Source organism: Falco cherrug, chromosome 6, assembly GCF_023634085.1.
Source record: "Falco cherrug isolate bFalChe1 chromosome 6, bFalChe1.pri, whole genome shotgun sequence".
Taxonomy (NCBI): domain Eukaryota; kingdom Metazoa; phylum Chordata; class Aves; order Falconiformes; family Falconidae; genus Falco; species Falco cherrug.
In genome coordinates, this window is record NC_073702.1 from 68,057,607 (window position 1) to 68,201,785 (window position 144,179).

General features: G+C 39.1%; 1 protein-coding gene and 1 long non-coding RNA gene across 4 annotated transcripts; both read left to right on the forward strand.

Annotated features, from left to right (window-relative positions):
- Positions 1–15,229: 15,229 nt before the first annotated feature.
- Positions 15,230–19,241, forward strand: LOC129736429 (uncharacterized). Its single transcript, XR_008733021.1, has 3 exons — positions 15,230–15,487; positions 16,845–17,537; positions 18,437–19,241. It is a non-coding gene; the product is annotated as an uncharacterized LOC129736429 (long non-coding RNA).
- Positions 19,242–19,744: 503 nt separating this feature from the next.
- Positions 19,745–73,659, forward strand: HACE1 (HECT domain and ankyrin repeat containing E3 ubiquitin protein ligase 1). 3 transcript variants are annotated; one of them, XM_055713675.1, is made up of 24 exons: positions 19,745–19,946; positions 24,490–24,544; positions 25,696–25,785; positions 27,584–27,688; positions 28,974–29,049; positions 29,319–29,450; positions 30,630–30,712; positions 33,122–33,218; positions 35,633–35,734; positions 38,146–38,252; positions 42,018–42,264; positions 48,571–48,908; positions 51,801–51,869; positions 52,565–52,652; positions 54,359–54,470; positions 54,562–54,659; positions 54,853–54,940; positions 56,050–56,199; positions 61,013–61,209; positions 65,893–66,024; positions 66,745–66,843; positions 67,130–67,200; positions 72,196–72,309; positions 72,742–73,659. In XM_055713675.1, the coding sequence occupies exons 1-24, from the start codon at positions 19,871–19,873 to the stop codon at positions 72,842–72,844; spliced, it is 2,829 nt and encodes a 942-aa protein (XP_055569650.1). In that variant the 5' UTR covers positions 19,745–19,870; the 3' UTR covers positions 72,845–73,659. The 3 variants fall into 3 exon arrangements, with proteins under 3 accessions (XP_055569650.1, XP_055569651.1, XP_027670427.1); XM_055713676.1 differs by having other exon boundaries at positions 42,018–42,168; XM_027814626.2 differs by lacking the exon at positions 19,745–19,946 and having other exon boundaries at positions 25,696–25,853.
- Positions 73,660–144,179: the final 70,520 nt, after the last annotated feature.

A 144,179-nucleotide genomic window follows, 5' to 3' on the forward strand; every position in this document is an offset into this window, starting at 1 on the left:
ATGGCCTGGCAGTAATTAACAATTAACTCTGTAATTAACTCTGTTGGAGAATAGATAATAAAAATGACTTTACTAATTTAAATGTTGAGCCCAATATCCTAATCTCAAGCAATGATCAGCATGATTCACTAAAGCATGTAAAGCATATAGTGATAGCTGGTACATTCCCCTGGCCTTGCCACTGGCATTTTAGAGACAGAGCTGTATCCAGGAATTTGTGCTTAAAAGCCTTTGATGAACTTTTTTCTAGGAACTTCTCTAGGTGCTGCTTTTTGAATCCATCTATACTTTGGGCTACCACAGTGCCCTGTGGCAAGAGTTCCGGTTTCCTGTGTGCTATCTGAAATAACCCTTGCTTTTGTTCATATTAAGAATGCTGCCTGGAAATTTTGCTTGATGCTTTATAATCAACTTGGTGTGTACCTCTTCTGTGCTACTCCTGACTTTACAGAGCTCTATTATACCTTCCTTCTCACCCATAGCTTTGTCTTTGAGTAGAAACTCCTCAGACGGCAGCAGTTTCATAGCTTTGACCATCCCTGACATCCTTTTATATCCTTTCTGACCTGGGTGAGGGGGGAGAACTGCCCACAGTATTCAGTGGTGCAATGACATGTTCTATTTTTCTTTCTTCTGCATTGATTTGCCCAGGAAAATGAGTTGTTCTCCCATGCAAATACCACGGGGCATTGTTGCTGCCTGCCCTTGAAAGAGATGGTGCCTGTGTGGAGATCATGCCTTGTGGGAGGCTTGGGAATTCCTTCTACCACAACTAGCATGGGACCTAGAATACCTAGGACACATAAGACAGCAGTGCTTAGGATTGAGAAGATGAAAGACAGACCCTATTTATGTAAAATATATATTTAAAGAAGATGATTCATGGTAATAAACAATCAAGTATTTATAAGGTAATCCAGTAATCATGATCAGGTGATTGCAGAGGGGAAGAGAGGATTTTCTCTGATTTAAGATTAGGAATAATCAGGATTAGACACAGACATAAAACCATTGGAGCATACAAGTTCTGCAGAGTTAGCATATCCAGAAACCAGATTTTGCTTAATAAGACATTAAAGAATTTTTAACATACATACTCACATACAAATCAGGCCTTGCATGGGGATAGATATCTCCCCAATGTTCTACAAGGGCATAATTTGTATATAAATAGATAGATATCAATTCCTTTATGGCTGGATTCTGATTCCCTTACTCACAAGGGGGAATATTCTGCTCATTAGCTGATGCCCTTGCTATAAATAGAAAACAGACAAAAAAAATATTACTCAACTTCTGTTTCAAGTTTATTGAAGAGATTTTTTGTAAGGACAGAGACAACAAATAACATATTTCTCTTGTATATATATGGCTGCGTGTATCTTTGTAGATGAATATGTTTAGATGATAATTTTTTTTGCTTGATTAATTATTTAAGCATGGTATGAAATCAAAGTTTCAGCTTAAAATAGCTATTGTCTGCTTTATGAACAGTCAGAAACTAGGTCATTGCAAGAACTGAAAATACGCCAGTGGTCTGTCATAGGTCTGTCATAATCTATAATTTTATGTGTAGGTAATACAGTATACTGTTAATGTGAGATCTGGCACATCTTATTCTAGCACAACCTAGTTTAAGTTGTGTCAGCTGTGAAACTTGCCAAGGCAAGTAGAAGCCAAGCACAGTCTGTGGGTGCTAGGCTGCCTTAGAAATTTTTATGTGACAGCTCAGAAGGCTCTTGACCTCACGCCCTAAAGGTCCTTGCATATGCACATGAAAGTTTCAGAACTGAAGGTTTCTGCTCCGTCCCTCTGGGTGGGCTTTGCAGAGCACGGTCCTGGTGCTTCATGCAGCCCTGCAGTGTAGGCAGGATGTGTAGTGGCTTTGCTGGTTTTGTTTATCGGAAAATTATTCCAGTCCCTGGAAAACAGCAGCTGGCAATAAATTAAAACGCCTCTATAGTACTTATTTCCCGGTAGCCTTCTGCTGCTGCTGTTTCATGTACATTCCTGTCCTCTTGTCCCACAGGGACACTAACATCATGGGTGTACTGTGCCCTCGTTCTTTACTGTCAGGTGCCCTCTCTGGCATCCCATGCATATTACAGGCAGCAGCTCGCTGGGGAGTGTCACTTTTCCTTGCTTCTGTAACTCAAGTTACAAATAATCAATGTATGAGAAAACCGTGCCAAATGGTCTATGTGCCATTTTTTGGCTAAGGCTACATCTTCTAGCACTTTACCATAGCTGTTTTTATCATAGCTTCATTTTCTGTGGGTTAATCTTTTTATATACACATCGTCTTCAGAAAAGCTGAGCTATAAATAGGGAGGGTTTTTTTCAAAGAGTAAGAAGTAGACCATTAATCACACTGATACCTCTTAGGAGGCCCCAAAGATCCCAAAGAGGGAAATGAATAACAGCCTAAAATAATAGCTTGGAATGACATAAAAAATTCTGCTTCTTGTCCTGCACACCCCTTCCCCTCTTCCCAGGATCCACACCCCCTCCTTGCTCCAAGGAAGTTACTGAGATGATGACATATGCAATGGTGACAAGACCGGCTATTCTTTACAGTTATTTTTCCCAACCATATATATGTTTTAGATTATTAACTCTTCATATACAAAACTGCTTTCACTCATAAAGTTGAAATCTTTGGCAACAGGCAAAACCCAATGATAGATTTATAAGAAAGAAAAAAAACCTCCTATAATAAGAAAAACCAATAATTTTACCATTTATTATCATACTTGTGTTCTAGTGCTCAAGGTTTGTCAGTTGTTTAAAGAGTAACAGAGAGTAAGATTCCTCTCAAATCTAGATATGTCAAATCATCCTTTAAAAATGACGCTTGCTCCACCTCCCCCTGTCCCATGTTCCCAGACCATGATACCAAACTATGAGCTATTTCCAGGACATATCCCCAGCTAACTTGCATCTGTTTTCTGGCTCCAGAGTTCCACGGGCCAAGTGCAACTGACCAGGTGTGTATGGCAAGGACAACAAGGGAGGCCACAATGCTGAGGAGCAACTAGCAGAATGTGCTGGAAAACAGATTCCCCAGCTACAGTTTTGCCCCTCAGCAGGTCCCTTGTTGCATGATCCAGTGCTTCAAGGAAGGAGCAAGCCCCAGGAACCTTGTCATGTGTCCAAATTCAGGGAGAAAAAAGTGGGTGATGAAGATGTTGAGAGAGCTGAAAATTTCAAAATCCAGAGATGGGTTTCATGCAGTACAGGAAAGCACAACAAAGAAATCTGTAAAAACAGCTTTTTATGACTTTTTTGGAAGCTGAAACCAGGGTGACACCCCGAATCCTATCCTTCCATGGCCTTGCCATGAGCTTTTGAAAAGAAACCTTATCTTAAAGTACATAACATCCCATTTGCCTGCCTAGCTCTTTAGGCACTCTACTAAGCCACAGCCTGCCCTCTGAGGAACGCTCTTAATACAAGAAGGAAAATGAGACTGCAACAGAAAACTGGTAACTCTGCACGTGTTGTGGGGCTTGGGCTTGTTTGTTTTCTGCCCGTAAGTTTGTTCTGAATGCCAGAAGTGATTCTTGGAGCTGATGCAGAGGAGAAGGATGAGGGTAGTGGTTATGGGTGGGCAAGTTTTTAAAATAAGGTGGCAGAATAGGAAAATGAGGAATGCAATGGGTAAGCTTAGGAATGCAGAGCAGGAAATGGATTGTGAATCAGCGTCTTGCCATGGGGGGAAGGTATACATCATCTATCAACATTACTGTCAATGGTTAAAAGTGATGTTGAAAGAAACATCGATCTAGAACTTTGTCTTAAAATGTTAAAACTACAAAATCACATACTGAGAACAGGTGAACAAGCAAATAACATTTAAGAAGCTGATAAAGCATCAGGTAAGGAAAGAAAACTCTTTTAATGGAATACAGTAACTCTATTAGCTATCTTCAATGAAACTTGAGCTTGGGTTGTACTGACTAATGGAAAATTACCCATGAAACCACATGCTCCAGGAGCTTCTGGTACAAGAGCTGGGGAGCTACACTAATCGATTTGGTGACACTAACAAGCTAGTTAAATCACAAATTCTAATAGACTGCATTTAGAAATTTTGATATATATAGATAAAATTAACTGATTGGTCTGAAAATTTGATTTTTGTATGTTGGAAGCATTGGACTTCCTGCAGAAAGTATCTGTCAGATATATTTTTAGACAAGTACTGGTATTACATTGTGTTGCTGATATTTTGCATTTCTCCAGTGTACTCATTACAAAATAATTGATGAGTACTAAATCAATGTATGTTAACTCCTGTGTCTGTGATTCTATATCCCTTGTGACTGCCATAGTGGTCAATATGTCTAGTTGCTTTCCAGAGAGGAGACTATATAGGAAGGAACTGATCTTGTACCAAAAACCAGACAAAAGGAACTGATTTTGTACCTAAAACCAGACAGATTCCAGACAAATTACAAGACAGGTTGACAGAGACAAGAAACAACAGCTTTTCATCCTTCACCTTTTACTTTTAATATTTGCAAAGGATTGCTATAAGTAAAGGATACTGTTATAACAAGTGATGTATCAGGAAGAAGCTTTAACATCCTCAAACATTTTCCCTCCTAAATTTTGAAACATCCTACCATAATGTGTTCATTTTACAAAGCACAGATCTCAGAAGAACATGAGTCATCTCTCAACCAGGTACACAACCTGCGTTTGCAGACACGCTTGTCCCAGAAGGGAGGTGACTTTCATCTATGGGATGCAGATTCAGACCCCTGGAGGCTCCACACAAGTGCATCTCCCTTTTTGCCTTATATGAGTGCATTTTGGCTGTCCCTGCTTTGGGGGTAGGATTAGTTGCGGGGTGGTGCCACTGTTCTCTGTCAGCTTCCTACCACTGGAAAGCCCACAGCTGAGCACCACAGCATCTTTAATCTGCATATTAGGATGCCTGCTCTCTTCAGAAAGCAGAAGCAAATTGCCCCAAGGGAGACTGGCAACCATCAAACAGTGCATTATGAAACCTGAAGACACACCAGGAGAATTAAATTTTAAGGCCAAAGTAACTTTAGCAAAAGTGCTTTCACTTAACAGCTGAATGACAAGAGTTGCTCAACTTTGGTTAAGTGGTTTGTAGAGCTGGAGGTGTGAGCTGCAGGGGAGGACAACAGCCTGTGTGAGAATCCTGTAAGACAGAAGCCTAGAGCCCTGCCTGCCTGCAGCAAGCTGAGAGCCAGCAAAGGAACAAGAAGTTCAGGGCTTAATTTCCTGGTAAGTGTTGTGGTGCCTCGGGGTACTTCAGCTACAAGTTGATGCGTAAGGGTTTTAGTTGTGTTCTGGGCAACCTATGTGTGATTGCTGAGGGAGCAAATGCTGCAGCTTGTCATCGCATCCCACAATGAAGGAACCAAAAGCAAATCTGGATCAAAGCATCTTTTGGTGTTTTGTCTGGTTGGTTTTTTTTTTTTCAGAGCAGGGGTAAGATCCTGCTGGGAAATCTGACTGATGTTGCAAGGTCTCCGTGCAGATCCTGCTATCACTGAACTTCTTAAGCACAACTAAAAGACTGTAGGGACTGCAAAAAGAAAGGGTTGAGCAGAGAGGCAGAAGCCGTCAGTGGTTTTGCGGCAGAACAGAGTAGAGCAAAGCAGCACAGTGTCAACAACCAGCAGAAACAACAGGAGGTTGCGACTGATGGCAGTAGCTAATGGTAAACGTGGCTAGTGTGAGCAATTGGTATCAGACGCAAGAACATTGTTACTGTGAGTAGCTAAAGGCAAATAGAGTGTCCCTCAAAAAAAGCAGTTGAGAGCACAATTCCTTTGTCAGCTTTCAAATGGCAAAATATGGGGGAGTAGATTGCAAAGTATTCCAGGAAAAACGATCAATATCTGTCACTTGAATGTCTCCAAACCTGGACTGGAAATGGAAAATTACTTTCTTATTATCTTACAAGCGTTCAGACCCATAGGTTGAGAACATAGTCAAGTATACCAGGAAAATAAAAATAGCTTTACAGGAAAAAGTCCAAAGTCCATCTGACAGCAGATGCTTAGAGAAAGAGTATAAAAAAAAGGGCAAGTGGGGAGTGACAAATCCCTGCTATGTCCTTCCTGTGAGTCTCAAGCAGAAGGGTTAAATCTTCAGCTTTTCTCCTAGTAGAAACAAATGTGCATAGGGACTTATCTGGAGCTGATCATTCGTTTTTCTGACCATGCTTATGACTACTAAGAATATTATTCTTAGATTACTTTCTCCACAAATTTTTCAACATAATACATAGTTTTCCCCTATCTTATCAGGAAGGACCCAATCAGAACGAGCTACTGTAACTCATTAAGGCTGACATCTTGTGGTTGCTTTTTGTATGCCGCCGCCTGCTCGAGTTTCTTAGAAAACACTGATTTTTCTCCCTGGCTTCAATAGCTATTGTACATCTTCTCTGTGTCACTGATTGTGTGTTAGCCACACGACTCTGAAAATTATTCATTAACCCCAACAGGGAGCTATGAAAAGAAGTAATGCTGGCATCAAAATTTGCTGGTTTTTTCTTTCTTTTTTTTTTTTTTTTTAAAAGAGCTTTATGGTTTGAATTGTTAATGTACAAAAGCATTTTTACCACTACAGTCCCAGCCCTCTTTAACATGTCTCTGTTTACACACTCTTATTTATCAGTTTAAATATTTTTAAAACTGTTAATAATCTTACCCTAGAACAGTAAACAAAGGCACTGGCTGGAGTAACAAGGATCTATAGTTTAGTTTGAAAATCCCTCTAATGATATTTTGTCTTTCGTGAGTTAAAAGCTACCAGTGTCCAGTAGCATGCGTGTAGCAAGGCCTGCCTCTGCATCTGTTTAGTCAAGATAGTTGCTGGGAGCACTGCTGTGTTCCCAAAGGCTTCATCATGTATTTTATTGTGGTGCAAGCATAAAAGACACGCCTTCAATGTCTGCAAAATAGGATCCATTTCAGAGCATGAAATACTGTTATTGCCAGTTCAAAGAGTGTAGCAATCGCTACATCTCAGGGGTGGTGTTATATGAGGCTACATCTTCATATTCTGATTTTAGAGATAGAATTGCCTTTCTTAGCAATTTGCAACTTGCAATATGTTGATATAAAGCTGGAAAGTAGTTTGTATGTTTATCTGAAACTTTTTGATCTTCTATTGGTACTTTATTAGCTTGTTCACAAGCATCAACAACTTCTTCATCCATACTTTACAGGAGGTTTGGGATACCAAGGGGAGTCTACCCACATAGCATCACCAGCAAGTAGCAGAGAAACAGCAGATCGATTATCTCCAGTTATTACTGTGTTAAGTAATGAGAGATCAACCCAGTATTTTCTCATGTGTATATAATTTATTCATTCATTTATTTGCTTAAGAGAAGAGTTACTTTGAAATTTTCTGAGTGACAGAATATTCCGTTGTCTCCCAACTGCTAAAATTAACCCAGTTTTAATACACTTCCAAGGAGGAAATCAGTTGATCTGGAAGAAATTAATAGATTTTGCTTGTCCTTCAAAACAGAATCAATTCTAGAATAACAGCAAATAGTGTCAGCCTGAATGCAATTTTGACAGTTAATGAGGACTTGAAACAGGGGTAGATAATGACAATCTCAGTATATTGTAAACTCTAAATTTGCAGCAAATGCAACAAAATCATTAGTTCCACTGTTCAGTTAATACATTTAGATGGTTCAGGATATAATGTAGTATTTCAGCATTGTTCACCTTGCAGGTTTCCTTACTGTGATCTCTGCTTGAGTATAGAGATAAGGAATTACAGGACTTCAAGTCATGATTACTATTGCAGAACTGCAAATATGCATGTTCTAGAAACATGAGAGAACATGCAGAAATTGCCATAATTATCTGGAGGGAAAACCCTCACATCTGTACTGAGCTGCAGCTGAACAGAGTAAAGTTGCAAACACAACTAACCGAAGAAGTGGTAGGGAAAACGTAAAAGCCAGCAGGAATATTACAGGAACAGCATCCCAAAGTTAGACAGACAAGGACAGAATGATTATCAACTTCTTTTTGCCCAAGCAGATGTTGAAATAGTTGGCTCTTCGCTGGTTGCACCGAGGCTAATACCAAGAGGAGCATAATGATTAGCAGAACAAAGGCTTGTGTCTATGTCTTACACTCCTTTAGTATTTTCTGCTCAAAAATGCTTTGTGCAGAAGACGGGTTTTACTAGAAAAAGAGCGATGCTGTTTTTTAAATATGAGACACAGTTGTACGCTTTTCAAGCTCCAGTAAAGATATGCCAAAGTTAAGGGCTATGACATTATGAACATAGTTTAAAGTATCTTCACTGTCATCCTTGAGCACTGTGGATTTGTTCTGAGGCACAGCAAAACTTCCTTTTGAAAAATTAGTACAACAGAAATGTAGCAGAAATTAACAGAACTGACAGTTTCTTCAGAGCAGAAGCATGGCCATATTAGACAAAGAGAGAGTTAAAAAATATATCTTCAAGACGGGATGCTTTGTTACTGACGAATTTCAGCAACTCAGCTTTAAGGAAATGTAGGTAGGTGTCAAGTAGTGCTAATTGCTCCACAGAGAATAGAAATGGATGCTGCACAAACTGTAACTGATGGTCCTTTAGTTTAGAAATGTTGAGAGTGAGTGTAAATCATGTGGGCCATTAAAACACACAATAATGTTTTTAACCTTATGTTGAGTTCTAATTAGAATTACAAGAAATTTTAAAAGAAGATCTGTAGCTCTTTTGCAGCCCTGTCATAAGTCTCAGAAAGAGAAACCAGGATTTTGTATAGTTCATCTAGCAAAGCAGGAAAGAAATAGAAGGAAAATTCAATAATTCAACCATGCAGATAAAGTCAGAAAAAGTGATGGGGAGTGTCTCTGATGTCCGACCTACAGCTACTTACCTGTCAGTTGGCAGAATCAAAGCAACTGCAGTGCTTTCATAGCCTTTTCTCAGTGAATTTCCCCCCTTGATGAAATCTCTTCATAGTAAAATGAGAAGAAACCCAGTCAAAGTATACACAATTTGTACTTTTCTTGAACATGGTTTTCAGTATTACCTAAGGAACTATGTTTGTCCAGTAAAAGAAGATATTAAAATGGCTTTAAGAAATCTCATTAAGGGATTATAAAACCAGCATCTTTTAACATACAATAATATTCCTCAAAAATAAGAGAAGACATAGAAATAACATCTTATTTTGTGAGATTTCTTATTCTTACTACTGCTACTACTACTACATGTCTCGGTTTCATCTGGGACAGAGTTAATTTTCTTCTTAGTAGCTGGGGCAGTGCTGTGTTTTAGATTTGGTGTGAGAACAATGCTGACAGCACACTGATGGTTTTAGTTATTGCTGGGTGATGTTTATACTAAGTCTTTTCAGTTTCTCAGGCCCTGACAGTGAGAGGGCTGGAGGGGCACGGGGAATTGGGAGGGGACACAGCCAGGACAGCTGACCTGAACTAACCACAGGGATATTCCACACCATATGACGTCATGCTGAGTATATACAAGCTGGGGGAAGAAGAAGAAAGCAGGGGAGGACATTCACATTATGTCATTTGTCTTCCCAAGTACCCGTTACGTGTGATGGAGCCCGGCTTTCCTGGCAGTGGCTGAGCACCTGCCTGCCCATGGGAAGCAGTGAATGAATTCCTTGCTTTGCTTTGCTTTGCTTGTGTGCGCAGCTTTTGATTTACCTATTACACTGTTCTTTATCTCAATCACGATTTTTCTCGCATTTACTCTTCCGATCCTCTCCCCCATCCCACTGCGGGGGGAGTGAGTGAGCAGCTGCATGGGGCTTGGTTGCCAGCTGGGGTTAAACCACAACCCTACAACCTCTGTTAGTATTGCTTTGGCACCTATATCACAAATAATGAGGCTCAGAAGTAAAATCGGAACACAGCCAAGCTCACATATCATTTGACAGTAGAAATAAATGTGGACATAATCCATACTATTATTATTGTCTTATAAATCCCATTGACAACAAAGTGAGGTTGCATTGATTGTTTTTAAGATGGATATGCAAATGGAACAATTGATTTCCAGTCCAGATAACAGATAAAAGTGAAATAGCTTAATGTTACATTTTCTCTACCCTCAATACTATTGATAGCAAGGTTAAAGATGGATTTTGGAATGCAAAAATAATCTGGATTCATGTATATATGTATAAAAAACAAGGATTCATGTATATATGTATAAAGCCTATCTATCCAATGTTAAACAGCTAATATATCCTGAAAAGGTTACTGTCTCAGTGTAGTAGCATTTTACATGGTCAGAGGTACTAAAAATACAGCTGTATGAATTAGTGTATAGGACAGACACGCAGCTGCAGTAGTAGTGCAAGTCACAGAGATATATATAGATCCTCTATCATTGTTTCCACTGCGATTATGCACAGTTCTCTCTTTGGAGTGGCTTGATCTGGTTTCCTCAGTCCCTAAGAGCATATATCCAACAAAAAGAGCTGTCCTCTCAAGAGCAGGTAGAAAGCAACATGCACTCGTTCTCTGTATGTTATATGTTCTTTGGTGGTAACATAGGAAAGAGGAAGGCAGCTGAAGTAGCTCTCTATGAATTAAGTTGATCTCTACTATAATTCTGCAAAGGTCCTCTGTTACATAGCCACATCTTCAGCACAGGCAAGTTCCTGCATAGAAGATGAAGGCAGTTTCCAACAGTCTGTTGGCGTGTCCAGAAGAAGCTGGCTCAGCCTGCAAGGAGCATGTGGCTATTGGGAAAAAAACCTCCAAGCCACACTCCGAAGATGTGCTGACTCCTAAGACTGCAATGTAGCGGAGAAGAAAATCTCTGCTGGCAACACAGCTTCCAGGAAGAACTCAAATTGCACTTGTGAGTCTACTGCTAGGGAAGGGAATCAAGACTAATGGAATTGCAAGGGAAACACATTGGATCATGCCTGCCTATCTGGAGCATCCCATAAAAATATGCTCTGTTAGATTTTTAATTCATTTGTTGATGAAACATAAGCTACCACATTATCAGCTCCTCCAGTATGAGTGGCAGACAAAATAAAAGGAAATATACTTTTTTACCTATTTGTAAATATTTAATGATACTTTTCCTTTTTGAAGAGATTTGATCTTTTCTTCAAGTAGTCCTGTCTGATAGTTTGCCAGTAACTGAATAGAGCCTGCTGAAGTGAATATGAACTTTAGTAGAATCTCTTTTTATGGTAAAAGGAGACAACAGCACATAGCTGAAATGCGCTTTCCCATACATTGAATTAATTCCTACATTTTGGCATCCAGTGATGCTAAAAAGGTCAAATTTAGGACCGGATGCTTGAGCTCAGCACTGTCTTCCAGAGAAGACTCTTTGTGAAGACCTATCAATGTAATGATAGAAAAAATGCAACAAAACCAGATCCAAAGTTCACTTAAGTCTTTATGCCACAAATTTCTCTGGGGATTTAAAAATACAACTATCAATATCCATTTCTCTCTTTCTTCTATGCTGTAGGCTAACAAGTTTAAAATTCTTACAATTTTGTATGTCTGTGTGAAGAATGTACAGAGGAAAAATAGAGTGAAAGAGCTGAAGGTTTTAATGTTTACTTGGTACTGCATTCTCTTTCTGACAACAATCTGCATTCCTCCAGATCCTGAAATAATTTTTGTCTCCAAAGAAGATTTTGCTCATAGCAAAATAAATGCCACAAGGTCCACAATTTTAATTGTTTTGAAAAGAAACACAGTCTATCTCTGGTCTCCCCTGAGAATGTTCACAGCAATGAACTTCCTGTAAAGCCCAGGGACAGTGTTTCTCTTGCAGGACTGATAATTGACTTGCTTTCATTCATCACAAGAGACAGATCTGACCAACTGCTCTTAGGCGGTTGAACATGACATTTTTAGATACGTGAGTGCAATGGATAGATGTATTGGTGTCTGCTTATTTCAGTATTGAAGAGAACTCTGCTGACTGCACTCAATGAGCAAATGACTTAAAAGCTGCAAGTGGGAAGCTGGGAATCTTAGTCTTTCCTTGGGATGACGTATTTTCCCTTGACACCATGGAAGTGAATAAATTTTGAAAGTATTATTGATGACTTCTCTCATGGTGTAACTAATTTTAGACGATTTTACTACTGTCAGCTAATTTTAGTCATGTAAAAGTTTTCAGTTTGAGACCTAGTCTTACTGCAGGTGTCTTACAGACACTTCAGAAGGTGTTTCATCCCTGTGTGATACTAATTTCTAAACTAGAATTAATTACCATCTGGAGTTGCTTAGTTCTCCATGGCAGTCAATATAGGCATGGACAGTTGCAATACCACTGGAAAAGCACGCTGCTCAAATCAGAATTTCCCAGAACATACTACCAGCTCATATGGTTGAGCTGAGATTTTTTTTAACGATGAAGTCTGCTACAGTCTACTAAAAAAAAAAGACCCTTAGCCATTTATGCAGCCCTCAAACCAGCTGTGTGGATCTGGAATTTAAGTCAGCCTCTGAAAGTGATACTGAAATTTGTGACCACTGATACTGACCATTGGGATCGTGTTACCACTATCTGGTTTGCCTCTGGGCTTCCACTGGATTTTCCTTCCTTGAATTTTTGTACAGTCATCAACCAAAAGAGTTGTTAGACTTCAGGAAATGCTTTTCACTGTAGACTTCTTCCTGCTACATTGGAAAGAATAAGGCTTCAAAGCCTCAAATGCCCATCAATTTATCCTATCTGTTTGGGAATATCTTGGCAGGTAGAACGAGTTTGCGCAAAACCCCCTGAAATAGGGTCAAAAAATGCAGGCGCAAAATTAGTCAAGGGGCTTGGCTGATGATTCTCCCTTATGAGTCAGGGGAAAAGGTCTTGGTTTTCCTGCCCTGATAAAACCCAAGCTGTTTGGCTGGATAGCAGAGCTCATGATATAGGTAATGGAAGACCCTGTATTTAGGTGAAGGAAGACCTTATATTTAGGGTTGGGAGACTGTGGAGCTTAGTGCTAGGGAAAGGAGTCAAGTAGTATCAAGTATCCTTCTTTCCTTCTTTCCTGAGCAGTTTGTGACAACATGGAAGGTAATAGCTACTGTTTCTATCCATCCTGTGTCCCAAGAAGAACTAAGAAAAATCTTAAAAACATGATAAACTCAAGCAACTGGCTGACGTAAGAGCAATAGCTTATGTTTTTCTTTCTTCAGTGCCCACCTGCTCTCTAGTAGCATTTCTACCCTGCTGAATGCAGATCACAGTGCACACAGTGTTCGACTATAAAGCATTCTCTAAAACAAAATTTACTAAGGATTTTATATCACTGCTGTAACAATCCTTTAACTTTTGAACATGCATCCCTGAATATATTTTGTGTTTAGCACTGAACTGGAAGCTAAATACATAAGAATTTATATATATATATATATAAATAAACAAATTTAACATGCTGCAATTAATTGCATACCCTTAATGCTTTTCTTTTGTTTCAGCCCTTTACTGTGATGTTCTTAAAAGATGTCACCAAATACGTCCTGTGGCACTGGTATACCCTTGAAATATCATTGCACTCAGAGAGTCTCAAAAGGCATTAATTTAGAAAGGACATATATTCTCAGGTTTCCTTACTTTTCTCTTCTTCGATTGTTATGATGGAAAAAGGCAAACAGTAGTTGTTCATGCATGTTGTGGTTCTACCATTAATGTACCCAGAATCGTACACACACAAAAGGAAATGGAGTTCAAGAGGTCACTTAATTCATCCTCTACCCTAGCAAGGCCATTTAGAAATTGGAGTAAGCTCTGATCTTAGCCCCTGAACAACCTTAGTTCTTTGAAACCTGGAATAAAAGGAAAAAGCTCTGGGTATGCTCACAGATTGTCACTGTTTAATAGCACACTAATAGTGTTTGTTTCTATTAGCAGCATCAGCAGCCTTTGGCAAAGCTGAGGGTGAAGTGTTGCCAACTCGCCTACAGAAGACCAAGGAGGGGAGAATTACATTATACTGCTTATTTTAATTAAATAGAAGTTACAAATAATTTTTCTAAGGAACACTTAAGTATGGAGACATTCTGTAGCTGGTCCTTTTTCTTTCTTAATACCAATGAAATAAGAAAGAGAAAAAGACAGCTATAGAATATTTTGGACCAGTAGAGGTAGACTGTGACACGGGATGGATTTCAAAACCATGAATAATGTGATGACACCTCATTATCTGATTGCTTGTTCCATTATCTGCCAGAACACGTAATAAACTCAAATTTGGCTAACATTCTTGTTGTAAGGGCTCCTCTGCTCCATCAAGCATTTGCAGCAAAATAAATCACATTTTTCACATAGTATTTTAAAAAGTATTTAATTTTTATGCTCTAAAAGGTGTGTATAGGACCCATTTTTCATCTTACACCCAAGCCTCCACACTTAGACAAAGTGTCCTGTACAAGTGCTGCCGGTAAATATTGTCCTGGCAACAATATCATGCTGGTCTGGAAAGGAAGGAAGAAAATGTGGCAAGATCCAGGTAGCAGAACCCTGTGAACAAGGGAAGGAGAAAGCATTGTTTTGGTGACACAGGGATAGGCACATTTGCTCTTCTGTGGAGATCAGCAAAGGCATCTGCATGGATTTAAAAATGCCAGGACAGAGCACATGCTGTTCCAGGTAAGAACTGTCATACCACATAAGGCCAGTCTGGCTTCTTGTGTCTGACCATGATGGGTGATGAATACGTCCTCTTACATCTCTTGCATACTTAAGAGTTTACAGAACAAAGTGTGCACAGTGTGATTCTTTACCTGGTTTCCACACCTGGTTGTGGAAGTCTGAAGTTCAGCAACTGCGTCATGTTGCACCTACACCCATCATGCTTAAAATCTGCTGATGACCCAGTGCTCCATGAACTGTTTAATTTGCATTGGAACATATCTTGCACCCTGGCCTCCGGCAACACATTTATTCTAAGCTTGTTGCCTGTTAAGTTCATTTCCTAGTCACCTTCTCCATATTCATAATATTTTAAGATTTTATAAATCTTTATAATGTCCACTTGTATCCACCCTTTTCATATGCAAGAGTCCTAGTCTTGTCTCATTATCTCACAGACAAGCCATTCCACATCATTGACCATTGTTCTTGCTTCTCTTTGTAACTTTTTGGAGGTAATAAAACCTTATTGACCAGATGTGTGCCCATCATATTCAAATTTTTTTTTCTGCTTTTAATTCCTTTTATGTGTTACAGAGCTATAAAACCAACAGCTGTAAATAACTGTAATTTTTCGAGGAATGAAGCTGGGTTAATTAGCATTGATAATATACAGCTGTGGGCTGGCTTCAGAGGCAGAGGGTTGGCTGATGTAGATAAGGTGCAGGTGTGGCTGGTTCTGTGAAGTGGTTGAGAGCCAGTGAAGAGAGAGCAGCTGAGGAAGAAGCAGGGAGAGGAAGAAGCAAGAGAAGAGAGAGTGGGCCTTGGATGAGGAGAAGGCAGCAGAGGGACTGGCATGAAGAGTATGTTGGTATGTGGTGGTAAAAGACCTTGTTGCAGCTTGATAGTTTGGAGAGTGCTGCAACAGTCATTCATAATTAAAACTAAATAATACTCTTCAATCACTAATCAAACAAAAGCTTGAGAAGACAGAAGGACTTTGCAAAGTTCTTGAAAGTTGCTATTTAGGGTATCGGATCAATGGAGACAATGAATTCCAGTGCCAAAGGTCCTCCACTGTGTATGGCCTCTCAGCATTCTCCAGATATTTTAATTGACTGACTTGTAGATGGAATATCTCAACCGCTATCATCGACCATGGGACTTCAGGCTGTCATCTGAGTACCTAGGAGCTTTCTGAAGATCAGGCAGTTTTATTATATGGTTGTGTTTGTTGTTTTTTGGTTTTTTTTTTAAAAAATGATATGTAGGCAGGTTAGCAACTGTTTTCCTCCTCTGAACCTCCCTTTGATTTCTGTTCTTCTTTTTCCCTTGTTAAAGGCTGTCTTAGTATTTAAACACCTACTCTGATTTTTATCTGCTATCTGTAAACTAAGTCTGATACCTAGGAAGCGCAATGTCTTTTCATTTATCATCAGGGTGTGTTAAATTCACCTCTTGTCTGCATAATCAACATCTCAATTACCTTTTAAAAAACACTGAAAAATAAATTTGATACAAGGACTGGAAGCTATCAGATGGTTTCTTAGAGAAGACTGGAGTCTAGCCACCACATGCCTCATAGGTATTAGTTCAAGACAGGATCTTACTGACGCAGGATGCTAATCTTTCTTTTTCTTCTTTTTTGACAGATCAAAAAAGTAAACTTTAAGCAGTCAGCTATTTAAATTTGTTACATGGAACTAGGTATTGCAGTACACCAGGTTATTTCTAGTATCTTACAATATTCCATGAAATGCTAACCAGTAGAATCGTACTTCTAGCAAACCAAGAGTTACTAAAACTGCATTCAAGTAATTAATTTTGCTGAGAAAAGACAGTTGTTGGCTGGTACCTCCTTTATATATTAAAGGTAAAGCTTAATTTTTGTTAAAACGTTAACATTTTCAGAATAGAAAATTTGCACATCACCAATTAACACAGAGTTCTTTTTTACAATGGTGTGGGTATTTGGCACGTTTATTTTTGAACTATGGAATAGTTCTTTTTACATTTTCACAGTATTCCATCACCCTTTGCTATAATATTAAAACTCCTGTATAATTTTATTCTTCAACAATTCCGTATTTTCACTTAAAATTACCCTCCTCACGTGCTGAATATTTTTATCTTACGTATATTGCCTATTATTGGGATTGGGGATTCTCTTTCAAAGACTGTTCAGTAGTATTGTGATATAAGTAATGAATATCTAGTATTTTCCACAGATTTTTAGGAGGGGACTCCAAGGTGGTCATCCAGTCATTTCTTCATCCCAAAGCAACGTCAAAGGATCTACATCACTCCTCTCACATGCTTCTCTTGCAAATTATCGAATCATATGTCTTCTCAGACAAGCTACTCTACTACTGCAATGGCTATCAGGAAATATCTTTCTAGTATCAAAGCTAAGTCTAACCTCCAAACAATTTAAGGACAACTAGGAGCTTCCTGAGACAGATAATACAACTACATTGTTGTATCTTGGGTTTCCATAGCTGGGGGGGGGGCACGCTACAGAGAGGGGCTTCTGTGAGAAGCTCCTAGAAGCTTCCCCTATGTCCGGTGGAGCCAACGTCAGCCGGCTTCAAGATGCACCCGCCACTGGCCAGGGCCGAGCCCAGCAGTGACAGTGGTAGCGCCTCTGGGATGGTGTATTTAAGATGGGGGGTGGGGAACCCTGTGCAAGAGCAACTGCAGCCAGAGAGAGGAGTGTGACTGTGTGAGAGAAACAACTCTGCAGGCACAGAGGTCAGTGAAGAAGCAGAGGGAGAAGGTGTTCCAGGTGCCAGAACAGAGATTCCCCTGCAGCCTGTGGTGAAGACCAAGGTGTGAGGCAGGCTGTCCCCCTGCAGCCCATGGAGGTTAACGCTGGATCAGATTTCCACGTGCAGCCTGTGGAGGACCACACTCCAGAGCAGGTGGATGCCTGAAGGACTTTCTGACCCCAAGGGAAGCCCGTGCTGGAGGAGGTTCCTGGCAGGACCTGTGAATAGAAAGGAGCCCAGGCTGGAGCAGGTTTGCTGGCAAAAGTTGTGAACCTATGGGGGACCCACACTGGAGCAGTTTGTGAAGAACCGCAGCCCATGGGAAAGACTCATAGAGAAATTCATGGAGAACTGTCTCCTGTGGGAGGGACCCCACACTGGAGCAGGGAAAGAGTGTGAGGAGCCCACCCTGAGGAGGAAGGAGTGGCAGAGAAAATGTGTGATGAACTGACTGCAAGTCCCATTCCCCATCCTCCTGTGCTGCCTGGGGGGAGGAGGTAGAGAATTTGGGAATGAAGTTGAATCCAGGAAGAAGAGAGGGGTGGAGGGAAGCTGTTTTTTAAAATTTCATTTTTGTTTTTCATTATCCTACTCTGATTTGGTTGGTAGTAAACCAATTCCCCCCCCCCCCCCCCCCCCCAAGTTGAGTCTGTTTTTCCCAAGACAGTAATTGGTGAGTGATCTCCCTGTCCTTATCTTGACCCAAGAGCCTTTTGTCATATTTTCTGTCCCCTGACCAGCTGAGGACAGGAGTGATGGAGTGGCTTTGGTGGGCACCTGTTGTCTGACCAGGGTCAAACTGTCACAGATGTCTTCTGTGGATGTTCGTTCTATGATCTTTACTAGTGTTACCACGGCAGTTTTCAGCAATCACCAGAGTTTGGCAAGAACTGCAGGACATACGCCCTCTCCTGTGTTTCTCTTCCAGATAGCACAGTTCTAACTCAGTTCCCACTTATATGGAATCCGACCCATATCTCTTGATTGTCCTTGTTGTCCTTTCTGAACCTTTTCCAATTTTTATATCACTTTTCTCTGATTTATGCTTCCAGGTTGGAATCATTGGAACATGTTATGGTATTATCTCACTGAAACGTCTTGCAGAATGAAAGAATGAAACAGTTACACAGGATCAGATTACGACAGACCCTTGTGGACACATAGGTCCTTGCATTTGGAAGCAGATCATTAATTAACAGCTTGTTGGGGTATGATTATTTCACCATTTTTACATTCTCACTGTACAGAATTTTAATGTAACCCATATTTCCTGGGCTTGCCAAGATTACATTAAGTACACCTGAAGCATTAAAGCCATAATACCTGACACAGGGTATTTCTTCGTACTTGACAACATGTATTATCCTGCCAGAGGAAGAAATTAATTGATAGACTCACACTGGCAGTTGTTCCCTTGCACAATGCTATGTGTCTACAGGTTTTGTTCTGGCGATTTCACTGGAATTTAAGTTACACAGACTTGCTGATAAATCCCCTGGTTTTCTTCCCCCCCCCCCCCCCCCCCCCCCCCGGCAGGTACTACACCTGCTTTTTATGAACCCAACCAGTCCTCCAGGAGTCCATTTCAGCTCAGTGTTGACAAGTCTTCGGAGGGAGATCACATGGCACAGCTAGCTTGAGAGCACCCAACTGATATTTCCCTAGGTCGTTCTCAGAGTACAGCAACTTCTCTTTGGATTCAAATGCTTTATCTGCTTGTTGTAGCTGGGAGTGACAATTGAAACAAAAAATCTCAACAGATAACTTATGAACATTTGTTCTTTGCTTCTTGTGTCATACTCTGTGTGTTATTTCTATTATGAAGTCCTGCTTCGGTTTTTTTTTAAGGTTATAGCTCCTAAATCCTCCTTTTCCTGTGTTTACTTTGAAAGTGCTAGTAAAGTCAATCACACTTTTCATCTTTGCTCTGTGTTTCCTACTTCATTTTCAGTCACCCCTCAAGTTTAAAGCTCCCGGAGCTTGACGGGTGAGCCCTCTTCAGGGCAGAGATGGTAGCAGAGCTGCCCTCTCCCGCTCAGGTGCATTTGCCGGGCGCCATTGCCACCTGTAGCTCTGAGGAAACTAAGGCCCCGAGCCACCACTGACAAGATCAGTCAATCGACATGATTTCAAAAGGCATTATTTTCTTCAAAAACTGATACAAGCTGTTAAATAAGATGTTCAAATACCCGTATTCCATAAGTTTTGGAAATTTATCCCTATCTCCCCGTTCCTACCCCTTTTCCTTTGCCCCCAAGGAAAAAAGTCAACTGAGGTAAACGGGCGCGGACTACTGCCAGCGCGCGGCTCCTGCCCGCGGCCCCGCCCACCGCGCCTGCGCGCAGCCGGCCGGCCGCGGAGCATGTGCAGAGGCTCGGGGCTGGCGGCGGCCTGGGCAGCCTCGGCGCCGCCACCGCCGCGATGGGCTGAGGGGAGAGGCGGCGGCAGCGGGGGGTGTTAGCGGCTCCGGGCTGGGCGCCCCGAGGATGGAGAGAGCTATGGAGCAGCTCAACCGGCTGACGAGGTCCCTGCGCCGCGCCCGCACCGTGGAGCTGCCGGACGGTAGGAGAGGGGACGCAGCCGGCGGGGCGGTGGCGCGGCGGTTTGTCCCGGCGCCGCGGCGGCCTCCCCGGCCCGGCCCGGCGGGTGAGCTGAGCCGGAGGCCATTGCGTGCCCCTCCGCCCGCGCCGGGCGAGGAGATTCAGGAGAATGGAAACCGGTCCCTCCATCCGCCTGCGAGGAGCCGTTCTTGTTTGTGGTGGCGATAACCACAGCGGCTGCTTCCCCCGTCCGCTTCCTTCCCCGCTGCCCCCGCCGCCGGGGGACGGCGGTGACTGTCACGGGGCGCGGGTGCCCCAGCTCGCTGCTGCCGCCGGGCCTGGGCGGGCAGGTGGCCTGGGGTGATGAACCCTCGTGTTGTCCCGTGTTAAAGCCTTCGTTAGATGCTTCGTCGATGACGCACTAGTGATGGCAGTTCTTTTGTGTTTTTTTTTTTTTTTTTAATTTGTTTCTTATAGTGCTGAATTTTGTTTGAAAAGGTGTCACTGGCCATAGCCTAATTTTTTTTTTTCTTCTCTAAACTACTACACTTGGGCTAGCCACTCCATATCGGGATGGATTTGAAAATACAGTTTCAGGCTCTTAGGCAAGCAGTTTAGTGTTCCAGCCAGATCCAGCTTTTGGGAGGGCTACCTCTGCAAAAGCTTTTGAGATATGCAGAAGTTTCTGTTCTTGTGAGTCACATGCTGTCGTTGTGCTTTCTTCAGGGTTTATTTTTACAGATGAGTCACTTTGGCTGTCTGCCTGCCAGCTTTCATCTCTGACGGTGGAGAAAAGGGAATAATCTATTTTCTCTGTGTGTTCCCTGTTGGGACTTCCTGGCAGCTGCTTATGGACTTCCCCCAACGCTGAGCTGCTGCACCCTTTCCTTCTTGTCATCTGTCAACAGTTTCAATATCTGCCGGTGCAGTTGCTCATAAATTTCAAAAGATTGACAGATGAGTTTCATTCGGATTTTGCTGCTTCTTGTAAGTCTTTGAATGGCAGCAGTGAAAACTGATGTACTACATTGTTAATGTGAGCTCAGACTTACAGAAATATTGTAATAGCACCAGTTCAACTAATTGATGATGGTAATATGAATAATGCTTAGCACAATGTGCCAGTTGGAGCTGCTTTAAATTTACTCCAGTATTAGTGTGGGCAGATTAATTCTGAATTTGAGTTTAGCCGTTTTCTTCCTATCTTGGATGTTACTATCTTAACACTTCAGAGGTAATTATGTCTGTGGTAGTGCAAGCCCTGTGACCTCCAGAACAAGTACTTTTCTTGCCTTATAGTGCAGAAGGAATGTCAGTCCTATGTATTCTCTAAGAATTACATGAAACAAATCACAGCTGGACTGAAATAAAGAGATAAATGGTCTTCAGGCGCTGGAGTCTCAAATTACGTTCCAAGAAAACCTCCATTTGATGGCCACCTAACTTTGGGTCCCTCTTAGCTCATTACGTGCCTTCTTACTTGACCTTGGTGTTCCCTAGGTTCATGCAGGCCTGCCCAAACTCTTCTTGAGAAGCAGGTTTGGGTTGTAGTGTTTTGCTCCAAACATGTACTGACAGGATCAGCTTAGAAAATACCACAACCAGCCGAGTATGTCATGCAGTTTGGTAGCTTCTTGTGTGCTGTGTCTGGCTTCTTGAATTACAATTCCCGCGCCCCCAGCCCCAACATTTAAATAGCTTTGATTTGAAAGATGTGTAGTTTTAACTCTCCATCTTTAAACTGAGAGTTACAGTACTTAGGAAATGGGAGATGTATGTTTGAGCTTCCTTATGCTGAAGAAGGCACTAAATCCAAGTATTTAACTTCCTCTGCACGTGCTGTAGTCATTAGGGTACTATATGGATGGTGCTGACATTTCTTTAAAATTTCTAAAGATCTCTGCCAAATCCAAGCCAATATCTCTTATGAAATAGAATAATCAGTGTATCTTGTCAGGGCAGGATTCTAGATGATGAATTTTAAGTGTGTTCTTTTTTTTCTAAAGCAAGCATTAACACCTCTGTCCAGTGCCAATGAATACCCTGAGCTGACCTTGCCAATAGGAAATAGTATTGTTCTTTTCATCACTCTTCTGAAGTATCCTTCAGCAGGAATTTTCTGGGAACTGAAGAGCTTGACACAGATTTCTGGATTCTACTGTTAAGGCTCGGTGCCTGAAAACTAGGTCGTAGAGCCCAGAGGCTGTAAGTTTTAGGCCCTTTGTTGTCTCTGACTCTGCATTTTGGGTGTGCTTTTTGTCTTTAGATATTCATGACTTGAAATGCAAGCAAGTTAGATAACAAATAAGTTTTGTAAGTGCATGAGGCATATAATGCTTTTTCTTTCCCTGGTGTCATGTACTTTTACATCAGTAGGAGCTTGTTTATGAATGGGGTAACATTTACCAAAAATAGGCACAAAGCCTCTGTAGTCACATACTCTTTTAATTATTTATGTACAGAAAAACTCTGGGAAAATCTGCATATGGTCCGCAGTGTAAATTTTGTAACTAGAATAGCAAAAGGCTTATTTTTATAACTGTACCATAAACACCTTTTGTGGTCCAGCTACACTCATATTTAAGTGTCTTTCTAGATAACTGCACTTGCAATATAGTTACATTTAATTAGGCAGAGTATTAAGCATTTCAGTTAAGTGTGTTGGAGTATTTAAATTTTCGTGGTTTTTTTATTTGGCCTTTTCTCTTTAATAGGGCATGATTGTGCAAATACATAAAAATGTTATGCTTAGATTTAGTTGGTGCTCTCATGTTCTGTTTTTTTTTTTTTCAATTGGAGAGCTTTATCTTCCTGCCAAGAGATCTGTGGAACAGAGCTCAAGCAAGAGATTTATTTTTTTTTTCATTTGTACATACTGGGAGCTAATAATGGATACATTTTTAAAAAGTGATCAAATCTTTTCCACTGTTGATATCTTTATTTAGCATCTATTTAATTTTATTTCCAGGACTCTCCCTCCATGTGTATCATTCCTGCTTCTGCCCCCCCACTACTTTCCCACCCAGCAATGAAAATTCTAGTAGTGCATGTTGGGGATGGAATTATGTGGTACTTACAGTGCTCTGATGTAAGGAGCAATCTATAGACAGTTCAAACTCTTGATCTTGGGGATGGTTAGAGTGACTCTTTGCAGCTTTGAAACATCATTTGGTGTTTTGAGAAGCTTGTGTATCTTCTACCATGTGATCACTGTAAGCAGCTTTATTTTTTTAAAATTTTTATAAATAGTAGAATTAATGTGATTTGAATTTGAATATGAATATGACTTACCTCTTTTTATTGTTCAAAGGTAATAATAGATTAGCATTGCTTCTTCCTTTTGTTAGCTATAGACTGCTTCAAATAGTGGGTTGGAACACTGGAAGAATAATGAGTAGCATAGCTGCAGCATGATAGGTAGGGGTTTCTCTGACTCCACTTGATAACTGAGGAATTGTTTGTTTAATATTTGGTAAGTGTCAGCTTGCCTATCTAATGAATATATAGAAGCATGGTACGTAAAAGGTATGAGAAGCTGTACTTGCGTGTCTGTTTTAATTCTTCCTGTTCTGATGGCTTTGTAACTTTGATATTGGGATCAATTAAGATGATGAGGGAAAGGTTCAAAATAAAAGTTTTATGAGAACAGTCCTATATTTCCATATCCTGAAACCATATTCTTGGGTTCCTAGGAAGTATAGTCCCTCCTGTCATAAGCTGGCATCTACATGAAGAGTCTGTAGGGACTGTACTCTCAACAGTGGGTAGTTTGCTTCAAGCTAGAAAGTATAATCATTATACATCACTAATTAATAATTATTGTACACTAATATTTTTAATAATTATACATTAAAACCTTTTAAGTTTTATCAAATTTATCTTTTCAAAATAATATTTTACTTCAGAAAGTCTGTAAATGACCAAGCAGGCATGTCATACCCGTACAGTGTGCTGGTGTGTGCAGCAGGAGTACTGACAGGGACTGTGTAGCTGAATGTCAGTTTGTTCCCACCGTTGACTTGGATCTTTCGAGTTCTGGTCTGTCTTCATTGCCTTCACATGTGGAATACGAAACTGATTAGAAATTGAAATGAAATTTATTCCATTCAGGTATTCAAGTTTAGGGACAAAAATGAATAGTTATGGAGTAACTTCACAGAAATCACTTTTACAAACTCATAGTTATCAGGACTATGGAAGTCACCTTGGAACACAGATTTCCTTCTTTTTAAAATAAGCTATTTACCTTTTTTGTTAATGTGCATTTCTTAAATACTTTGGCTTAATCAATAGAGCTGTCAATTTAAATAAACTGATGCTCCATTGAAAATTCTGCAATTACTTTGTAAAAGAGCCACACTGAAATTTCATGTGTTGCAATCCTGTTAATTACCTCTTTTGAGTGGTTTTTTCTTTATAATGAAACTTCAGGTATGTATAACCTGTGTAAAAAGAATGATCTATTGAGCATTGGACACTTTAAAAGGTAAATAAGTGTCTCTAGAGGAATTTATTTTACATGAAAGATTTCTTTATGATAATGGAGTAATTTAATTCCTTCACAGATAATGAAACTGCTGTCTACACGCTTATGCCGATGGTTATGGCTGACCAGCACAGGTGGGAACTTCTTTAAATTCCTTTTTTTTTTTTAAGATCCAAAAAAGCATGTTTGCTAGAGCTGTAGCTGCTAGAGTACTCTCAGAAATTCTGCTGCTGAATTGCTGAGACCTTCTGTAGCTGAAGTTAGTAATTGCTTCTGCACATCCCAGCATATTTTTACCTGAAAACCTGTTTTGTTTTACGCCATAGACTGGAGCTGGGATTTATTCTGCTGATGCACAGATAAATTTGTCTTAGGATAAGAACAAAATCGTTGTTCTGTAACTGGGTTGTGGTTCTGATTGTGCATGTATTGATGACATAGAAGCTCTTAGTCTTGTTAGACATCTCAGAAAGACATAGAACTAGAGCTGGACAATGAAATTGATACTTCTGGGATTCCTCGGATGAGCAGCAGTTTCTCTTACCTATTTGTCAAAGTGGTTGGGACCTGGGGCTGTATAGTGCCAGCTAAGCGGTGCTATCTTCCGAGTCTTGTAGGCAAGCAGGTAGTAACTCTTACTGATGTTGTAAACTGTGTATCTAATCAGGATAAACATTTGTTCTGCTACATAATACTTTGTTGAGATTTTATGCAAGGGTTTTAAATTATGTGATCAGCTCATTACTGGAGGTTGAAATGTTAGTAGTTCACTTGTAGTTTCACCTATTTTGAAATATTTTCTCTTAACTAATACTTTAGCTTTACTAATTCGTTAGGGCTCGAAGGGCCTTACCCTCTTGGCGTATCATGTGTCCAACTACTTCATCATGATGATTTCACATACCAGTCTCCCTTCTGAACTTTGCCTGTTGTTTGGGAAAGCTGTTGGATATGTGGTTAGGGTGTCTGTGTTGAGGTAAGGAGGAAAATAGGAATTTATAGTGTTTCAAACCAAAGCTATTAATATGCTTTTTTTCCATGTTTGTAAAGAAGTGATTTGGTAGTGTCACAGTTAATTTTTTATGTACAAGTAAGAAGTGAAAGATTAAAAGCACTGTTAACATGCGCATGCTTGAAAGCTGTTGGATCTCTTGTTCAGAAATTAGTTGGAGGGAAAAGAAATAGTGATCAAGTGAAAACCAGAGTAATTGTGTACATCTTACAGTATATACTTTGCTTGGATATTGTGAGCTTTTCTAAATTAAAATTATATTTCTGTTTGAAGGTCTGTCTCAGAGCTGCTATCAAATTCAAAATTTGATGTGAATTATGCATTTGGACGTGTGAAGAGAAGTTTGCTTCATATTGCAGCAAAGTAAGACTTACTTGAGTCCGGTCCTGAAGTTAACAATGAAAGTATTACCACAAATCTAAGGCACCAATGTAAGCTGGAAAACTCTGTAGTATGAGTTAAAATTTTGTTTTTACATTTTTTTTATATTTCATTTTTTCTTTTAGCAGTGTGCCTGCCTCATTGAGAGGACAGGTTTTATATGTGATAGCAAATGGCTTTCCAAATTCTAGTGAAGGAAGTCTTGACAGATTCATTTTTTCCTTTCTGTGAAAACTCAGTCTGTGAAGACATGTAGCCATTATGTGCATCCTGTAGACTTGCCTTTGTAGATTTAGAGAAATCTTGTCTGCAGATGCTGCTTGTTTATGAAATACTCTTAAATGGTGGGAAGCCCTTGGGTGTTCATTAGGAAGCAGCTGTTCCAAAGCAGTTCTGTGACAAAGTACTGTGACTGTAGCTGTAGGGTATATGACTTGGCCACTCACTTTTACTAAATTTTTGTATCCTGGATTAAGTATTAAAGTGCAAATTTCAAATCCATGGCCTAGATTGTTCATTATTTATGCACCTTTTCAATGGGGATAAATCTATATTGCCAAGAAACAACCAGATTAACATAACCTTAATAGAAATGAACCAGTTTTTGAAATGGCTTTTCAGCAAACTAAACTTTAAACTAATGATTAAATGTTCTATATTTGGGTCCCATTATAAACACTCTGAAAGTTACTACATTTAAACTGTTAAAAAAAAATGAAATTACAATAAACAGTAGTAGTAGTATTGCATATAAATAGCACAAATACCTGGTAGAAAAACGGGTGGAAGTTCCAGATGTCAAAGCAGGCTGTTTTACAAAAGTTTGCCAAACTTTCTATCTCAGAATCACATGCTGCTTATATAAATTTATAATTAAGAACTTAAAAAATAAATGCATGCAGATTTTTAGCATACTTTCTAGATGTATCTTTGAAAAGCTGTATTTATTGATACGAAACCCCAGGAAATTGTTCCACTTAAATTTCTGGATTCTCTTTTATTTTGGCTACTTGTTGGGTTGTTAAGAGGTTACGGAGATGCACTTTTTGTAACTTATTGTACAGCTAATCTTCAGTTTCTTTGGGTTGTTGTGTAGCAGTTCTGTCATTGGGAAGACTAGTAACAATGGATAAGTCAGTCATGACAGGTATAAAAATACTGTATGTTTAGCCTCCCAATCAGCATTTCCTCTTGAAGAGTTCAGGAGTAAGATAAACATATGATGCAAAGTTTCTGTGTTCTTGGTGATGTTGATTATCCTGAAGAGCTGCTGTACTATGAAAAGTGAAAGGGAGTTATAGGTTCAAAACAAGTAGCAAAGAAATATTTATATGAGTTTTAAAGAATTTTTTTTATATTTAAACTTTCAAATGTAACTTCCAGACAGTGAAGTGTAACAAAAAAAGAAATTATATTGGAATTTAACGGAAAATTTAGTCCTGTGAGTAGGTTAAAGATGAGGAAGGTGAGAGGAAATAGTAAGCAAAACATTTTAAACAATTGGCAGTCTTAAAGATTCACTGTTGGGTTTTAAAGTCACGAAAATCACACAGAAGGCTAGCATCTCTTCATTAGTACGAGTTATGTTCAGTCAGCTCTCACTGCATTGAAGTGTATTTCCTTTAGCTTTGTTTAACTTGAACTATGAGGGTGTAAAAAGTTTTGTGTAAAGAGTTTCTACGGAATATAATCTATACGTAGTATTGCTGTTGTCTTTATGTCAATATAGATTTGATCTGTAAGTATCCTTGTTACAGTTTTTCCCTTATTTTGTTCTTAGCTGTGGATCAGTTGAATGTCTCGTTCTATTATTAAAAAAAGGAGCAAATCCAAATTATCAGGACATTTCAGGATGTACACCTCTCCATTTAGCAGCAAGGAATGGGTAAGAAAAGTTTTTAAAACTCTTAAAAATGCATAATGTGCTTGAGCTGACATGTTCTGTAATATTTTTGCATGGTTCGAAAACAGTACTTTCGTTTTGGCACGCAGGGAATGTGGAGGCTAAAATCCGTAATTAATACTCATAAAATATTTTTTTATAAACAGGAAGTTTCTGAAATTCCAGTTTCAGTGCCAGTCATATTAATGTTTTCTGTTAAACACGAGCTTTAATGGTTTTTACAACAGTAATCGAGCAAGGGATGCATTCACCTTCCAGTTAGCTAAGAAAGAAAAGGTTTCCAAGAGGACACTGAAGGGTTTGGAAGGTTCAGAGATTTCGAATTTTCCTCCGATGGTGTCTCCAAGGAAGATTTTACTATGAAGGAAGGAATACAAATTTTGCCTGCACAGTATTAGCAGAAGGGAAAAACAAAACTGTGAGCAAGCACCTTTTATAAGATCTTTTAAGGTCTTATTTCTTGAATTGTAGTATGTGGACACACACAACTGATAATAGTAATGTCTTTTTAGAGCATATATGTCTTACAGTAACTGAACTGTATCACAGCTAGTATTTCAAATGAGGAAGAGGTAGTGTTTAGTGGCTTTTAGGTACGTGGGAGGAGTATTCGTAGGAGAAAGGAGAAAGAAGCAGCCAAGTGTGGTACATGATGAAATACAGAAATACACAGAGGAAACAGTTATGTGGAAAGGAGGCATGAGAAAGGTGCAAGTGGTACCAAATAGAAAGAAGTAAGTTTAAGGGTAAAGCGCTTCAAGCATTAGAGAGCATTAAAAGACCAAACAAAACAAGTACGAAAAACACCCCTACTTTCATTAAGGCTTTGTACTTGCCAAAAATTAACATAGTGTTATGAGTGTCTCATTAAATGATTTAGTGCTGTACTGTAAATGTGTTTACTGAAGTGTACAGACCGTGAGCTTCATAGATTTCCATTAGTTGAACCCTAGCTTCTTGTCTTGAGAGTGTAGTTCATGCTGAGCTGAAGCTGTTAAGAGTGGTGGTGAAGTACTTCTACACTTGACAAAAACATTCAGCTACACAACTGTGGTTTAGCCCTGTCCTGTCACATGCTACACTTGTGTTGTATGAGTGGTGCTACTGATGATCGCTTCTTTTTCACCTACTTACTCCTTACAAAGTGAAACTACCTGCTGTAGTTTGTACAATGATGAATTAGAGTGAATGGAGCTCTAAGAAGATACTTGGTCATATCATAAATTATTTTCCCTGGCTGGATTTTAATGTATTCTTTTGTTTATAGCCAGAAGAAATGTATGAGCAAGCTGCTGGAATACAGTGCAGATGTCAACATTTGTAATAATGAAGGCTTAACTGCAGTAAGTACTATTATCATGGTGCTCATAAAATGAATGAAGAATTTGAAGGTTCTAATTTCTTAAGCTTCTGGTGTCTCACATGTAAATAAACTGCTGTGTGTCCACTGCCCTTAAGAATCAGGGGATGTGATCAAAGTACCTAAGCATATGATATTGTTCAAAGCTTCTCTGTGTGAAAATGTTGACAATAGTACAGTGAGGTTTAAAACCGTTATGAAATACTTACATCATTGCTAAAGGAAACATACATATTATCATTTTGTACTTAGATTCATTGGTTGGCTGTCAATGGACGAACAGAATTGCTTCATGATCTTGTTCAGCATGTCAGTAATGTAGATGTTGAAGATGCAATGGGACAGACAGCCCTTCATGTAGCTTGTCAAAACGGACATAAGACAGTAAGTTTTTACATTTTATTAACACAGTGGATTTGTGAAGTATTGAGTAATGCCTCAATGTTGTTGTGTGCGGGTTTTTTGTAAACTTCAGGCTAGTTATGCACATGATAATGGTTAGAAGTATGAAGAACTCTGTTGTTTGTCTTAGTACTGACTGCATACACTTCCATGGGAGCAACTTGTTTATTCTTGTGTGGGTGATTGATCTCGGTGTTAATGGGAGTTTAAGTGACGTACTGTATACTATTCAGATGTTCTGTAAGCTGTTACTGTTTTGTTGATAACAGGTTTTGATGTAACGTTAAACATTTGACAATGTTCTTTCTTACTTTTTAGGATGTGTTTGATTTGTAATTATACCAGCTATTATGTGCTTTTGAAATCTGAAATGATTTTACTTTACTGTGAATAAAAAATGAATGTGGAGTTTGGTCAGTAGAACATCTAACAGAAATAAAAAAGTTCACAGGCTCTTCTGTGTTGATCTGTGTGAATAATTTTTAGGCCTGGCCTTGCATTAGGGCTGACTATTTACTCTCAGAGTGCAGGTCTAGGTGCTTTACTTGAACTGTGTTACAGCCATGTGGAGTTACACAGATTGTCTCCAGGACTATTTACTGTTCAAAAAAATTTATCTTTCTTCCCAGATCCTTTCTGTTGTCATTGTCAGAACTTGACTTTTGAAGACCGAATTCTGAGAAACTATCTATAGACTTACCTACTTTGTGACTGGAATATAACAAAAGTTGTTTGAGAGCCTGCTCAATATTTCCATATTTTAGAATTTGCTTACTTATTTCTTCTAGTGTGTGTTTAAAACTTCAACTTGTGATAAGGCTGTTTATGGCTGTCAATAAAAAAATGTCATTTTCCTGTTTAAATGGCTTACTTCTATAAAAAAATGTCATTTTCCTGTTTAAATGGCTTGTAGTTCCAGGGGTCTTTGGGGTTAGCTAAAGTTCAATAAAAGGCTTTGTTATTAAAATGGGAAGTTCAAAGGAGGCTTTATGAGCTCTGACAGCCCTGTTTTTTCCATATAATGTTTAGAAATTTTGGTTTTGAGATTCATTACTGAAAATTAAATCTTTCAGTGTAATTAGACATGCATGATACGAAATCATTGCAAGCCAATAGACTTTTCTATTGTTTTTCTAATGCTGGTGTTTTCTTGTGTTCTAGACGGTGCAGTGTTTGCTAGACAGTGGTGCAGATATAAACAGGCCGAACGTGTCAGGGGCAACTCCGCTCTATTTTGCCTGCAGGTTGTATGTTCTTAACTTTTGATTACTGTGCTAAAAATGAAATATATTTTTTAAAATTATTTTTTTAGAAAGCACAAAATTTAGAAAACATAAAAGCTGACTGGTATTTAATCTTGTCTCATGTTTGAATGTAGTTGGTGTCTTATCTAAATGCTTACATTAGTACCGCAGGCTTATATACCTCTTCCTAACGGACATGTTGAACACATAGCCATGCATGCTCTAGCATGAGTCATAGATAATGACTGCAGAACTTTTTTCTGAAAAAATGAGATACACCAACTTAGATTACTTTTGAGTAAACTAAAAATGCAGCCTTTTATAAGGCAAGTGTGATTAGTTTTTAATGTGCATAATGGTATTACAGTGTATGTGAAATGTGCATATATGCCTTAAAGTTGCGATGTTGAATCGAAATCATATTCTTGCTTTGATCTGTTTTGTTTTCTTCACAGTTTAGTTGTATTTCAAAACAAATCACATATGATAAATGGCCTTTTGTTTTAATTGGAGCATTTCTGCTGTTTGATAGAACATTTATAACTTTATAATCCAGTGCTTTGGTTAAAGGTTAAATAGTTCACCTGTGATTAAATGTTAGTATAAACAAAAGGAGAAATGGACTGGCCTGCCAAGACTTATGTTGCGAGAGCCCTGGTCTCTGCAGCTAGTGTATGCTGACTCTTGGCAGTTGAGAAGAAGGGAAGTGGAGAATAAATAGCTGCTAGTTAATTGAATGCCTTGGTTCTTGATTTAGGGATTGTTATTGGCCCACTTTAAAAAAAGTAAGTGACTTGCCTCATCCTGGAGGTTTTCCATGAGAAAGGAATGTGTTCCAAGTACAGCAGTGATAATTCTTTTAGAAATTAACAATTGGAGCAGCTGGCAAGGTAGATTGAAAAAGGTGTGTAGTGGAAGACATTGCCACCTTGTCAGAAGTGCTAACTGGTGGTGCTGCCATCTGGGAAGAAAGGTCACTGATGGCATGGAGACCAGGATGAGGTAGCAGTGGCTGGTGACGGCTGGAGAAGGGGTATTGGTGCTCAAAGTCTGACTCTGAAATACCTGTTTTTTCAAGGTGTTGAGTTGTGCACTTAGTCTAGAGAATTGCAATGAAGAGGTGCTTCTAGTAGGCTGTTACAGTCTTAGCTCCTTTCTGGTATCTGGAAGCTGACTCTGAATGTTTGCTGACATTGGGGCAAAGTCCAATTATATTAACCTGTTGGTTTCTTGGGCTGGAAGGACATGAATGAGGAGAACTCAGTGGGGAACTATTGAGAGACCAATGAAGCCACCTCTTCCCCTCATCTGTTAATGGTCACTCTTCTTGTGCCCTTCCTGAACTGTTAGTGCAGACAGCCTTGGTGTGTTCCAGGACAGCAAATACTCATATACATTTGTGTAAAGGGTGAACTGCACGCTAACTTGTGATGTAAAACTTTATTGAAAAACTTGTATCTGTAACTTTAATTGCTATGTCTTTTGTATCATTTCATTTCACCCATTAGATACTTCTGTATTACATTTGTCAGTATATGCCGTTACCAATGAAGGCAATAGTCAGCTAGTCTTACAATGTGTTTTCCATGAAGTCAACATCTAGTCACTGGTACCCAGTTTCTCATTTTCTTCAGAGGAAAGGGTTTTGGAAAGTATATGCTCTAGATGTTGAGGGATATAAATAATCTTTGGTCTTATTATTTTCTAGGCAATGATGGCATGTAGAATAGTTTGTGAAATTATTGACTCGAGGAAATACAAGCATCCTATACAACCTATAAACAGATGAATGAGACTGTGAAATAGACTCTGAATGGAAAAGTAAAACTCATTACTCTTCACATTTAAAGGCTAGGCAAAACATTCACATATATTGGTTAAAAGAAATTAGAGTCAAGAGTGATGCACTTATTTTGCACTCGTGCAAAAAAAATGTTTTATCAAGAAAAAGTCTTATTGATGGTTAAAGCACAGACACATACACCCCAATCTGGTAGGAATGAGCAGAGAACTCAGTGAAGGAAACTTTCTCTGTGAAGTATATTAGGATGTGAATTGAAAAAGAGCTCTTTTGTTTTATTTTCACGAAATACAGCTCCTACATATTTATCAGGCTAGGCTAAGACGAATAATTTCTGAATGAGGTTGACTGTGGCTTAATAAATGGGCCATACCTAATTTTGCACTGTGCTTCAGCAGTGGCCTTGAAAGCTAGTGGAAGAATATAAGTGGCATTATCTTCCATCCTGTGTTTCTGCTTAGTTTCATACCATAGCTATTTGTTTTCTTCTAGATTATGTTGTTTGATTAGATGCAATGAAGTCAGATATATCACGTATTGTACTATAGTATTGTACTATAGTAGAACATAAGTGCTGTATTAACTTTTTCTTATTTTTTTTTGAATAGCCACGGTCAGAGAGACACTGCACAAATTCTTTTGATGAGAGGAGCCAAATATTTACCAGACAAAAATGGTATTACTCCACTGGATCTCTGTGTGCAGGTACTGGTGTTTGTGGTTTTTTTAATGACCTTCTCCCACTTACTACAGTGTCGCTTGATGAGCGTTGCCTTTTCTTATTTTTAAGGCCTATGAAAGATGATAGTTCTTTGGTGAAACAGAAATATAAAAATAATTTTTTTGCAAATAAATTGCTCCTACAGGCAGGCTCCCAATTTGTACCCTTTGCAGAAGCTTTTAACATGTTTAAAGACTGCAAGGTTAGAGCTCGTCAGAAACAGAGTTTGCAGAACTCCATTTGACTAGAAAGTTTGGGAATCCTTGGTATAATGGTAATAGAATGTTTAGATGATTAACTGTTAACAACTAAGCGGTAAAGGCATGCATTAATGGGTTGTTTTTATTTAAATTAACAGATTTTCTTAATCTTGGAGAGAGATTACTAATGAAAACAAACAAAACTTACATGGTGCTGACTCTGTTACTTTTCAGAGGTATTCCCAATACTATATCTGGATGAGGAACAAAAGTCTTAAGCATTTTTAACTACTGTGCAAAACAGTGTCTTTCTTGTTTGATACCAAAAATTGTTTGTGCTCCTTGCTAGGGTGAACAATTCCACATATTTCTGTAGGATCGGTTTAAAGTTAGTATGTAAATAACACATAATGAATGAATGGAGGCTTTTGAACCTTTGCAGGTAGTCAGACTAGAAAACTGAACTGGAGGCTAAAAAAAAATAAACCACTGCATTTAGTGGACATCACATTACCTCAGTGCATGTCATTAGTTTGGCAGGATAAAGTTAAAATGTTCTAGTCTTTTCCTGTACTAGCAGATCATTTCAATCTCAAATTACTTAATTTCTGAAGACTCTTCGTGGGCCTGAGATCTGCTGTTGAAGGTAGCTCTGTGCATGTGGTAGATACGACTGTCTCCAATACTTGTGGGATATTTTTTGAATGTTTAACTCTGAAAATTTTATTTCATAGAATGTCTGTGGAAGATCTGCATCAAGTAATGTTGCTTACAGCATTTTTTCTTTGATATAAGAAATCCTAAGAAGTCTTTAGCTCCAGTTGCACAGAAGTACCAGACGTCTATACTGTCTCACTACTGATTCATTTGTGAAGTTAGATTTTTTTTTCTCTTTATTATGGCAAAATCACTTACCATTACCATAAACCCACATGAAATCTAGTCAATTTTGATGCTTTCTGCAGCCACAGACCTGTAAGACAGTATACCATTGTATACTTAATGGTGCTATTCTTAGTTTTTATGATTAGTGTTTCAAATGTCTGCTTCAGTCTCCAGTTTTACAGTCCCTAGGGCACCGCTTTATATGTCAAAATTTTGTCAACTTTTTTTAGGTGTGAGTAGTGACACCTGGTGTTTGCTATTTTGTAGTGATGATCTTACTGTGTTTGAGATAACCTAGTTTACAAATTCATGATACTAAATAAAAAAGGAGAAACCAAAATATTTTCTTTCCATTTACATCAGGTGTTTTAATCTATGCTTACAGAGCAGATACATGTTTTTAGAAGACTGAAATTATGGATTCATATATTTCTTGCCAACATGTTATTACCTTGTTTTTGAAGAGCTGACTGCAATTCTTGTGGATTCTGGGTGGTTTTAATTTTAGTACTTAATTTCTTGGTGCCACGAATAATTAAATGAATCTGTTATCACTGAAGCAAGATATAAACTGTCCTGATACGAGTTGCAGCATGTTGTTAATACATTACATGGTCATCTTTCCAGTGTAGAATTTGATGTGTATGCAGTGTTAGATGCCAGCTTAAAAATGCAGCTGTGTTAAATAAGAGTTGATAGAAATAAACCACAAATTCAAGTTTTGTTCTTTCCAAAAACCGCTTTTCTCAAAAGGTTGTGAAGTTGGTCTGAGCTGAAGATTAAAGGCACAAGCAGAATCATACTTGTGTATTGATTTTAAAGTTAAGTAACTGTCATGGGTTTATCTTATTTCTTCCTTCAACAAGTCAGAATTGTGCCTTATGAATCTTTAGGTAAATACTTGTTTTGAAGGATTAGATTCTGGGTGTAATTAGGTAGACATGTTTCATCCGTCAGCAATGGGAAGAGGAGCTAAATACTGCACTATTCCTGATTTCTGGTAAATTGTTATGTGAAGAGTTGTTCTAATGTAACTTGGCTTTCTAAGTAGGAAAGTGTTTCAAAACACCGAAGAAAGGGAGCGGCTATATGTGAGCCACTATACTGAAAGAATTTGATTCTGTCTTCTCCCAAGTTTTGTGATATCCAATTTTGATACATTATTTCAGTTTATTTTAGGATTGAATTTCTCTATACAGTATTAAAAAAAAAAAGTATTTGTAATCCTCAGTAGGTTTTAATGCCTATAATAGTATAAACCCAATTGTAATGCTTCTTTTAATTAAAACATTTTTTGAACTATTGCTTTTTAGGGTGGTTATGGAGAGACTTGTGAAGTCTTAATACAATACCATCCTCGACTTTTCCAGACGATAATTCAAATGACGCAGAATGAAGATCTGCGAGAAAACATGGTAATACAGTGTTATGTGGTTTATAGTTACTGATCTCTCTGTGTTGAGGAGATCTGATTGCTCAATGTTAAGTGCCCTGATTAGAAGACAATATTGGCAGCTGCCTGTTAGCGCCGCAGTAGTTCAGCACTATGTATTTTTCTTCCCCCCATGGAAAATGTACTGTCTTCACATAGTTTTAAACACAAGAATTTTGGATTAAGTGTAGGATCTATTTTAATTTAGTGTTTTAACTTTGCATATTTGGTAAAGTGATCTAGACAATGTAAGAATTGAAAGAGCAGACTTCTTGCAAGCTTCAATAAAAGGTGCCATAGAGCATTCTGTATATACAATTGCTTTGTGCAATGGGGCCTGTTTTCCTTCATTTAGTGGTTCTCTGCAGATACCCATTTTAGGATATTTCTTAGGCCTTGAATCATCTAGAATGAACTTGAACGTTCGGAGTATGAACACTCCTCTGTATGAAGTTGCCTTATATAATTAGAGTTTGAAAGATTGCAGCAGCAATTTTATTTTATTATTATTGATGTAGATGAAACTATTGTTCCTCTTACAGTGGTTCTTGTATACCTTGATTCTTCTGTTGTTGTGGGCTAGTGCAATCTAAAGCAAAGAAAAAGCAAGGAAAAGAATTTTTGTTTCTTGATTTTGTAGGAAGAAGGAACCATAGGGTGCTTTTTTTCCCCTTCCAAATCTAGCTAGCTGTCGGTTTTTATATTTTTTCTTTGCAAATAACTGCAAACAATTTTACAGACTGCAAATTAAAAAAAAAAGAAAAGAAGGAAAAATAGATTTAGTAAGGTATTGGCTGCCACTTCACTGCACTTGGTTATGTAGATTTTTGAAGTTTTTTATTTTCTCTGTAATCCCATTATTTCCACTACAAGACTGAGGATTTATAAGTCTATATAGAAACAGTGTTTAAATTTCTGATACAGGGTTGAGTTTTACAAAGTAAAATGACAGAGAGGTGAGAATTCTCAAAGTGTATGTTAGAAGCATGGGGAGATGGTATAGATGATTTCAAATAAAAGAAAATTTAAGAACTGAAACCATGGAACAAAAAAGATTTTCTACAGAAAGGTAAATGGCAAAGTGTATTATTGTATATTGTAGAAGTAAAGACAGTAAGCAGGAAAAATTAATTTCATCTGTCTGAGTAATAATGGCGGAGGTACGTGCAAACCCAAGATCTGAATGAGAGGATATACAAAATATATTAGAGATACATATATACCACGTATATATATAGATATATATGTGGTATAGTTATGCTTCATTGCTAAAATAGAAGCATATTTTAAGTGTGGTTTTCTGTGGCCAAGTCTTTTCTGCCCAAAGTCTTGGCTAATTACCAGTTCATGTGATCTGAAAGGACTGCTGTGAAGAGACTGAATGTGCCTTAGAAGTCAGGACTCACATTTTAAACGCTGACAAAATGGAAAAGTTATCAACAGACTGCAGGGAGAAAGATACTGCCTTAGCCATTTCTAGCCAGAGGTTCAGCTGAACCTTGAGAAGAACTTTCACATAGTCAAGGACGGTGAAGTATTAAAGAGATCAGTTAGTGAAGCTGCAGGGCTTCCAGAGTAGAAGGCATCTGAAAGTGAGTCAGGCAAACTGGACAAGCCAGTCTGGATCACAGATAGAAGTCCTGCTTTGGGGCAGAGTGTTGGACTAGATGACCTTATTTCAGATTCCTTTTCATTCCACCTTTCTAAGGGGAAGGTGAGAGGAATTACTGAACTTTGTGAAAGTGAGAGAGAAGGGAGTAAAGGAGGATGCAGTAGGAGTGTGTGAAGAGCAGTGTCACAGAAGAGTGAGTTTATCTGCAAGAAAAAATGTTTAGGCTAGAGAGAGGTGTAGAACAAAAAAGTTGAAGACAGGGCAGTGTCTGGGTGATTGCAGCATCCCGTCTTCATGGGCCAAGTGGTGGTATTAGCAATAAAAAGGACAATTTTGGGAAGAGGGCAATCATAATGGTTGTTGCTTAGCAGGGTATGACTTCTTATCCAAGGAAGAACATGCAGTATTTTGAGCAAAAACGAAGGTAGTGAGAGCAAACTCCATGATCCGAGGTTCATTTATGCTGTATCATAAACTAACAGTACACTAGTTTTTCAGATGAAAATAAGTTGTTCTTAGGAGTTAATGATACATGGTTAAGCATTCATTGTTCATAGCATTCTATAATACTGTATATCCTGTGGTACATACACTAGAACATATACCTTTTCAGTAATCTTTGTAAATTATAATGAAATGCCAACTGAGGTTAAATTAGATTTGGACAATATAGATGTATGTTAATATTGCTAGATATTAATGCTTGGGTGATAATGTTCTAAATTAAATGTTGATCTGACGCTCCATGACACTATGTCATTTCTTTTGTTCTAATTTATCAGTTGCGGCAAGTTCTGGAACACTTGTCTCAGCAGAGCGAAAGCCAGTATCTTAAAATCCTAACAAGTCTTGCTGAAGTTGCTACAACAAATGGTCACAAACTACTTAGGTAAGTGAGAGGATCATAAGTAGGTTGACAAGCTACCTGGTGGTTAGTGCCACTTAGTAGTTTTAATAATCTAAACTATCTGGTGCTGGACACATGCTGGAGTAGATGGATCTTGAATCTGATTCTGTATGACAGTACCTGTTTAGATCACTGTCTTTACAAGGACTTCAGGAGTGAAGTTTGGTGTCCTTGTATAGCTGCTGCCACCTAGAAGCTTGAGTTGCAAAGTGTATTTTTTGTTTGGTTAGTTTGGCTATGGTCAGCTTTAGGAAGCAAAGCTTTTTAAAAGCCTGACTTGTCAGTCATTCCTTACCGCCCCCCCCCCCCCCCCCCCCTTTTTTTTTGCTTCTCTTCCACATCGTTACTTCTCTGCGTGCTTTCTTAGTATGTTTCAGGAGAATTTTGTTACTTCAGATGCTTGTCTCATGTTTGCTGGCTGTCATTGCCTTCCCTGGCTATTAATATATGTAAGACAAAATTTCATGTACTAATGCACTGTCTCAGCAACACAAGAAGTGATTACTTGGGGAAACACATATAATAGGCAGGAATATTTTCCTAGTATGCTTTCCAAGTTTTTGTGGCATGTGTTTGAAGGAGTTTGTGCAAAAGGCCTCATCTGTGATCTCTTGGAACACCATTAACATTTTACTGTTTCCAAAAGGTAGCAGAATTTGCTCTAACCTTTATGCTTTACTAGCAGCTAAGCAAATCTTTACTGAAAGAGGTCAAGAGCCTGTAAGTGTGAGTGGAAGTTCCTTAGTAACTTGTTCTAGATGGCTTTTTGGAAAAGAGGTTTAAGAGTGTTCTGTGATATGAGGTGCCTGGCAGCATAGGATGTAGAGGAATACGACTTTGAAAGCCTTTTCTCAACTGGGGCTGGGGTGCGAGGAGCCCGTCAATTAGAGACTAAATATATTCTTAGTTCTAGTTGTTGCTTTTTTTTTCTTCCCCATCAGTCATACTAAATTTGATTGGAGCTTGTAGATAGCAGGCCAGAACTCCTAGACAATGCTAGGAAATTCTTGTTCTGATGGGTGTTCATCTTGATGAGCAAGTGTAGAAGACTGAAACACTTCAGGTGTTTGGGGTTAAAGTGCATAGACACATTAATGACATTTTGTTGCTGCAAAGATAGCTTTTTTGAAGAACTTTAGCTGTTGATGGGCTTCATTGTGCAATCAGCTTAACTTGTAACACATTCCTTTTGTCTCTAGACTTCACTAGAGCCAATAGATCTTCCACAAATAAACAATGATGAAGTGTAAAACCATTCTGCAGGAAAGGGTTTCAAATTTGCTTTATTTGGGGACATTTATCAGAAGTCATGGCAGCAGTATTAGATCATATAAGGCAGTATTTGTTTCTATTTAAGTATCTTCAGAGATAAATTAAAGAGATTGTGTGTTTAATTTGATTTATTACTGTTATTGCTCCTCTGTACTGAGCAATGCTTCCTCAGTATGGGTGTGGAAACAGTATCTGTGTGCCTGTACTGTCTCTGAATTTAAGCCAGTATGTACTCCTCTGCGGCTGCTTGTGGGTTGACTAGTGGAGGCTGAAGACAAGGTGGGAAGCTTTGCATTGTGTTGGATGAGCAGGCATTTCCAGAGATGTCTGTGCTTTGGGTGTCCTGTGGACCCTAACTGTCCCACTTCTCTTTGGTTCTTTGTACTTTGTAATATATCACAAGGGAAATGGAATTATTTTCTTTTTCTGTTGCAAGCTACAGTTTCACAAAACTGTTTCTCTGTTCTCTCCGATTCTGTTCCCTGTCAGAGGCTTCAATATCTGCTTCAACTAAGTATTTCTGAGTTCCTTTATTACTAAAACCAAGGATGAATATAGACCCTCTGACCTTGGGCCTCTTTCCTCTCTTCTCCTCCCAACAAATAATGTGTAAAATGCACTCTGTACATGAAATCCTCCAATAACTGTACTCTTACATAGCTGAATTAGTATTATCACTGTTAGTTTTCTGGGTGCTAACCCGCAGCCGGTTGCTGTTGGGTTTGTTTGGTTGGTTCAAGGGTGTCTAAAGTTGTTTTTTGTAATGCTTCTAGCAGGTAGCCAGGATTGCCACCAAGTTTCTGCCTGAGGACTTGCCTTGAATACCAACAAGGAGCTTGTTCAGTTAGCATTACCTCCATCATCTATTTCCTCTTTCCAAGAAATAATTGTAGTGTGATGTGACTTGGTCTTGCTGGTGCAGATTGGGCCTAGCTGAATGTTTACAAATGTGCTAGTAAAAGCTTCAGTAAACTATTAAAAGCACCTGAAGGTGTTCCTTTGTATGTGGGTCCTCTTCCTGGAGACCAGGAGATTTAAACTGAATTTCACCAGGAAAACACTGCTGCTGAGGGATGATAAACCTCAAATCAAAATGTTTGGGTTTTCAATACTTAAGTTAACTTACTGTATTCATAGATTCTTTTGATATATAAGCAAAGATTTTACAAATGCTAATTTGTGGCTGTGACCAGAGCATCTGGTAATATAATTACAGCATTTTAGTCAGGGGATTTTCTTTTACATGGTTTAAAAACTTAATGTTGTTAATGTTGCACTGTTTAACTCTGTGTTTCTTTCATATCTCCATTTACTGAAAACCTCTCTGGTTTGTCTGTTTAGATTGTGACAAGAAATTCATACATTGTGTATCAGTTTGGTAAAATTCTTAGTATGTGGCTTTTAAAAATTAACATTACATTGGCAGCCATTAAAATGTAGTGCTGAAAACAAACAGGTCTTTTGTTTTTACCCATACCATTCACAGAGAGAGTGAGGTCATGATAAAGGTACTATGATGTTACAACTAGTTATGTTACAGATTTGTGAATTAACAGACTCTTAATTGTATCAGAGGTTTACAGCATCCTCTAAGACGCCAGTTCTCTGGGCTATACCAATCATAGTTAGAAAGTGTGCTTTTAAGTTGGCAAGTACTTTAAGGATAGAAATATGTGCTTGCTTGCATTTATGAGTAGAGTTCTGTAGAAAAAGTTTTAATTTGCAGTTTTTGTTATATGTTCAAGACAGAAGAATTCTTACTACTTGAGTTTTAAGGAAAGAAGACAAAGTTGAATTCAGTGAAGATGTTTTGCTTGTACATGAACTCACTAATATCTCATATTCCACACTGACCAGTTCAGTTAAGAAGACATAAAACTTTTATTTATTGGATAAATAAATAACATAGTGGTGCTTTTGTGTAGATGCTTTTAGATGATGTTCCTCCCTAGTAGAAAAAGTGGCATCTTTATCCTGATCCCTTGTCTGTTTGAGGTAGTTAGTGGGCATTTAGGATAATAGCTAGGTGGGGATGCGCTGTGGCAGCATATCTCATGATCATGCACTTTTACCATTAGAATGCTATCTTTTCTGGATTGAAAAGCATTTTCATCTGGATATCCCAGTTTGTTTTATATGTTTAGGTCCTTACTGTAGTAAGCTGAACTTCTTACCAGCAGTTCATAAGAAGTGTACATGTGTGTAAAACCAAATGAAGTATTTTACAAGACCTGGAATTTGCTGTTCTTAACTTCGCTTCTTGTTAAAATTATGAGTACATGTTAGTAAAATTATAGTGCTCATATTTGACTTTTGGTGCTGGTGCAGGAGATGAAAGTTAAAATTCATTAGGGTTTAAAGCTTAGGGTTTTTTCGGCATTGTGTGTCAGACCCTGCCATTAGATTGCTTACTCCTTAATATAGTAAATTGTTTCATCTAGGAAAGAAACTTAAATATTCCATTTTTTCCCCCAGCTTGTCAAGTAATTATGAAGCTCAAATGAAGAGTCTCTTAAGGATCGTGAGGATATTTTGCCATGTCTTTCGCATTGGCCCATCCTCTCCCAGTAATGGAAATGACATGGGCTACAATGGAAATAAAACTCCAAGAAGTCAGGTGTTCAAGGTCAGAAAAGTATATGATGTTGTTAGGAAGATAGACGTTAAAGAGGTGAATTTCACAAAGCATGCATTCATTAATCAGACATCTCATGAACAGGAAGTAAGTTTGGTTGATGTCCCTATCCCTTCTTAAGTTAAGCCTACTTCTTTCCTCGTCCTTATTTTTTTCCCACTGGATTCATTTAACCACTGATGCACATATCATCTTATGATTTCTGTTTATTTCTTATTTAATGTATGGTTTATTAGATGTTGAAAGTTTAGTTACCCAATTGATTTTCATAAACTTTGGTTTTATTTCTACTATGTTATTTAAGAGTGTAGTAGTCTCAAAATGTGGTAATATAATAGATTGTGTTAATGTAATTTCAGAATTATATTTGGAGATTCATTGGGAGTTATGATCATTCAGTTTTACCTAGCTTTACAAGATAAATGGAAATAATTTAATTTTTAATCTGTTCATTGCTTTCACTGTGACCATGGAGTGTTTTCCCTGAGTTGTTCTTGAATTTTATTATTACATGCTTTGAAACATACTAGCTTACTACTGCCCTTGCAAGGTTATTGATTTATAGCTGTTTTCAAACACTTGCTTTAGGTGCTTGCCATTTAGATGTTTTATTTCTGAAGGCTTTTTTTATACTTGTTGGGTGAAGAATCCCTCTGTAGAAAATTATAGCTTACCTTTGTGTGGAGCAGTCCCGGTTTCGTACACACCACTTAATGTGCAGTGGGTATATAATTGACATACTATTCAGAGCACCTAAACAAAAACTGAATGACTTTTTAAGACAGAGCTTTATCAACAATGTCATGAAAGACGATACCCTTAATTCCAGATATATTTAGTTAAGTAGCTCAGTTTTTGTTTATATTTCTTCTCTTGGAAAGAAGGAAAGCATTAGACTATTTAGAAAACAAGCACAAATGTTTGTTTTTCTGATAGCAATACAGTTTTAATAATGAAATGATTTATATAATGACTATAAACTAGTGCTTGAGAATGAAAAATACTGTGGTTAAAATATTGTACAGTGTGCAGTGTAATAACTGTCTTTTAGCTGCTCACTAAAATATATTAGATTGGCACATTGTGAGTTTAACCAAATTTCCATTTTCAAAAAACAAAGCCCTCCACAAATCACAAGAATAGTTTTATTAAAGACAGCATTTTCTAACAGTTTTAATGAAAAATGATTTAAACTTACAAGGCCAAATAACAAGCAGATGTTAAAAATACAGGAACTATCTGCAGTGAGATATTCTGCTACCTTATTTTCTTTAAGGTTTTAGGAGTAGCTGCTCTCATCTCCTTGCATTTTGTGTTTGCTCATAGCCCCAAAAGGAAACCAAAAAAAGTGCTCAATGCTTTTCAACTCCAGATCATTTCAGAATTCAATATAAAACAAACAAAACCATTCAATTGCAAATTTTGAAGGAAGTTGTATTTCAGCAGAATCACTTATCTGTGTGCCCCAACTACTCTGTATGCTGAAAGAATTGTTTCTCATGTAAGTATGGAGTTAATTCTTGTGCAATAGACATACATTACACAACTGGCATGGTTGTTCCAGAAAATACCAGTAATTCTTAATTGTGTAAAACCAACATTTATGTTTTCTAATAAATGAGCAAAATACATACTACTGTTACATTAGCTAACAAAACAACAATTTCAGGGTTATTTAAAAATATTTATCGCTATTATTTTAATTTATTTTAAAATTATTAAAAAGGAGGTAGCTCTTCATTAGGGCCGCTGCCGACTCTGTGATTCTTTTAAAGAGTGATTTAAATTTCAAACTCAAAAATACAAAACTGCTGATGAGATCTTACTCTCATTTGGGAATGATGCACACAGGTCTGGCAATGCTAAGTAAGTCTTCAGTCTTCAGTTGTGGTTGTTAGCCTGTGCTTTGTTGAATTTATTGTAACTGGATAGTGGGAGATCAGACACAGTGCTGAGTCAGTTGGGTGACTTCCTGTTCTCTCTTATTTCTGCTTTCCCTTTCCTTTTCTTTTTTGTCCTTTCCTTGAAAACATGGTTGTGATGGTCCCTTTTGCCTTTTGGGAGGAGGGAAGAGAAGTTCCCTATATCTAGATTATTACAGTGGTATGGAGGCTACTTGAAGACCTCGCAGTTGTACATCTTCATTGGTACCAGTACTTGTGTGTGGGACATGCAGGTCAGTGCCAAAGAACTCCTCTTCTGGTTTTTGTTTTATTTGAGTTTTGTTGAATATAGGCTGTGGAAATGTTTAGTACAGGCTATTAAGGAAACCACAGAGGTTGGTGCTCCAAAATGATAGTTAAATCTGTATTAAAAAAGTCAACATAGAACTTAAAGATTTTAAATTTGAGGTCTGTATTGAAGTTGGAATTTGCTGCTGATCTTACAATTCAGTTGTGGGAATAAATGTTGTAGATAATTTGAATTTTGATAGAGGTTTTATGGGGAAAACAAGTCTCCCAGGCTGCTGGTTCATGTCCCATGTGAGGAGATCTTGAATACTTTCAAAAGCACAAGAAAATCGTACAGGTCACCCCCACTTCTCTGAATGCTGTTTATTTGAGTGAGTGAAGACCTCTAGATACTGTCTTTCTTTTACTATATGGGAGGCTAATGTGTTGTTCAATACTGCCTTTTTTTTTTTTCTTTTTTTTTCCCAAGAATGGAACTAGAAACTTATCTGGAGAGGAATGAGGGTAGCAGTGATAGGAGTTCTGTCTTGCAGTACACTTGTGCGTTAGGTGGAGGAACATTGTCAGGCCTTATCGCATGGTATAAGGCATTGTTTCCTTTCTGTCTGAACACACTCCTGTTAGGTCCAAATAGATAATTTGCATGACAACCTTTAAAGATGTACTTAGTAACTCCTTTTAAGAAGCTGGTGTAAAAACATTGTTTATCCAATATAAGAAATGAAGAAAAACTTTCTTCTGACTTTTTTTCTTAATGTTGTATGTTGAAGTTTTCTGTTTTTGTGTACTGATTGAACTCATTGTGAAGAGTTGTCACTGTAATCTAGCTTGGAAGGGATTGAAAATATGAGTGTATCTTGATCTAAGGCTACTGAGGAATGTTATTGCTTGACAAGGACAAGAAAGTCATAGGGCCATCTTTGCTTTACTCAGTTTTCTGTATGTAATTAATTACAGGCCTGGTCAGTTGAGGCCTATCCGAATGTTTTAAAAGTGGAAACACTAGTTAATTAAGATGTGCAGTTGTACTGATCTTGCAAGGAACAAAATAGTCACCAAATTTCAACACCCACTCTTGAAACAAGCTACTACTAACTTAAATGAGATCTTACCAATGAGGAACTGTATCAATAGTAATTTTAACCAGGTTTACATTCATCACTTTTCCATGTATCCCTCTACCAGTTGCTGTTCAGTGTGATCACGTAGTAGGTAAACTTGCTGCAAAATCTCTCTGTCTAGTTGAACAAAGTTCAGAAGCCTGTAACATTTTTCCTTTCTTTGAGATACTTTTCTAAATGGAATTGACTTTTCTGCTGTGACACAGTCACATCCTGGATTAGCAGTCTTATGCGCTCTGTGTCTTAAAAGATTAGCTATCTCTCACCCGGCCAAAGATTTTGCTCCAATGTTGCAGTTTGAGTATGGGTTTGGTTTCTAGTGTCTTTCTTTCTAGATGCTGAAGAAGGGATCTAGAAAGCATGCTAAATCCTTGCATTTTGGAGATGAGGTGTGCAGCTGTAAAAAGCTTGGTACTCAATCAAGATTCAGGTGTGTGATTCCAGAGAAACTTTTCTGAAGTGTGAGATATGAAAACTGAAGGTTGAGTGGAGGTTTCTGTTTAATATGTTGTTCATGGTAAGAAATGACTGAAGAAAGCTGACTTGTAGATTGAAAAAATGTTGCTAATGGTTTGATTGAGTATGTCCATATTACACTTGAAAAGGTCTGATCATGGATGCTAACTTAAAATGCTGATAGCCATGGATAGATACAGAGGTAGTGGGCAATATTTAGAGGAGTGCTTTATATTCTGAAATTAAACTAGAAAGCAAGTGAAATGTTGAAGTCTGTATGCTTATCTATACTTTTGTAAGAGTTTGTGATCAGAATCTGTGGAAAATTAGCTTTGGAAAAACTAGTTGCAAAAGTTCTGAAAGGCATGCTAAGTCTGTGGGGAATAAAAGATAAAACACAAGGTATCAGTGGAAAAATGGTGTCTGGCAAGGTAATAATTGAAAAGTTTGGGAGAAGAAAACTATGTGTTATTATTCTAGTAAGTGACTACCTAGTTTCTTGTAACTTACATGTTGAGAACACAACTGCATTTTAATTCTTCCATATATTCAGTGAATCATATTTTCCATTAACCAGTTTTTCTACATTATGTTTTGTGGTGAAAGTCTGCCAGGTAGGTCTTGGAAAGAAGCTAACTTGATCCTGGATGGCAGACATTTATGTAGAAAATGGTACCTACACTGGAGGTATTCAGATCACCATTTAGAGAAACGTGGTCACTAGTAGTACAAGAATTAAGTGAGTGTCATACAGTACATTGAGAAAAACTTACCACTCTTAGAGATCAGGTTGTCTTTCCCCAGAATTCTTACTGGGGAAGAATGGGAGCATGGTGGTAAATTTTTTAATGGTAAATTTCAAGAATTTTTTTTATATACACAGCTTTTACGGGAAGTAATTTATTGTGTATTGAGAGTGTGTCACTGTGAGATGTGCTGACAGCACTCTAGATAGCGTAGACTTCTGGTAGTGTGCTGTGAATAGCTGTTAATTTTTAAAGGCAACTTCAGAAGATAAGAACATAATTTTCTGTCTGCTAAGTCTTTGAATGCTTAATTGGTGAAAAATGTTGATGCAACAGTAATATATGGGAAAAGGAGTGCATTTAGAAGTTCAGTCTTTGGGAATGCTATGAAGGACTTGAGTCAGAATTGCCTCTCCATAGGATGCATATACTCACTAGACTGTAGTCCCCTTAAACACCATTAAGGGATAGCACAGTCAACCCTTGCATTTTTTTGAAATGCTCATAAGAAAGCCACAGGTATCTCAGCCCGTTCTCTCCTCTGTAGTAGGTCAGCACCTCAGAGCAAATGCATAATGATGGAATTGTACCAGGTTTCAATTATATTGGTTTTAAGCTGGTGGTAGTGAATAAAGAGCAACTTTGTGTCCTGGTTTCAGCTGGGATAGAATTGATTTTCTTCTTAATAGCTGATAGAGTGCTATGTTTTGGATGTAGTATGAGAATAATGTTGATAACACACTAATGTTTTAGTTGTTGCTCAGTAGTGCTTACCTAAAGTCAAGGACTTTTAGGTTTCCCATGCTCTTTGCCAGTAAGCGAGTGCACAAGAAGCTGGGAGGGAGCAGGGCCAGGACAGCTGACCCAGACTAGCCAAAGGGATATTCCATACCATAGAACGTCATGCTGAGTATATAAACCAGGAGAATTGGCCGGGAGGGGCCGATTGCCGCTTAGGGGACTGTCTGGGCATTGGTCTGCAGATTGTGAGCAATTGTATTGTGCATCACTTGTGTTGTTTTTTTTTTTTTTTTCCCACTTGGGTTTTGTTCTTCTCTCTCCTTCTCCTCTTCACTACACTTGTTTTTATTACTATGATTTACTTTATTTCAATTATTAAGCTGTTCTTACTTCAACCCATGAGTTTCAGCTTTTTCTGATTCTCCTTCCCGTCCCGCTGGGGGTAGGGGAGAGTGAGTGTCTGTGTGGTACTTAGTTGCTGGCTGGGGTTAAACCACAACATTTTGTTAAATAAATGTACAGCTGTAAAAAATGGATATGTGATTCTGCTGATATTTTTTTCTGTTTCATAAAGCTAGATATTAGTGACCCTTACCCTGAGACATCTGGGGTACTATCAAAATGAGCTATATGAGCTTACACTATGCATAAAGCACATCTTACTAGTATCTGCATGATTCTGAGTCTCAGTGGTGTTGTCTGGAGTATACTCCATGTACCTCATAGAGGGACCTTCTTTGATCAGTGCCTTAAAGAACTACACGTTCTTACTCTGGAAACTCAGTGTGCGTAGTATTGTTTCTCTGCCTGACTGCTACAGTCAGGTAGTAGTGTGTTATGTAACAACCTTGAGGTCAGACTCTGTTAAATAGTTCAGTGTTTTACTCTTTCTAAATTATTTTATCTTTATTCAGTCTGCTGCTTGATTGTTTTCCTTCTATATGAAATTTTCTTTGTGCTCTGTGTCTACAAGTACATAATTTTTTGAGTGTTTGACTCATTGCTAACATAACTTCTAAAGGATCATTTAAAGATTGTAAATGTGCATTTTTATTTGCCTTAAGAGGATTATCACGTTATTAATATCTAATGTCAACATGTTCCTTTTTGGTCTGTTTTTGCATGTGTTTATTGCAGCCGCTGGAACTGCTCTGGCATTCTCTAGATGAATGGCTTGTTCTTATAGCCACAGAGCTGATGAAAAACAAAAGGGACTCTGCCAACATTACTTCTATTTTACTAAAGCAAAAAGGACCAGATCACCAGGATACTGCTCCTACGCCTTCCTTTGCCGCTGTAGGAACTGAAGGCAGAAAAGAGCTATCTGCTGATGCTGGCGAGTTGAAAACGTATGATGTTGCTGGGAAGCAGGAAGCTTGCACTGATTGCCAGGATGTTATCTCCATGACAGCAAACAGGCTAAGTGCTGTCATTCAAGCCTTTTATATGTGCTGCTCCTGTCAGATGCCTCAGGGGTAAGGAGAAGATCCTGTTTGGTACTTAAAATTTACCATTGTGAAATCATACATGCTTTCTTGGAAGAATGTTGGTAGTGACCAGGTGATACTAGTAACAGTCAAGGGTATGCTTTTTACTGCTTTCACTAGTTCAATTATTTGAATGCTTTTTTTCCTGGCTTTAATGGCACCAAACAGCACAGCAAATTTTCCGTAGTGCTGCTGCCTGTGAACTTAGATGTGTTGGCACATATTTTGTATTGAGTGTCTGAGGGCCTTTTGTAATCATGTGGGATACTTGCAGGTAATGTAATTTTGATCTCTTGAAACTTAGCTGTTCTTGCTGTTGGTTCTTCTTAATGTGAAATTATCTCTGAATTTAATGTGATTATCCAACAAGAAGAGCTGTAAGCTCAGAAAAAAAATGTGACTTATCTTGTGTATGAAAATGACAGCTGTGGCAAAACTTGTTTGGCTATATTACAGAAATTTATAACAAGGAGAATTAAATCTCAAATTAATACTCACTTGGAATGTCCCAGGTTGGCAAACATAATTTTGTGTGGAACAGGTACTACAGCTTAGGTAAAATGTAATACCATTAGTTTCTGATTTAAAAAGAAAAAAAGTGCATCCACTGTAAATGAGGTCTTTGTCCAAGATTATTATGGATAGTTGTGAACTTGCAAGAAAAGGATCCTTTGACCCTCTTGAATGAACAATTAGGCAAGTATGGTGTATTACAAGCTTCCTGAGGAGCTTAGAGGCAAGGTTCCCACTACATGACAACTCTTGGTTATTCCCAGCCACTGTGTGGGTTTTTCTTTCTCTGTCAAACAGAGTGGAATAAAAACTTTCAAGTTGGCCAGTACTGTTTGTCTGGGGCACAATCCTCTGTGGACATTCTGGAAGATGATTTGGGGATCAGCGTGTTCCACAAGCACCTCAATACTTTCACTTTTAATTTTACTGTACCTTGAAAAAGGAACTGCTGTTTAGCCATTTCCCTCTATCTCCATCAAACCTTACTAATATAAAATGCCAGTAAAGTACTATTTACAGCAGCCAAATGAATAGCAGAAATATATATATATATAAAGTGAAGTACATTTTCCCTTCCATCAATCGCTGTACAAAAACTCAGTTGGAGAGGTGACTGTCTCCCTGTGTCCAGGTGACTTGCTGATGGGCCCTTGCCCAGTGGGTCTGTCCCTATGCATAGTTTACACTAAAGGTTAGGGACAACTCCCATGGATACTACATTAAGTTTAACAGAGTTGTTACCATAGAAGACAGGAGAGTAAGAACTGCTTTGATAGTGACTGGGAGAACTCCCTGGGATGCAGAACAGTAATGCAGAGCACACCTGAATTCTGTGTTGCTGTAGGGCTTTTCAGAACTGTGTTGAAGTACAAAGACTTACTTTTTTAAATGAAGTTTTCATATTAATAGGAGTAAATGGCACAACAGTGTAACTCAATACTGCTGTCATCTTCAAATAACATTTGAAATGATAACAAATGACATTTTCAGACAAAATAATTTAAAATGGCTCAAACTTTAGATTTGAGTGTCTTTATGTTTAATGGAGGAGAGTAAACTGAGCTCATAGTTTTCCATGGTTCCTAATATTCATACAATAGATGGCATTTCATGCTGGTTAACATCTGAAATATTGAGGTTATTTTCTTTCACTTGCTGTCATTGATTTTCTTCTGCAAATGCTGGTATTTAATCTAGACATTCTTTGTTAGTATAGTGAAATACAATGTTCCAAGATTTCAGCATCAAAACTGATGAGTGGTTTAGTTTTTTTTTCTTTTTTTTTTCTTTCTTTCTGCTATTCACCATATGTTGCAATTTACAGGTAGAGAGAGTTAATTTCTTTTCAGGTTAGCCTCTTTTAATTGTTTAATACTTTTAGATCATCTCTCAGACCAGAAGTGTGTTTAAAATGTTCATATTTGGTCTCTGAAAGATTTTGTTTGTTTTTTGTGGGGCTGAGGAGAAGGATATGGTAAGACTTTTTCCTTCAAAACAGTAAGGGAGAGAAGGAAAATAGCTTAGATTTTATATAAAATGAGCAGCTCTTGTCTAAATTGTGGGGAACAGGAACAGTTCTAGGATTGCTATCCTGGACTTTTTAAAGTACTATTTTTCACAGCCTCTCAAGGCACCTGATGAGAGGATTTTATTCTTGTTTGCAAGTATTCATTAGCTTTTGCTGAAGCTAAAAGACCTAATTAAAAATTTCTCTTTTTTAAAATGTGGAACATAAATGTAAATAAATGGAGTAAAACTTACACCCGTGTTAATCCTTCCCTTGTTGTCCAGATATGTATGGGAGAGAAAATAAAATTTCATACTAATGTATGAGACACTTGCTCAGCAGGTAATTTTGTTATTTTGCACAGCTGTTAAATATCACCTTGCCCTCCAATATTAAGTTTGCCAAGTCTGTAATGTTATTTCTTCCTGGCTCTTTTCCTCACCACAATTTACAAGGTGCATGGTGGGAATTTTATACAATGAACAAGAATATAGAACAATGAGAATATTGTGTATATTGTGCATATAATATCAATCCTTCCATGTATGTGCTTCCAGTGTATTGAAAGCTGGAAGGATTCAATAGAGAAATGTGTATGTCCATTAGTTTAAGCTTTTCGTGTTCATATAGTTAATAACATGTAGTGGTCAGGTTGCTTGGACTTCGTAATTATTGACATTTTTGCCTTGTTTTAGTTTATTGTGAAATCTTAATGCTGCTGAGTATTTAATTTCATGATTGAGTAGTTAAACATCAGTTTCTATTTGCATAGTATTTTATTAAAAAAACCCACAACAATTTATGTAATTCACATTCCTTTTAATTTCATTAACCAAAAGCATCTTATGATTTTTGAACAGGATGACATCGCCTCGTTTTATAGAATTTGTCTGTAAACACGATGATGTCCTTAAGTGTTTTGTTAACCGGTAAGCTTCAAGAAACACAGTATTTCTCATTTCTCCGCTCCCCCCCCTCCCAAAAAAAATAATAAAAAATTAACACTCCTATTTTTTTGTACTGAGTTGCATTTTAAGGTTATTGTTGTGACATATGTGCCATATGCACTTTAACGGTCCTGCCAAATTCAAAGGAATGTATATTAATGATTCAGAGCTCTGGCTTAAATGAGCTCTTCTGCATATGTAAGTGATCCTTTTGTAAGATTCTGATATTTCATGAACAAAATCTCTTTCACAGAGCAACAGAATAATTTCCTTAATGGATTCTTTCCTCATCTTTGTTCCAAATAAGGCCTTCCTTTTTGAGGCAGATGAAAACTTTCAGTCTTCCTCAAAAGTGTTATACTTAATGACTTCTTAAAGGAGTCTAAACCATCTTTGTACATTTGACTGTTTTCTAGAGTTTCTCTGGGACTACCTAGTTTATAATCTTGCTTCTGCCTGCATTGCTGCTTGTAATCCTCCATGTTCAAAGGTAATATAATATAATTTGGAAACAAGAGTTGGGAAAACATTATGAAATAGAAGAGTCTGTTCGTACTTTTCTGTTTGACTAATAGCATTGTCTCTTTATGAAGGCTTTGTGTATCATGAAACATTGTTAGATCTCTGACTAACAGGCCTCTAACCTATTTTTTTTCTTTCTTATATTTTTTTTTCAGAAATCCCAAAATAATTTTTGATCACTTTCATTTTCTTCTTGAGTGTCCTGAACTAATGTCCAGATTTATGCACATCATAAAAGCTCAGGTAAGTGTCTGGAGATGCTAAGTTACAGCTTCAATGAATATAAAGAGAGTGTTTTGTTTAAAAATAATATTTTTTAAAAAATCCATTTGTGGAAGATGTGGCCTCCAGTGCTTCTGAATCTGGGATGTTGAAAGATCAGATTAAATGGACATGGCAGCCATCTTTCTCTACTTGTAATTCCTTAAAATACATGTGTAAGTCTTATTTGCGATGACCAATGTTAAATGTCTTACAATCCAACTTTCAGTTAAACAGACTTAACTTTCTGTTACTAAATCTGTTTGTGCACTTCTAATAGACTGAGCTTTAAAATGCTGTGCTCTTTTCCTTAATTGACTTACGTTTTGAGACAAACATATATACACCACTATTAGTTGATTTGGCTATAGTTAAATACCAGCAGTTCCTTCAGTGAAACATCGTGTTGTCTTGTTGCCCTTTGCTCTGTTCCTGTTGTTGGTTTGGATTTTTTTTGTTTTGAATAAAATCCTGATGTCTTGCATAACCTAAACTCACTTCTCAGTTTAGCATGTGACATGAATTCAAGACTAAAGAGTTACTCTAGGGAAGACTAGTGTAGTTAAGTGGAAAAATTAGCGAGCAAACCCCCGTGTGAAAGTCCGCTGCCTCACCTAACACTCTGTTGAGCGTTTGCCATGTTTTCATTACTTATCTTTAAAAGCTTATGATTGTCTACATGTAACTCTGGGATAGAGCTGTGGTTTTGTTCTATTACAAATGAAGATGGTCTTTGGGCAATAATGAGTTATTTGGAACTCATTTGTTTAGTGCACACTGGTTTACTTTATTCTCTATTAGAAAGGTTCCTTACATTGAACTATTTTAGTCAGAGACAGAATTTGCTGAAAACAAAGGTAAAAATCCTGTAACCAACCAGAACACTTCCCCCGCCTAGTATTTGTGGAGGGTCTGTTCCAAAAGCTTTATTTAGCTGTGGACATTACTGTGCCTTTGTGTTTTAGATATACATTGTTTTTCGTAATCCATTTTCATTTTTAGGGCATGGTGTAGGTGTGTTGTGTACTTACTCTTTGGTTGAAATGTGTGTTTTTGAAATTCATTATGTATAAATAATGAAGAGACTCTGAGAACTGACATTGTTAGATAACTAAAACTACGTGCTGCGAATCATGAGATGTGAGAGAAGCCATACTTGTGTCAGATCTGTCTCAGAAGAACTGCAAAATGTCAGTCTAAATACTGAGTCAAGCAAGCTATGACTTTCTCACCTAGGAATTGTTTTGGCAAGCTTTTGGATCCTTTGGGCTGTTTTTTATTGCCGATGAACTTTACTACAAATAGGACTTGCTTTTATAACTTGTGCTTCTGTGTTCAGTTGATAATAAGTAGTGTTACAGAAGCCAGTGACTTCTAATCTAGATCCCCCCTGCCCTGGGAGAAGTTTTGTGCTATTTTTCTCCTGTGTGGTGAGCTCCCAATAGCTATTTCTGGAAAACTGGTGGTCCAGCCTTTCTGCATACCAGACTTCAGCAAGTACTCAAGGGCATGTCTAGTCCTTTCCTCTTCCCAAAATACTGTGTAGTGTATTGAGGTAGCACCAAGTAGGTCTCTGCACATCTCAAAACTTGAGAAGTACGCGTAACCATTTTCCAGTCATGCTTATTAGAGAAGAATTGTTCAGTTGAATTTTATCTGTATGATACAGTTTACCCCTTGTTTTGTAGCCATTTAAAGATCGCTGTGAATGGTTCTATGAACATCTGCATGCTGGGCAGCCAGATTCGGACATGGTGCACAGGCCTGTCAATGAAAATGACATACTTTTGGTTCACAGAGGTATTGTGTTAAAAATGGAGTTAGTATATCTTTGAAGTACATTGAAATATAATGAATTAAGGTAAAAAATTAATTGGTGGTTTGTATTTAGATTCTATTTTTAGGAGCAGCTGTGAAGTTGTGTCTAAAGCAAATTGTGCAAAACTAAAGCAGGGGATTGCTGTGAGATTTCATGGAGAAGAAGGCATGGTGGGTAAAACTGCATGGTTTTCCTTTACAGTATTTATATATGGAAATATTCTCTTTCACAAGTATTGTTTTGAACTAAATCCTAATTTAAAATAACTTTTGTACTTTATTAAGAAATATGTGATAACCCAGCATAACTGTTTGTGCAGTAAAAGTTCTATGTGCTAATATGTTTTATTCTTTTGACGTGCAGGGACAGGGTGTGGTGCGTGAGTGGTTTGATATCTTATCCAGTGAAATAGTTAACCCAGATTATGCATTATTTACTCAGTCAGCTGATGGTATGTCTTTGCCTTTTCTTTCCTAATTTTTAGGGTGTCTTCTTTTATAAAAGCATTTTTGTAATCTGAGAAAAGTCTCTTGGTTTCAGAATATAAGATTGTTACTTCTTAAAAGCAACACTAATAGAACTTACCTTTTATATATATATAAAAGCGATCTATTAGTTGTATGGTTTTTATAACTATAGATGAAATATTTTTCTTATTTTTAAGTTTCCTTGATTTTGTTCTCTCTTTTGTAAGAGGAGGGTGAGATGTTTGTTTTAATGAATCCATGCTATTTCTGCCTGGTTGTAGAGGGACATAACTTGCTGGGAGCAGTACAGAAAGTGTTTTTCTTCTGCATATGTAAGGGAACTGTGGTTGTATTCCTTTATTTCCTTTTAGAAACCTACAAATTCAGTCAGTTAATTTTTGTGGGAAAACCAGATGTTGATCTCCACAGATCTATCTTGTATTTGACTACATGTCTTTTGGGTGCTTCATATAAAGCAAATCTTTATCAATAAAAGATCTGACATCATCCTCAGTGATAAATGTTTTGCTTTCTACCTTACAAAGCTGTGGGAAGTGGCAAGGAATTCAGTCAACAGTAGAGGCATAGGTTAGTCCCTGAAAGTTAAAAGGGAAAGTTCAGGGCTGTCTGTTTGAGGCGGTCTTTTCCAAGGAGACCAGGCCTGGACTGTCTCCTTTCTGCATCTGGCTGGAACCAGATGAAAGGAAGTAGATGCATTCTGATCCTTTCTTTGAGCGTGTTCACAAAGTTGACAGCAGCGTGGCCCGTTACAGTGAGCAAAAAGTGCACGTAGCGATATAGTAAGATGGATGGCCAAGTTTAGCAGATCCTGGTTGCCCTTATGTTGATGATGATTATTTCAGAGTGCTTAGAGAATGGCTAAGCAGTATGGTTGCAATAATAGGATGTCATTACATTCTAGTAGTTTATTTCCGATATCTTTTTTGTGCAAATAGATATCCCCAAACAATCTTCTAGAACCCCAAAATAAACTCTTTCACTGTTGTCAATGCTTAGTGTATATCATAAATACAAACTTCACTTGAAGAGAAAAAAAAAAGTCGTGAAATGTGATAATATTTTTGTTTTATAGGAACAACTTTCCAGCCCAACAGCAACTCTTCTGTAAATCCAGACCACTTGAACTACTTCCGTTTTGCAGGCCAAATCCTGGGGTTAGCTCTCAATCACAGGCAGCTGGTGAACATCTACTTCACAAGGTCATTCTACAAACATATTCTTGGTATGATTTTATTAAAATCCTGTTTGAGTCATAACAGTCATCAGAGCAGTAAACTTTCTCCTTTTTTACTTTGTGTGATAAAAGTGAGCAAGTCTTGGAAATTAATGTATTGCTAATCTTTTATGTACATCAGAGTCACAACATAATATGGCAGTAATTGCTAGTCCAGTCTGAGCCTTTCTTAGGAACTGTTATAGTTGCAAAATATAGAAATACATTAGCAAAACTACGTGGGAATTTTATATAGTTAGCAACTTTTAATCAAATAGTTAGTCTTCGAATGAATCTTACATTAAAACCAAGAAAAACAAGGAAGGCATCTGTCTAAAACATAATAATATAATTTAGTTGTCTTTAATGTTGCTGACTAGGAATGTCTGAAAGGCAGACTAGTGCGACCAATCGTTTTTGTGGTATATGCAGTTCTTTGCATCACAGTTGTGAAGTTCATCTGTCTTGCCACATAATGTCATTATTGAGAAATGAAAATAATCATACCATACATAATTTAGGATGGACTTAGAAAGTTGATAATGTTTATGAATTCCAGCAAAAATCTATCAGGCATTCTTTATTATGCCTGCAGTTCTTCAGTTGTGTAATGTTTTAACAAGGTGAATCCATATTGTTGTGAAAGCTCCCTGTCTACTCACTCCAGCAAATACTACCTATTTCCTGAAATAGTGTTTCAGAACTAATGCAGGTTCATCCTGTCTCTTTCCTGAAGAGTGTTGATTCATATGTTTACTGTAGCATTGAAGAGGATTGGTCAGAAGTCTTTACGAAAATGTACCTTTTCTTTTTAATAGAGAAGGACTGCTGTTACCTGGTGGTATCTGTGGTCTAGGGCTCTTCTCTGCTCCTCTTTGAGAACCTTTGTGCTTCTTGGTTGCTGAACATGATGCCCCTGTTCTGCATTGTCATGAAAAGCTTTTTCTCTTGCATGACGGATGTGATGGAATGGTAGATTCCCTTTGCATTCCTGTTACTCCTCCACGTATATAAATACCTTTGCTGTTGCATGCAAAATTTCCTTTGAGTTTAAGCACTGTTCTTTAATCCTCTTTGGAAATATAAGATAGCGTAGTATCAGAGGTTTTATTTTCCTCAAGAACCACTCCTTACTTTGAGACTTAGCAAGGTTTTCAAGGAATTGTTTGCACCTCGTTCTGTTTTTCTGTAATTATTCTTTCTGTGATGTTTGCTGAGTTCAGGACATAACAACTCTTCACTTCAGATTTACTGTTTCTCTTCCCTGACAGTGTTCAGGGAAGACTGTTGCCATTTGGTGGAGGCTTGATCATCTTAGTCAAGGTCATCTTGACAAAGAGATGCATTTTACGTCTCTCCCTCAATACTGCTTTCTGCTGCAAGAGAGTGACTCTTCACTGGGCAAGAGGACAGGCAGTCTGAAGCAGCACCATGTTGGCAATGCCTCATCAGGCTTCCCTAATTATTGATCTTCACATAGGAAAGCAGTTCCAAAGTAGACATATCTTTGTGTGGTACAACTTGGTGCTGATTTAAGAGTTGGCCTCTGGCATCAAGAGATTCCTCTGTGAGCAGAATGATGTTCACAGGCTAATCTCCATGTGATGTATTCACAAATGAGAAAAACTTATTTTTCTGCTGTTCAGTGACACCTTGAGAATAGTCAAGTGTTGCTCTTGTCACCTTTTTTTGAAATGACTACTGATGAATTTGGGTTCTTTTCTAGTTTGACTTATGATTATGTACTGGATTTATTTGTTTCTGAATTGACAAGATGACCTATTGTTTCCTTCTTTTTTTTTCCATTTTGCTAGCTTAACTATTGCGAATCAAACAGCAGTGAGAGTAGTCTGTTAATAAGATCTCATCAGTCCCTTTTAGTAAAGTAATTCTGTTGAACAGGCATCCTGGAACTCTCTAGAGGTTTGTGTATGTTTAAGTTCTTTAAGTTCAAAAGGTTAACAGGTTTTTATCACTTCTTGTTATTTATCAGACACAGAGAACTGCAAAAGTTACACTTCTGCTTCCCAAAGCAGTTGCTTTTTCTGCCTCACAGTGTATTTATTTAAACCTTTCCAAGGCTTTTTCCCTTGGCTGTGTGCATCTCCTCCTTTCTTGTCTAAGGAACCAGAGTTGCACAGCAGCAGATGTTCCTGAGGGGTTTTTATTTTATTTTTGTTTTGGGTTCAGCTGTCGGTTATGCCAACTGTTGTTCATGCCAAATACAAGTTACTAAGTTACAGACATTAAGATTCCCTTCAGCTACTTGTCAGGCCTTAAGTAATGGAGTATGAAACCTTTGGAAGCCTGAGACCGTTTCCATTCCTTTGGTTTCTCACCGTGCACTCAGATCTTTGTTTTCTGTAGCCTTTCATGTTGATCGCACTGAATCCACCAGTTCTGTGGTAAGACTTCCTGTATCTGAGGAACAGTGTGAGCCTCTTTCAAAGGAACTCTTCTCTTTAGTCAACAGACATGATGTTGAAGTGTGTTAATTAGAAGCTGAAACCTGTATGAAAAAATGTGGCTATTCTTTTGAGACTCAGGTGGGTGCATCACCTTTTTTCACTGTGATGAACTGAGATCTTTCTGCAGTATCTGGTAGGCAAGGAAAGATCACCAACTTGTGTGTTAGCTGGGTCATCACTTAACTAATGTGCTTTATAATATGTTAGATATGTAGCTTGCATGATTATTTTGGTTTGCCGTGATATCAAATATACCATAGGTTTTCATGTTTATTAGGGCTGCACTTTACTACAGATGTAGAACTGAGGCAGAAATATAGTCAGAAATTAATAAGGTCTCTTAGGTTTGTTTTTTTCGAACTTCCTGTCTGCCTGTTGCTTATACAGGGGAGAAGATACTTTCACTAGTACTGTTGTCCAGTTACTGTGTATTTTTTCGAAGGAGCCACTTTGTTTGGAAAAGGAAACTTCTACCTCCAGCCCACAAATACACATAGCAGATAAATTCCTCACTGTGCTATCTGCTGTTAAGCCTCCTCTTTCTCAGTATAATAGAAAATATTCCTTGAAATGGCATAAATAAAAGCGAAAATTAATTTCTGGGTCAGTGTGTTTTGAGGTTGAAGCCTTAAATCCTTGAATACGTACTGAATTTTTCTTTTTCTCAGAGCTTACCTGTAGTATCTTTTTGAAGTTGTGTTGCACAGAAATACCTGTTTATCACAATTATACTAGGTTAGATTTCTCTTCCTTTTCAAACTACAGGTGCCTTAAGGATATAGCAAGAGAAAGATATGTAGTATTTAATGGGATTCAAATTTTGTCTTGATAAATCTGACAGAGTTTCTTTATAACTTTATAACTGCCTGCTGTTGACTAGTATCTGTCAAGCAAATGAGTGAGCTTAGTGCTTTGGTCTCACAACATGGTGACTACGAGTGTAGTCTCATCATAATGCTCCAGGTCAGTTTCTTCTCTGAAGGAGTCTCTGATTCCTACTTTTCGTTCTTCTTTTCCCGCATGTTTTGCTTATATCCCTCAGAGACATCATTATTTCCACATCTCTTATCTGAAATGCCCATATGCTTACTAGTTGTCAAAAGTGAAAGTTCTCTAGAAACTACTGGAGAGCTGTTAGATTTTCTTTGTTGTATTTTTTGAGAGATGACAGTGGAAATTCATTAGTAAATTATCTGTCCCTCTCGAACTGGAGTGTTCCTTTATTTTATTAGAAAAACAATGCCTTACGGTTTGTGTACACACCGTTTCAGTGCTGGTCAGCCCTTCCAGGGAAATGCTGCAACATGTTTGCACTGGCTGCTGACCTATGAATTCTGTGTTACTCTCTGGGGTACTGCAGTTCATAGTATGCTAAGACTTCTACTAATGGGCACCCTTGTGACACATCACAATGCACAGAAGAGGAAGCAAAGAGAGTACTTCTTGATAACTTACAGTTCTCCAAACCTGCTACCATCCTCACCCCCTGCCCCTTCTCTCAGGTATTTATGTGTCTTGGTAGAGGTAAAGAATCTGTCATGACAGTTAAAGTAATTGTAATTTGCTTTCTTGTGTAGTGAATAGGGTAGTTCTCTTGTGCAAACTCAGGGTCACCTTGTTCTCGACACATTTGCTGAAATTTGCTTTGAGCGCCATGTCTGTGAAGGGACTGTAAATAAACAGTTTCTATATTGGATAGAAGTCAGACTTATAGCAGCTCTCTTCTTCATGCTTCTAAATGACTTGTAAGTTGAGTTTGAAAATGTAAAATTCCTAGAAATAATTTTTTCAGCCATATAGTAGGTCTCATAGCAAACATGATTAAAAAGAAGAAAACTGAAAAGCAGAAGTTAAGTACAGAAAGGTTATGTGTGTTTTTTTTTTTCTCTACACTATCACCTCTAACACACACACCCCCCCCCCCAAATAATTTTATGGGGGAAAAGATATTATTATAGAGAGATATGATATTTGGGTTTCTAAAAGTTACGTAGAAGATGCCAAGATTTTTTTAGGAAATTCCTTTAACATTGTGTGTTCTGTATGGTTAGAAGCTTTTACTGAAATCTATTAGTGAGCTAAAATTGTGCAAATTCTTGTTGCTCAAGTGGTATGCCATTTGCTTCACTGTGAAGAAACATAAAGAAACATAAAGAAGCTTGATTCTTTAATACTTTTAAAATGTAGTAAGTACAGGTCTGCTCTAGAGAGTAATGGTGAATCCCTTTTTCCCTTTTCCTATTAGTGCATTATTCTGGTTTCTCTCTAGAGGGCAATCTTCTACCATATATTGATTTGGACTGCTTTTTGCTTTATCCTATTCATTTGAGGGGTTTTGTCTCTATTTTTTCTAGGTATACCTGTAAATTATCAGGATGTAGCATCTATTGATCCAGAGTATGCAAAGAATTTGCAGTGGATTTTAGATAATGATATCAGTGATCTGGGTTTAGAGCTGACCTTCTCTGTTGAGACTGATGTGTTTGGAGCAATGGAAGAAGTGCCATTGAAGCCAGGGGGTGCAAGTATACTTGTTACACAGGAAAACAAGGTGAGTATACAGGTTTATTTAGAAGTTGATAGTATAAGAAAAGCAATTGGACTGACTTTCTGGATAACTGGAAGCATAAATGGTATACCTGTTTTGAAGGAAATACACAAAAGAGTTGCCAACACTCTTCTTTCTTATCCTAGCTTAGCATGTTATAGTACTATTTAAAGTCTTTGTAAGTGTTCAGGTTTGAGGTTCTTCTTTCTGTGACAGAACTTTTGGAAGGAAAATAGGATCAACTTTAACCAGGAAGGTTAAACAGTAGCAATTGCTAAAAGTAAAATTGTAGGTAATGTTGCAAAGTGTGCTGCCTGCTAGTGCAGTCTATGGCACAGGACTGCTCTACTTTATCATACAAATAATTGACAGAGCGAAAGGCTGCAGGAAGCTTTTTCAGCCATTTGCAAGTCATGTGGTGAGTATGGAAATAATCTACCTTTTAAAATGTAATATAACAGCTTGGAAGGTCCCTGAATTCTGTGCAGCATTAGTTCAAAGGCAAATATGGAAAAATGCAGCCAGACTTCGAAATTGATCGAGAAATTAAGGTAGTTATCAGTCTGATTGAATTCTGCAGTTTCCAACTAGATAGTTTTGAGTAACTGCAGGAGTGTCATGAGTAGACCTGCAAATTTTTGTATCATTGACTCTTTCGATCCTTATATCTGCTTTGTTTCGTGATGTTCATTTGTGTTGAGCTAGCCTAAGTTGTTCTGTGCAGTGTTTATTCAGCTTTACCAGTTGTGTAGACAGCTGCTGTACTGGTAAGTGACCACGTGGTGTCAGCATTTGTTCTAACAATTCTAGTTTGTGTTGGAGCAATTGGCACTGGATTTTTGCATGCTTAATCCTTATTTTCGTTAAGGCAGAGTGTCATTTCAGTAACGTGTATGCATATTAGCCTGATTCTGCACTGTTTCCTGCAATACAGTAATTCATGAAAGAATACAGATAGAAAGTCTAATAGCGAAGGCAGTGGATGATTAATTTCTTTATCAGGGAAAGCAAGGGTGGTGATTCTTGTTTCTGGGTAGGCTCAGCTTCTCAATATATAAAATAGATGTGCTTGTTGTAAATTGTGGTTTCATAAAACCATTTAAAAACTATTACCAGTTAACATGAAATTAGAAGTTTGCCCACATTGCTACCTGTTAGTCGCTTAAATCGCTCTGTTGACTTCTGACTTGGAGCACACTGAAAAGAGTGGTTGGACGTGTGTACAACAGAGGCATCTATTCTAGCTCTTCAGCCCTCCTCAACTGTGGCAGGAGGGGATGAGAGTTTGTATAGCTTTTATTTGAAAGGTGGTAAGAATCAGATGACAGTTGTGGTAGCTTTGAAACTGTTAAATTGATTTTTGAATTTGAAACTGCAAAATGTGAAGTCAGAAAACATCTGTAACATGGCACTGTCTCTTGTTCACCAATTTTGACAGTGGCAAACCAAATTGTTGAAAATTGTAGATCTGTGTTTTAGTGGTGTTTGGGGATTTTTCCCAATTTCTTTAACATGATGTGGTTTTGCAGTATGTTTTAGCTTGGAAGTTCTAGCAGATTAAACAGGAAAGTGACTGCTTTACTTTATAGAGTATCTTTTTTTTTCCCTGCAAGAGTTATCTCCCGCCCCCCCCACCCCCGGCCTTTACCTGAGGAATAAAAGATTTAAAACTGTTTAAAACTCATTGTATTTTCTATACCTCTGGAAGAAGAAAATTCAGCATCTAAAGGGATTTGCTGTGTATGCACACTAGCAGATTACCTGTTTAAAGGATAGTATTTTTTAAAAAATGAAATGAGTGAATCTTTATTCCTTAAAAAACCCAACCAAACAAACCAAAAAACCTACAAAACCCCCCACCCGTGTAAAAACCGAAACACAGCCCCACAGAAACCACCCAAAGAATCTGTCTCCCTCTTATTGAAAACCAAAATTAAAGAGTAAATGCTCCGTTGAAGAGCAGTAGTAGTAGCTATTTGTAAAATTGTTTTCTTTGAACAAGGGCATGTTTGTTTTTTTTTCTTTTTTTTTTATATCAGCTGTTAATGGTGAATGGCTGTGGGGCCATACAATGAAAGTGGTCTGGTCTTGCAAATGGAGCATCTGTGTAGTGCCAACTGAAGTATCAGTAACAGTAGTGGTTCAGCTGTCTTTTGTCAGGGTAATGACAAAGGGAAAAAGTCAGGCTTTGTCCAGTGTCCATGCTACGCATTTATCTTTGGTTTTTGCTGTCTATATTTTGCAGGTTTTTATTTAGTTTTTAGGAAAAAAATAAAATTAGAACTAGGCAAAGTTTGACTGTATGTTATTTTAAAAACATGATACAAATCTTCACAATCCAGTGGCTTTCTCTGTCCCCCAAGGACTTGTCTGTCTGAACTGGCTATGCTGTTTGGCTGTAAAAAAATTATGTATTTTTTTCAAACAGCTTTAGAACGGAGCTGCTCTTTGAATCTGAACATCATAATGAACATTGATCTTTGTCTCAACAGTATACGGGATTGTGAAATCGGGGAAGCATGATCACTACTTTGTCTACCTCAAAGGAAAATATAGAACAACCCCTCATCCAGACTAGACCTTGTCATTGTATTTGTGATGCCCATCTTGTGTGTTCAGTCAAATCTCCCCTCTTAAAAGAAAGCTGCATTGTACCGTTTATGCACTATGTAGAAATGCATATGTACATCTGAAGCTATGTAGATATTTCTGTTTGTAACGTGCTCCTAAAGCTTCTGAGAGGGAATAAAATGTAAACAAAGTGAATGGAGAGAAAAACAAATTGACCAGTTTTTTTACTGACATGTATTATGTACAGTCTGTGGTACAGGTCTTTCAGCATGTGCCAGTGCCAGGATGCTCAGCTGTTCCAGGCTATTTAAAGCATTTATTGTTACACCTAAAGCACAGCAACTACTCCTTCTCATAATGAAAGTATTCAACGTAAATATTTTTGTAATGCAGAAAATAAGTGTTTGTCTTATTGTTTATAATGGAGTTTTTTAGACTTGATGTGAATTTTTTTTTTTCCTCTACAACCTTGTTTTCTGAATAGCCTAATTTATGTCACAGCAACTTTGAGAGTTGCAGAACAAGTGTTTCCGATCATCGAAGACCGGTGTTAATGCTACTTCTAATCCTGGTATTGGTGAAGTTTCTGATTTCTTCCTAGAGGTTATAAGATCTATTCACAGAGGCTGGCTTTTGTCTAGTTTGGGTAATCTCCTTTGGCTGCCCCTCTAATTCCTTAGAGAAGAAAGGTGTCTTCAGTTCCATTGACAGTAGAAACAACCTAGGGAGATTACTAGATTGAAACTAGATTTTTGCGAATAGCTCTGCAGTTGAAGGTATGATTAGGTAATGTTCCTCCTCTTCAGAGCAGTTCACAAATGAGTTGTCTTCTCACTCTAATGAAATGGTGGTAATGCATTTAAAAATATCTTCCAACTGCAAAGCACATGACAACCCCTCTATACTTCTGTGAATGTAAAGAACTGCCTTTGAAAAATACTCTTCTATTTTGAAATGTTTCATATTTCATTCTGTATGGGAGGAAAGAAAGAATGCTTTGTTGCTTTTGTGCAGGTTCAGAACCTAAAAGTTAAAGGTAATTTATTTTAGAGTTAAAAATGTAGTACTTTTGTAAGATTATTGTCTTGAAAAGAAAGTGGTAGTTGAGATGGTTTCATTGGGAAATATATTTCATTATTAAGAATCATGATTAGGAAGTCAAAGTGTTACTTTAAAACTGAATACCTTAAGTTATCTAGAGATAAATTTTTGTTCTCAAGTAGGAATCTCTTAAGTAAAGAAACTTTATTAGACTTGTGTAGTTTTGACAGGGTAGATGAAACATGTTTATATGCTTTTACTGTAGGCACTTCTGTTGGCCTCATTCAAAACCCTTCCTCAGTTAACCACTTCCTAGGATTTTGTGTTTTCAACAAAAGCGAAGTTCTGGCAGATTCCTTTTCTAACTGGCATCTTTTAAAGGGGAAGGAGCCCCGAAAATTCTAAAGCATGCAAACTATGATATTGTCTGTTCACATGGTTATGATGTGAATGCTTTTCTGTTTCTTTTTTCCTTTTTAAAAACTGAGGAGACTTTCAAGACTTTCTTTTAAAAAATTGAAATTGTTACTGTCATTAAGATAACAAAGCTTGCAAGCATAAGTCATATATTCTGTTAGATGTCCAGAGTTAGGCGGAAAGCAAGAAAGCTTTTTGGCTCACAAATATTCTTTCAGAATTAACTTTTTCCTGAGTTATGTCAGATTGCTTGATAGAATACTTTTCTCTATAAATATTGCCTTGTTTATGTGCTTAGATGATCACAGTGGCAGTTGTATATAGATGCAGGCACGGCAAACCAAGTTTTATTCACTTCCTTTATCTTAATCCAAGTCCCTGTTTTTTGACTGGTTTGTGTTTTGATTTAAACACTTCTGTTTGGGAATTACCTTTGGAAGGAAGGAAGGGGAAAGAACAGAAGGGGCTCTGAACTCTGAGGGGTCTTCTAAATTACTTTGGGTTGCTTCTGTGGATGGGAAGTGCATAGGGACTCTTAACAGAGTAGATGAGATTTGTAATGTATTGAGGATTGCATTTGTGTGTGTGTGTGTGAGTCTGCGTGAGCACTGTGAATTTTTGCTATTGTGTATCTTAGTGTTCTTTTCTATATTGCAGGCTGAGTATGTCCAACTTGTCACAGAGCTTAGAATGACAAGAGCCATTCAGCCTCAGATAAATGCCTTTTTACAAGGCTTCCATATGTTCATTCCACCATCTTTGATCCAGCTTTTTGATGAATATGAACTGGTAAGCAGAAATGCCTATACTTTTAAAAATACTTTGTTCAACATACTTCATCAGTAGCGTAGAAGTAAAGCTCAATACCCACAAAATAAACATTTTGTGTCTTTCACTTTGGTTTTTCTTCCAGGGAATCTGTCAGTGAGGATCTCAAGACTGTATTTCTGCTTATCCTAATTACGTAGAATTACCGTCTTTCTGGAATGTGGTAACTTCACATACCAGAGATGTCTTAAATTATAGTTTCAAAATGGGATCAGGATGTTTTGGCCTTTTAAGCCTTTTCATATTTTCTTTCAGGAGGACAGAAGTCCTTTAAAAGTAAGGAGATGCTATTGTCTTTACTTTTTCTGAGTCACAGAATCAAATTCCAGTAAATTTTTTTTAAGTGGTGGTTTGATCTTCTGTAACCAACACATCTCAAATTTTGTTTCAAGTTATAGCAGAAATCAGAGCTTTTTTCTTACATGTTCTTTGGCAATAATTTCTCTTGATGCTGTGTTCTTAAAAAGATCATATAAAGTTACCTGAATTCAAGGATCTTCTTGTGTAAAATTAATTATAGGTTCTTTAAGGCTGCAACTAAGCAGAAAAAGCATTGTAATTTTTATATTTCTTAAAGCATTACTTTTTAAAATAGCAGAAACATTTGAAATCAATGATTATAATAATTTATAATAATAATATTCAGGAGGATTAATTGCAGTCTGTATGCTTCCTCTGAAGGAGCTTTTGTTGTCTGGTATGCCAGAAATTGATGTGAATGACTGGTTAAAAAATACAGAATACACCAGTGGCTATGAGAGAGGAGACCAAGTTATTCAGGTAAAATTATTTTTTAAATAATGTAGACTATTGCGTTTTATTAAAAAAAAAGGTGCTTTTGTTGTCATTTTCTGTATGTGTTTATGGAAGCTTATTTGGCTGGAATTTGTGGAATTCTTTTTATACTATATTCCTACATTAAGTGACTTATGTGTGAATTTGATATGAAAAATTCCATGATTTAAGTAGCAAACACACAGACATTCTGTTTACTGTTTTACCATTACTTTTTGAAGTACTATAAGTATTTACTGCAAAATACAAACTAACTTTTTTTTTTACTTAGTGGTTCTGGGATGTTGTGGAAGAACTAACTCAGGAAGAAAGAGTATTACTATTACAGTTTGTTACTGGCAGGTGAGAAACTCTTCTGTAGCAATAAATATATTGTCTGGGTACCCTGAAATTAGTCAAGAGGCTTTGTATTACAAGATCACCTAATTAGAAACTTTTGCATACTTCAGTGTTCTATATGTTGATCAAAGTAGACAAAGTATGTGTTAATACTTTTGCTGCCTGTACTGCCAGCAAAATGATTGATTACGTATTTATTAAACTTTGCAAGAGGCCTTTGTTGTTGTCCGAGGCAATTTTTAATGAGGCAGTGGTAAATTTAAGTATGCTTTATATTCTTCTTTCTGTTGCATATTTATGTGGCTCTTGGCTGCTCCAGTAATCAATACGGGCTTTAATATATGAGATGACTAGGTATCACTTCACTGAGTGTAAACAGAACATCCTTCTCCTAAAGCTGAGGTGAATTTAACATTAGTGCAGTGTGTTAAGATCAAGTGAAGACATAACCTTATGCAAGACTGTTTGCTTTGTATAGGATTTCTGTCCTAAATTCTAGTTGTTCTTCAGGGAAAGCTACTTTTATTTCCTTTATTAGTTTGGGGGCCATGGGGAAGGTTTTGAGCAATAAATGCCCGTGAGCTGAGTGAGCTGACGAGTTTGTGTGTACAGACATTTTGCAACATGAATCCATAGACATGTGTGACACCTGAGCTGTGTAATCCATGTCTTTTTCTGGTGGCAGGTAGAGATCGCACTGTTGTTTTAATGTGATGTTCCCTTCATACTCTCACGCTGTAGGATTAGTAGAGTAGTTGACCATTTGTGAGTTTTGTGGTTAAGCAATGGTAAAATACAAATTAAGATCATCAAACCTTGTCTTTTATACCAAGGAATCTCAAGAGTCACAGCTGTCTCATCAAATGGCACGGTCTTCAAATTCTAGTAGTTTCACTTGATTTATTATGAATTTCATTGTTTCCAGGGATCACAGACAATTTAAGAAGCTGGTTCTGTGAACATCAGTCTTTTCTTTTTGTCCTCTGCAGAAATGAGTCCTGCAGTTCTAACTGCACATATGTTGCATGCCAGCTGCTGGTCTTTCATTTTTAGTGGACTAGTCCATTTCTAAATTTAGATGGCAGATAAGGATCTTTAAGATGTGAGATCATGTTTCAAATGCTTCTTAAAACATTCCAAATGATAGCGAAGGGGCATTCACTATTTTCATGGCATTTGGGATAACCTGGATTCAAAGGGATGCTTTCTATCAAATAAACAATTATGTTGTGTGATTAATATGTGCTTGAGCACTGTTCATTTCAGTCACAAATCACATACTGACTTGTTCTTACTCATTCTGTGTAAGTAGGAAAGAAATTTTTGGTATGTCTTTAGAACTCTGGGCTGGAATTTAAAACCAAATTGCTTAGGTTTTTTTCTGTATCAATATAGGAGGAACCCATTGTGCCTTTTCTTCAGTGATTGAAATGTAATAAGTATATTTTTCCATAAAAAATTAACTTATGAAAGCTATTTCTAATAGTGGTATGCAGCTGGTGTTTTTACACAGAAATCCCCAGACAGTTCTAGTTTCTGGGCACGGGAGGATTTAGATGCTGGATTGTCTATGAGCTAAAATGCGAGTAAGTAAAGGCCAGTATCTTGAGTAAAATTTTACACTAAAAGTATACCTGATGTCAAACTGTGATCTTTTTCTGGCATCACATCTCCTTAGTGAAGAATTTGTTTCTGTGTGTACTGGTGAGAAGGCTGCCTTAAAAATTGTCATTGTTTTTTCCGTTTCCCTTTAATTTATTCTGCATATTCATTTGATTTTTATTGTGTGTGTGAAGTGGTACTATTCTTTCTTTCCAATCAAAGACTATGAAATTAATTTAGCAATTTAAATGAAAGTAACTTTTATGATTACATCTTCAGCATTCCTCTGACATCTCTAAGTATTTCTTAAACTTTGTCTTTTATTGTCTTCCCTTGTTTTTACACCTTTTTCTCTTCAATGTAATGTCTTGCTTTGGTAGTTTCAGTGGAGATATCATGCATTCATTCTTAATACCAATTTTGAGACATCTTTTAACAGAAAAGTAATTTGAGCAATGTTTCAGTAGCAGAATCTGTGTGTTTGGAGGGCTTAGCACACTCAAGAAAAAGCCTAAATATTCTTGTGCCTCATGTTGAGGATCTAAAACATGTATTTGTGCACTATCTACTTTTCCCTCTGCTGACAGCTGGTTAAAATGGCAATTCTGCATGCTTTACACACACACAGAGAAACACACATACCACACCCCCCCCCCCCCCCCCCCCCCCATTAGTTTGGTTTTTATAATAGTATTTGGCTAAATTATTGGTAATTATCCACTGGCAACTTTTGATTTTTTTTTTTTTTCTTTAGTTAACAGTTGGAGGGAAGCGTTGACAGCTTGTCATGATAAATTTTACTTTATTGGTATTCTGCATGTATTGGGATTGCTGTTTGACTTAGGGGACCATAGTTTCTGTTGAGTAATAAGCTATATGCTGTTTTAAGGGAAATTCAGCATATTTGATAAATGTGATAGATATATGTGACTACTTTTAAAAGTAAAAGATAAGGAAACTGGCTTAAAGTATCTCTTCTACACTCTTTTCATTTCAAGTGAATTTATGTGAAATCTGTAAGTGGGAAAAACAGCTAGAAAAGTTAGGATTCAGATGTAAACTTAAACATTTTAATAGTGTTGAAGTTTCCAAAGCTATGAAATCATATTGTTGCTCTCGCTGAAGGCTATTGCAGACGCAGTAGGAGAGGTAAGATACTGTGATCTTACTCGCACATACTTGGAAGGCTTTCTTTTCTATATTCTCAGTGTTTTGCTTGGAAAGAAACCTGATTCTTGGAGGCATGAGTTGGCAGCCATCTGTTGCTTTTAAATGTTTAAAGCTCTGATCATACTATACAGTTTTGACCTGAAAAACATTGTATTAAGGTTTAGTAAGTTAAATCGTAAAAATTTTTAGCTAATTGTGGACTGAATGAGAAATGTTCAACAGTTAGGCCTGTGTTTTATTGCTGATTTGAATGTGCAATTGAGGGGGGAAAAAAAGGGTCACTGCAGGAGAAATGGCGCTGTATTAGAAATGCGAGCCAAAACCATGGTATGAAAGAGTATCACTGTAAAATCTTTTACAATTGCTCTGAACTGTGGAATTGTGAGCACATTTCCAATTGTATGTCAGAAATAGTATGCTGCAAATAATCAGTGCTTCCCTCCGTAGTAGTTGCCTTATATACCAGTGCTAAAACTACATGCCCAACTTTGCTGTCATTACGTTACGTGATAACGGATCACTACAATGGATACTATAACTGGCCTTTAAATGTATGTCTGAAAAGTAGTATTTTGAGCTCTGTCGCAGGTCCTTAAAATTTGTCAGTAGCACCCCCTACTCCTTTGCGTTTTTGCCAAGTAGTTTTACTGTGAGCTGAGACATTCATTTTTCTTTTCTATTCTTGCTCCTGGTTTTTACAGTCACTTTGATTTTGTGAATGTGGGAGCATTGTTTTTAATGTAAGTACCTGTAATCTAGCATTTAACAGCTGTTATATATTTTTATGGAAGGTTTATTTTGTTTTATCAGATTCTTTCTTTGCTAGTTACAAAATCACAGAATAGCTGAGGTTGGAAGGGACATCTGGAGATTGTCTAGTCCAACCCATGCTCAGAGCAGGGTCAGCTAGAGCTCGGATGCTCAAAGTCTTGTCCAGACAGATTTTGACTGTGTCTGTGAGTGCTGACCCCTCAGCTTCTCAGGGCAACTTGTTCCAGTGTTTGACCACCTTACAGTAAAAAAGTTTTTATCATGTTCAAATGAAACTTTCTGGATTTAAATTTGTGCCTGTTGCCTCCTGTCCTGTCGCTGGGCACCACTGGATCCTCCATTTTACCTGTTCTTCTTTTCAGGTATTTATATACATATACATCAGATTCTGCTGAGCCTTCTCTTCTCCAGGCTGAACAGTCCCAGCTCGCTCTCCTCTTGTGTCGGGTGCTTCAATCCCTTACCATCTTTGTGGCCCTTTGCTTAAGTTGCTGCAGTGTGTCCCTGTCCCTGCTATAGTGGGGAGCTTGGAGCTGGACTCCAGGTGTTTCTCACAGAGTACAGGGAAAGGGTCACCTCCCCTGACCTACTGTTGACCTTCTTTCTGATGCAGTTCAAGAGTCTGCTGGCCGCCTTTGATGCAAGGATGCATTGCTGGCTCACATTCAACTTCTTTAGTCCTTATTCTTTCATTATAGTTTTATGATTTTTTTTTTTTCTCTGAGAGCTTGTTAAATTGTGGCACACATACCAGCTTAAGTTGATGTTATAAAAATATCTGAATTTGTTCTCTTTGCCTCTGTTAGTTCAAAATTATAGGGAGGGACTCTGAAGACTCCAGGGCTATTATCCATTTACATCTTGAGTAATCTTTGAATAATACATTGATAAAAGGAAAAAAAAAAAGAGTTAACATGATTAAGTGAGAATACATTCCTGAAGAAGCTAGTGACTTGTTTTTAGTGTGTTCTGATTTTGCTATGGGTCACGTGACTGATGTAATGGTTTTATTAGTTAATTGAAATACTGATTTGAAGTAGTAAATGAAAAGACTTGTCAAGGACACTGGCCAGTTGTGCCATGGATAATAATCAGAGAATGAACTTTTTTGTGATGTAGCATTTCTTAAACTGTAAATATAAATAACCGTAGACGTTTGCCTAAACTGAGATAATGTTCTGTTATAAAAACTGGTGGTTGAAATGAATTCTTCTTGCAAATGGAATTATTATCATTCAAACAATTTGATGCCTAATGTTAATGGACGAATGTGTTGTTCAATATTGTAATTAAAAGCATTTAAAAATGAGAATTTTGATAAGGGTAAGAACAGGGGAGCTTGATAAAAGTATTGGTAACTAATTACTAGCAGTGAGAGAGATTTGCAGTGTAAAGATTATATTTTTTTGGCTTATGACATTCTTGTAATGGTCTAATTTCTGTGAATTTTCTCAGTTCCAGGGTGCCTCATGGTGGCTTTGCCCATATAATGGGTGGCAGCGGACTACAAAATTTTACAATTGCTGCTGTGCCATATACTGCAAATCTTTTGCCAACATCAAGCACATGGTATGCAAACTAGTCTCTTTGAAGTATCTTAAAAATGGGGGCTATCTCATGTCAGTTGCATTCAAAAGATTTGTACTTTTGACCATGTTCATTAAAAGGCCAAAAAAAATTTCAGTTAGTTTGTGGAGTATTTGCTATACAATAGATGATGTTACATTGTTTGCTTATTGTTTACTCCTTTGTTTTGCTTATTTAAAGGCAGTAGGATTAATTAAGGAATATTCAAGTTAAATAATTGTATTACAATTTAGTGAAGCGAAAAAACCCCTAAATTTCCTACAGTATATTTGAATGTTCAATGGTATTGTAATGCAGCACAGGTTTGTTTTCTTCCATAACTGTGAAATCTTCTGGGCTTTCAATCAGAAGTCTTTACTGTTGGGTTTCTTGCTGAGCTGTGATGTGGTGCTTTTTTTGTTTTTTTTTTTTCAGTATCAACATGCTCAAGTTACCTGAATACCCAAGTAAGGAAATCCTCAAGGACAGGCTGCTTGTGGCATTGCACTGCGGAAGCTACGGTTACACAATGGCATGATGAAGTCTAGAAAACTCATCTGACTACTGATGTGCAATTCCGAGTGGCAGAAGTAATTTTGGAAACTGTCAATAGAAAAACAACTTAGATGCTGCAGCCCATTCGCAGGGCTGGGCTTCAGAATTCATACAGGATCATCAACTTTTCCTCCATTCTGTGTTGTCAAAGTAACTTTGATACTGTCATGCCAAACCTCTTGGTATGCTGTACTTTCATTTTTTAAAATTACAGATCTATGTGGGAAATTAGTTTACATGCTTTTCATTATTACTTCAGTCTGAATCAGAAAGTTTGTCAGAATCTGTTTCCACAGTTTACTTTTGATTTTGAACTATGTGGTTGAATGACATTTGTGTTTTAGTTTACTTTGCACTCAGATGGCATACTGCTAATGGACAGGCTTGTACTTTATGCCTTGTTGCATGTGAAAGTGCCATTTATTTTTGCAGAGAACAATATAGAAAGTTCAATTGGGATATTGTACAGTAAGACAGAGGTGAAGTATTTTCCATTTCTTTGCATAGCAACAGAAATGAAATTTTATAACTTTTTAGTATTTGAATGTATATAGTATATAAAGATTAGACTGTTACCACTGGAAAAAATAACTGATGAAGTTGATATCTAATTTATATTAGAATTTACACTATATTCTACTAAATATTTAAAGTATTTGTGACTTTATAGTCAACTTGCAGTTTAGAATTTGTAAATATTATTTAAGATCTATAGCTATTGTTTGAATGCCTTTACTCTTTCCTTGACATAATTGTATGTTCAAAAGGTATTACTAAATTTTAATATTTTAACCAGAATCTGAATGTGACAAGTTTTTGTGTCTTTGTGAGTGGTTTATTCTTTCATCCCCAGGATTTTATTCATCTTACTGTAATTAAATTGTCATGGAAGCAGCATTTGAGAAGGCATTGTCAAAGTGGTATGGATAGACATAAGCAAATGCACAAGGAAAGAACTTGAGCTTATTGAGGTGAACTGACAAGACTATAATAATTAGAATTTCATGTCTAAATTTTTATAACATTATTATATGTTACTCAATATGTAGAAATACACAGCAGTGGCTCATCAGCATGTGTTCTTGATAAGTTGCTGCACATGTTGTGGTATACAATGGACTAAGAGCCCTAGGGTAGTTTTACATTATTATTTTGGTTCAGACTAGGAGTGTTTTTTTGGTTGTAGGTGGGGTTTTTTTGTTTGGTTTTTTTTTTTTTTTAATTCATCTGGTTATCCCTGCTTGTCATGCTTTTGCTTTAATGAATAAGCAAACTGGATTCTCTCCAGGTGAAACTAAACAGAAAAATATGATCAAAAAAAGTGCCAGATATTAATGGATGAACATCTAATTAAGTCTGCAAGACCTAAATGAAGTGGTGATCTGAAGTGTTAGTAAATGAGTTCAGACATGGCAAACCCCCCAAATATGAGTTTTAAGGTTCAGATCCTCAGCAGAAACTGTTTGCTAATGATCCGTTCATGTTTTACTACACTAAGTGCTAGTACTTGTGTAGCCTGAGTTCACCAGCTAATCTGTCTAGGCTGCTTACTTAGTGCTGTTTTTTTCAGATGTTAGTTATTTTAATCTAAAGTATACATAACGTCTCTGGGGGGGTGAGAGAGAAATCTGTGGACCATGTGATTCAGTGGGGCCGCAGTAATTTTCCTTTGGTTTAAGCTTTACACATAAGGCACATTATTTCCTTACTGGTTCTGCTTGTGTACATGTATGCATAAATGTTGGTTTAAATTCTTTTGCGGTCTCTGTGACTGCAGCGGAAGGAGAATACCAGCAGGGCAATCCAGTGAAAGCTGGTTAGACTGTTCCTTAGTCAGTGGAGAGATGCTGTTCCTTTCTGGCATGCTCTGGGAAGCTTAGACTATTTAGATAGGTTAGATTTTGAGATGGGGTGTGTGTTGTTAGCATTGAATCCCAGTTATCTTGCATCCTTCAGTTAGCAAAAGTACTTTGCTTTTCTGTGCGGTTGGGCTGTGCGTGGTTTCCTGGCTATATAGTTTATTTCTTTCTGTGCCTCTGTAAGGTGGATGGATAGCAGGACACTGTTTTGAGCAATGCAAGTTGTTTGTCAGGAATTCTGTGTTTGTTTTCTTCATGTAAACTGGGTTTTTTGTCTTTTATCTGAGGGTTTTACTATAAATACTGTTGTTTATTGACTGCTACGCAGTCTGTAACCTGTTTTTTCATTTCACTTGTTCTGTTTCACTGTAATACACAGCAGTTTGCAGGAGGCTGAAACCTTGTGTACTCCTGCATAGTGTCCAAAACATGTCATGCTGTGAGGCTGAATGAAGGGAAATAAGAGTCATATTTTTTGTCTCTGCACTCCTGTACTATATTGTGACGTAAGTATCAACAAGCTGAATTTGGTCTCAAACACCGTTCCTAAAATGCTCAGCAACTGGTTTTGAAATGTGACAAGGGTGCAGAGTTTAATGTTCTCAACAGTTTCCTATGACAGATCTGCCTGTTACAGCTTCACAACTGGTGAAGTAGATTACTCCTTCCTCCCCTATGCCACTGTTAGTCATGTCTCATATCAAGTATCTTACAGTATTTCTTGTAATATTTGTACTAAATACTCCCACCATTGTGTCAGAATTGTCAGAATGAAATCCTTTTAAAATACTCCTGTAATAAAAACCAAGATGAAAATATGTAGAAGACGGGAATAGGGTTCTTGGTACTGGACTCTTGGTATAACAGCAACCTTATTACTGCTTGTTTTGAACAGGTTTTTTTCCCCCTGCTGAAACACTAAACAGTACTGCCTGCTGCGGCTGACCATGTGAAGTTAGCAGAATTTAGTTATTGCATTGAAAGACCGTTTTTAGGACACCTGTGCCCTATTAGCAACGGGGTGTGAAAAGCCTGTTGAGAACCTATAACTTAATATAGCTTATAGTTTAGAATGATTAATTGGCTTATATCTGTTCTCTCCCACTGTGCCAGAACAAGGCAGGGTGAGTGTTTTATCTCGGAAAGAACAGAACAGATGTCTTGTCAGATCATAGATCATGAGCGCTCATTAACTTTTATTATCTTTATGAAATGTTAGGTAGCAAAGCCTAGTTTTTGGTGCTTGAAAATATGTTGTGCATCTAATGTTGCAAAACCATTAAAACTGTAAACTGTAAAATGTAGCTTAATGACTTCTACTGTATGTTTCGTAGTCAGTAAGATTGAAAATGGAATGAGAGAGAGAAGGTGGTTGGCCTGAATTTTCTGGGGTCTTGGAGACTTCCACATGTATAGTGGAGAAAATAGTAGGACCACCTCTGCTTTGGAAGGATGTGAACTCTTTATGTAGGAGTATAAACTCAAAGTTGTAGTTTGGACTGCTCTTGAAGTCTCATGAGCTGATTCAGCTCTGCAAGTACAGCTCAATAGTGCCTCAGAAAAGCCTTGCTCCTTCCCCTTCCGGACCTGAGCAGGAGTGGAAGCTCTCTTCATGGCATCCAACCTGGATGTATGATGCATAGAGCAAGGGAGGAGGAGAAGATTGCTCAGACTGCTTTTCTAAACCTTTTGAATAAATAAAAAACTTTATTTGTCCCTCATGAAATGCAGACAAGCAACACTTGGTAGGTGTTCCTTCAAGCCTTAACGTGTGGGGGATTTCCCAGTAATACTGTTCCTGCACGAATCGGGTATAGAAATTGAACCAAGCAATTGTCGTTCCTTTTGTACCTGTAGTGGGTTGATGTTTCCCTCTGAAGGAAAGTAGTCTTAGCAGCTCTGCTCCCTAGACACAAAGAGGTCCATTGATGTTCAGGCAGTGCTAGTCTTTTGGTGGCAGTGGCCTCTTCCTCCCAGTGCCCTCTGCCAGCCAGGTGTCCGTGGCTGAAAAGCAGAATCCAGAGTTCCTTCAATGATCAAGGCTCATTTTTTTTTTTTTTTTTTTATTCAATCTAAAGAATGCAGCTGCTGAATGCTCCCAACAGGATTAACTGGTTTTGTAATAAAGCTATTTTAGTTTTTTGTGTGAGTTATTCCTGGTATTATTTAAATACAGTTACCGAGTTCTGGCGTCTTGGATCCCGGGTTTGGTTAAGTTTGGTTGTTTAGAGTAACCCTGAATTCCTCATGCTGTACCATTGCTGATTGTGTGTCAGCAAATCTTGACAAAAGACAAATGTCTCAATCGATACATTTTTCATGTTTTTTCTAGAATTAAAAAAAAAAGCCCATCATAATCAGAAGTCTCACTAAGAGCACCCAGTCACTGTTTTTAAAGACCTTGTCAATAACTGCTTATTATAAAATATTCTATTAAAATACGTGTTTCAAGCAGTTATTAAAATACTAAAGGATACTGCAGAAGTACTCAAACATCTCATTTTCCAATACAACTTTTGTGTTGATAATTTCAAAAGAGTCCAGGGAATTCACAAATGAGATTTTTTTAGGCACCTTTATAAGGAAGGAAGACAGCTAGTGAATTAAAGAATGCCTTATCTTAATAGCTTGTTCCTGTTACAACATCACCACAGTCTCCAGAGCAGAGACAATCTTTACCTTAAATGGCTTATAGCCTGTAAAAATAACAGTGTTTTCCACGAGTCTTTTTTTCCCCCTTCCCAAGCTGCTATTCTGCTTCTGTATCTTAGCTTTTGGGGAGTGGTTTTCATCTGGGGGAAAAGGCAGAAGAGGAGGAGTGTCTCCTGGTCTACTCACGGGAGAAGCAGAGGAGGAAGGTGAGATAAGTACTGTCATGCTGGTAGTTTAAGAAAGGGGTATTCCCTGAAATCAGGTGTCTGATGTCTGCCTAACGCTTGCAAGCCAGAGTGGAAAGCAGGACTTCAAGATTTGTTTTCTCTTTTTCTCTCTATATTGCATCTCTTTTTATTGATGTGAAACAGAAGTAGTTGGTTCATGATTGATGTCAGCCTCAAGTCTCTTGATTAATCAACAGAGATGTAAGGAGAAAAAGAATATAGGATAGCTTCTAGCAGAAATCTGGGATGGTGTCAGTGTATCGTGCAGGAGCAGCTGTTTGCCTGGGAACCCTCACACCAGTTGATGCCTACAAACTCTTCTGATGCAAGGTGGTTTTCTAGGAGCCGGACTTTCTACAGAAAGTCTTTCTGGAGAGGGTAGTTTAGGAAGCCAAATAGCTGCAGTACTCAATTGAACATAACTGCTTTATTGCCTGTCATTCTGGTATGCTCTATTACAGGTAGTAAGTAACCAGTTCCCTTTGCAGAAGTTAGAAAACAAGGGTACTGCTATCTCTACGGGAAGTCTTCTTGCATGTTGGACAGAATGCTTGAAGAAAAGCAGCTGATTAATTAACAACCTGATAAATATGAACTGTGGGAAGAGGAAATGGATGACCTTGGCTTAATTCTTACCGGGCAGCCATAGTGATTTGTGTTGAACACCTTTTATCTGTACCACAAGCTGTTGGACTGTGATGCAGATGTTGAAGAGTGCAGAGCAAGAAGCTGTTTTCCCAAGATAGCTTTTCATAGTTGGAAGGCTGGTTTCTTTTTCTCTGTAGTTTCCATGCTATGTTATATATAATATATAACAATAAATATTTTTTAAAAATATAAAACAGCAATATATATAAATTACAGAAACCCAAAGCATTTCAATTATATATATTTAAAATAAATGTATAATATTTTTAGTAGTACTGTAGTAAAATGCTATGTACTGGAGTGTCCTAGGCTGTGGAGAATTTGTTTTCCTCTATTGATTCTACTGACTGAGTGATTTTTGTATAGATTAAATAAAATAGGCTTTCCATTTTAGCCTTGTAGTTGAGGATTTTGCATGTATGTTTGTGTTTTCTTTACCTTCATTTTGAAATAGTGGATGGGTTTTCAATTAGACTGTTGAAATTATGGGAAAATCAGTAGTTTGTATATGCAGCTATTGTTACTAAGAATTTTTAGCATGTCTGTAGAAGAGTATTTTGTCAGTTAAAAAGTAAAATTGGCCAACTACTAAACTGATGCTAAGAACCAAAGCTTTAAATCAACTAGATTAAACTTCCTCAGGGGTTCTTGAGTTGTAAAAACAAGTGCTTCAGAACATCTGTTTATACCCAGACTTACTATAGATAATCATACAGCTGATAGACTAGAGACTGTGATACGTGTTTTATAGACGCACTTGTCAATTCAATAATTTTTTTTACTCTCTAAGGATAATAACAGAGTTAATATATTGCTTTGGGACTACTGCGTGTAGCTTAGAGGCAGTAGGAATCAAACCAGATAAGGAAACCTAGTATAAGGTTACTGGCTTACTCTTATACATAGTTTCATTTGAAAATAATAGCTCTGTGCAGTCAGGTAGACTGAAACATTTCTAGTTATGTGTATAAAGCAGTATTTCTAGTTGCAGTTATAAAAATCTGCGTGTAATCCGAACGAATAGCATCAATTAATAAAACCTGAATTAAAATAAAATGGGTTTTTGATGCACCTTTAATTTGAGTTTAAAAATGTCGTTATTGCATGCCATTCTATACATGGCATATAATTTAGTTGGAACACATTATTTTTAAAATGCTCACTTAGTATATTTGAAATGTTACAGATCAGCTCAAAACATCAATGAGAGGGGCTGCAATGGTCCATTAAAATATTTCCTCTGAAATCAGTGTCTTCCATCCATTATGGTCTCCTCATGTCATTGACTACTGTATATTGCTAGATTTTCTCTTAGAACAGAGCCCTTCCGATTTCCCACCCAGATTTTGCTGGACCGTTTTCTCTGAACGTAACATGTACCCATTTAGCAGATAATATCCTTAAAAGTGTGTTAATTTTTTTCCATGAGAAATTAAAAAAAAACTCTAAACTGATTAATGCCAAAAGGTGTAGAAATCCAGCAGGAGTGCAGACACTGTGAAGGCATGCATCCCCGAGCCTGCTGTTTGCAGCTGTATATACTTGCTGTGTTAAGTGCTTGTGACATTCAGTGCCAAGAGTTCGACTATTGAGTTTCATATAGTGCCGAGTGATTCACTGGGATTATTAGGACTCTCCTGGGATAGCTTCACCGTACTGATTGCCTCTGACACATCAGTTTGCTTAGATTAAAAAGCAATTGTTGCTGTCTAGTCAAATTTATAACCTCTGGTAAAAGGAAACTGAACCCTAGTACTGTCCAGTATATAAAAACATCTTGGTCTACAAATTACATGGATTGGAAAGAAACCCGAATACTTGGAGTGATACTAGTTCACATGCACATGGGCAAAGATTTCGCAGGTACCTAATACACAGCTTGTTTGTGCTATTAAGTTTATTCTGACCTATTTAGGTGAGTCTATAAGCATTATTTCAGATTAATTCTTCTAATTGCTGTCTTTGTGGAAATAAAGTGATGCAGCTATTGACTGGTATTGTGGACACCTGTGGATGTTATGGCAGTATGGCTTTTAGGCGTATGTCACCTAAAGGATGGGATTGTACTGTAGGGAATCTGAATTCCATAATAGATTGGGGCTGGTGAGGTGGCCCGGGGACAACTGCTGCGCTTTACCCCTGATCTGCGGCACATACTAGTGATGCTCTAGGTGTAAGACGTAAGCAAGAGAAAAGAGAAAAGAAATGGTAGAAGCACACTTCTGAAAGTGAAGAGTTATCCTCAGGGAAGAGGTGAGTTGCGTCCTGAGTGTAAATGTGGAATAACAGGTGTGGTTTTGATGCCATTCAGCTGGCGGGTGGGAGAAGTGCTCAGGCCTCCTGGAGATGTGATCCCTTTTCCTCCCCACTGGCTCTGGAGGCTGCGGTTTGCTGCTACAGAAGCCGGGAAGCCTGGCTGGGCTCAGCAGGTCTAAAGGAGGGTTAGCTGACATGGTAAATTTCCTCTCACATTTGATGCTAGCTCAGAATGAGTCTTCTGCTGACTCATAATTTTAGTATTTCCCCTTGCCCCATGCTTTAAGGTAGATTTTCTGGGCAGTATTTGCTGAAGCAAATTAAGCTTCTGCTGAAAGGGCACCACTTTAGATTGCTAATGCTCCCCACTAAGCACAGTAGCATGCATAACTGCTCAAATGCGTCTCTAATTTAAGAAAACTCCAAATGTAAATTCCCTGGGCAGGACACATGTGGGTTAATTGTCATATCTGTGCTTTTGGTCCTTAGCTTGTTGACATAATTTTGAAATGCACCTTATTTATGTTGCCTGTTTGTCTTGGAAATGGCTTCTGTGTGTCCTTTTTTTTTTTTGAAAAAAGTTCTGAATGTTAGTATTCCCTTTCTTGCTAGCAAAGAGCCGTTATGCTGACTTTACTTGGAAGTACTTCACACACAAAGGCTGACATTCCAGTTGGATTAAATTGAAGTAGTGTTGCTTTATTTAGGTTTGGGGTTCTTGTGGAAGTGTTTTTATAATCTCCATCTCCAGTCTTGACTGGATTGTTGCGGAGTGGCTGGAAGACAACGGACATATTACGAGCAATCCAGACCAAGTAACTTTGCTGTAATAGCAGGCCGAGTAGGCCGCAGCTCTAACAAGCTGCAGGTGTTGTGAAGGTCATATGCAAGGCCAAGGGAGACAAAGAAACTGTGTATTCACAGAGAGATAAGAGAGTTGGACAGAAAGATGAGAAAAACCAGGATGCCTGCACAAGGGGGGAGCAGTGTGTGGGCACCACACCGGGACCAATCATAAGGGAGGTGGAAACGTGTGAATGAGTAGTTTTAACCTCTCACCTTTTACATAACAAAGCCTGCGTAGCGGCTGTATTTTTAGCTGGGGGTATAAATTGGTGTGGGTCTATTTTAATAGCACCTGTAGAGTATAAACTACTGTGTATCCCTTAATAAAGTGGCACTAACTTAACAGCATTGGTCATATAAGTTGTGTCCGAGCCTTCTGCATCAACAGATTGTGGCAATTTAAGAACTGTCTTAGACCAGACAAACATGCTTCCAGTCTTTTCTGTTCATTACAGTTTCGTTCTGTGTATTTGGGGATGATTTCCTGTGTCTTCACTAATAGCATTACCAGAGAAATGAACAAAAATAATTGAAATGTATGAGTAATTGATAGCCTTTAATGTAAAGCTATGCATTCTCCAAGTTGTATTAATACTTGGATTAAAACTGTTCAGGAGACCAGCTGTGTGTTAATTACAGCTCATAACTATGTGTACTTTACTTGTGCATATGTGGAAAAGCCTGGAGAAAATCTTTTCCTTACTGTCTTTCACAGAAAACGTTCACCTTTGGCCGTGACTTGCACTGCTGGACTGTAGGTTTTGTTTCTGCTTCTGCATCTGTCTGTCTCCAGTACCAAGATTTTCTGTTACTCAGTCTTGACTGGTTTGATGTGAGTTCACCAGGGGCTTTTGCTCTGTCGTGGATCTTTGTGCTTAACAGCCAGGAAAGTTCAATGGACAGACAGATTACACAGAGACTGCTGAGGCTCATGTTTGATGCCTGCCTCTGCCACTGACCTCCTTTTTAACCTTAGTAAATCACTTAATGTCTCTTTATGTAGGCCCATGATATTACAGTTAGGCTGTAAGCTTCTGAGGGAGAGAAGCACCCTTTGTGTAGCTGTGTGGTGCCTCACAGAACAGATGAGTTTGCTAGGAACATCTGGAAGGATCTGGATGTCGTGTCTGTATTTTTGTCCAGGGTTTAATTCTGGTGACCCTTCCCTGGAGACAGCCCCTACGTGAGACCTTGACAGTTCAATTGCTCTTCTGTCTCACCATCCTGCTGAGCTCTTCTGTCAGCTGGAGCAAACCAGAGTGGGTGGCTGTCATAAACATGCAGTTAGGAGACCTCTGTCTTGGAAATGCTTTTCAGTGCTTACTTGTCACAAATTCTGAAAATGGTAATGAAGTTGTGCAGAAGGACTCAGGATCAGCCAAACACTCTCCAAGGCTTGTGTCTGCTTCAGTGTTTTGTCCCCCCATCACCTTGACTATATGCTTGCTGAAGTGTGGGGCAATAGGTTCATTCCTGTGATCTGTCTGGAAAGCAGTCATGTTCAGGAACTCGTGAATTGGTTGGGATGCCCCCTAAGAGTGTGACTCAAGTGCTTTAACTTGCTCTAGAGGCATCGTCATCTTCATCTTCTCAAAAGCCTTCATTGCTTTGTGGCTGGAGGCTTTTACGTCCAGAAACTTTATGGCCTGAATGGAGAAGTGCATTTAATAAAGACGGAAAATTTCCATGGTTTAATGTTGATTCCTTAACTTTCAGATAAATAAGTTTCTACTTGTTGCTTTCCAACTTCTGACAAAATTGGGAAGTTGCTTTTAAGCGGTAGGGGTTATCTTACGGGGAACTTTACTTTTTCTTCCCAGCAGAAATTAAATTAAATTTCAGAGGCCTTAATGACAGTGTTATGCTCCTCTTGTTTAGGTCTTTTTCTGTATCCATTCAACATCATCTGACAACTTCTATACCAAGACTAACTACCTGAAGTTGAACCCACAGTCCATCTTGTGTTGATGCTACCTTATTTTCTATACATACAAGCTCTCACTAGTACAATCTATACTAAGAAAGTCTGTATTTTTTCTTTATGTTGAGAATTTGACACTAAATCTACTACATGCCTTCAATATATATTGACTACAAATAATGGTTTTTTGTTTAATAAAATAATGTCCAATGTTTGTATTTTAGCATGTTTTGTCTAACTCAAACTCCTGAGCTATTTTTATCCAGTGTTGTATTGGCATCATGCTTTAAAACCTACTGTTAGTGTCATTGGTGTAGGTACCTGCCTCCTTCTGTACAAATTTTCCTGGAAGGGATAAGCGAGTTGGGTGGTGATGTTTTCTGCAAAGTGGAAAGCAGTTTCTGGACAGTGTAAACGTAATTAAGTGGTGTTCTGTTTTGCTCTGTCTTTGCAGAGCAAAGATGATCAGTTTAAGATGAACAGTTACATACATGAAAAAAACTTTAAATCTGTATTTGAAGCAGGCAGCACTTGAAAGAAAGAAAAAAAGTGTTTCTGAGCCAGGGTGGGGAGTTTCTTAGTTTTGCAAGAAATGTGCCAGAGTCCTCATCCAGGGTGCTATTCTGTGGCACTACAGAGACACTGTGGGGTTTTTGTGTGTGGTGTTCTTTTTTTCTTTTTCTAAATGTACCTTATTTTTCTGTGACTGTGGAATATCAGATCTTTAAATTTCATGCCATCCTCCCCTTCAGACAAAACAAACTTAACATCATCAGGAGGGCTTCTGAGCATGTCTTGATGAAGGTAAGGTTAGAAAGCAGTAAACTAGCAAAGAATCTTCAGGGTCTGAAGGTCTCTAATTTTGAAGATGATATATAACCAGGTGGTGATATATACCAAACACCGACTCCTAACAGCCCCCCAAAAAGGAGTGCCAAGTATAAATAAAAAATATTTCCATTGCTTTTGCTGCCTTAGGATAACTATCTACTCTGATCCTGGACCATAAAGCTGTGCTAGTTCAGTACGTCTGAACCTGCTTAAGTAAGGTAACTTAACTATTTGAGATTTCTGTCACATTTGTATTTCCCTGGGTGTAACACATAGATCAGCATCACCAGAAGCGAGAAATCACAGATGAAAATTATTTCATAATGAAAGGTAGGAGCCATGGTTGTAGGTGGCATAACCTCTCTATCTCTGTACAGTCTCGGAGTACCAGATCTCAAAGCGTACAGGGCTACTTGCAGAACACCCACTTTCGCTGACACTTGTGTTTCCTTTTTAACTTAAGGAGAGTTGAGATACTGGTTGCACCCAGCATTACAAGTGAGATCACCCTGCCAGCCATTCCATTAAATATTATAAGACATTGTTACTTCAGGGCTTTAAGCTGTTTTTTTGGCTTATAAAGTTACATCAGAAGGTAAACATCTGGTTTTGTTTTGCTGTGTGCTTCATGCAAAGAATTCATGCAAAGAATGAATCAGTATCATCAAGCAACAGGAATGCATTTAAGTGTAATTATCTTGACTTATTTGCTGCCAGTGGTGGAATGTTCTGATTTCTATCTTTGCAGGATTCCAGGCCTTAAATCTGTCAAAGGCCAAACTAAAGGCAGAGTTACCCAATGCCTTCTCTGCTTTGGTCCTCACTGCCAAGGCTGGCCCTCTGGTTTCCCAGACCCTGGAGGCAAGAGAGGAAGTCTGGAGAAAGGAAGACACTCCCTTGGTCAAGGAGGATCATGTTAGAGATCACTTAAGCAAACTTGACACCCACAAATCCATGGGCCCTGGTGGGATGCACCCCTGAATGCTGAGGGGTGTTATTGCTGGCAGATGTTGTTGCCAAACCACTCTCCATCATCTTTGAAAGTCATGGAGAACTGGAGAGATGCCTGAGTACTGGAGGGTAGCCAATGTCACACCAGTCTTCAAAAAGGGCAAGAAGAAAGACCTAGGAAACTACAGGCCAGTTGTCTCACCTCCATCTCTGGAAAGGTGATGGAACAGCTCATCCTGAAGGTCATCTCTAAGGATGTGGAGGAAAAGAAGGTCATCAGGAACAGACAACATGGATTCAGCATGGGAAAGTCATGCCTGACCAACCTAATAGCCTTCTGTGATGGAATGACTCCTGGGTAGATGAGGAGAGAGTGGTGGCTGTTGTCCACTTTGACTTCGGTAAGGCTTTTGACACTGTCTCATGTAATATCCTCCTATGCAAGTTTAGGAAGCGTGGGTTAGATGGGTGGACAGTGAGGCGGGCTGAGAACTGGCTGAATGGCAGAGCTCAGAGGGTTCTGATCAGCAGCACAGCCTGGCTGGAGGCCTGTAGCCAGCGGTGTGCCCCAGCGTGAGTACTGGGACCAGTTCTGTTCAACTTACTCAGCAATGACCTGGATGAAGGGACAGAGTGTGCCCTCAGCAAGTTCACTGATGATACAAAATGAGGAGTGGCTGATACCCCAGAAGGCCATTCAGCCAGACCTGGGCAGGCTGGAGGGTTGGACAGAGAGGAACCCAATGAAGTTCAGCCAAGGCAAGTGTAGGGTCCTGCACCTGGGGAGGAATAACCCCACACACCAGTACAGGCTGGGGGCTGACCTGCTGGAAGGCAGCTCTGTGGGGAAGGACCTGGGAGTTCTGGTGGACAGCAAGTTGCCCATGAGCCAGCAGTGTGCCCTGGTGGCCGAGAAGGCCAATGGAATCACCCTGGGGTGCATCAGGAGGAGCACGGCCAGCAGGTCGAGGAAGGTGATCTTCCCCCTCTGCTCTGCCCTGGTGAGGCTGCATCTGGAGTACTGTGTCCAGTTCTGGGCTCCCCAGATCAAGAGAAACGGGGAACCACTGGAGATGGTCCAGCAGAGATGATGAGGGGACAGGAACATCTCCCTGATGAGGAAAGGCTGCAAGAGCTGGGGCTGTTTAGCCTGGAGCGGAGAAGACTGAGAGGAGATCTTATCAATGTCTACAAATATCTGAAGGGCGAGTGCCAAGAGGACGGGGCCAGGCTCTTTTCAGTGGTGCCCAGGGACAGGACAAGGGGCCACCGGCACAAACTGCAGCACAGGAGGTTCCATCTCAATACAAGGAAGAAATCCTTTACTTTGAGGGTGACACAGCACAGGAACTGGCTGCCCAGAGAGTCTGTGGAGTCTCCTTCTCTGGAGGCATTCAAAACCCACCTGGACATGATCCTGTGCAACCTGCTCTGGGAGAACCTGCTTTAGCAGGGGGTTGGACCAGATGCTCTCCAGAGGTCCCTTCCAGCCCTGACCATTCTGTGATTCTGTGTAAATGTCAGCTATCCTGTCCACCAGGCTCATGTAACTTGGTGCATAAAGGGAGGTTGTTATTCAGAAAACTTTGCTCATCTTCCAGAGGTGCTTGGCTTTTAACTTGGGAAAAGACATCATTTTTACCAACAGCTTGTTTAAGAAAATGTTCTCTTGCTTGTAAATTGGTATAAGAAGTTGCTGGAATGGGAGGATCATACAATATTCCTCTAATGAACAGTATTATGTAATAATTGGTCCAATTCCTCTTTCCTCTAATGAGTTTAGTGTTTGTATGCTAGCCCTTTTTTAATAGACTGCTGCCTGTGGGTGGTGTGGGTTTGACCTTTGAATAGCTCGCTTTGTCTTTTCTTTCCATTTTTGGTTACTGGCCTTTCTTTTTATTGCCGAACTGCTATATTTATGTTCTGAGCAGAGACTTATCTAAATCTTGACTGAATTCAGGTAATACAAATGAAGACACTTATCTTAAAGGAGCCTTTTACTCTCTTTTGATTCTCTTTCTCCACGTAGAAGAGCACCTTGACATAAGAGAGGTCATCTCATATGCCCTACAGTACACATTTTTACATGTACTCTTGAAGAGTTCTTAAAATCCTGAATTTTAGGGGTGCATGTGTTTCTGCTTACATTGTCCTAAGACCATATTTCTTCTTTATTGCTGGATCTTTGTTATGGTAGGAAAAAAGACCTTGATCAGCAGTCTCCAGGGAAAACATCAGTGTGTTGGGAAGAGATTTCTTCTGCTGCTTGTCAGAGGAGTACCTAGGGCAAACTGGGGAAGAAGTTTCTGCAGAGCTGTGGTGTGTGCAGGCTGCTGGATGTGGCAGCATGCACCATCCATTTGCTTTGGAGCTGAGGCTACAAACGGCTCCCAAATGTGTGCAGTAAAACAGCTTTACTTGAAAGAGGATAAAACTAAGTAGCCCAATGGGCAAACAAAGGAACTATAAAAACTGTTGAGGCCCCTTTGGGTGCATCGATAGGAACAGGCTCCTTTCATTACTAATCATTTGCAGAAACTGTAGGACAGCTGCTGCAATGCTAACCTGAGGCTTGCTAGCTCTTGGATGTGTTCCTTCCTTCTCCCCAGCCCCAGTGGCTGCAGCCACCCTTCTCTCTTTCTCTGCTGCTTGTTGCTTTTTCTTGTCTTTTTCTCTCTCTCCCCCTTCTCTCCTGTCCCTGTTTTTCTACTGAATGGGAGAGTGATCCTTCCCATTGTCACGAAGAAAACAGGCCAAAAATCAAGAGTTCTGTTTTTTGGAGTGGAAATACTTCAGTTATGTTTTTGCTCTGTATCAAATCTTAATTAATTCCTGTCACCAAAAGTAGCCAGTAGTCTGAGAGACGTTTCACCATAGCCTCCTCAGCTTGCCGCTACTAGTTGTTTTGGGTGTGTATGAGACTTCTCTACTTGCAAATAAATCATGCATGTGCCCATATTAGTCTTGAGAAATGTTTATAATAAATTTTCCTTATGGACAAAACGTTCACAACTATTTCACATTTTCATGATCAGCTCTAATTATGAGGATAGATATATTAAAGTTTGGGATATATTAGAAAATGCAATGAGGAAGGTGATGGTGATGCCAGAGGGGGCTCTCTGGGACCATTGTCATGGAAGTGAAAACAAGAATGTTTAAGGCAAAGCAGTTCTGAACAGTTAATGGTGAGCTAAAAATGAAAGTTGAGGCAACAGTCACTTATAATGCTTCTTGCTCCATTGCTGTGCTCTTGGTTGCATTCAGCCGTTACACCATGTTTCTCAGCGCCACCCCTCCCACCCCAGTGCCTCTCCCAAAGTGAAGGTTTCGTGGCAAAGATTCTGACTTTCACTTTGTGAGAAAAGTCTGATTACAACAGAGAGGGAATACATCTATAGCAAACACAGGGTTAGGGTTTTTTAAATGTAAATTGCACCTGAATGAAATTGAATTTTACTCATTCAAAGCCTGATGAATTAAGATGATTCCTTACTTTTGTAACACCTGGATTTGGGTTTGGCTGCAAAGCTGATGTGGATTGAGTGGTGATGCCCAGGCATGTGGCTTTGAATGCTCTGCTTAATGCAAATCCAAATATATTGATCTATGAATCTTCTGTACTTACTGCTGTGTGACCATGTAGGTGACATCTCTGATCTAAGTCCCTGACCAATGCAGGTTATTGCACTTAGTGAGATGGTAATGGTCAGCAATAGATAAGATCTAAAGAAGTTGGTGGGACAAGTCTGCCTAAACATTACTGAGACTGTGATATTATTGTTCTTGAAAAGCAAAAGCCATAAAATTTGCCAGTGCTGCAGTAGATTCGACTACTTCCTATCCCTATCCACCCTGCAGCTCTATTGCTGGCCATAAAATTAAGTTGTTTTTTCACCTGTGGTTATTAATTTTAATTTTAGCATAGTAAATTTAATGCCGAGACATTTACTCACGGTTAATCTGTCTCCCATGAAACAAAGAGGTACTAACTTTGTAGACTTGTGTAAAGAGTATCTGTTTCCATTAAAAATAGCAGTGGCTGCAGGTTAGGACATCTTGTAGAGTAAGTACATACACTAAGAATCAATAAGTGTTTATTAGTGCCTGGAGATTATTTGACTATAAAGGTTTTTTTTTTTTTTAAATCCAATTGTTATAAAAAGGTAAATAAAAAAGTTAACCATCTGTTGCCTCACTTTCATTTAAAATATTGTTTTTAATTTCCTCTTTCTAGGTAACCAATTTTTGTTGTTTTGCTCCAGTATTGGGGTTTGGAAGGAAGGGGCTTTAAATTGTAGCTTTTATTTTTTTTTAATGTATTATTGGTGTCATAAGTTTTACAATTCCTAGTAGATGTTTGGCAAAAATTTCTTGCCATGGTGAAAGAGAACAAAATTCAATTCAGAAATATAATTTCCTTCACGAAGACACTTGATAACATGGGAGAGATTAATGAAGCCTTATGACAGAAACTTGATTTAAAGCAGGAGATTAATGCTGCTTTATCAGCCCATATGAGTGAATTAGCTCAAAAAATGTTTGAAGTTGCTGAGTTTTCTGTTAGAAAAAGATCTCTGGACATTTATTTGATCATTGCTGAGTACTTGCTATAGGCTTGTCTATCTGACAACACAGGAACAAACTTCACACCAGTCTTGTTTATTTTACAGTAGCGTGTTACTTACTATTCCTTGTTATTCTGCGGGAAGCTGGGATGCTTTGGAGGTCAGCTGATGGCTCAGGGGGATTATTCCTAGTAAACCAAGCTAAAATAAACAAAAAGAATGACACACATTCCAGTTTCATTGATATTGAGGACAAAAAAATGTTTAAGCAGTGTTTTTAATTGGAAAGGTTCTGTCCCAATGCCTGTTATGAATCATATTTTTTATCAGCAAAACAAGTCTCTCATTTCCTTCCTAAATATAGAAGTGTTTGTCTTTGGAGAACATTAAAGCAGTTCAGAAGCTGGGCCTGACAGGTTGATAGATCTACAGATGTGCACAACTAACAGAGGAAACTGGGAGCTTATGTGCTAGGGCCACAGCTGGCCACTGGTCCGGGCTGGCATTCCAGCTCTGCTCCTGATATAAATTACATCAGTATAAAAATAATAATAAAAATAAATAATCTGTGGTGAACAGTCCATTTATGTCATTTGGCAGTTGTGTTTTATGTCTGAAGATACAGCCACCAAATTAACTGGTAGTTCTTAGGATCCTGTGTGCTTTATTCAGTGTAAAGGAGAAATTGCACCATGTGCATTCATAAATATCATGTATGTGTCTGTGTATGCACAAGATATGCGTACATACACAAAAATTCCTTTTCCTCCAGCGGCTTTCAATTCTCTTGGGGGAAAATGTCTGAAGCAACTGTACTTGTAAGTTCAGCTAGTTCAGAATGAAGTCTGCATGATTTTGGAACTTTTATTTTTTTATTTCTCCTAGAACTGTAGCATCCAGCGTTATATTTCTAAATCTTTCTTTTAAACATTTTTGCTATGCTGCCTATGCAGATGAGTCTGCAGAGCTGACCTTCTAGCTTACAAATTCAATGATTCTGAAAAAGATATGTTGTTACACTAAGCTTAGATTTGTGTCCTATGATACAGTAATAGGTAAAGGTACATTCTCAAATGCTGCACTGCAGAGGTATGCACAAATAATAGCATTTTGTATGCACTGTGTATATAATGACAAGTGCTTCGAGAGTGCCTCCACTGGGTATCTCAAAGAGCATCCTGTTTCTCTGGTACAGATGGGAATTAATGGTGAAGAGCCTGATAAGTAGATTTTTGCTGATGAGAATAGTTGAATTTCATAAAGCAGAAAAAGTGTGTCTGCAACGTGCCGACAGAAGACTAGCATGGAACTGCAGACAATGTAAAGCCCACTTGTGAGAGTTGAACAGGACATGGGAGTTGTCTCAGGGAAGAGGGAACGCGAAAGACCTCTCTTCTTCCCGACCTCTCTGGCTGGGGTGGCTGGACTCTGCTCCATGCCTGTAGCCTGGGCATGAGGTTCTGCTCATAGCAGTGGGGTACCAGACCACTATCAAAATCTGCAGCTTGGGTGGCAGGACACCAAGCTGTTTAAAAGGGACTGGTTCAGGTAGCAAAAGAAGAAAACTAAAAAAAGATTGCCAGATGTGTGCAAATAATTAGAGACCTGAACAAAAAAGGACAGTTACCTGCAAAAATGTTGTCCTTGTTTGTTCTTGCTTTAGGATTTCTCCAAACATTCTGATACACTTAAACATAGGCTTGAACTACCTTCCTAAGTTCATTCAAGAAGGCCCCAGTCTCTGAAGAATTCAAGGAGCAGGTGACAGCTATGTCAGTCTTGACAAGATTGCCACATCTGCTCCGCTTGATGAGCTCATACCCAGCTGGGCTTACCCCCATGTAAAGGGCAAACAGAAAAAGCCCTGTTGCTCTGCGAAAGCTACAGTGGAGGCATTACCTTGTGAACTGCCGAGATTTCCTTCGTGCTGGGTTCCTAGGGGCTGTCCTTCCCCTGTGTGCCATCAAGGAGACCATCCACCATCTGGTCCAAAGTGTTTGTAAAGTTCATCCTTGCGATAAATGTCATTCTACAGAACATAAACAAGCTTTTGCCCTACTGCATTATCGGTGTATTTACATCAGTAAATAAAGTAAAACTTTGACTGAAATTTTAATGCAAGTAAAAGGAAAATGAATCTTTTCCATCAGAAAGCACCTTAGCAGTGACTCTGACTGTGGTGCTGTTTGGGACACCTCTGACTTGCTATGGCGCTTGCTGGGTATTTTGCTTGCTGTGTCAGCAGAACCAAGAAACTACATGCTTTATGCTGATTTCAGTCTGAACATTCAGGTCTATGAGTATGTTCCTATCTGACCTTTTGTATAAGAGGCCATAGATCTGTTTATTTTCAGCAGCTAATTGTTTTTGATCTATTAAAATACATTTTCCAGAAAGACTGCCAGCAAAGAGAATTGAAGAGCTGGAGAGTCCATATTTTTCTTTACAAATATGTTTTAGTAGTCAACTGCCACGCTATTTTAAAAACTTATAACTTATGTATTACTTAAATTTACCTGGCTTCAACTGCCATTAGAACTTGACTTTTTCTGTTCCAGTTAATTAAATATTCCTTCTGCAAGGTGTGCTTTCCATGTCCATGATGCTTGGACACCATGGCCAAAATCTTTCTTGCCTCTAATTAATTCTCAAGACTTATCATTTGAACCCTGTTCTCAGTATTGGGGAGTAACAATATCCTAGAATACATCCTTTCTATCTGCCCTCTAACAGTCCCTTCAGACCCTATTTCACCCTCTCCAGTTTATCTGCTTTTTTGTGTGTTTTATTTTCAGACTATGAACATGGAAGTTATAGCTAGTGTTTGACTATTGACCTCATGAAATCCTTATATTGGCAAAAAGGAAAGCTTTTAACTTACTATTCCAGTTGTTAGATATCCAAGAACTGTGATAGCATTGATATGTGTATAGATAAACAGAACTTCTGATGAGAAGTATTAAAGAAGGAGAGCTTGTTTGCTTATTTTCTATAAAGGCAGACTATCAATCAATCAATCGTTTGTGCAGGTACCTATGCAGCATGGGAAGCAAACAGAAGGAACTTGAAGTCTATGTGCAGTTGCAGACTAATATCATTGGGGTTATAGAAATGTGCTAGGGTAGTTTGCATGACTGGAGTGGACATGGCTTTAATGAAGGGCAGCAAGAAGTGCTTCTACAAATACGTCAGCTACGCAAGGAAGACCAGGGAAACCGTAAAGCCATGGCTCAGCAGGGCATGGGACCTAAGGACAAAGGACATGAAAAAGGCTGAGATACTCAATACCTTTTATTTTGCTTCAGTTTTACTGCTAAGGTTTGTCCTGAGCCTCCCAGGTCTCTGTGTCTGGTGGTACAGACTGTGAGAGTGATGCTTGACTTAAAGGAAAGCTGGACTGAGTTAGGGACCAATTAAGTCAACAGGTAAAACACAAGACTGTGGAACCACATGGGCCGCATGCAAGGATGCTGGGTGTTGGCTGGTGCAATTGCAAGATGCCTCTCTATCATCTTGGAAAGGTCATGGCAGTCAGGGGAAAGAAAAAAGGTAAATGTTATGGCCATTTTAATGAAGGGCAAGAAGGAGGATCCAGGGATCCATTGGCCTATCAGCCTAACCTCAGTCCCCAGGAAGATTATAGAGCTTTTCTTCCTGGAAGCCATGTTCAAGGACAGGAAGATGACTGGAAACAGCCAGCCTGGAGGTACCGTGGGCAGATTGTGCCTGACCAGTCTGACTGACTTCTATGGTGAGCAGACGAACGGAGTGCAATAGGTGATGTTTACACTTTAATGTTGATCTCCAAGGTGCATAGGGAAAGAATGAGAGGCAACAGACAAGATGCAACAAGGGAATTTTCAAGCAGGTATTAGGAATTTTTTTTCTACTACAAGAGTGGTCAAACACTGTAGTAGGCTACCCAGAGAGGTTTCAGTGTCTCTGTTCTTGGAGACATTCAGTTAGACTTGACATGGGCATGAGCAACCTGATCTGGCAGACCTACTTTGAAGTGAGGTCAGATGACTTGACCTTTTCAGGTCCTTTCCATACCTGGGATTTGAGAAAAACAAATTTAAGTCTCTGGTTTGTCTAACTGACAGTAACATCTCAAATGTGGATCTCCCACTTTTCAAGTGACTGTCCTAATTGATGGGTGGAAATGGTGATATTTTCTTAACAAGAAACACTGGAAAGACATTGCTTTGTTTTCATACTAGCAAACTTTGCAGGAGGTGGAAATGACTGTTCTTGGGGATTATCTTTTCCTATGCCCTGCTCCACCTAAAACCAACTTACTACTGAGCAGATAAACCAGATAAAACCAGATAAAATAATTATATAATTTATTCTTTGATGACATATTTTTGTACAATAGTGGAAGCCAATATATTTTAGGGGAGACTTTCTTTTACAACCTTTTATTTCACACATCTTTGACACTCAGAAGAAAAACAATTTTCACACACAACAAACAACAAACAAATAGGACCTGCTTTGTGATTAAGGAGTCTGTGATTTTACTATTTATGTCATAAACTGCATGAAAATACTTCTGATAGAAAGAAATAATCTTCAAGGTTAAATGTCATAAGAAGGCATCATTTTGTTTAAGCTATTCTGCTTTCCTTTGCTTCAGAGAATATATTTTCAGTAAGAGGTCCAAGTCTGCTGGTTCCTGCAGTTGTGCCGATGTGTCCCTATGGCTATCCAACAGAAAAAAATCTGCTTTTCCTCCTGAAAGCATATTTCAGTTGGAGGAACAAGATGTGGTAATAGTTGCCACCCTCTTCCTCCCATGTTCCTTTTACCCCAAGACAAGCTGTTCTTCTGGCAAGAGCTGTCCTTCCTACCGCAAAGGACTAAGAGAGGATCCTTGAGCAGGAGTGAGTGGGCTGCAGCTGTCAGTGTCAGGCAGGCAGCTGCTGTGCCTCCAGGTCTGGCAGTGGGCAAAACCATCACTTTGTTGCTCCTCCTGCTGAAATACACTTTTTTTCCTTAAAGTTCAGAGAGATGTGGTAAGGTCCAGGTAGTTGAAATTTTGCTTGCTGAGTATTTTGCAGACGATTCTTGGTGTGTATCTGCTGCCTCTCACTCTCTGTCTGGGATTTGGAAGGGATGTGCAATACCTCTGGATGAGAAGGGAAGAAAACCTTCTCCTGAGTTCCTGGGAAACAGCACAGGCTTTCTTGACCAGGAACCAGAGACACTGGCCCTGCACACCGAACCAGTTGTCAGAGCCTTTATGTTGAGCACAGCCAGAAATTGGAAAAAGGGGCAAGTGGATGGCAGAGCTTCAGAACTAGGTAAAGGTGTTTCATATTTGCAGATATTAAATAGTTGAGCTATGGATGCGGGTTTTTGTCACTTACCATCACTTTTATTTAATCTGAAAACCAAATGGCAGGTGCCAAGGTTTATTTGGGTTTGTCATACATCCATGAGGTCAGCAGACAGTTCCCTTGAACAGGGGCTGCCTACATGAAGCTGAGTGCTTGAGGGTTCAGAGGCTTCTGAAATAGGATGCTTCAATATGAGTTGCTCACTCAAATGGGGGTATTCAAAACTGGGAGTGAATCTCTTAATTCTGGAGGCAAAGTAATTTCCTTAAGGGTCATGAAGCTGATCTGAACCTTCAGAGAAAAACTTCAGGGATCAAAAATTGTTTCTTCCTACTACAAAAAGGGGCTGTAGTTCAGCACAAGGAGCAGGTTTATACGGGTTGTGTTTGAACTGTTCTTTTTATCATTTTGTACTGAGGTCTCTGAGCCATCTGTAAGAATAGGAAAGTTATTGCTAGAGAGATTGGACACTGGTAGCTGATAAATAGCGCTGCATCACTCTGCAAAGAACAGTTGATGAATGCTACCATTTATCATGGTTTAACGTGGTAGACAGCTAAACACCACACAGCTACTGGCTCCCCCCCAGCCCCCCACGCCCCCCCACCTAGCCCCATGGGATGGGGGGGAGAATTGGGGAAAAAAAGGTACAATTCTGGGGTTGAGATAAAGACAGCTTAATGGGACAGAAAAGGAAGAGAAAATAATACTAGTACTAATACTACTAACAACAACAAAAACAACAAAAGAATTAGAATGTACAAACCAAGTGATAACACAATGCAGTTGCTCACCACCCGCCAGCTGATGCCCAAAGAGTTCCTGAGCAGTGGCCCCTGGCCAGCTTTCCCCACAGTTTATATACCAAGCATGATGTCATATGATATGGAATATCCCTTTGGCCAGTTGGGGTCAGCTGTCCTGGCTGTGTCCCTCCCAGCTTCTTCTGCCCCCCAGCCTACTCACTGTGGGGTGGGGTGAGAAGCTGGAAAGTCCTTGACTTAATGTGAACACTGCTTAGCAACATCAGTGTGTTATCAACATTATTCTCATCCTAAATCCAGAACACAGCACTGTACTTTCTACTAGGAAGAGAATTAGTTCTATCCCAGCCAAAACCAGGATACCATTGTATGTGAAGTGTTTCTTCCCCCGCCCCCCTTTAATGGCAATGTTTTAAACTACATCGTCCCACACAGGGGACTGCTAAGTAAACCAGAGCTGACATATGATAAATGTTAACCTGTGGTTATAGCTCCAGAAATCAATGAATTGGATGCTTCACATGTAGAAGGGCAGTCATGCTGTTTCTGATTGCAGACTGATAAATGTAAATCAGTCTATAAGCCAGTAAAACATGAGTGTAACTTGCTAACGCAAGTGCATGCTTCCAAGAGGAAAGAAAAGTATGTGAGAAGCTATACTGTTCTGCTTTGAAACCACCGGTAAAATAATCAGTTCTAAAATTTGCAAGGAAAATGTGAAGGAGAGAACTGTGTTAAAGTCAATGACCAGGAAGGAGAGAACCGTGTTAAAGTCAATGACCAGGGTATGTTTCTGTAATAAATGTGATTTGGTACTTGTGAGTATTATTACTTCACCTCAGACACAGGAGCACCCAACAAAATGTCACTTTGAGAAATACTAAAATAGGGAAGCTAATGCCATAAATTAAGGCCATTATTTAATGGCCTTCATGAATGCAAAAATGGACTACTACGAGTGACCCCCTACAACTCAGCAAGCTAGAAAGCATGTTTTAAATGTTGCTCTGTAGTGAGCGATTAAACAAATTCTAGAATAAAGTGAAAAATACAGGTTAAAGTATACTTCAGGGACTGGAAATAAAGGTGACACAATTTAGTTCTTGCTGGGCACCCTGATTTTGACATTAGCCCGTTGGACAGCTAATCATGGTTGGTTTCTGAATGAACTAAAGAACACAGAGCAGCTTCCTGCCAAAAGCTACTTCATTTTGTTTTTAATTCCATCCTGAATTCATATTTAATGAAGATTATTTTATTCTCAGAGGAATTCAAGTAAACTCAGTTCACTGAGCTTGTAATGGGATGTTGTAGTGTTTCTGTAAGATTCAAAGAGAAATTTTTTTTTAATGTTAAGATGCTGTTAACCAAGGCAACCCTAGCTGTCAGCTCTGCCATGGCAAGACCTTATCAGAAGGCTGTTGTCAACAGGCCAGCAGACCATGCCATTGTTGAATGGGCATGCAGAAGCTGATATATTCCTTATGTGGTTCTAACAGATGGAGAGTTTAATAGCAGCAATGTCTTAAAGTGTATGGAAGTGCTCTAGGAAAAGTTGAACCCTTCTATCCCATGAGAAGGAGCTTGGGATGATTGTTTCAGCAGTCAGTTTTCTTACAAGTTAAGATAATGATATGAGATATATTGATTTTGAACAGAGGAAGTTAAAAGTGTTTAATTTGGAAATGCAGCTCCCCTGTTTTTTTGTATTTGAACTGAAATCCCTTCCTACCCACAGAACTTTTTCCTAGGCTCTAGTTTTAGGCAGGGCAAAAGCATAGACAAGTATGTGGGACTCCTTTTCATAGTTTCTAGAGTTTACTCCAAATTTGACATTGTTTTGACAAACTGAAAGGCAGACATAAGACAAAACAGATCATAAAACTGAACGGAAAAACTGCAGTAGATTTGTGGGCTTGGTGGTTTTTGGTTGGGGTTTTTTTTTTCACTATCCATTTTAGTTTAACACACTCCACCTTAATGCTTTATATGGGAAATCTTCCTTTGCCTTTTGGCACTGAACATAGTGTACTGCTGATCTCAACAGAATGCAATGCTGCTTTGATGCTGCACATCAAGACATACTGTCTATGCAAGTAAGGTGCAGCTGATTATTGCAAATAATGATAGCTTGTAATGCAGAAGTGCTTAGAGATCCAGGTAGAATAGGCAGGTGGGGATCAGAAGAGCGAGCTGCCCAACCATACTGCTTGCTAATGGTGTAAAGGAAAAGCATTATCTGTATAGCTCCGAATGTGTAGGAAGTGTCAGGTGATAATTAAGTACAGTGCACCTAGCTGGCAGTATATTTTTGAGCTTTTTGAAAGAGAGAGAGGATTGGATGCAAATGAACAAGCAAAGGCTCATCTGGTTACTGCTGAGGAATAGAAAAATCAGAAATGAAAGATGCATTTGTGATAAACAAGATTGAAATTGCTTGGAAGAGTGTGTGTGTATTTAACATCTTAGCATGAATGTATTTGTTTTTTTGTCAGAATAAATTGCTAAAACCAGTCATGAGATACAGAAGCAAAGAAATATGAGGAAGATCTGGATTATGGTGTAAGGACATTCACAAATCCCAAAACTCTTTCTAAAAAGACTGATTAGAAGTAAACAGCATCAAACTATGATGAAGTCTCTTAATAGTGACTGAGGCTTTCCAAATAGATATTCTTATCAATAAATGAACTATGAATACCTCCCTAGCTTCTAGTAGATTGTTTTAAGAGGTGTTTTACTTAGAGGTTAATGTCTTTTATCTCTCTGTTTGTTTGTTTGTTTGTTTGGTTTTTTGTTTGTTTGTTTGTTTTTTTAATATTTTATAACAACATAAAACACTTCAGTATTTGATATCCAGGCATACTCACAGTAAACATCTTCTTACATTTGCTATTTTCACAGATGCTTTTATGTTTTTCTATCAGTTGTGCAAAACCAGTCCATGTCCTTGGGAGAAAGCTGAGGCTCTGCTCTCAACATATGTGTGCTTGGGGGGTACATGGCAGAGGACCCATCTCTGGGGGTGACAGTGAACCCCTTCCCACTTTGCTGGCAGCCCAGTTTCTACTGGTTTCACCTCTTATCCAGTTTCACAACAGTCACAGGGTATGTCTGATGCCTTTCTAACCCTTCAAGGACAAGCTGTCTCAAAAGCTATTTCAAAAAATCCAAATACAATCCAGGTAAGTGTGCTGATGGTAGGTAGAAACCAAACACTTCATTATGTTAAGTTGCATTCTCTTGTTTTTAAGAGCTCAAAACCGATCACTTTAAAGAAAAAACTAGATTAAATTATTTTGGGATTGTAAATAGAAGCACTTTTCTCTCAATTGTGTTTTAAAATCCAACTTCTAATGATGACAGTAAGTCAAGGAAGAAGTAGAAGCTGATTTCTGGCAGACACTTCAGTTTAGGCCGGGAAAGTGACAGACATCTCAGAGACTGAAAGAAAAAAAACCCCACACCCCAAGCCCTTATCAACTCAGTGAAAGAGGTCAGTAAGTTCTCCAAAACTAGGAGAACTTTAAACTTTTTTTCTGTGCCGTTTCTTTTCAGAACAACTAAACAATTGCTCATCCCCTGTGCCAGGCACCTTCCCTTCCTCTCTGCAGCAGGTTGAGGTGAGAACACTGGATGAAAAAAGCACCTGTGTATTTATTCCTCCTTATTCTGCTGGTACTAGACCCTTTGCTTGCAGTCTTCTTCCCCTAGCACAGCAGTAAGTAGACTTCAAGTCCCTAAACTGGCTGCTTTTTTTAGTTTGTGTCTTTTTACAGACACACTGTCTTGTTTTTGAAAAATGCTGGTAGACTATAGTGAGCTTGAAGAAAAATGTAGAGGAGCATTTCATGTGGCACTGCCTTCTGAATACCACTGGATATGCTGTTTGAAAGGTATTCAAGTGAAGTGTCCAGGTCTCTGTTTATCCCTCGGTCACATTTGATATGTTCAGACTGGAGAAAATATTCATGAATCTGAAAAACTAGTTTGCAGGATTTCAGGAGAAGAAAACTGAAAGTCTTGTTGAAAGGTCCTGGGTCTAATAACCTCTTGCACTTTACCCAGTAAGACATTATTGATGGCACTTGTTTATAATCTACCTTTTTCCTCCCTACAGGCCCCAAACCCTGTGGCACTGGAGTCGATGCTCTGCCCAGCAGGGGACTGCTGACAGTTTCTGACAGAAAGAACATGGTCATCCTTAGTGTCTGAGCCGCAAGTAGGCTTTTTGTCAAAATCCACTTGAGAAGGTTTTGCTCTGGAGTTCTTTTTTGTCAGATAAGTGAAACAAAATATTTCATGAGTGTGAAAGTTGTTTTGCTCTCATTGTGTTGGGATAAAGGTAGGGGAACAAATTTCCCTCCTCTCATCCAGGACAGACCTGTGAATACCACCACGAAGGTACCAATGACTTCCTTGTGGCCAGCCTGTGACTCCTAAGCCACGTGTGGTGTGTCACTACAGGGTGCCATCACTAGGTGATGTTTGGATGAATGTTGCTGGTGTGCCCTTGGATCCAGCTGGATATTTTGCTGAGTCCCATCCTGCAGCTGAGCCCTAGGTCTGAACAGCTGTTATCCCCTAGCCTTTCTTTTCACCTGCCTCCTCCTTTTCCCTTGGCTTTCTGACATAAGAAATGTTTTTATGGATCTTGGTCATAGGAATTTTCTATACTTGTTCACAGGGTCAGTGAACTGACCTGTTGTGAACAGCTGGTTGTCTAATTGGATAAGGAGGAAAAGAAATAATGTCCATATATGATACTATCATGATGCAGTTGGTGTCTACATAAAGGGTTATGCTGATAATTTATGAAAAGGCACATCTGTAACTGGCATAATTCTATTTTTTTAACAGAGTCTACTCTGGGACCGTAGAAGTGCTCAGAGAAGGTGTCGTAAGAGATGAAAGAGCTGAAAAATTCCCAAACAGCACCTAAATAATAGTCTGCATGGGCAGCAATGGGGTATGGAGGCTCCTTAGTTCTAATGGCTAAATGTTCAGCATATCAGTTTTGCAGCATCACTGAAGTGATGTAGACCTGTTTCTCTGACCTCTTTCAAGACAGCATTTTGCTTTCTGTATCTGAAATCATTCCTGGCTCACCTTCTGAAGACCTTTCTAGCCCAATCTATAAACCCTTTTGCAACTCACTGTTCCTCAGTGAAAAGCTATTTGGAAAGGCAATGAATCGTGAAGTGGTCTGATAAATACTTGGCAGAGGAAAGATCATAGAATCATAGAATGGTTTGGGCTGGAAGGGACCTTAAAGATGATCTAGTCCAACCCCCCTTCCATAGGCAGGGACACCTTCCACTAGACCAGGTTTCTCAAAACCCCAGCCAGCCTGGCCTTGAACTCTTCCAGGGATGGGGCATCCACTTCTCTGGGCAACGTGTTCCAGTGCCTCATCACTCTCATAGTGAAGAATTTCTTCCTTACATCTAATCTAAATCTACCCTTTTCCAGTTTAAAGCCATTACCCCTTGTCCGATGGTTACATGCCTTTGTAAAAAGTCCCTCTCCAACTTTCTTGTAGGCCCCCTTTAGGTACTGGCAGGCTGCTATACATTCTCTCTGGAGCCTTCTCTTCAGGCTGAACAACCCCAACTCTCTCAGCCTCTTCACAGGAGAGGTGCTCCAGCCCTCTGATCATCTTTGTGGTCCTGCTCTGGACTTGCTCCAACAGGTCCATGTCCTTTCTGTGTTGGAGGCCCAAGAGCTGAATGCAGGACTCCAGGTGAAATTTTACCAGAGCAGAGCAGAGGGGGAGAATCACCTCCTTCAACCTGCTGGCCATGCTTCTTTTGATGCAGCCCAGGATATGGTTGTTTTTCTGGCCTGCAAGCGCTGCCAGGTCATGTTGAGCTTCTTGTCAACCAACACCTCCAAGTCCTTCTCATCAGGGCTGTTATTAATCCATTCTCTGTCCAGACTGCATTCATTCTTGAGGTTGCCTTGACCCATGCACAGGACCTTGCACTTGGCCTTGCTGAACTTCATGAGGTTTGCATGGGCGCAGCTCTCAAGCCTATCAAGGTCCCTCTGGATGACATCCCTTCCCTCCAGTGTGTCGATTGCACCACACAGCTTGGTGTCATCAGCAAACTTGCTGAGGGTGCTCAATCTCACTGTCCATGTTGGCAACAAAGTTGTTAAACAACACGGGTCCTAGTACTGACCCCTGAGGAATGCCATTTGTCACTGGTATTCAGTGCCTGGGAAGCTAGTCTGGGATCTGGATGATCAGGTTGACTCTTTTTTTCCTTTTTCTTCCCCCCCCCCCCCCCCCCCCCGCCCCCCCCCCCCGGCAACAGAATTCCTAAAGAAGCCTGGGCATGTTACTTAGCCTCACTTTGCAGCTCAAGATGGTGTTGGGGATATGGCCTATGAAGCAATTACTGATAACAGTAGGGCAGTATCAAAAGAAAAACTGGAACCTGCTCTATTGTTCTTTTCTTGTAATTTTTGTTAAATACATGGCCAATTTCAGTTGATTTCATATCCTTTCCTGAGATATATTAAAACAGACTCAACTTTAATGTGACAAGGCCTCATCTTGTAGTCCTGTTTTGACACCCAGAAGATGCAGCTGTACATTGCTACAAGATCTGGAATTGTCCTCTGAACATCTTCCTTACTGCCACAGCCATGTTAACTTTGCATGAGAAGGTTTTGCCAAGGACACGACTATATTAATCTTTGCAGAGTGATGGAACAGACCAATTATTTCTATTTATTAAACTCTGTTCACTTCAAAGACCATTTGAATTTATGAAAAATGATAATAATAAAGAAATGATGCTTGACAACTGTCTCCCTTCAGTGCTATAGATGGTGAATCATACAATCAGATATTATGCATGACAACTTGAAGGGGTCAGTTGTTGACAGAGAGTTTTCTGTGTAGCACATGTAATTGCAGAAATACTGTTTGTCTTCCTCCTGATTCATTGCTATCATTTTCTGTGCAATTTCAATGTCATTTTACTCGTCCTGAATTCATTTCATGATCCAGAAAGACATTTGTTATTAGCACAGGTAAGAGGATTTTTCATAGCACTTATTTGCTGAAGGTCACCCTGAGCAAATACACACCTAAAAGCAAACATACCTTCAGACAGCATTTAGCATAGACGGCCAGGTACCCATGGAGTGAAGAGTGGAATCTGTAGCCGATTGATGCGATCTTCAATAATGCACAAAACAGGGTAACTCCTTCCTTTCCAGTTCCCAAAGGGGATCTCCTTCCTTTATTTGTTTCCCAAGAAGCAGACACTTCTCCCAAGAGACGCTTCTCAGCAGAACTGAGAGCTTTGTAACAGCATCTGACCTCTGAGGCTGTTTGCGGATGTCCTGAGGTCCCTCTGTCTTGGCCTGTTCATGCTGGCTTCAGGAAGACTCTGACAGAGAGGTGTTGTCTTGTTGATGTTACTCTTCTTCCTCTTCTTTAACTGACCCTTCTATGGCACTCCTGAAACACAGTGAAACTTGAGGAGAACCAGCCAGATTATCGGGAAACAGGTAACCTGTTCGTACAAACTGTCTTGTGGCATCATGTGATTGAGACCTGGAGGATTGAAACAAAGTTGGTGATGTAAGAAACCAGCAATGCAGGCTGTGCATGGATATTTTTTAGTTGAGCTGGTGGAAGAGGTTACTTCCCATGCTGTGGCCAGACTATGGGGACTTCCATGCAAGCTTTCATTCTTATTCACTTCAGGAAAAAAAGACCTGTCGTGTTAGGCAGGCTAATTCACATGGCTTGGCTTGAAAGAAGATGAGAATGCTTGGACAGATTTATCCACTTAGAGATTAGCAGGGACAGTAGCCTCCAACAAAGGGGAAGGGTCACCAGCAGTTGTGATGGTTGCCCTTTTTTCTGGCATAGCTGAGTCTGGAAGAAGTTAACTATTTGAGGCTAACCAGAATTAACTTCAGCCTGTGATTTTTAACCTAGTAGTGCTGCTAGAGAACAACTCAGGACACGAATAGAGGTGGAGCATTTCCACAGCTTCACAATGTGTGGGCACGTTAAGAGCCATCCTTGTCCTGTCTCAGCCTCACACTCACTCAACTCTGACCCTGACAGGCAGGCAATTCCGCATTTGTGTCCTTACCCCCCAGCAAAGCCGAAAGAAGGGCCTCGGAGAAGACGACTTTACAGTGTGACTTGACAACAGTAAGTCAGACTGGGGCCAATCACAGATTTGACACTCAATTAGAGACCACACAACAGTAACAGGTTCATAGCAGAACCACTTAGTGATTTCTTGGTGATGTTAATGGGTTATCCCCTTTTTGTCCCGGGAGATTTCAGTACCAGCATCACTAAAGCCACAGATGCTAAGCCCCACATCCCAAATGAGAATTGCTCACCAAGGTCATCTCTCCTTATGGATACAGTTGGGCACACTCTGGCCTTGCTGCTCAATCTTGCTCTCAGTATTGAAGGCAGAGGACTGAAGCAAGGGTCCTGGACATTTGCTTTAATAATGATTAAGGCAGCAGTCTCAGGCTTTCTTGAAAAAATCATCTAGTATCTTACAAATTAAACTCTTGTTAATATGTGCTGAAATAAGTTTTGGTTTAGGTGCTGCAGCTTCACGCTGGTGATATAACTCAGGCTGCTTTGCCTCTGCCCTTCTGAGCTCCCAACAAGCTCCACTGTCTAGGGTGGAAATGAATCAACATATTTATGACTTTAACTATTGCAATGGAGAACTGTTCACCAGTGAGATTCATCCACCTCTGATCACTGAAGCACAGTAACTCCAAGTATAATTATGAGGAAAGAATGAGACTAGAACAGCTAGTTTGTAGCTTACCCAAGTTAATTAAATGAAAGCCGTAATTAATCGGGTGCCCTTTAATGTAATTTGGCAAGCTCTTGAAAAACTGTCTTGCTGAGATCTGATCTTTACCACTTTACTTGTCTGATGAAGATGGCCATTTTTATGAAAGTCTTCAAAGAAATAGATTAGTACCTAATAGCATCAAAGCACTTGAAATCTTCTGGTTCAGATGTCAATCTTATTAGCTGTCTAAGCTTTTTCAAGTAGCACAAAAGCTATTTATTTACAGACTGACACATAGTAGCTTGCTTTATTCCTTCTCCCTCCCCTAAAAAGAGATACTGTTTACTCAAAATCATCTCTCTTTTTTTGGTATAAATACTAAAGAGCACTTTCTATCTTCAAAGCACTATAGACATTCTATTAAGCATTGACTGCTGTTATTAGCTATTACTTTAAGCTTAAATGGTATTGAATTAAAATAATCTCTTAATGATAACCCCTTCTCACAGCACTTAATGTTTTTTTAATTGGGTTTTGGCAAATATGAGACTAGGCAAGGTTACAAGCCTGAGTCTTATCCAAAGACCGTTTAAATCAATGAAGTCATCAGGTCATTTAAATGCATCATGCCACAGCATGACAACTAACATTTAGTGGAATGTTTGCAGAATATTACAAAGTCTATAAAATATAGATTAAATGTACCTGAGACACAGCCAGTTTCCTGAGAAACGGGAGATGAAAGCTTTTTTTTTTTCCCTTGATTGACTCTGCTGATCTAACTTGCTGCAAGCTGTAGAAAATGCCAGCTTCCAAGCAGTAACATTCATTACAGCAGGCAGTCCAACAAGTCTCTTAAAAATGGACTTTTCCATATGATTGTTTTTTAAAGGATGGGATTTGCTAGATAGAAGCTGTAAATTACTCCAGTGACTAAGATCCTCCTCTCCTCCATACCAGTGGAAGATGGTATGCACCTTCCTATTCATAATACTGTCCATCCCTGAATGTTCTGTAAACCGTTGCACCTTGCCAAGGAGTGATTTTTACGTGTTTTCTAAGTTTTGTAATTTGGAATGACTTTATATTTCTTTTCATGTTTCTTAAGATTTTGCAATTCAAACAAATAAGCTGTCTTCAGATGCCTAGGGCTCAAATCAAAATGTGGTCTTAACTACTAGGAGCTGGTGTTGTGTGGTCTTTGTTTCTCCTGCAGATATATGATTGTTGGGCGAAAAGGTACATTCCTTACTTGAATGAATGAATGAATGAGGCTGAAGATGTTTTGGATAATCTTAAAAGTAAATGAAAACAAAACCAATCAGCTCCTTCAAGTCCCATGTCCTTTGTGTTTAAGGTCTGAATTAATGCAAGAATTCAACACGTTGCTGGAAATAGAGTGCTAAGGGTAGTTTGATGACAGGATAGGAAGTCATCAGTGAAGACAGGAAGATCTAAGGTGATCTAGGGAGAAGGGAGTTGCTCTCAGAGAAGACAGAGTCATAAGATCACTAGTTTTAGAGGTAAATTCCAGACCTGTGCTTGCTCCTCTCATTTGCTGTATGCATCAGGCAGTCTTTGATATAGAAAAGTGTAGTTTTGCATAGGTAACGGAAATGTGGAAAACAATGTTGTTTTTGTTGATGGTGAGATTTGTTGACCCACTTTTCCTTAGTGCTCTGAAGCAGCCTTATTTTGTGGGAAAACATGAAACCTCATTCCAGAAGAAAGCAACTGTCCTCTGCAGGAGCCGATAACTAGAGGCAACAAAGGTGTACTGTGGAATCTGAGCAAGAAATGGCTGAGTATATCATGCTCATTTTTTCGTGGGCCCTCAAGCTGTAGAGTGGGAGTCTCTAGGAGCTGCTTTGGGATCCTTTGTTTTGGAACAAAAGACACACTGTGAAATTCCAGTCCTGGATGTTCCTGGGATGCATTGTTGTTCTGCAAGCAAAGCCAGGGCTTCTGTTGGAGCCAGAGAATGAGGGAGGGCTGCCACTCAAAAAGGCTGTAAGTAGCATAGTTTCCCACAGGCAGTGTGAAGGAGATTGTTTTAGAAAAACTCCTTCTTTATCTTCCTTTCTCACTCTTTTTTTTCAGACCTAGTTAATTATATTTGCATATACAGTCAGTGTTTATTCCTGTGACCAGGCCATAGGGAGTGACGGTTTTGGCTGGAAAGGATGCAATATTTGTGGGGGAGGATGGTGGGATAGTTGGGCATAGCTGAGGTTCCCTCCTTCCTTGCTACCTGACCTTATGTTAAAGCTTGCTGTTGATTGCCCCTGTGTCGTCTGTAAATTTCACAGAGATTTTTCAGCTGCTTCAAGGCTAACTTTGCTAATCTTGTTTGTGCTTTGTCAATACTTGTAGTTACTGCCGTTTTGCAAACTTCCTCTACTTTAGCTCAGGCAATTACGTTCTGTCTATTGAAGGTTCTCATTGCTGGATCAATAGAAGAAGTTTATTCTTCATTTCCTTCATAACAGCTATTGTATAGTGCTGCAAAATGGCTGCTGTAGCCAGTTGCAATTCGTCAGTGGATGAGCAATCGTGCAGTCTGAAAAGGATCTAAAGATCTTATGGAATGAAAAGTGATATAATCGTTATTGGTAGCTGTATTGGTCCTTTGACATCTCCTTTAAGTATTAGTTGAGAATTGGAGGGTTATCTGGGCATAAATGTTGCTTCAATCAGTTATCTGTGCCTTTTCCCTATCCCATCTGATGATGGCTTCTATTGCAAACCACTGGTATCCCACAGGGTCCTTGGATTGAATGTATGTCTACAGAATTTTCTATCTGGTTCCCTGCTGCTTCCCAGTCATCTAATGACCCTGTACAGAACTGGGCCCTCGAGGTTAGGATTGCTGGTTTCCTTTCTCTCTCAAACAGCTGGCATGTCATTGCTGTTGTCTCTAGACATCGAGCAAGCTGGCCTCCTACAAGCCTGCTGGCAACGTCTGATGTGTAAAGTTATGTGCCTGATGACAGACGAAGTGTTGAAGCAACCTAATAATTCAGCTGTGATGCTATCCACTTCTGCCTTTTGTCCCTGAAATAGGAGCCCTTCTCAGGGTCTTGGGTTACAGATTGCAACGTTTTGTAGTTAAGAATGTCTGGGTCAAATAACAGAAAAAATGCTTTATTGTTGCATGGCACTGTGAAGCCAAATGTGTACTTGATTTTCTATTAGCACGGTGCATTGAGCTGGCACCTATAATGGTTCTGTATGACAGACTGTAATCAGACCTTGAGCAGGGAACGATGCCTGTACCACTGCAAACAGTAGTGGAAATGCTACTGGGTTGTAACACTAATGTTTAATACCTGACTTTTAACGATTGAAATGGCTGTTATGTTTTGGGTAGTGACAGTAGCTGGGTCTTGTGATTTTAGTATTTTTAAACACCATCTCAAAAAAAAAAAAAAAAAAAAAAAAAGAGGTGGTTTTATTATATTGTATGTTCCCTGGTAGAACCCAATATGATGCTACTAAGCAGTCTAGCTAATAGAAAATGAGAACTTACAGGACAGATAATGATAACGTTCCAAAGAAAAGCATAAAGGAATGTGTTGTTTTGGTTCATCTTTTGTGAGGGATATTAAAGAAATTAACCTTTACGTAGGAAACAGGCAAATTTCATATTGTGAAGAGACGTAAGGAAAGAGTAGGACCAAAATTTGGAAGCCTGAGTGAGGCATGCTCTCCACAGTCATTAAAAAACCTGAATTTATCTTGTACACATTTGTGATAATGAACAAAGAATTCTCCAGTCTTTAAATGGGCTACTGCACAGAAAGCATGCTTATAAAGCAGTCTTCTTATTGCATCTGCATCACCATAAAGCCTTTTGGCATAGCCTTTTTATAACTCCTGTCTACATAATGCATCTCGTGCAAACTATTTGCTTTTGAGTACGATAGTGAGGTCTATTGAAAAAATTAAATAATAAATTATGCAACTTTCTCATTCCCTTTTGGCTGAAATGCTTAATAGACAGAATTCAAACACAAGTTTAATTCACCTATAAAGTACTTGGGCATCTGAATTACAGTTTTAATCTGCAGCAGCTGAGTTATGTCCTACTGTTACAATATATTCAGGAAAGGAAGGCTGGACAGGTAGAATCTTATTTTATGGATTGTGGGGATAACTTATGCAGACAGCTAACAGCCTGTTCCTACTAGGTGAGGAGAATTTATTGGAAGGGCTCAGGATCTCACTCCTCCTGTCACTGGTGGGTTATTAGCTTGTTCTTCCCCCTGCAGAACTGATCCATTTGGGTTCAGCCTTGAGCTGACTGCAGGTACTGCCTTCTGGAGAAATGGACTTGAGATGTGAGAGGAGAGCTGTGCCTGCATGTGCTCCTGACCAGGATGGATGCTCAAGTGAGTTAGCTTGTTTTTTCATTATTGCAAGCTAAAAGAGACAAACTCTGCTATTGTCTGTGCTGGTGGCTAACATACAAAGTAGCTATACAGAGAGCTAGCAGAATACGTGTCAAATTGTATAAGCATGTACACTGTCATGGTCTGATATTAGTAAGGCTTGAATCTGCAGACCTTTCTTCTGAATACTCAAGAGGGTACTCAGCTGGAATGTAAGCTGGCACCTCAGGCTGCTGAGGGCAATAGGTATCTGCCCAGACTATTGGATGTTCTGATCTAAATGACTACGAACTGAGTGTGAATTAAACATATTGTTAATTTTAATGGGTGAATAACAACCCTTCTTTTTTCCTCGGGTCACCCAGAAAGACAAAAAGCTTGCTACTTGCTCTGATTCCCACATCAGCTCCTGTGAGTTTTATGGGTAAGTAGGTATCTCCCTTTGACCTCCACTTTCTACGTTGACTGCTTGCTCTCTGACAGACAGAAAACAGAGACTCGCAATGTCACCATCTACCAGGTAATTTTGCCAATGAGCTGTTCTCCAGCCCTTCCAAACTCCTGAGGGAAAGGACTGGGGGTGGAAATCAGAAAAGGCTTTGCTCTCTGCAAATATCAACATGTCATGAAGGTCATGATGTGTGCTAGCAGTTCAAAACAAGTCAGGGGGAACACTCCTTTTAACAGAGTTCTGTGGATGGCTTGGAAAAAACCTCCACATTTGGATTCTGGCCATACATGGAACAGAAACTCAAATGGATCAAGAACAGAGAAAAAAATATAATTTGGTAGCACATTAACCATTTTTGGTTAATACTTCAAAAGCCACTCAGATGCAAGACAACATGGAAAAAAGGTATTAATACACATTCTGTAGTGTGTAAGAGAGTCACATGGTTAAATCTTACTCTGAAAAACAGTTTTACTGAAACTTTTTTGCAATGTTTTGCAAGACATTCTGCAATGTCTGCTGGTAGCATGGAAGATGCAGCATCCGGATTTAGTGTTAGATCTGTGTTATTCTGTATATTATTTGCCTGCTAATCCGAAAGTCTGTGCACACTGCACTTATCTCATAGATACTAAAGATGAACTATATCATTACTAGTTGCTTTCCCAATTAAATTTAACCTTAGACTGGGCTGGCTGATTTTGATAAGACAAATTACAACTTGTCTCTAGGACAGGTGAACAAGATACTAACTGAGAAATATAAAGCTGGAAATAAATAAAATAGTTGTACGTAATGGAGCAATTTAAAAGGAGTGCATTTCAGAGTTTTTGAGAAACATTTTCAACTTGCAATGATTTATTTCTGCTGCTCACAGGAGCTACATGAATAACTAATATTCTCTGATAAAGGCTCTATCCTATTAAGGAGTCAACTTTGCAGTAAAGGCAAAGAAGAATATAAAAAGTTGCAAAGACAAGGTAAAGCTATTAGCAAATCTCCATTCCAAAGTTGTTTCCTACTTGCTGTAAACCATTTCTATCAAGGGAGCAATTTCCTGTGTGCTGCCATTAGTGGATAATATTTTCCTTCAAATAATGGGCTGTGGATGGTGACTAACCACAAATGGTAATATTCTCTCTTTTAAAAGCCTGCGCAGCACACTTTAATGTTCTGCCATGACGCATTAAAACATAAAGTAGACTATTTCCAATATGAAAACTCATTTGTTTAGAAAAATCTCTCTCCCTCTTTCATTGCCTCTCAACACAGCTGAATGATAGTTGAGGTTCTTATAAAGTTTCAGTTGTCCTGGAGTTCAAAGGTACACTTTGTAGTTAGCAAACCTTGGAAGAACATTTTATGTTGGGCTTAAAAAAATACAATAAAATCTGATGAACAAGGCAACAGCATGTGCGCATATGCCATGAGATTTGTTATTGCTTACATCTCTGGGCTGTGCAGACATGCACACAAGATAAACTGGGCTAGAATTAACCAGGTGCAGTATAACAGCATTCTGTTATCTGTCCCTAACAAATTACAGGCTGCTAGCTGGAATTACCGCTTGCAGATAGTAGTCATTTGGTAGTAAAGTGTGCTTGTTTTTTCTTCCTAAAAGCCTGATACAAGGGCATGTTTATATAAGTATGTTGAAATATGAAATGCTTTGACTGCATGTAAGGGAAATGAAAACCTTCCTAGCCTTTCATTTCCTATCAAACATTTACTGCATTGCAGGTCTCTCCAGCTCAGTAGCAATGTCAGTGTAGCATACCTCATACACACCGTGCTTTATAGTGTCAGGGTAATGTATTATCTGAGGCCTTCTTTAAACCTGTATTCTGCTTTTATAGAACTGATTTTGATTAAAGAGAATATAGAAACATTTTTTTGATGCTTTCTAGTGTGACAATTTATGAGGGAAAGTAAATGCTCCATGCTCATATGTTATTGCAGGATTCATTGCTCTGGAGGAAAAGTCCCTGCTCACAACTGAGCTTGCCCAGTGGAACAAGCACAGCAGAAAACACTGAGCTCCCTAACTTAGTTTTAAATGATACTGTTTTCAAGCAGTTTGGGTTTTATTTTTTGAAAAGTGAAACTGCAAAACAAAGGCTACTCTTTTGCACTGTGATACCACGACACTTTCTTTTCTAGAACTGTCTTAAACAAAACCCACTTAAACCTCATGTCCTACCATTGAAGCATATATTGGGGGATCATTTTACTCACCATCAAGTGAGAAACAACGAAGTCTTCACAGCTGCAGGAGACAGGTAGGGAGAATACTGCATCTGAAAGGCATTAACATGTAAATATAAAGAGAAAACGTAACCAGAACATAAGAGCAAATGCATTTTTTAAATGTAGTGTAAGTTATCAGTTTCATGGATTATCAGAAAACTGCGCCTTTGTTAATATCTTGTTCCCATGTGCCCTACTCATTGCATTACATATCGGGGAAGTTTCATTCATAATGCTCTGAAGTTCATACTGAAGTATCTTCTTCAGCAGCTACCAAGACATTGGTTTATGAATGACCTTAAAAAGAAAATTGTGATTTCACTTCCATTTTTCCACCTCCTTGTGCACTTTTATGTCTCAATAAGCTAAATATTTTTTAGTATATATAAAAAAATAATACCAGGGGATATCTAAAATGTTCAATTACAATGTCCTTTTAAAATATGTCAGGTTTTTCAGGCAATGTATCAAAAAGGACCATAATGAAACAGTCATTATTTTATCTCTTCTATTACTCAATTTACAAGAAAGAATTAATAAGGCCATAAACAGTGTCTTGGCCCTGCTGCTACTGAATTTTGGTTTGCTACTGGAATACCTTCAGTGATCTGACTTTTGAGCTTGCCTAATTTAAGTGTGAACTTCCTATTGTCTCATTACGATCACTTTCAAGTGTGAGGCAAAGTCTATGGTAGCAATATTACAGCACACAGCCGGAGTAAAATACCACATTATTGGCATGGCTCTTGAAATAGCTAAAAGACTGTTTCAATGCATGCATTATGGTGAAAGAGAAAAAGAACAAAGCTAAGGGGTCTCAGAGGTTGTGACGCTGGATGTGACACAGCCTCAGTTTCCCCTTGCATCTCAACACTTGGGATATCTTTGAAAGTACATGGAGACTAAATAGACACAAAGGGGCTCCCTCTGTTGTGAAGCAGCCGAAAAACTAGTCAGTTAGGTTTTCTACTTGGAAAGACAAGCAATGCATCTCCCAAGGAGCTAATGCAACTTTTTGAATGTTTGGCTTAGTCTCCAAACAGCGTGTCTGTCTGGACCAAGGAGTACGTGGGTTATTGCTTACAGAAAGCAGCAGCAAGACTGGGTTGCGGCAGCAGAGGTGTGATGGCACTGACTAGCAAACGAAATACATACTCAGCTCACTGAAGAGTTTAGGCTCTGCTAGCTTCTGGTGAGCTGAGGCATGAGATACAGTGCAGTGTTGTATACTTAGCTGTTCAAAAGGGAGACAGTAAATGAGACCAGTGGTCCATTCTGGTCTTGAACATCTGATCAGCAGGTCTCCTGTGTCACCCACTCTAACTTATCAGCAGGATGGTATAAAAGATGCTGCCACTAGCGGTTTCATTTGCTGCATACAGCAAGCACCATGCAGGTTATAAAATCATGCAAAACATTTCCAACAGCTAACGTAGGAACACCGCTTTTTAGGTCCTTTACCACCTGCATCTTGTTCCTTTTTGCAGTAAACTAAGCCTTTAAGACTTTATGCCTGTTCGTTTAAACAGTTAGGTGTGGACTCAGGCAATAATACAGGAAAGCAGAGGTGGACCCTTCTTTGCTTTGTGGCACCTACAGCCCCCTTTGGAGTGTCTTGGGTACAGGTGTGTAGCAGGTTTTACTTCTCAGCAAAATTGAGTTGGCTTTATTTGGGCTACCTGGAACACTACACAGGGCTCATACCACACACAGAAAACTGCCCTGTGTAGGTGTGTGGACAGCTTGTTAGCAGCTGTATTTCTAAGGGATCAATCACCATGTTCTTTACTTCTTGGAAGTTCTTACCTTTTGCATGCCATGTCAGCTTTCCTAGCATTTTACTGTCATCTGTGTCTGGTGACATGATGTTGGATCCTTTGGTCATGCTTTGTAACTTCTTGAGTCATAACTACAAATACTAGAATTGTTCCCTCATACCACAGGCATATTACAGGCAAAATTCTCTGTTCCTACTATATTACCCCCAAGCACCTTTATTGCAGGTGGAATCAATTTAGCCTTTGCTATATTTTAAAAAGGTAGATGCCCAGCAGATGAGGTCTGAGAAAAATATTTTGCCTTTCAAATAGATGATTCCAGGATTAAAATCTGGGATAGTTCATTTCCCCCCCAGTTTCAATCATTTCTGTTTTTCAGATACCCTTCCTAGCTCTTTAAAGTGTAAATCTTCCGGGTTTTATGTGTCTGTAAATCAAAAACTGCAGAACTCATTTTAGCCTCTTTAAAAAAAATACCACATCTGGACTAAGGAGTTTGTATGCCAAGCTACAGCATCATGCGCTACGGAAATGAGTTAAAATCTTTGAAAAAGGGAGGAGGTTTATAATGGGAATGCTTTTTGGAGTGGAAGTATGAGAGGGCACCACTACAATAAATCTAGAGAACAGAGATAAAATGAGGTCTTATGATGCTTTCATGCAGTTTGGCAAAAGCAGTTTTGCATCTGAGTGCAGCTGATTCTGCCCAGGACAAGCGATTAAAGGTGCACTTTTCAAATGTTTATGTCTCACCATGACCTTCTTTCGTTGTTTGTTGTTTTTTTTTTGTTTTGGTTTATTTATTTATTTATTTATTTATTTATTTTTCCCCAGTGTGGAGAAAGTCACAAGGTCAATGACCCAAAGGCAGAGCTGTGCTGGAGAGGTGCTAAAGATTAGCCCCCCCGGCACTCACTCCCCCCGCTACCTCTGGCTTTACTCTGACATGTGCTGGCTCCCCTTGGGGCTGCTGAGCTGCAGCTGACCCTGAGCCAGGCACATTTTGCAGATGGTTGGGTGGTTTGATAGCGATGCAAAATGTTCTATGGCATTTCTCTGCCTTTTGGGAGCTCCCTCTAAATACATAAGGACTCAAAGAAAGCAGCTCTGTACTACTGTGTTGGGAATGTCTAGGCAAAATGATAGAGTTGTTTATGGAGGCTTTGTGCCCACTAGAAATGCCCAGGCAGCACTTTCCTCAGGTCTTGGGCCCCATTATGCCAGCAGAGGAGTTCAAAGTAGCCTTGCTGAGACAAAAAGACCCACCCTTGAGAGCTCCTGATTAGGAGCACAGCTGTTTTCAGAGGTCCTAATAAAGGCTGGAGCCCTGCTGAGTCTGGAGAAGCCTGGAATCTCCTGCAAGTGGGAGTCTAATTTTGTGGTAAATAGGTTTTTTAACCTTTGTGACAGCCTGAAAATGTTTGATTTAGGCTTTCATAGACTGGAGTAACCAAAATAGAAGGATTAGAACAGAATGAAAAGCAATATGCCCTGGAAAGTGCAATTATGCGGGAATCCATCTGAAAACAGCTGTTCAGGAACAGACCAGAGGAGGCATTTTTAATACATCACCAGGCAATGGGGGAGCTGCACCTGTAGCTCAGCAGTTTGAACCCTGATCACATCAACACTGTGTCACTGTCATTTTAGTTGCTTATTACTCTTCTGCATGAAAAGAATCGACTTGACTAGCAGGAGGCATAAGGAGCAGCAAGAAATCATTCTTCAGCCATACTTGCTGAAGGAGACGATGTCCAAGGAAAAGGTTGGTTTGTTGCTCAACAAGGCAGGAAAGTTGTGCACCAAAAATGTCATTGAAACAGAGTACATAAAACCTTTTGCTTTTTCATTTTCATTGCAGGTTCAGGTACATCCTGATTAAGTTTGGGAAGGTGGAGAACAGTTACCTGAAGTTCAAGCTTTTGAATTTGCTGCTCCTGCTGGACAGCAGGAAGTTTAGCACTAGGATGTTTAGAGCCAGAAATGATCCTGGAGCCATAGGCAGTTATCTCTGAAAGCTCAGGGAGTGTGGGTGAGGTTCTGGGAGAAGGTCAGGTAGTATCTTTTCATGAAGGACAAAATGGGTGGAAAAGCTGCTAGTCAACTTGAATTCAGCTGTAGGAAAATACAGGAGTAGATGAACTGCATACAGGTACCTACTGGAAAAAAAACAAAATGAAAAAAAATCCTTGGAGTTTGTGAGGCTTCTGAATCTGTCTTTCCAACATTCTTGAAAGCATGCTGGGAATTATGGACTGGATGAAATTACTGCAAAGCACATTAGAAAATATTTCACTGACAGAATGGAAGAGTATCTGCAGGCGTCGGTTCTTGCTCAGGTACAAGTCAATGCTGTCATTAACATCCTACTTGAAGTATAAGAAATACACTATTAAGTTTGAAGTTGAGATGAAATGAGGAGAGAAGAGAAGCCATGTGAAGGACAGGTTAAATGGCAACATGCAGAAACAGTCTAAACACAACAAGGATAATTGCAAAGGCAGGACTCCAGGCTCAGTGCAGCTGTTTACTGCTGCCAAAACCAGAAGAAAGAACCAACTGGGCTGGGAACCAGTTATGTGGTAAAAACCTATAGCTGTTGTGGACCACAAGCTGAATGTTCTTCAGGCAGGTTATGGAGCCATAAAAAAATAGCAGGAAGACTTTATCCCCTGTTCTACTCTTATCTAGAAAGGTCTCAGTTAGAATAATGTGCTTATTTTGTGTGAAACCATGACATTTCTTGCCATAAGATTGTGTGTGGGCTTTTAATGTGAGTTTAAAGGATAAACTGACAAACTAAATGGAAACAAAGCATCCTGTTTGAACAACAGTGTTTTATTTTGGGGCTCAAAAATGTCCTGGGAAAATATTGCTACCTGTTTGTTCTGTGCTTAACCCCTTAGCAGGTCTGAGCTAAATGAACATTCGGTCTTCCACACTACGTCCATTCTTCTGTTCTGCCACATTCTTAGAGTCAGCAGTAAGGGTGAGGGATGGGACTGAAGGGGCATCAGGTTGCACCAGAAGATGCCAGTGGTTTCTAGGAGCTTCCCAGTCAGTACTGGAGGGCCTGTAGTGGGAGATGGCTGGGTAAACTAACTTGCTGGAGTGATGGGTTTCCTTTGCATATAGCTCTTGTATTATTTCCACACCAGACCTTTGTCAGCACAAGTCCTTCTCTCCTTCTGTCCAACCTCATTCCTCCTTGCCACATCCCGCGGTCTGCTCACACCCCTTCAGAACATTGCTACATTGCAGGAATACCGCTTCTAAATTAGTTCCTGCACGTAAGTCTGAGGTCATCTGGTAATCCAGGCAGGCATCCAACACAGAATTTGGATTTATGCTTTAAAAATCTGCCTGACCTGAACAATAGATTACAGTGATTGTGAAGGAGATGTTGTCCTTTCTTGGCTAAGTTCTCATAAAGTTTTATACGAAAGATTAAAAAAATAATAAAAGGAAAAGAAATAATAAAAGAGGACATTATAGTCACAAAAGAGCAGAGCAGTCGAGAAGATTCAGATACGAGACAAAAGCCAAGCACAAAAATCCATCTTACTCTAGGAGGTTAGTGCTGCTTTTTTGGGTTTAATCCTTTTGCTTTGGTGCATTTCACTCCTACCCTTTGCAGGGTGTGGAAGCTGAACATTATACTCTGGTGGTTTAATAAAACCTATCATCTTGTTTATTTCACTCATTTCCTCACTGGGCTGAAAGCTTTAGGGATTTCTTTCACAATAATTCCCCAGATCTCATTCTTGGTCATTACAGTGCGGCTGATTGCCACTAAGCAGATAGTTCCTCCTTTTTATTCTCTGCTTTCAGTCTTGTAATTCTGTGCTTATCTGCACTGCACTTCATTTGCATTTATTAGCTGTGTTGGTATTTAAAATATCTACTCTAAGACTTTCTTTATCTGTCTGCATTGTTTCTTATTATTTGCTGTCTCTCCCAATTTAACGTTAAATGCAAACTCAAAATGTTTGTTCCAAATGGTTGTCAAAATTTGTTGCATAAACTGTTGAGTGGGCCTATAGGTCAGCCTAGCTGCCAAATTTTTCTAGCTGAGAAATTACCATTTCCAATTGCACTTCTTCCATGAATCTCTTTATAGCTCCAACTGGTTCCCCCCTCTTGCTCCTCCTTTCCCCCCTGTCTGGGAGATGCTGCCTCTTGTTCCTACCAACACACTCCCTCCCTATCCCTGAAAGTGCCCACCTCGTTCTCCCCTCACAGGTTCTCCCATGTTGGGATAAGTGTGTTATCTTAGCATCTACACTTGCGACACCACCCCAGGGCAACACTTGTTTTCTAGAGAAGGTGAGAACCACCATGATGGTGTTGATTTGAGGATTTTCATGTGATGCCATAGCTGCTCCTTATGTTTTCTCTGGTATTAGTGGTAATTTGATTAGTGACTGAAGGCACCCTGCAGTATGTGGGTAATACCTGAGGATAGGTTGGTTACAGTCAAAGCATGGAGCCTGGTTCCAGTTTTGGTTTGTGGCATAGACTTCTGCAATTTCAGGCAAACAAATCTCTGTGCCCTAGTTTCCCCTTGTGTGAAATAGAGACTATAATGCTTATTAGCAGAACTTTTCTTTTGTCGTTTTTGTTGGCCTTTTCTCACATTTTAGGAGATGTGTTGTTCTCAAATAGAGCAGAACTAAGAAACTGGAAGTCCCAGGATGGTCGTGGGACACGGTAGGGCTGCAGTGCTCACCAGCAAAAATACAGCAGCCGTTGCCTATAAGCTGTGATGGACAAGTGAGGACAGAATCTCTGGGATGATATCGGCTCCAGACTGAGGCTCCAAAATTCAGGTATTTATGGAGTAATAAAATAACACTTGCCTGTAGCCATAATTTCAGTATCTCTCCTCAATCCCATCAGAAATCCCTTATTTAATGCTTGCCAGTGCTGTGGAATGTGACAGTCTTCCGAAAAAGTGGTGTCAGAGGCTGGAGCCTCAGGGGGTGCAGAGTTTCTGCACTAATATCTAGACCTCATGGAAGGGCATATAGGTTCAACACTTCGGGCAACAGTTAGCAACATTGCCTTTCATCTGAGCCAATTAGTCAGAACTGAAACTAGACTTTTAGGGTCTGAGTGAAAGTCCAGAAAAATCAAAAGATCATTTCTGTTGACACTACAAGGCTACAGAAGTCACAAGGGCATAGCATTAGAGCAATCTAAAACTGTTCAAGTTTCTTCAATATTTTAAAGCTTGAAGGGTTTTTACTATACTAAACTATTTAAAGCGGAGTGTTATAGTGGTGGGAAAGTACAAAAATATTCTGTAGTCTGTGGAAATTTAAAAACAAATGAAGGAGCCTACCATCTCTGCTGTCCCCATACAAAGCTCTGAAAACACAGGAAATCATAAAATACTATTTTCATTGCTGTTAGCTGTAACATCTGTTTCTTCTGGCTCACACAGAAGGTACACTCCCCCTTCAAGAAATTAAAACTCTCATAGTCTTTCCCTTTTTGTTCTCTTTGTTTTTAATTGTAAAAGAAAATTATAGTCCATCCAGAAGATAGATGTGGAAAGTATGAGGGTTTTGGTTTTGGAAAAGCAATTAGATACAAACTGTGGAAACAGTGCTGTAATTTCCATTGCAAACATTTTGAAAGCTACTTTCTCAAACCGTGAATTGTTTCTTTAACATTGGCTCTTTTAGGCCTTTTTCTCCAGATAGGCAAGCAACAAGTATATGTTGATGTATGCTAAAGCATACTGTCAGTGAGTCACAAAGACCAAATTTAAACTGCCAACTGAAAGAACTAAAACCAGCTACCATAAATTTTTTTATAAATAGTTTCCTAACATAATTTCTTCTGAACTTTCTCTGCCAGTGTGAATGCTTGCTTATTGTCCATTGTCCGAGGTGAACAGGACTTTACCTGTCAATAATTCTGCTATTATGGGGACCTAAAAAACTGGTGATGCCTGCACTCTTTTCTTGCTTTGGAACCTTGTAGTTTATGGTTTAGTTCTGCCTTACCCCCGCTAGCACCCCTCCTCCCCCCCCCCCCCCCCCCCCCCCTTTTATATTTTTTTTGGTAGTTTTTTCTTAGCAATGTTCTGTGACTTGTGGTGTAGTAAGAAGACCATCTGTTAACTGTTTAGGACTTTAATAGCTATTAAATGATTTGCTAAAGTTCCAGGGAGTTGGAGTTAAAAGAATAAAGATGGCATGCCTTAACTCTGATATCAAACAAGTCTTTACTAATCTGTTTAGATTAGGAGACTAGGCTGACCAAGTCTGCTTTCATTATTTCACTTAATGCAATCTGGATAATAATGGAAAATAAAAATTCCTACATAATTATAATGTTAATAATATTTCTTATGAAGTTTTTTGCCAGCTACTTTCTTTTTAGTTTTTTTTTTTAATAAATCTGCTTATTAAACTATACCACTATGTGTAATTTTTCATGGCAGTTTATCTATTGTACAACATGTCAGTGTCTGTGAGTGTGTTTAGTTTATTTAACATTTTGCACAGTCCTTTTATTCTTTTACTGAAGATGTCCACAACCTTCTTAATGTTATAATTTGGTTTACTTCATTATTATTCTGGTTATAGTTGTGTGTTCATGGTTGCCTTAAGCTACTGATGAATGTGTCTACACACGAACAGATCTTCATGAAGATATAAATTAACTGTCAAGGGAAGTCTTTGGGAAAGACTTCTGGGGAAGGCTAGCACTTCATTTTTTGTGCTTTTCTCCTTAACATCCAGACTGAGCCATAGCAGAAAACCTTTTGTACCAGGGTTATCCCACATCCTTCTTTCATCCTTCAGACATACTTACGCTGCTGCCCCAGACCTATGCCTGCTCTCCTTGGCTGCTTGCAAGACTTGGGCCCATCTGCCTTGCCCTTACATGGTACCAAGCTGGAGACCTACAAGGGTGCTGCAAAAGGCTGATATTTGCTTCCTGGCATGTTTGTCAACAGGGTAGAACAAAGGAAGGAACTGAAAAGAAGTAATTTCCTTGTGTTTCATGAGCAGGGTAGGAGAGAGGTCTTTGAAGATCGGTAGATTCATTCTGGGGTTTTGTCAGGTAAAGTGGGGAGAAGAGGGGAAGGTGTGCATTATTTCTCCTCCTCCAGTAATGCAGCCCCAAAATACCCATGCTGCTTCTGCACCCAGGATTTCCAAAAGAAAAAGTTCACTTTCTGCATGAAATCATGATAACAAGGTAAAAGCAAATGTTTGGAAAAAAAAAAAGTTAAACAGAAATACCTTCTTACAGAAAGTGTAAAGTCCACTAAAAAGTGATACCAAGTGTAGGAAAAAAAACCCCATAAATCATCAACTTCAGGGCTTTTAAATATGATTTATAATTTAGTTGTCTTGATATGTGTTTCCTCTGCTCTCAGTTCTGCAACTAAATATCAGCAATATATTCATTACAGATCCTGGCTATGAAAACTGCATGACAGTTTGCACAAAATACTAGTAATTAACTTTCCGAGACACATCAAACTTTATGTAAGAAGACCCTTTAAATCTATAACATATCATAGTATTTGACAATTGTCCGTCTATTGCCTGAATTATAATTTGGTGAAGCAGGTTGGGTTTCTTGAGAATTTAAGTCAGAATGTAAAAAATTTCAATTCCTTTTGTTACTGGAACTTATTATATTCTAGATATATGGAAGTCCAATTCTTGGTGCTAATGAACTTGAAAATGTCATTGAATTTAATTTGTGGAGTATTTGTATTTATGTCAAGGAGTTTTGAGGTCTGTGAAACTACTTTGGGTACCTCTGGTCTGTTTTAAATGATCTCACAGGGAGTCTACAATGGGAGAAGAATGATTGTTTCAATGTGCAAACTGAAGCAGCCCTGTATGCTCTGAATTTGCTTGAGGCTAGATTAACTCAGATGAAAGAGTATGTTTTTTCTAGGATTTCAGTAAGACTAATGGAGCTCCAAGTTGCTGCTCATCCTTTTCTGTGAAATTCAGGAGCTACAGGGAACATTATGATTATCTGATTATGCATCTAGAATACTATAGATACGGGATTTCCTGACATATATTATGCTCCAGTCCAATAACTTCTGGTGTGTTTGGAGCACTTGTGGCTCTAACAAAGTTTTCCTAAACTTTTCAAAAAGTCTATTCCAAAAACTGAAGCTCGAGAATTTGATTTTAAACTTCAAAACACAATTCTGTGAATGATGAGCATCTCACAAGAGGCATTAAAACATTTTATCTACTTCCCGATGATAAACAAGTACTTTGACACATGTTTAATTGTAGAAACCTGCAACAGGCTCCAGTAACAAGAAGCAATTGCACCCCTATGTGATACATGCATTGAGGGGACACAAGTAGAGCAAGTGACAACAGCAGAGCAAGTCTGGAGTCTTTTAATTACAAGCAGCTTCCTGAAGTGTTCCACAAGGACAGCTTTTTTTGGGGAACAGAGGAAAGTGACTGGGTAGAGCTGCTCACACCGACAGGGATGAAATACATTGACTAAACTTCTGTAATGAAACGTTGCTCTCATTAGTCTTGTGCCAGATAGTGGTTTCTTTTGGGTCCTTCCATTTGCTGTCAGTTAGCAGCAGGTCAGAGGTTTTGTCTCTTACTAAGAGGTAGAGGACTGAACTGAGGTGCAGGGTCTAGCTGATGGTGCTCTTCCTTTTTCTCCCAGGTCATGAATGTTTAAAGGATACCCTCTCCTCTTATTTTCAAACACAAGCTTCATTTTGTTTAGGTCTTTGTGGTGGTTTGACCCTGGCTGAATGCCAGGTGCCCACCAAAGCTGCTCCATCACTCCGCTCCTCAACCAGACAGGAGAGAGAAAATATAACAAAAGCTTGTGGGTGAAGATAAGGACAGGGGTATCACTCACCAATTACTGTCACAGGCAAAACAGACTCGATTTGGGGAAAATTTAAGTTGTTACCATTCAAATCAGACAAAACACCTTCCCCCCACCCTTCCCTTCCTCCTGGTCTTAACATAATCCCCAATTTCTCTACCTCCTCCCCACAAGCGGTGTAGGGGAATGGGGAAGGGGGGCTGTGGTTAGCTCCTCACATGTTGTTTCTGCTGCTCCTCCCTCCTCACACTCTTCCCCTGCTCCAGTGTGGGGTCCCTCCCACAGGAAACAGATTTCCACGAATTCCTCCAATGTAAGTCCTTCCCACAGGCTACAGCTCTTCTGTATCAAGTCTAGTGTGGGTTCCTTCCACAGTGCTTCCACAGTGTGCAGTCCTTCAGGAACAGACTGCTCCAGCGTGGATCCCCTGTAGGGTCACAAGTCCTGCCAGCAAACCTGTTTCAGTGTGGGCTCCTCTCTCCGTGGATCCACAAGTCCTGCCAGCAAATCTGCTTCAGCGTGGGCTACCTGCAGGGTCACAGCCTCCTTCAGGCATCCACCTTCTCTGGTGTGCGCTCCTGCATGGACTGCAGGTGGATATCTGCTCCATGACTAATCTCTATGGGCTGCGGGGGGACAACCTGCCTCACCATGATCTTCACCACAGGCTGCAGGGGAATCTCTGCTGTGGCGTGTGAGGCACCTTCTCTCCCCCTCTTTCTTAACTGACCTCAGTGCCTGCAGGGTTGTTTCTCTATCATATTTTCACTCTTCTCTTCCTCTGCAGTTTTTTTGCACAGATTCCCCCCTCCCCCTTCTTAAATATGTTACCAAAGAGGTGCTATCTCTGTCACTGATGGGCTCAGCTGTGGCCAGTAGTGGGTCCATCTCGGAGCCAACTCTGGCAGTGGCTCCATTAGACACGGGGCAAGCTTCTGGCATCTTCTCACAGAAGCCACCTCTGTAACACCACCCCCACCCCCCACCCCCCCCAATTCTTGCCATGCAAAGCCACTAAAGTCTTCATCCTTTTGGTCTTGACACAGTGACAGCAATATTTGCTTTATGTTCATGTGACTAAGGTGCATGTAACCGTGGAAACTTCCCACCATTAGAAGATAACAGGCAAAACCCTAAACTGTTATGAGTAAGATGTGTCCTCAGAGATCTGAGCAGGAGAAGATTTAAGCTCTTCATCATGGTTACAAGAGATTCTGGTTGAAAGAAAAAATCCCTTTTTTTGACAAAACAGAGACAGAATCATGAAAAAGACATCTCATTTTAAAAATAGCTTTATTCATCAGATATGGCTCATGAATCCTATTTGGATGAACTGGGAATCATATAACCACAGCATGAAATATATATTAGATGTGTTGTATAAATTTGCAGTGTGTCTTCATGATAGTTCAATAAATGAAAACAAGAGTAATGCACCTAAGGCACCCAGGAGCAGTTGAGTGAGCCTTCAGACCTTCTATAAGGACTCAGCATGCTTCTGGGGTGAAGAGTCAACTGGAGGCCTGGACTTGGGATCTGTTCCTCACTTTTCCCTGGCATGGTAGATGAGGTGGAGGCAAGACATTTCTCTGTGAGATGATCCTGCTAATCTACTCCTGCTTCTGAACAGAAGATCTCGGTAGGTCCCTGCTGCCTAAGCAGAACCCAGCACGGCACAGCCCTTGGTGAGCCAACTAACTAAGCACAAGGAGAGAATCAGTGGGTTTTGTTTTGTTTTTTTTTCACTCCCCTTCCATCTATTTAAGTGAAACCTCCATATTTTTCCTCTGTGCTTTTTCCAAGATAACCACTCTGTCTCAGCATCCTCATAAATTTCCGGTTTGGGAATTGTAAACTTTAAAATCATTAGTCAAGTTCAGGAATTTTGCCAACTTCTTTACTTTCTTCTGTAACAACAGGGCACACAGTTCTGCTTAAAAAACATATCTGCTCTCTTCCTGTAACCTAATTGTTAATCATGTTTTGGTGACTGACTTTTGGGCACAATCCCAAGAATTTTTAAGGCAGGTCTTTAATAACCACTAATATGTCTGCATACAAAACCAGATGATTATTATTCATGGGTGAGATTAGGCAGAATTAAACTTTCCGAAACTGCAACAAACATTCAGTTAGACATGAAAGTAAGCTGAATTTCCATTTGGTTTGCTTCTTGCTGAGCCTTCAAATTATAAAGTGAAGCAAAGCCAAAAGATTAATACAATGAAAACAAAGATTGGGAAATTAAATGACACGATGCAATTTTCTGCCTCATTGGGCTGGCACCAATAATATGCAAAGGAAAGCCTGCTTAGTGTTGGTTAGCTGCTGTATAAATGTGGGACAATCAGTCTCCTTCTCCAGGGAAGGTATTTTCTTGAATCATATAGCCATTGACTCTTCCAATTACCAGAGACCCTATGAACAGCTTGAGGCCTATTTTTTTTTCTTTTTCTGTTCTGCTTTGCTATATTACTGCTATTAGAGTTTACACAGGTACATGATTTCTCATTATCTCTAATATTTTAGTGACAGATAAGGAGAACACATGGAAAAGAAAGAAGGGAAACCCTGCAGCCTGCTGCCATCTCCATAATTAAATATTAATATTTCAGAAAATGTTACTTTAGGGAGCCCATAATGGACTGTCTGTTAATCATCTCTTTCAGTGTACTTTTAATCTATTACATATTCAGGCTGCCGTTAGGGTATTACTGGAAATACGTCATTGCTTATAACTGTCTGGGGAGAAGCATCATCCTCTACTCTGCTTCTTTGGATTATTTAGATATTAAAACCCCCTAAATCCTCATTATTTCAAAGATTTGAATAACATTTGGGTGTTTGCTATATAGCTATGAGCCCAAGGCCTGTTTACTACCAGCAGCTCTGGTTTACTTTACCACTGAGCCTGCAAGACTTGTGACCTTGGGAGGGAGGGCTCGTTGCCTATGAATACACTGGTATTCTTGCAGTCAAACTTGGAATCACATTGATGGCTTCACCCCATCCTACGGTGTGCCCAAGTTATTGGTCGATGGTTGACTTTTCTTATGATGCAACATCTAAAGAATGAACTCTGAACTGGGGTTCAGGAGGACTGGTGTTGGTCCCAGTTTGAGTATGGACATGGTGCATGACCCCAAGTTACTTTCTTCTGCCTTTGTTTTACATTCTGTTCTTGTTTGTTTGTTGTTAAACTCTAAACCCTTGAGAGTGGGACATGCCTTGCAACTGGATGGTTTATACAGCACCTCTGGGTCCAATCCCTTTCTGCATCCCTGCTTTTGCCACCTTTGTGTGGAATAAAATAAACAGTTAAATTTTTCTGGGACAGAATGAGGCATTCATGAATTAACATTGTTGTGGTATTCTCTAACTACCAAATGTTTGAATCTTAATGTACTTAACACTCTTAATAGTCACTACTGTGTTATTTTACATTTAATTTTCTATTAATCCCATAGTTATATGTGAAAGTACAGCATTTGCCTGGGGATATCAGCAGACTTTGCAAAGCAGATCTGGTCAGATAACAGAAGACCATCAGCTGCTAGTGGGAAATATGTAACCTGAGGAAACGGTACAGATGCGTTAGCCAGAGTGACAACTGCTCACTGGTCAGCCAGGTCAGTGGATGTGGTAGATTCTTTGTGGGGTGTATCTGACTAAGAACTTCTATTTACTGCAGGTGAGATTGTATTCTATGTGATAGTGTGTGTATATATATATATATATATATATATAAAAAACACAATAATCTATACTATAGAAGAACCTGAAATAGTCTTATCCTCCCATTACTGCACCTTATTGCCTGGATGTGATATAATGACACTGATGTTTCTTGTCAAAAGTTTTAGCAGCCTGACATTTCATTGTGAAATTTCCATTATCTTTTGGCCACCATGCTCTGTTGTACACAGTGATTCGCACCTCTGGGTGTTACACCTTTTCTTAGATAGGGTGCTTCTTGTACTTTTAGCATCAGTGCTGATAAAACTCCACAACTTGGTTTGGGTAGTGTACTAAACTGAAGTATGGATTCCAATCCCTCTTCATTTGTTTTGAGTAATGTCTACTCAGTTACTCAAATATGTGTTTTCAGCCATTCCACTGGACTGCAGCTAATACAAACTGCTTGTTCTGTGTGTGAAATACTGTCCTTTGCAAATTTTTGGAATTCCTTGGGTATGTATTGCAAGCAATTATTCCAAATTGGTTTTCTGTAAATACTATGTCTGGTGAATATTACTGTGGTCTGACTCATTGCAGTGCTGTATAATGTGTTTCTAAGTTGAGTTACTTTGACAAAATGACTGTAATAATCAAGTATCAGCAGGTAGTGGTTTTGCCTATGTTCCTATAAATCAGGCACCAATTTCTGCCAAGCCTCTACTAGGTGCATCATGAACTGTCATTGCTTCCTTACTGTTTTTTCTGATACTTTACATAAATAAAACAGTCCAGGAGAATTTACATTACTTGTGAAGCCTTTCTGGAAAGGTCCTGTGCACTTGTTTTCTTTTGTACAGTGCCACATTTTAGTGTCCCTTACAGACTTTCTCCTGAAGGTCTAGAGGAAATATTCTCTGGAATCCCTGGTTGGTTTTTTTTTGGTTTTGTTTTTGGTTTTTTTTTTTTTTTTTTCTTTCTTTAAACCACTTTTGGACTTTTTCAAATCCCACATGCAGTGCCTGAATTTTTTTAAATCCAGACCTCTCTGATGGCCATGCTGTGTGCCTGACATCCAGGTCTTGCTGGCTGTATTAAAAATAAATCAATGGTATCTACACACTGTGCTTCCCTTCCCATTTCCCCATTTCTATTGGCAGATCATAGGTCTAAGTGAACATCTGTCCCTTCTCTTTTGTATGCCATGATCCTGCTGCATGAGAAGACAGCTGCTACAGGATTTTCTCTCTTTTTTTTGATTTTGATTCAAGTTATTTGAGTGTGATTGTCATCCTTTGTATTTTGGATGCTCTTGTCCATCTCCTTCACTACCAGTTGCTCTCTTCTATCCCCCAGACCTCACGGAAGTGCTGACATTTCTCTTAATCTTTGTGTAAATACTAACAGGGAGTCCACAGCTTCAGTGTGGTTCTGTTCTTTTGCAGAGATTTGTGCTTTAAATCCTTGCAAGTTTTCTCCTTTGAGGATTAGATCAGATCACTTCCCCTCTCCTAATCTCATTGCCTTTTCTAAGATATGAAGTGCTTCTAATGTACAGAAGTGCTTCCCTCCTAACATAGTAGTGGAAGTAATGACCTCTCTGCTTCCCCGGCAGATGAGAGTAGACTGTATCTGTTCCTATGCACTGAACCCAATCCTTGTGGAGTCCTTGTAAGTTACATCTGGGAGGGTGGCTGTGGTACAATTTTCCCTGTTTTAGCTGTGTGTGGATCCCAAGGGTCTTTGCACATACAGATTGGTCCAGCATGTGTTTGCTTTTTTTATTACTTGCAGCAATCAAGCTAACCTACTCTGAGGATTCCTCCACCTTTCCAATTACACTTAATTATATTGTATGCTGGAGCTGCTCTCCCACTTTGGCCATAATGCTACTGATGTGTGTTGCTCTGCATGCACCGCTGACACTGCACTCAGTGATAGGTTGAATTCTTCATTGTCTTAGCAGACATCCCATGCCCTGCAACATGTCACTAAATTTCTCAATTTCCTCTGTGTGTCCTTATGGGGACTCCACTGTATTTTGCCAAGATTAACGATTTTTGCAGCTTTCAGTCCCACTGCTAAATGTTTTAGGGTTTTTTTTCCTCTTTTTTTCTGTTGTGCTAAGCAGAATGAAATCTAGATATCTGACAGTTTTTCTTTAACACTGTATTCCCCTGCTATGTGTAACAAATGTCTCCTTTATCCTGCTGTTGTCATTCACATTCATGCAGTGCTTGGGTCTAGAGGCTGGCTTGGCCCTTCTTTCATTCTTTTTCCAGGATACAGTTTACTCATGCCTTTCTGGAAGTTCTGAGGGTTGGTAGCACCTTTCCTGGATCTATTAAGATGCCTGTTTAGCTGTAGCTCCTTATTATCTCTTTCCTTACTCTGTTTCATAGCTTTGTAGCCACCCAGCTTTGAAGACAAGAGTGGGCATGCACAGACTGGTTTTGATGAGCTTTGCCCATCCCCAGGCTGCCTTCAGGGTTGCAGGCAGATGATATTGCCCCTTGAATGGAAAGCCCATCAACTTTCCACAGAAAAAATAAATACAGCCCTCTCTTTCTGCAGTCCGAGCCCTCTCTCTACTTCCGCTTCCTCAAACTAAGTGAACACTGTTCTTGCAATGGTCTCAAGAGCAGGTTGTCTTGTACTAGGTTTCCTTTGAAGAGAGGTTTTTTTTTTTCATTTAGTACCAGAGCCTGCTGTGGGTTAGCAGTTCCTGGTCATTCTTATTCTGCCAGACCTTATATTGTTATATGGAAAACTACCTGTTTGTGCCGTGGGCACTGCCATGGCTGTCCCAGAGACAAGGATCTACAACCAACCCAGCAGATCAGTCCCAGAGACAAAGTAAGCATGGGCATTTTCAGTTCCTGTGCCTCATGGATACAATGTTAAATGCTTTTCAGATTCCATAAAATCCCTCTGTAAGTTTAGATTACACGGATGATGTGAGGATCTGAATCTACTTATGTCCAAGTAAGTCCAATGCTTAAATAAGTTTTTTCTGCTGTTGCTTGTATCAGGGTTTCTTAGATAGCATAAGACCGAGATGGAGAATGTTTGCTCATGTACCCTAACTGTAAATATATTTTCCCAGCCTAGAAAATCTTCACATTTACCTTATGACTCCTTATAACTGCTCTTCACTTGCGTTGCACTTCAGAACCCCTGAAATTTGGTGTCTTGGGTAAGCAGATAATTCCTTTTGTTAAAGGAGCTGTTAAAGTGGGTGGGTACAGCAAAGACAGGAGTTTTTTATGTTTAAATCTCTGAATTCCTAGCCACTGCAACCCTGATCAGTAGGATTGCAAGCAAATAAAAAATCACTTTTCATTAAATAAATTGACACATAATTAAGTGATAAATTGATTTAGTTCCACCAATTAAAATAGTAGCCCTGAAATTTTATAGGAGGTCGGTGGCAAGGCACTGTGGCTGTTTTAAGTCATTAGCTTTCCTACAGCTGTAATAAGTAACTAGTTTGTCATGTTTTCCATTAGTGACTACAATAAAGGCTTTATATGGGCACAGCATAAAGTGACCAGTAGAAATGACTTGCAGCCAGCTCTGTAACAGTGGGTAGGGCTTAGCTTTACAAGGACTAGTCTTGTTAACTTAGCGACTAGAAAGTTTCTGTGGCAAAATCAGGCTAGACAGACTCTGCTGTAGTGCATGCAGAGGCACAAGTGCTGGCAACTGAGCATCAAAAAAGTTGAGTGAAGAGGTACCTAAGCTCCTTCATATACGGTTCTGAAAAACTTTCTGTTTTCTACCATGGGTAGGTAAGTACCCTTGACTAGAAAAAAAAATGCTTTGCTTTTCCATTTGCATGAGCAGTCATGAACCTGTTTCAGAAGCTAGTGGACTTTGGTCCTTAAAACAATTGATTTGTTCTTGCTCTTGGGTTTCCTTCCTCTACATCCAAGATCCCAGCGATGAGATCCCATATTTACTTGGGACCAGAAATGTGCAATGTTGTGTTGGGTCTGAATTCCCTAATGGCTGTGGTATGGTGCTTACTCATCATACACTCAGAGAATGGGGATCTGAACTTGATCTCTGATATCTGAACACACTTAGAGGATGTGGCCTCCCGGGAAGACTTGAGACTCTTACTGGACAAGAGATTTTGATGAATTCTGTTACAGTGTAATAGAAATATTTGTGCACTTGGAATGGTACAGTCAGCATCTGACAACATCTTGAAGATCTAAATTTTGGATTAGGTCACCTGAAACTTCAGTAAGGTCACTCAGCTGGATCTGTAAACATAACCTTTTATCTTGCCTTTCCTGCAAGCGTCCCAGGCAAACGTATGCCTACTAGCGTTTCAGACCCCCAAAGCCTCTGTCTTGATGTGCCACTTTGTTGTACTGTAGCTGTTTGCTCACCATTCAGCTGTGCATGCTCAAATTACCTGTTGAGTGGAGCAAGAACTGTTCCAGCCTCCTGCAATCAGACTTTATTAAAAGGTTAGAGCAAGCCCGACTGATTAAGAAGTACTGGCACCAGCTAGAACAACTGACTTCTTTGAAACCAGCTGGGAGCTGTTGTTATTTACTCTTCTTTGTAGATTTTTTTAGATGTCTTCTGTTTTCTCTGTCCCTCTCCTTTAAAATGAATTTATAATCTGATACTTTCTTCTGAACCATAATTGGTTACCTTCTATTATTGGCAAATGTCATTCCTACTGATAGAAGCAATTGTTACTTAAATTAATAACACCCAGGTGGTACCTGAAAGTTTTACATGAATTCCCTGGCAGCTATTAATTCTACCCTTACCTATTAAATGGTTACACATAACTTGCATGAAAAAGAAATTCTTCATAGTCTTAATATTATCTTCTCAATTCCTCAGGGGAAGCGTGCATCAGTAGTTTTCCAAAGTGTAAACTCCTTGTGTCAGAAATATTGGTCAGCTGAGAAGCGTAACTGAAGATTTGTATCGCTCCTTATACCATGTCCTGCAGGATGCCACTAAAAGTAAAGAAATAAACATATGGAACAAGATGTTTCTATAAAATAGGTTTTGTTTTATTCTGGTGCTGATCCTAAGATAGTTTGCTTTGTCTATAGCAGATGCTCAGTGCTTATTAGCAACCATTTCAGCTATACATGTTTAGCTTTGCATTCCAAATGTCTGAACTCAGCGTCTTAGTCTGACATCATCATGATTTTTACAAATTTGTTTGCCCGAGGAGAAGGTGGAAAAAACTTCCATATGGAGATGTTTTTGGGTTTTGTCTTCTGCCTTGGAATATATATAGAGGGGAAACCTGCAAGCATGAGGGCTGGATAATAATTTTCCCTCATTAATTCTGTCATTTGAACCATCATTGCATCTGTATAGCTGGTATTGATACCTTGCGGTGAGTGTGAGTGTGGTGAAGATGTACATCTTCAGTGACATCATTTAACTGCTATGCAGGTGTAATTCCCTAGTTGCAATGTCTGAATGTACTTTCCTGAAGTTGAAGAAGTTGAACTAGAACTCAGTCAGTGTCAGACATTTGTGAAAACAACAGTGAAAAGCAGATAAAGGTTTCCGATTGCATGATAGGAGTGTTGAGGAATTTCAAAATTATCTTCATTGTAGCTGGGAAGCAATAAAGAAATCATTTAGGAGGTTGTGCCCATTTTGAGTATAGACATGGCTTTATCTTCAAGGACCAAATCAGTGTTGATTTATATGCAAAGATATTCTGCAGTTACTCTGGATGTAAATGTGCTATGGAGCTTATGACAAATGGTGACACTGGCTTGTGCATATTCTCCCTTTTCATGGGACAACTATAATAATTCTTTTTCTAGCATAAAATCTTGTATCACTTTCTTTTCCCAAAGCTTTATAAAAAAACAGAAAGAAGGTGAAAACATAATGAACAGGGCAACCTTGTCCTGAATCCTAATGGCTTTCTGATGAGGTAAACAATGACTCTTAATTAGAAGCTAAAATTTTTAATTAAGATGATTCTTCAGTAATTATCTCAGTTGTCTGCTTCACTGGATTTTAATGAAAAAGATTGATTAGGTATAAAACCAGTAGCATAATTAAACATTCAGGGTCTGCATTGGTTACTGAGGTGAAAGCAATGTGATTAACTTCAAAGTGCATTTTTCAACAAATGGTGTGAGACACTGAAGCCCACTTCAGACGCCATGCTGCCCTATCCCAGCTCCCTCCCTCTTTCCCTGCCTGCCCGTGATTCACAAAGTGAATATGCAGGAACACCATTTTTTGGATAAAAGTTATGCTGAGTGACAGATTCCAGTGGCACACTTAACTAAGGCCGTTGGAGTGGTTATGAATTCCATACGACAAGGGGTTTTAGTAAATGGACTGGAACTTGTCACACAAGACTTCAGACCCAAGAGTAGATTTGTTTTTCGTTCTTATGAGAAGTGTGGAATAATTGGTTCAGCAGTTCTGTTTTTACATGCGCTCAGAACACCCCATAGGACCTGACCAGAGAGACATGCCTTTCTGTGGTTGATATGACTACAAGGACAAATTTAATTTCTGCTACCTTTATTCTCACTAAGCAGTCCCTCACTTCATGAGCAGAGTTGTTGAAACATAAGTAAAAGATTATCAAAGTGCAAAATTTGTTCTGAAGAATAAATGGCTGCTGTGCTTCTGACTGATTTTATAGCTTTACTACACCAGGAGGAACTGTGTTCAACAACCTGTTAGCTAATCATGATTAATCCTTGTAGCTCAGTGTCACTCTGAGGCAAACTGGGGATGGCTTTTTTTTCTGGAATTTGTTGCCATTACAGCTGGAAATATAGATGTCTGTACCGAGAAACTGATTAAGAAAAATCTGAAATCAGACTTTCATTCAGCCATAGTTGTAATCTCAGTGAGGAAGCAGCAAATATGTGTATGTATGTAAGGAAGCCGGTTGCCTGCTTTCCTTTTTGCTTTAAAATACAGAATTAAGGAACCCTATCTAGGATTCAGGGAATTTCTCAAAGCCTTTGTTATGGAAGACTCTGCTGGGAGTTACCCAATAGTATTACACTTCTTGCCAGTTACCAGAAGGAGGAAATGTAGTAGAAGCACCAAGAAAGGTCTCTACGTACTCTGGTGAAAGGCTGCCCCGTGTTGGTTCATATTCTGGTTCATTTTCCCAGCACAAAGGCAAAAGATGTTTTTCTATGATTGTGCTGATGCATCAGAGAACAAGACTTTGAACCATAGGATTAATTTTCCCGTCTTTTTACTTTATCAACCCACATCAGTTATGGTTAAACTCAATTCTTTTCTCAAATTTTGCAGCTAACAAAAAGCCAGCAGATTACGTTTCAAATTTTCCCCATTAATTGTTGGAATATTTCCCTCTGTGCTAGACAGTCTTAGTTAATCATTAGTCACATTAGCAAAACGGGTAACACTTCCCTTTCTGTTGATTGCCCTGACCATCAGAGTTAATGTGAAAGCAGCATGATGAAGCAGTTTGTGTTTTTTATGAGTTCTTGCACTTAGTCTTCCAAAACATACAGTAACATTCTAAGCCATCTCCCCAATCACATGGCTCTAACCAGATAGGCAATAGCCCGCATAGAAGAAATTCTTCTTTGTCCCCTCCCTTCTCTACCCTTGAAAATGTATTTTTAAGAGACCTTTTTTAAAACAAAAAAAAGATTCTGTGTCTCTGTGGCATCCTGAGTGGGAAACACCTGGAAAAATGTCTGGCTATCTTACCCATATGGAAAGAAAAGGAATTCCTGAAAGGACAATTCTTTGTCTTAATCACCAGATAATGTAACAACTACATCTAGCCTACTTCTGTGGCTTTCCCTGTTGTAATGGGACCCTTTGTAAGGAATCATGTATGCTGGTAACCCCTGTATAAGTACTCTGTGTTTGGGGAGTGTTGGATTTGAACACTCTGTTTTTACTCTGTGTTTCCTTCATGTTTGGATGGTCAATAGCTCTTCTGAGTTTACTTGACAAACAAATCTGGGAACACAGAAGACATGTGAAAACCTCCATGTTTTTTCTGGAGAGCACTACACACCAGGTTTCACTACTAGTGTCCACACTAAGTAAAAAATAACTCAATGAAGATGTTTCTTTGACAAACAGGTCTGCTTATTGAGGGGCACCCCTCTACAGAACCTGGTACCCCTCAGAGCAGCTGGAGGCAGCAGACTGTGCAATGCATTGCCGTGGGTAACATTCCCTTTCCACCATGTTTGGCCTATAGCCTGACTGATTGTATTACTTTCTCCTATGTAACACAACTGACTTTGGCGGTCCCCCGATGTTTTGGGTCATTTTCTCAAAGACACTGTTTTACTTCTTACTTATGGTGACAATATAACAAATGAGTAGAAGTCCACATTTTTAATGAATACTGCAACCACTACCTCTTGGAGAGCTGAACAGACTAATGTGCTGGTCAGCTTGAGCCTACAAATACAAGAATCAAGTGAAAGACGAAAGAAAATAATTCAGTGTTTGGTCATGTAGCTGCTCAAATTTTCTGTTGAAGAGTGTGTTGTGTGCTTAAAAAAGGCTAAGGGATACAGTTTTGTGTATACCAGATTAATCGGGATCTGAAATCTGTTGCTACCCAGCTCCTGGAAAGCATTTGTCATGGCGATCTTTTGAAATCAATTGAAATGTATCTTTTCCTCCTGCTAACTGACATGATAGATTGGTAATAATCAAACACTATTTGTGCAATGTCAGTCTAGCTTTTCTGTTGTGAGTGATTGAATATCCTTTAAACACCATTGTGGCATTGCTCCTGAATTGAAACCTAATGAGAAAACTTTATAAATGGACTAAAGTCATGTTTCCAGTTCCCAGTTGTGCACTCAGTACAGACACCTTGCTTTATCTCTGCAGTTAGCAGGAATGGTTTAACAGGCTGCTGCTGTAAACTGTCAAGGCAAATACAGAGTGCACATGCAGTATTTTAATTAATGCTTAATGATTCTTTTCTGATCAGGCTTAAAATCCTCTCTGTGCAAGTGATTATAGGTAATTCTTTAGCTGTAACAAGATCATTTGATAATAAGGCTGATGAAGGAAAGCAATTATTTAAATATCAGCAGCTTAATATCAGTAATGACTATCTCATTCTTGTTCAGGCTTTGTGAAAATGTGTTAATACAGTGTAATTTTAATATTAATTTTCATGGCACTGGAATAGAACATAAACACAAGTAGAGTGGAGGTTTCCCAAGGGAGAGGGATTTTCAACATTTGGTTCCTCTTACTGCCTTACTCCAGTTGATGGTAAGAAAAGGGTAGCACATGCATATTCATAATTTACCTGGTCACTATAATTGTTAGTAAAGAGTTTTTTTTCTTGCCTCAATCTGGATGGATCAACTCATAAGGCTCTGTGATATGTTTTGCCATGGGTTCTGGCTCATGGGGTGAAATAGTTTATTTGTGGAGCTTCTTTGCTGTAAGGCTTGTCCAGGACTACATCTTGTGTATGCAATAGGGAGCAGCTTCAATAACTTTGATGGATAAAGTACTGTAAGTTGGGGTTTTTTTTTTCTGAAACCACATAAGTTAGAGTCTACTTACAATTGATTAGTCCTCTGGTAAGAGCTATGCTCATTTAAGAAAAAAAATTCTATAATTTTATAAGGCAAGTGGAGGAATCACCTTGTCTCTTGGGAGATTTGAACCCAATTCACGTGCATTTAAACTCTTTGTGCCAGGATCAATGCCTTGTGCTAATGCTACAGAATTTGATCTTGCAATGTAGATGTAACTGAGAAGTAACTACTTTTCCTCCACACTAACAAAATATGAATCTTCATATAATGACTAATGATCTGAATTACTGTGATATTTGGGAACATGAAAGTGGCAAAATGCTGCTCTGGTTTTGACTGGGATAGAGTTTTCTTCATAGTAGCTCATATGGTGCTATGTTCTGGATTTGGGCTGGAAACAGTGTTGATAATTTGGGATTTGTTCTTGCTGAGCAGTGCTGACACAGAGCCAAGGGCAGAAAAGGCACCCCACCGCACCAGTGAGGGGGCTCGGGATGTACACAGAAGTGGGAGGGGACACAGCTGGGACAGCTGAACCCAGCTGGCCAAAGGGATATTCCATACCGTATGACATGGTGCTCAGCAATAGAATCTCCAGGCCAAGTTTGGCAGGGCTGCTGTTGCTCAAGGACTGTCTGGGCATTGGTTGGCTGGTGGTAAGCAATTGGGTGGTTTTGTATCACTTCCATCTCCTTACCCCTGCACCCCTCATGTGTTCCCCCTCCCCCCCTTCTATTTCTTATTAAATTGTCTTTTTATCAACTCTTAAGTTTTCTACCTTCTTCTTTTTTGATTCTCTCCCTCATCCTACTGGGGAGGAGTGAGCAAGGGTTGTGTGTGGCTTAACTCCCTACTGGGGTTAAACCAGAACAGCTATAAAGAAACAAAATCCCTTTATATTTTTTTTTCTTGCTTGTTCCAAATTATGGCCGACCTGACTGGCCTGGTTTTGGCACAAAATGCTATTCACTGGTGACCCTGGGACTAAGCAATAACTTGCTCGACATGGCCGTATTTCTGAAAACTCAAGGACGTCTTAGTCAACAACCATAAGGTCAAATCTCAGTTACCAAAGGTAGTGAAGGAGCAAAGGAGAGGAAACAACCCCTCCTTTATTTGCAAAATAAAACAGAACTGGAGATGACACATAGTGCATACACCTTAGACCAGAAGACCATGCAGTGGAAGCGTGACAGGGAGCAGAAAGGGGAATGATGGCTGAGGTGCTCTGTGTGAGGGTGCAGAGCAGCTCTCTGAGGCATGACGTCCTTCCCATGTACCTGTGAATGCAGGCATCCTCCCTGCCCCACTGGGCATCATGGCTCACGCAAAGGTAGCAGTGGTGCTTTTGCAGGCAGGGTTGTCAATCTTCACCTGGGTCAGTGGTCCATGGGAGATGAAGAGAAGGTGACATGGATTTCAGCTCTGCTTCCACTGACTTGAAGCAGAGCAGGTGAAATGATTTTCAGTCATGCTTTTAGCTGTGGAACATAATGCTCTCGTTTTTAAAAGGCAAACAGTCAGATGTTTTTCCTCCTTTTATCCAGTTGTATATTGGCATATATGTAACCATAGCAACTATGGCTGGAAAAACTGAGATCTAGTAGTTTTTAAATTGCCTTCAGAATAAGCTTAATGATGAAGCCTGAAAGGAGATGAGATAGTTCATGGAAAGGTAGATGACAAAAGTGAAAGGAAATTTTATTGCTAAACTTACTCAAGCCAAAAAAAGTTCTAATAAGTGAAGTAATAACTTATCTCACTCAACAGGCACTTTTACAACTCATTAACATTTCAGCTTTACCTCCAGGCAAACTGTCATGTTTTTCTGACTCAGTTGATATCTACTATCATTCATTGATAGTAACTATTTTTAGATACGAGCTCCTAACTCTGCATGAGTTAACATGACCTCAGTTGAGCTTGGTTAAAGCGAGTGTTGGCTGTGTGGCATAAGGGTTTGAACAAGGACTCCTTCAGTTGTATTATCTGTCCTGCTTTGAATCCACTGCCTGTGCCTGAACAAGTCTCTGAGTCCACATTACAGAGCAACTTACAAACGAGATCCTCTGGTTTTGTGTACCTGACCTAGAGCCAGGGAGAGATGTTCAAAGTGATGAACACCCACACAAGAAGTAGATGTGGACAGGTTTCTGCTACACATGACAAAATAGCAGATGGGTGTTGTTAAGGACCCCTAATAACCTGTAGTTTCTTGCTTTTGGAAATATAAAGTCAAGGCACCTTAAATCACTTGGATGTTTTTGGGAATTCAGGCCGAACCCTTCAAAATGCAGCAGGGAGTTTGTTGCACAGGTAATATTCATACAATGTGTCTTGAAAATGAAGTGGTAGGAAGCTAAAGTGTTATGCCTTTCTGTGCCAACAGCTGGAGAAGATTGTTGAGATAATGAGTAGATGAATTAAACTTGAAAAAGGTTGACTGTATGCAATGCTTTCCTACTCCTTATTTAGAAGACTTTTTTTTTCAGGAGAACAAATGAATCTGTCTATCTCCACGGAGGATCTTTGCACATAAATAAGAATGTAGCTGTTTAAAACTTCCATCTGTCAGAAACCTGGCTTTTAAAAATCAGTCAGTGCAGAGGAATGCCACATGTATATGCATACACTGGAAATGAAATACGTTTTTAAAGGCTTTGTTAGCTTGGTGTGCAAGTTCATTACTTTAGCAGAAGCAGCATCCAGGTCTCTAGAAATACAGTTCTGGGGCCTGATGTTGGTGGGAGGAGAGACACACATCAATGTAATGATTTTCAGGCAGTGAGAGAGGCCTCTTTGGCATGATACCTGCAGAATCAGTTTGGGGATGTTGGGATGCTGGATACAGGCAGATTGAAATTTGGTCATCTCTGTATCATGGCTGAAGGACTGGAGTGTCCTGGGAGAGGGGAAGTGTTATGATAATGGTATAGCTATTGTGGCTGAAGAGTAGAAAAAAGGCAGAGTTTGTAGGCAGAGATATCATCTTCTTTTTTAACGAAGAACTGATACTAGTAAGAAGCAGAGGAGAGAAACTCATTTATTCAAATGTAAATTAGGGTTTCAGAAAACAGAACGATCAGAAGTGAAGCACTAGGTCTGGGGCTGGATAGAATATCAGTCTGAAAGGGCCTTCACAGGTTTCAGCTGACTCAACCGTCCAGCCTTTGTGTCATGGCTTGGCAGAAAAGGGTGGATTTGTTGGTAAAGGCATCCAGGGAAGGTGTTTAGCTTTTTGTCCTCTCTGGATGAGGAATTTGCATGTTGGTGACAAGAAGACCATGTTAATTTACACTTAATCAACCATAATTTTGACAGTTGTTTAAAGTTCTTTAATCAGGTAGAACTGTAGTAATAAATAAAAAAATTGTAATCAGATGTTAAATATGATCATTTTAGCATTTTGTGGTGGTTGCAGCTGTGAACTAAAATTAACTTTGTGAATAGACTATCCTAAAATTCTTTTTAAAGTGATACAAGTATTTTTAAATAGTATTTTTAATTCTTGGATGGCTAAAGTTAAAGGCTATTTCTTTCTCTGCGTTAAGAACTGCAGTGTGGTAACCTAGTCAGTGTTAAGTTATATTTAGGCTTTGATGTCATGAATACTAATGCATATAAAAAACTTGAATAATGTTGAGTCCATGCAGGTAGAATGACTGGCAGGGCTAGCTGCCTCCCTTAATAGGCCATTTCATGCTGAAGTCTCTGATTTCAGTAGGTCTCAAAGAGTAAGGTGATTTTCAGTTGGCACAAGCATTCTATAGTTTGCCATGAATGCTTCGATTTACCTCAGCTTTTCAAGATGTTTAGCCAAAGGTCTTAATGTAAGAGCGTAATCCCCCACAATCCCTTTAAAACTGGCAGTGTTACAGAGGTACCAGTGTGGGTGCCAGCTATCTCATTCCAACCATCTAACGGTTCCAACCTCCCTCATCTTCTGCAATTGCCTATTATTATCCATTTGTTAGAGAGTTAAGTGGTGGTGCTCCTCAGATTAGATGCAAAAAGAATAATTGATCTGTTTCTAAATGTATATACTGTCTTGCATAGAGAATTAGATACTTCTACTGGATTTCTGTTGTCAACTTCTTAGTGCATTCACTATTTGTACATTCACCTGAGGTGGTGGCAGGAACATTGGCACACATTTTTTCAAGTGGATAGAGAAACCATTGCAAAACCTGGAGCCCATTGTGTTCTTTTACAACTCAAGAGCATGGTAGTGCTGAATTTCATGTATAAAACTAGAATAATTATGTGAAAGCAGTAAGTTGTGCCATCAAAAGATATTTTTATAGTAGCCTTAAGTGCTGTGCCATGATGGTGGTGTGAAAGCACCTGTTCAAACAAAATTCACCAATTAGGTTTAAACGGCTTTAAGGTTAATTGTCTAGTGGTGATGATAGGAAACAGATTGCACTCTTTTCTGTTATGACAGTACCATAATGCCTTTTATGTAAAGGAAGCAAGCCTAAAATTAACCTAAGGTAATGAGAGAGAGAGAAAGCTTTATGATTTTTACAGGGTGCTTTGTATTGTTTAATATTTTCATCAGTGACATAGACAGTGGGGTTGAGTGCACCCTCAGCAATTTTGCAGATGGCACCAAGCTGAGTGGTGCAGTTGACATGCCTTAGGGATGGGATGCCATCCAGAGGGACCTGGAAAAGCTCAGAAAGTGGGCCTGTGTGAACAAGGCCAAGCACAAGGACTTGCACCTGGGTTGGGGCAACCCATGATAGCAGTATAGGCTGGGGGTTGAAGGAATTGAGAGCAGCCCGGGGGAGAACGACCTGGCTGTACTTGTGGATGAAAAGCTGGACATGAGCTGACACAGTGTGGTCACAGTTGAGAAAGCCAACCGTATTCTGGGCTGCCTCAAAAGAAGTGCAGCCAGCAGGTTGACTGGAAGTGATTCTGCCCCTCCACTCTGGTGAGACTCCACCTGGAGTACTCCATCTGGCTCCGGAGCCCTCAGCACAGGAAAGACACAGGCCTGTGGAGTAGGGCCAGGGGAGGGCCACAAAAAATGACCAGGGTGGTGGAACCCATGAGGAAAGGCTGAGAGAGTTGGGGTGGTTCAGCCTAGAGAAGAGAAGGCTCTGGGGAGATCTTATTGCAGCCTTCTGGTACTTAAAGCGGGCTTATAAGAAAGATGGGGACAGACTTTTTAGTAGGGCCTGTTGCAATAGGACAAGGGGTAATGGTTTTGAACTAAAAGAGGGTAGATTTACACTAGATGTAAGGAAGTATTTTTTAATGATGAGGGTGGTAAAACACTGGAACAGGTTGCCCAGAGATGTGGTAGATGCCCCATCCCTGGAAACATTCAGGGCCAGGCTGGATGGGGCTCTGAGCAACCTGATCTGGTTGAAGATGTCCCTGCTCATTGCAGGGGGGTTGGACTAGATGACCTTTAAAAGTCCCTTCCAACCCCAACTATTCTATGATTCTCAGGTTCTATTCCCTACAGATACAGAGCAGAAATCATGACCAGTAGTTAGATTTCATGTGCAAGAATAATTTTAATTACAGCAAAGCACCCAAATGTGAAACATTAAGTTCCTTACTCTGCCTTTTGTGCCAGTCTTGTTCAAGGGCACAGGGGAACCATGAGGTTAGTACGAACTGTTTAATTTGGCACCAAGGTAATTCTCAAGGAAATGTAGAAGGTGCAGACGGAGCAGCGCAGTGCTGGGTCGCTGGAGCGGAGCAGCAGCTGTTTTAATTTTGGAGCATAAAATCTTCTAGATCTGAAAAACAACCAGTATGGTTCCAAAGGAAATGGAAAACCTCCTCAGTTAAATGATATATTTCAGGTGGGAGGGGCAGATGGTAAATCTTTGGTGTACTGTACCTCATCTGTGATACTCGAACACTTTATCTGGATACTTTTAAAAATGGATCTGGGTGCTGAATTTTAGACATCTGTCTTTGATGTTTGCCTTTTAACATTTATTCTTGCATTATGCAGACAGATTAGTTAAAATTTGGTCATATATTGTCTCCTGTTCACTTTTTGGTTGTGACTCAGGATGACATAAGGCAGCATGGGACCTGCAGTTGTCCTGTTCCACTTCTGTGCTGACCACAGCCCCTCGGGAGCATCTTGCTCCAGTTTGACCTACTGGGGCTTTGCTGCTGCTCTCCCTGGGCAGCAGAAGACAGCAGAAAGAGAATATACGGGAGGAACTGAATGCACACAGTATGAGATGCATAGCAAAAGCAGGCAACATGATGCTGGCTTAGTGGAAAGCCATTCTTCATTGGGTATTTAAGGAAAAATTATTCTCTGATGGATAGGAGGAGTTCTATGTCACTGGACTTTTAACTCTTGTTTTATGCAGCACCTTACAGCTGCCTAAGCTGTTTAAGAAATGCTCAGTACCTGACAAAATATGCCAATAATAAATATATTAGTTGATTTTTGAAGAGAACCAAAAGTTATCCATTTTGAAACAATGAATGAAGAAAAACATGATGACATGATTTCATAAGGTTTAATCCTGTTCTTTTACCACAGTCTTTCCATTAGTGACTGTAATATTTTGACGTGAATCATTCTCTTTCTTCACAGACAATCTGTGCTGATATGTTTTGAATAATATGCCTTGGGAGTGGAAAAGAATACCAGATAGGAAATCAATAGGAACATTTACTTTTATTGTTCATGTCAGCTATTGTTTAGGAGACATAAAAATGACTGTAGTGTTTATACAGCAACACTTGCTCTCAGACCATTTCCAGTAGTGTCATATTTTCATGAGTTATGCTTACTAATATTTTCTTTTTCATTCCTCAAGAGAATGAATGAGAAAGAGTAAACATTGATTCATAATTTGGGTAACCGAGTAAATAGCTGTAGCGCGATGAGTGTTGTCAGAACTGATTATTCCAAGGCCTCATTCCAAAAGGTTTTAGTTTTTAAAACAAAAGGATCCTAAAACATCAATTCATCAAAGCTGTAAAAGGCTCCTGGGTTTCCTCTAAGATGATCCAGGTAGCTGAAGTCTCTATACGCACTTTACATTATGGATTTCCAAAAGGCTGTGCTAGCCAAGCAGTAATTCCCAGGGAATATTCTTGCTTCTGAAATGTCCAGCTGGGTAGCAGCATTGCTAATGCAAATGCAGGAAAAGTCATGTCAATGACTTATGGCGTGATTGCTGGCTGAGTGATGAAAAGTGCCAAACTGATGACCTGTCCAAAAATGTCAGACTGTGTAGGTGTTTCTTGTGCTGATCAAGGGCACATGCCAGAAAGAACTAGCTCTGCTGTTGGCTACATCCCTGGAGGTGCTGAGTGGTGGAGGCACTTACCATGCCAAGCCTTGAACTGGATGGTCCCCAAATCGCCTCTATCCTAAGAGGGCTATCAGAGAGAGGATTTTAGGCAAGGTAGTCTGTCACTGGCGGCACATTTGCATGAGGAGCCAATGACTGAACCATAAAAAGTAATGAGAAAAATAGCTGCCACTGTGTGATTTAAAACTCCCTAAGCAGAACAGAAGGAGATAAAGGAAGCCAAGGAAAGTGTCCTTGGAAAGAAAACGAAAAGGATGCTGCAGCTGAGGTAGAAAAAGCAACTTTTGAGGTATGTGGAGGTGTTACTAGAGTCAAAGATCTGGATACTGTAAAAGGTGACAACAATAAAGACCCCGTGATAATTTTGAATGTAAAGAAACTAAATCTGCATGGATTTCCAGGTTCCCAAAACTCCCCAGATACTTGGCCAAAAGATTGGTGAGATCTTGTTAATGTGGACCACAAAGCTTCTTATTTTTACATAATTATATATGATCTGAATAAAGCTCTTCTGTTAGAGGGTGGACTATCTGTTTCAATGATGGCTTCACTGGCCTGATTTATCACTTGGCCGACCATGGTTATAGAGGTGTAATTCCTGCTGAATAATGTTTCTTGAAAGCTGGATATTAGCATGAAATGACAACAAGACTTATAGCTGAATTGCAAGGTTTTAGTATGTTTAGAATGACATTTATTATTGTGTTATTTACTCCTATTATCCATTGAGAAATTTGGCATAGTGAGAGTTGTGTAAGACTCTTACTGTGACTGATTTATAGACTGAATGCATTTGATTAGGGAGCTGTAAAGCTTCTCAATATTTTTGAATTATATGAATATATAAAAATCAGGAGCCTGAAGTCCAAATGATGGTGAATTTTGAGAGTGAGCAGGTTTTCAAAAACCTCTCCATACCTGCCTGACTAAAGCTATCTCTTTCCATCAGACATAAGTGTATAGAAAACCAGGACTTCCACTGCTTAACCATATAGGTTCAAATCATGACACTAACTGCTGTGGAGGTCTATCATGCAGCCTTGTTCTCAGAAGTTATATGTACATTATAGTATTCATGTGGATATTTTGGATGTTGCTTCTAGATGAAAGACCAAGATTATGTCATTAAAATCAGTATAATCGTTTCCAGTAAAAAGATCCACCAAAATTTGTCCTTTCTCTACCACATAGACCTTTTTTACTTTTAAGAATAGGTTAGATGAATGAATTTCCAGAGGCTTTGCTGATGATTAGTTTGACTGGCTTCCTTTTCTTGTGTTGTTTTTTTTAAAGCAATTGATTCTCACGGCATGCAACAATTTTTTTCTGGGATAATTCCAAACTTCAAAACTCTTTGTTTAACATTTTCCATTTCACAGATGACACACAACTGCATTGCTTTATT

Coding starts and splice junctions, on each gene's coding strand:
- HACE1 (XM_055713675.1), top strand. CDS start 19,871: ATGGAGAGAGCTATGGAGCAGCTCAACCGGCTGACGAGGTCCCTGCGC. Junction 35,735..38,145: donor AAGATCTGCGAGAAAACATG/GTAATACAGTGT, acceptor CTAATTTATCAG/TTGCGGCAAGTTCTGGAACA. Junction 38,253..42,017: donor AATGGTCACAAACTACTTAG/GTAAGTGAGAGG, acceptor TTTTTCCCCCAG/CTTGTCAAGTAATTATGAAG.